The following is a 143,224-nucleotide window of genomic DNA, read 5'->3' as shown; positions in this document are numbered from 1 at the left end:
TGGTGTCCCCCTGGCAGAGGGAGCCTCGCCTGCCACGGCTGCAGGCCCCAGAGCTCTCTCTGCATCCAGGCCCCTCACCTGCTCCCCTGGGCTCTGCTGTGGGATCCTTGCAAGTGGCCACGACAGGCCTGCGGCTGGCCCGTGGGTGTCCGTCCATGCAGGGTCCGCACCCCTCTGACACTGTGGCCACCCAGGGCCGCCTCTGCCCTGCCCGGCTGTCCCGCAGGTAGATGTGGCCACCCCGAGGTGGGCCGTGGCAGCTAGGCCGGGAGTGCTTTTCGGAGACCGAGGTAGGCAGCAGAAGCAAGAGCCCACCGTGCTCTGTGTTCCCTCCTTTACCCAAAGCACCTCGTCTTCCCTGGGCCGAAGCCACTCCCCCGCACCACACCCATCCCACCAGCGAACCCAGGGCTCGGCCCTGTAGGGGGAAAGCAAAGGCGCCTCTTCTGCACAACGCAAGACAGCTCTGAGGGGACAGGAACAGCAGAAGGTCCTCCTTCAAGCCAATCCCCTGGCTCGCTGCCATGTAGGTGACACTCCTGTCCCTTCCCTCCTGGGCTCCTGGCCCAGCTCTCGTCTCCTCGCCTCCCTGTCGGTCAGCATCCTCGGGGAGGGGCAAGAGCCCACAGGTGGCCCTCAGGGGCCAGGTCTGCGTGTCGCTGAGGTGGACCCCGGCTGTGTGGACCCCGGCCTTGTAGACCCCGGCTGTGTGGACCCTGGCTGAGGTGGACCCTGGCCGTGTAGAGCCCGGCCGTGTGGGCCCTGGCTGAGGTGGACCCTGGCCGTGTAGAGCCCGGCCGTGTAGACCCCGACCGTGTGGACCCAGGCTGAGGTGGACCCTGGCCGTGTGGACCCTGGCTGTGTGGACACCAGCCGTGTGGACCCTGGCCGTGTAGACCCTGGCTGTGTAGACCCTGGCCGTGTGGACACCGACCGTGTGGACCCCAGCTGTGTAGACCCTGTCCGTGTGGACCCTGGCTGTGTAGACCCCGGCCGTGTGGACCCCAGCCGTGTAGACCCTGGCTGTGTAGACCCTGGCTGTGTGGACACCAGCCGTGTGGACCCCGGCCGTGTGGACCCTGGCTGTGTGGACGCCGGCCGTGTGGACCCTGGCTGTGTAGACCCTGGCTGTGTGGACGCCGGCCGTGTAGACCCTGGCTGAGTGGAGGCCGGCCATGTGGACCCCGGCCGTGTGGACGCCGGCCGTGTGGACCCGTCAGGCGGACTCTACGGACAGCACAGCCCTGGCAGGAGGGCCAGCTCCCGTCCTGCTCAGTTACTGATGGCAATTTTTTGTTGCTTCTTTTGCTGTTGGATGTAAGTTAGGAGGTCGGGGGAGGAATCTCCAAGTAGGAGGGCTGAGTTGTGGGGCTGGGAACTCTCAGTCCACAAAGTGAACACGTGCACGCACGCGTGCACACACACGCACACGCACACGCACGTTCATTTCTGTTTCTGGGGACCTTTCTGTGCATTTCTCTGTCAGCTCCAAACTTGACGCCCCGGCTGTCCTGTCGAGCGACAGCTGAGGTAAAGATTAAGCTCTAAAGTAGCCTATTGGGCTCAAATGGCGCGTAGACAAACTTGCTGGAGAAAATGCCTGAAGTGGACCGTGAAGTGCTCTGTGCAGAGTGCTGGGCTCCGTGAGCTCCACACAGACCGTTTTCTTCCGTCGCTGGATCTCATCTCTTTGCTTCCGCTTGGGTGCTGGGGAGTGGATGGCCTTCTATGGGGGCAGAGTTGTGTGAACTACACGTATCCTTACATCAGACCCCACTGGTTCAGGGAGATCCTCACGTCACCAAAGACCCGGCCCCTGGGACTGGACGTCCCAGATCAAGGTGTCACGGGGCTGGTTCTCCTGAGGCCTCTCTCCTGGGCTGTGGACGCCACCTCCTGCCTGTGTCCTCACAGGGTCATCCCTCTGGAGACTCTTAATGTGTATAAATCTCCTCTTCTTCTAGGGACACCAGTCAGAATGGATTAAAGCCCACCCTAACGACCTCATTTAACTTTAATTAACTCCTAAAGGCCCTGTATCCAAACACAGTCACATTTCGAGGTACTGAGGGTTAGGACGTCAACATGAATTCTGGGAAGGGGGACAAAACATGAATTTGTCAAGATTTTCTTTATGGCACAGTCTCTAAACAATTTTCGTAAACAGTCCAGGAGCATTTAAAAAAGATTTTCTGTTTTATACAAACATAGTATTTGTATTAAATAAAGCTTATGTAATTCAAGTACTCTAATCATGTTAAGCCTTTTTCTACTAGATTTGTTAAATTTTGATATAAAATCTTAAAGCTCATCGTGATCTTGTCAAAATACCCTTGAATTCCTAAAATTTTTTTTGTTTCAAGTATTTCCATGCAATGTAGTTTAGTGTGTAAATGTTTATGGCTGTTACAATTTCTTTAGGGATAATATCTTTCATCACTAAAATTCCTCTGTGCCTTATTTGATGTTTTGACCTTAAAGTGTACTTTGTATCATGTTAATATTTTTGCCATTTGCCATTGTTAGCATTTTCCTGATATAGTCTTGCTCACTTCTTTATTTCTACCTTTTTCCTTTATCATTTGTTGTCGGTATGCACCTTAAAAATAGCAGCTAGCTGATTTTCTTCTCTTTCACTTAATCTGTTCTTTTCTTCTCAAATGTAAGACAGAGCAAGGAGAATAATTTTACCCATGCACATTATTTACTGTGTTAATGATACATTCAATCTTTCTCCTGCCATCTTATTTTATGTTTTATGTTCATTGTGATGTCTTGTTGCTTCCTTTTTTTCCACCTTTCCTGCCTCTTCCTTGTTTGATCATTTTATGTCTTTTTTCCTCCTCTAGTGGTGTGAAAAATTACATCTAAATGTTATCCCAATAGTGGTTACCCTTAAATTATTACAAACATATTTTATCCTACTTTCTTCTCTCAAAGCCAAGAATTAGACATTATTCATAACCACCAGCCTTCACATAGTCAAGATTTTGAACATGCATTTACTTCCCTTTTCCCTCTCTTATCGCCTGGTTTTTGTTAAGTAATCTGGAATTTTCTTCATATTTCTCCCTCTCCCATTCTTTCCTTTAAAAATACTTGAAAACTCACAACATTGTAAATCAACTATACTTCCAAAGAAATTTGAAAAAGAGACAGATCCAAAAATAGTTTCAAACTCATTAATTGTGAACATTACATGTAAAGGTGAAGACTGGCAGTTGCCGCAGTTTCAATGTTTTAGGAAGGAGAAGAAAAGGATTTGGGAGGGTGCACCGCTCTTTATTTGAAAGTACGTTTCGGTGAACACTTTTGTCATGTAAGAAAAGCATCTACTCATCTACTTGGGGAAAGTAACCCAAATGCAGCTGCTTCGGACTGATGTCAAGGGTCTTGCTCAGTATAGTGAATTTTTGTGAATCTGGATAAAGGCTGACCCGTGGTGAGACCAGTGCTTGTTCTCGGGGGATGCGGACTTCTTCCTACAGGCTGCTTGCTCAGGGCGCGGTTGGTCTATGGCTTGGGTTTTGGGCGACGCTGATTTCCTCTCCGTGTCACATGGAAGGAGTGACTGGGCCTGGCACACAGAGCTAACTGTTTTGGAGCAGAGCTGTCGCAACACGTTTCTTTAGGGTGGAATGCCCAGGTGTTCAGGAGAAAGCCCTGTGGGTAATTCGGATTGTCTTCACTGGCCCGTGAGCATGGAACATAAAGTTTTGGGTTGGGTAGGGCCATCTCAAAGGAAATAAAAGTTTTTACCGTCGATCGTTCAGTATTTCTGAATACTGGCTTTGCTCGTTGTGTATATTTTTTGTTTCTGCAGCTGCTCTCAAAGAGATGGCTGCTGACTCTGTGAGACGTATCCTCGGAGCTCTTTTCCTGTCTCCCCTCCACAGTTTCTACCCCTTTGCCTCTTTATCCTGGGGGGCACCTTCTTCAGTTCCTCGATCAACTCCAGAATTGTATTTTCAACAGTGTTCTTTCTGCTGCTTGGTTCCTGGATTAAATATGGTACTTCTTTAATTATTGTTTTCTTTCTACAACTATTTTCCATGTCTCTAGGGGGTTCTTTTCCACGGGAGCCTTTGGTGGTGGTTTTATCCTCTTGGACGTCACTGTGAACACGAATCAGAATCTATAAAAGAGTCTCTTCTGTTTCCTGCATCTTTTTAATTGGGAGCCATTCGTGCTATTCCTCATCTTCCTCCAGAGTCTAGTGAATTGCCTTTGTGTGATCGTATTTATAAGTTACAGTCGGGGCTGGTAGGGCACCCTCAGCGTCTAGGATGGGTTAATGTGTAATTCCCGATCCCAAAGTAGAGCATGCTGGTCTGTACTTCTGCTCCCACCCAGGGAAGGTGCTAACTGGAGAATGTTCTGGAATCGAGGAGGGCAACCAGCTGCTTTGCTTGAGAGACTTTGAGGGGTCCCAGTGGCTCCCGGCCCCCTCCCCAGCCCATCCCCCAGCAGATTCATTCAACGTATTACATCGTTGTCTTTCAGTGAATAAGGATGGCATTTAATTCAACCCAAACTGTGTCCAATCCTGCCGATAGTTCTTCAAGTTGGGAGAAATGACACAGAAGATTTCCTCAGTTCCAGTGTAGTTATAACTCTTAAGATTCCTTTGGGGAGGTTTTTTTCTTTTCTTTTTTTAAAATCACAGGCAATATCATTATCATTCTCAGAAGTCTCCCCAAAATTTTTAACAGACTAAATGTACCTTTCTGTATATTTAAATACCTTTTAATGACTGAAATCATGAGATCATGAAATCGGTTTCAATTCTCTTATCTGTTAAATGAAGGTAGATTATTCAAACACCTTGCATCCCACCAAGATTACTCGTTCCTTCATTCAGCAGGGACCCATAGCCAGATATGGGACTATGCACACGAATATAAAAATAAAATACTAAAAGAAGAAGAAGAGGAAAAGGAGGAGAAGGAGGAAGAGCGGGTGGAGGAGGACCAGGAAAACCAGTAACTGGAAAGAATTCCTGCTTAATAATTCATCACAAGTATGATATTTAAATTTAAAGGCACAACGGCCATTTAAATTAAGTTGCTGGCCGGTCCAAACAGAGCCATTGGAAAGTCATGGCAGCCGGCTCACTACTCCCTACATGAGCTGAGTGACGACACCATCCCCTCCCCGGCCACGTCCGGGATGCTGCTTGCCAGCGCCCCTCCCAGCTTCGCCTGGTTGCTGGCAATTGCATCACAAAGCTCTTCCAGTCAATGGCTCTCGAGTTAGAAATGGCCACTGGCAATCGTGGTGCAGATTCCCACAGGTAACACATGGCCTTCAGAAGCTAATTTGTATGTAAATGTATTTCCAATTACGCAACAGGAACAATCATTCCAAGCAGGGCCAGCTCAGCAGTTCCCTGCGTCTCAGGTGGAGGCTGGGACACTCAAGGTGGAGTCGTGCTGGGGCAGGGTGGGTGATCCCGTCAAGGCACGGGCTTGTCTAGGGAACACCCACAGCAAGGATGGCATTACTAATACGGAGTAAGCTGATTTCGCCTTCCTCGACACGGACCTGCAGCCATCACTTATTGGGATACACTGTGGCTACTGTTAGAAATAAGCCACGTCACTAGGTACACAGTCCTGATGGGTTGTCAGACACCATCTCGAAAGTATACACATCTTAATTTTTCCTGCTATGGTTTTTCTACCCGACATTTGGTTACAATACTTACTTCATATCGACTCCCGCAAATCCTCTAGAGGCACTCGGAACAAATTCCTGCCACCTGGGAACAGCTGCCCAAGCCGTGCAAATCCCCTCCCCTCTTGCAACTCCTAGGACACCTGGTCACCCCTCTACCCCTACCTCCCCACACTCTGGGTTCCCGGGCGGGCAGCGGGAGTCCTGGATTTATTGCCGAGGCTGCACCAGGGTGAGTGTATTCCTGGCATCCCAAGTGGGAGTGATAGTAGCTTTGCAAAACGATGTTTAGAAAGAGCGATTTGGTTGTCTGGAATAATGAGTAATGTGGTCGCAGTGCAAGAGAGCATTTGGAAGGGGAGACATGGTGTAGCTGTCTTTGGAAACACAATCTTCTGCAGGGTCTTTCCAGGTGAGGGGAAGGACCTGGGAGAATGGGGAGGATTCTGATTCTGCCATAGGAGACAAAACAGTATTGTGCTTGCCGGAAGCTGCATTATTTACTTCTCCCAACGCTCTAATAGTATAACACGACGAGTATGCCCATTTTACAGGGGACCGTGAGTCATGGAGAACGTATGTCATTTTTAAATGTCACCCAGTTAGTAAGTAGCGGCGTCAGGATTCCCACGCTGTCCACACAGCTCTAGAATCTGCACCTCCCTTGCAACTGGTACCATCTAGACCCGTGGTTCTCCCTCACAAACTCCTCCATCAATATTAATCGGGGGAGGGAAGGTGACACATGCAAATTTCAAAGCCCATCTCCTCTTGCTATGTTTTGAGAAAGCCCGTCTCCTCTCATTATGCTCTAGCTATTAATCCTATATTTTTGTGGTATCTAATTTCCACAGTACTGAAATTTGCAGGCCTCTCCTGTTCCCTGTAATGTGGTCTGCTTTATCCTCATCATTAAAAACATGTTGATGTTGAATTCCACAGTCCCTCTGTCTGTGACCGTTCCCTGCTCAGCAGAGCACAGGTAAGTGTATTTAGAGATATTTCCCAGCCTTGAAGGTAGCTTGCAGCTGCTGGCAACACACTTTAGGCTTGCAGGCGCTAGGCTTCACATGCTGTTGGAAAGCTAAAGGCTTCCATTGTGGGAACAGCACAGGTGGCCCATCGATTTTTGCTCTAGTGGTGAAAGCAGCTATTTTAGCCCTGCTCTGTAATCTGCAAACTCCAGCGAACCTGGCATTTTCTTGTTTTTCCCAAATGGAGCAGGCTATAGATTTAGCTGCTATTCAGAGAAGTGGTGAGTGTGTGTATGTACGTGTGTGTTTCATAAAACAAACCCTGAAGTCTGAAAAGAAGCAAGTGAGCACTCCCGGCTCCTGACAGCGGGGGCTGGTGCCTCTCCCCTCGCTCCTGCAGGTGGGTTTGGAGGAGACTAAGGCCCCCAGGACACATAGACACAACGTCTGTGTTAGCGACCGAAGACCAGGACAGGCGGAGTGTGGCTGTGTAAGGAACAGAGTCTCATCTGCTTTTATCTCGTTGTTTATTTTTTCAGTTCTAATATTGGAGTTCACGCTGATCTTGTCGTTTTTCTGGGAAGGGCTCCCGGTTCATTTTGCCCCTACTCTTCAAGCATTTGTACACAGTAGGTGGTCACCAGATATTTGTCAAATGAATGAATGTGAAATTTTGCCTTTTTATTTATTTATTTATAAATTTATTTATTTATTTATATTTATTTTTGGCTGTGTTGGGTCTTCGTTTCTGCGCGAGGGCTTTCTCCAGTTGCGGCGAGCGGGGGCCACTCTTCATCGCGGTGCGCGGGCCTCTCACTGTCGCGGCCTCTCCCGTTGCGGAGCACAGGCTCCAGACGCGCAGGCTCAGTAGTTGTGGCGCACGGGCCTAGTTGCCCCGCGGCATGTGGGATCCTCCCAGACCAGGGCCCGAACCCGTGTTCCCTGCATCGGCAGGCAGATTCTCAACCACTGCGCCACCAGGGAAGCCCTGCCTTTTTATTAAATAACTTAGTACAATGTGATGCCGAGGCAGCCTAGATCTTACCAGATCTCACTGCTAACGCCAGGATGTCGTAGACTTCCGTGGCTGAGGTCCTGGCATCACCTTCCCATGTATCGAACGGCAGGTGGGCAGGCAGGTGGGGGGAAGGATTGGTCACCAGTGCAGAGAAGACTGTCTGAGGTCTCAGGGACCGGCTGCTGTGTGTACAAACGGCCCCGCCTGGGTGAAGGTCACTGTCAAGGCTGCTCCGGCACAAGTGGGAATCCCGTCTGGATTTCTGGAGGCCAGAGAGTACAGATGTGGAAGCACCGAAGAATTTCACCCACGGGAGGGCCTCACCCAGAGGCTGCCCGCCCTCATTTTAGTTGCAAACATGGTCACTCCGTTTCCCATGGCAGGTTAGAAGCTGTAGGTCACATGGGGCAGGGGTGATGCTGCCAGAGCAGCCCAAGCAGGTGTCCTGAGGGCAGCCTCTGCCTCTCGGTGGAGGAGCTATTCTGCCACTGCAGAGACCATGAACCACAAGTGGTCGCGGCATCCTTCTCAACCCGAGCTGCGGGCAGCTCATGAGAACCTACTGTTCTCTGCTGTTTAGAGGGACCTCGGAGAGCATCAGGATTAGGCCTCGGATTGGCGTTCTTGAGAACGCAACTCAACGCGGTCCTCCTTGGGCAGGTGTTTTTCTTTTTAATTAAAAAAATGTTTTTAATTGCTCAGAGTTAATAGTTTTAATGACTTGGGATGAAACTTGTAATTTGTTTTCCATGGTCAAACTTTCCTTCAGTAAAAAAGCAAAATTTTCATAACTGTGCTATTGTGACCCTGTATCCACCCTCCTTCCCCACGGGGGACAGGCAGAGGGTCAGATGTTGTTTTGTTTTGTTTTTAAGCACTCATTTTTAAACAGTTTTTGTTTCTTGGGTTTATAATCACAGTCTAATTCTATATGCCGTGGAGGCAGGGCCAGAAAAGGATGCCTTAAAATGTATTTGCAAAAAGAAACCTATGGGATCTGCTCTGGGGAAGGAAAGTTATCAGTACTTAAAGTTCTCTCTCTTTCCAAAGAGAGTCTGGCCCGGGGTCTCTCACGAGGTTGCAGTCAAGCCGTCAGCAAGACTGTCTCATCTGAAGGCATGACTGAGGCTGGAGAAGCTGCTTCCAAGCTCAGTCCCTGGGCTGTGTCGGGAGATGCCGCGGCCTCAGATCCTCCCCGTTCCTGACGGAGTGGGGGGTCTCCACAGCGCAACGTGCAGCCCCTTCCGTGAGTGAGGGGTCCACGAGAGCAAGGCAGAGCCAATGACTTTAATACCCTGGACTCTGGGGGACTCACCGTCACTTCTGTACTTTTGGTCACACAGACCAACCCTGCCAGAGTGTGGGAAGGAACACACAAGGATGCGAATGCCAGGAGTCAGCTTCATGGAGGGTCACCTCGGAGCTGACTGCCATGACCCTGCTCTGAGGGGCTGATTCATACTCGTCCTTTCATGCCCAGTATGTGGCACAGGTCTGTTCAGGTAGGAGGTACCCAGAGAGGTCTGTGGGTGACAGATGCTGGACGCTCAGCAGAAGCTGGAATTAAAATACTCCTGAGGATGAGGCATGATCAGAAACATTTCCTAATGAGCATAATAAATCCTGCAGAATATTTTTCTGATTTTTTCAATGGTTTTCATTTATATTAATGAGGTAAGGCTTGAGCCTAAATAGAACACAATTAAATGTCTGGGGGAAGATCTAGATGGGCTCTAGCTGATTATTTCCTCCCTAACAACCATAATAGACACTGATTCTGTTCAAAAACCATCAGAAAAATAAGGCATCATCAGAGAATAACCCTCACATTTACATCTCATGTCATTCCACATGGATTTATAGTGAGTCCTTGCCTTTTGTATTCTCAGAAAACTGAAGTTGGACTCCTTGGGAAGAATGAAAAATCTAAATTCAACAGCCGTTAAATAAGGATTTGTTTATTTATAGACTTGAAGGAAGAAGTTGTCTCCTCTCCTAACTTATTTGTTCTCCATGAGTTCTTAATTCCCAAGACCAGAAGAAAAAAGTATTTTTAGGTATAAAAAAATTTTGGTATAAAAACTTCCCCATCATTTTTCGCACTGTTTTCCAATTTACAGAAAAATAAAGCTGAAGTAAAACTAATGACAGCTACCATTTATTGTGTGCTTCTAATATGCCCTACACTGTGCTGTGAGGTGGACTCATTATTTTTCTTCCTTATTTCATGGTGATGGAGACCCAAGACTAAGGGAGTAAAGTAATTTGCCCGAGGTCATAAATGCACCGTGCGATGTCGGGGTCTCTTAACTACTACCTTATCCATCCCAGTCTACAAAAATACAAATCTTTCTTCAAGAGAAAATGGCACTGAATTATAGAGTCTAATAAAACTTTATATGAGAAATGACTGGGAGTTATATATGCAAGGATAATTTTTGGTAAATGAGGTCTCAGTATTTAATGTTTTAGAAAAGATGACCATACACTGGCCTTTCTTCTACTTGATTCATGCTTTACCTCCCAGAATAGGCTTAAAAGACAAGTCTGAGCAATACAAATTCCTTTTAAAAAATTTTATTGAAATATAGTTGATTTACAATGTTGCATTAGTTTCAGATGTACAGCAAAGTGATTCAGTTATACATATGTATATAAATATATATATTCTTTTTACATTCTCTTCCATTATAGGTTAGTACAAAATACTGAGTATAGTTCCCTGTGCTATACAGTAGGTCCTTGTTGTTTACCTATTTTGTATATAGTAGTGTGTATATTTTATTCCCAAACTCCCAATTTATTCCCCCCTTTCCCCTTCAGTAGCCATAAAATTTTTTTCTATGTCTGTGAGTCTGTTTCTGTTTTGTGAATAAGTTCATTTGCATCATATTTTTAAAAATTTTTATTGGAGTAGAGTTGATTTACAATGTTGTGCTAGTTTCTGCTGTACAGCAAAGTGAATCAGTAATACGTATACCTATATCCACTCTTTTCTAGATTCTTTTCCCATATAGGTCATTACAGAATACTGAGTAGAGTTCCCTGTGCTACACAGCAGGTCCTTATTAGTTACCTATTTTATATGTAGTAGTGTGTATAGGTCAGTCCCAATCTCCCAATTTATCCCTCCCTCCCTTCCGCCCTGGTAACCATAAGTTTGTTTTCTACAACTGTGACTCTATTTCTGTTTTGTAAATAAGTTCATTTGTGTCATTTTTTTAGATTCCACATGTAAGTGATATCATATGATATTTGTCTTTGTCTGACTTACTTAGTATGATCATCTCTAGGTCCATCCATGTTGCTGCAAATGGCATTATTTCATTCTTTTTTATGGCTGAGTAATATTCCATTGTGTATATGTACCACATCTTCTTTATCCACTCATCTGTCGATACACTGTGGGTGGGAATGTAAATTGGTGCAGCCACTGTGGAGAACAGTATGGAGGTTTCTTTAAAAACTAAAAATAGAGTTACCATATGACCCAGCAATCCCACTCCTGGGCATACTCTGGAAAGGATGGAAGCTCTAATTTGAAAAGATACATGCGCCCCAATGTTCACTGCAGCACTGTTTACAGTAGTCAAGACATGGAAGTAACCGAAGTGTCCATAGGCAACACAGATTCTTATTTAATAAAAGCCTGCTCTCCTCTTGATACACTTGATGGTGTTGGGTTGAAATATCATAATAAACTATAAAGCCAATAAGAAAAATTGTCACTAGAATTTGGCTTACAGGTGACATTTGGGTCAGTCTAGATGTATTGAAAAGAAACTTTGGAGAAAGAAAGACAAAGGAAAATGGAAAAGACTCACGTGCTTGTGAGCCTCGTCCAAATGCAGCAGCGGGACAGGCATCCGATCTCATTGTTTCCATCGTGTTAAAAATGGTCCCCTGATCAGCTCTCAACCGACTGACTGTTCATTCTTTCATTCTCCAGCAAGTATTGCTGAAGAATAGATTTCTATACGCCAATTACTTTGTCCCTCCAGAGCCTCTCACTCCCAGCCACCCACACGGACACTCAGCAGGGACATGGTGGGATGAAGTCTGGGCCCTCTTGCTGGGAAGAGGCAGGTCCCAGAAAACCACTAGGACAGCCTCCCTTGGAAGGCATTCCTGCTGGCCTGGCCGAGTTCCTCCTTGGCCTTTTCTGAGGAGCACACTAGTTCCCCGAGGCTGGTTAGAGCGTGGGGAGGTCACGGCTGTCTCCTCACCTCTTAGGGGGAGCGCTTGTTCTCGGAGCCCCCGGAGCTGTGTCCACAGTCATTCGGGTGTCCAGGGAGCTGGTGCCTTGATGTGAGAAGTGAAGCGGGAAACTCCTCTGGGTGTTGCTGATCTTCATATTTTGTGGTTATTCTAAGAAGTTCCCTGACTCTGTAAACAGCGCGTGGGCTCAGGACTCCGAGGGCAGAGTGGCCGCTGGGGTCGTGCTTGTCCCCCGCGTGCTGCCGTGACTGTGAGCCTCAGTTTCCCCACCGGGGAAGTTAGGCTGCCGTGGGAATTAAAGGGGACGATACATGCAGAAAACTCACAATAGTTCCTGGCAAATAGCAAATTCTCAGTAAATGTCAGTATTTTCTGTCCATGTGGTTGAGTGCACTTCACGGAATCCCCACAGCTGGGTGAGTGAGGAGGGGTTGCGAGCCCATTTTACAGATGGCGAGATGAGTTTGGAAGGAACTCATTTACCAGCCCAAGGCCACCTGGTAGCAGGTGGGGCCAGAAGGTCTGAATCTCGGGCTTCTGACCCCAGAAGCAGAGCTCGTCATGGAGGCGGCACCTGCCTCAGAAGGAGAGGCTGTGGTAATGGGCCGGTTGTGGGGTGGAAGGATGGAGAGCCCGGGACTGGACCAAAGGGGCTTCCGCTGTTCCTCCCCCGCTTCCTTCACCACAGACTGAGCACCTGCTGGGACCCTGGGGGGTGAGGGGGCGCAAGGCGGGAGCGGGTTCCTGCCCTCGGTCCACAGACACGGACTTCACGCCTAATCGTGAGGAGCGGGGCACAGGGCAGGGGGCGTGTGACCCGCGCTGAGGAGCTGCTTTCTTGAGGAGGGGCGTCTGAGCGGACCGCTGCGGAGGAGGAAGAGCGCACAGCGGGAGGGGAGGAGGGAGGCCGCAGGCCAGGCGCTCCCGGGGCAGGAGGCATGCGGACGGTCTGTGGTCCTTCGAGAAGTCAGGGAGGCTGCAGCCGAGGAGTGGGTGGGTGGAGACGGGGCTGGAGGGAGGTCTGGACCAGGCCAGTGGCCGTTCAGCCTCGTGAAGGATGTCACCCTCGACGTGACATGAGGAGGGACGTAGGGATGAAGGATGGTCTGGCTGAAGGTGGAGAGTGGTTTGGGGGGCAGCACTTCTGAGGAGGGAGGAGACCAGCTCGGCCTCCAGCTCTCTGCTCATCCAGCCTCGTCCCCTGCAGTGTCCCCCGCCCCCCCCCCCCACTGGAACATTCTAGGCACCCAGGACCATCCTTGAGTCACTCGGGACGCTAAGGGGCTTCAGACCTTCCACCACCGGCTTCCTCACTCCAGTCAGCCCTCCCGCTTTCCCTGTGCCCGGAGGCTGCCCCCTTGTGTCCCCTCTACCGACCGTCTTCTGCCTCTTCTCTTGGCCTCCTTGCCTCCACCCGCAGATGCTGCTCTTATTGTGATAAAAACATTCCACAGCGCCGTCTCCCTGGCAATGCTTCTCCACTAACGTCAGAATTAATGATCTAAATTTGATTTGCACGGGGGCTCACGTTTCATTTTAACATTTCCTGAGTTGAAAGCATTTTAATAAATGATATTTAATATACCAATGAGGTACCAAATATTAAAATAATTTAATTTCTTAATACAGGGCTTTTTTTTCGTAAAATGAAAAATTTTTATTTTTCATAATATGAGAAAGAAGAATATTGCCAGTGAGAAACTCCTTGCCTGGACCATGTTCTCATTATAATCTGTAATTTTGGCCTAATCTCACGTTGCATGGTGACACATTTTGTAAGGGGGAAATGACAAAGACTTGGCAGTCCCAGATAAAAGCTTTCCAATTGGCTTCGGCACCGTCCTCCTCTCCTAATCCCAGGGCTGTCACCACTCTCTCCCCTGTCTTGGCCTGAGATGTGGACTGAATCACGTGATTCCAGAAAAGCATAGGAAGGGGTTGGTTGACCTCTGGTTTATGATGAGCATCGGCTGAAAATACGGTTTCTTTCACTGCGTTATGTTGAGAAATAAAAATGCTCGTGTGTGTTTTATTGTTCGATCTGAACGTTACATCTCACGGCAAATATCATGCATTTCATTATCCCAGCAGCTATGCCCGTTGAAAGTGACATTTCTGATTATCATCCCGGTTTGAGGAATTCTGACAAAGGGGCTCATCCCTCACCTCCACCTCCACCCCCCGCCCAGCGCTGCCCCTCCCCACCTGTGTGCTGACCTTGGACCAGGGAAGGACTGGACAGGAGAATAATCAAGGAGACACCTGGCCACTCATTCCTGCCTTGAGCCAGCTTGGCAAGCGTCCTGCCTGCCTAGCTGGGGTCCACCTCAGCTCCGGACACCCCGTGTGCCCTGCGTCCACCTCCTAAGCAGCAGGTGGCCGGGGTCTCTCTCCAGCTGTGCTCGTGGCCCCTCTAGACACCTCCACTCTGCTCTCATGGCCCGTGGCTCTCACCTTGACCCTCTCTGGTCCTCTGCATTTGGTGTCTGCCCACGAGCTCCCCATGTTTGACCCTCCCCCAGGGACCGGGCCTCGCTTGGCTGGTCCCTCTGGCTGGGCACTGATTCTGGGGGAGGAAACGTCTTTTCTTGCTGGGAACAGAAGCTTGTCCTCAGGCCCCTGTGCCCCCCTAACCGCATGCATACCGTAGGCCGATGGTCAGGGCTCCCCACCAAGGTGGGTGGTCCGAGGTGTTTCAGAATGTCAGGCTTCTGAGCTCAAGCCCCTGTTCCGACAGCCCGGCGCTAAGTTACACAGGGCCTGGTGTCACGCACCCGTGGTTCTCAGACCTGAGCCCCTCAGAGCCCCCTGGGGGGTTGTGAAGACAGACTGGGGCCTACCCCAGAGGTTCTGATTCGGCAGGTCTGGGATGGGGCTGCGAATCTGCATTTCCAACCGGCTCCCAAGTGACGCCGCTGCCCTTGCCGGGTGTTTGGGAGACAGCGAGGCCGCCGGGTGGGGCGGGGGGGGCGGGGCCTGGCCGGCCATCCCCACGGGACCCGCACAGGGTCAGAGGGCACCTTCCAGCAGCCGGCTCAGTGGCGGAGGGGGCTCTTTTATTTGGGGGCCTGGCTTAAAGGCAGAGCCACCTTTGCTGTGTAGCTGGGGAGCCAAAGAAAGAACGTGGGCTTCGGAGTCAAGCACGCCTGGGTCGGAATCCGGACCCCCGTAACGGAAGGCTTGCGCAGCCTCCCTGAACCCACAGGAGGGGGAAAAGCATCCGTCTGGAGCATGAGGCTGTCATGGGGCTTCGATGATGCAGCCGGGGGCTGCGGAAGGGGCTCACTGGGCGGTGGGTGTCTCTATGAATAGGTCCCCAGGGACTTTTCTCCTGAATCCCAGCCTCTGGGAATGCAGGGAGGGGGGAGCCTTGCGTGTAGTTTTCCTCAGTATTTTCCCACCCCCTGCAGAGTTTCCATTTGGAGGCTTCCGACAGGCAGGAAGGGGAGGGAGGGAATGGACACCAGCGTCAGGAGCACCGTCAGGCTGGGAAAAGCAGGGACGGGAAGTGGCAAAGGGAAGCACAGACAACTGTGTGCCTGCTCCAGGCCAGCATCGTGCTGTGTGAAGAAGGCACTGTACCCATTGTACAGATGAGGAGACTGAGGTTGAGGGACTCGCTGTAGGAGAAGCAGAGCTCCTGGCTTAGGTCCAGGCAGCCTCATTTCAGAGATGAGAGAACCAGAGACGTTAAGTGACTCGCTCCAGGTAACTGCTGGTGTGGTGGTAGAGTTATAGGACAGGCCCCTGCTTCTAAAACCTGGACTCGTCTCCCTGTATCATAGGTTCCTCCTCACCCTGCACGTGGAACAGCTAAACCAGGAGGAAAGGGGTGAACGCATTTGAGCTCTGAATAACTTTCTGGTTCCGCTATGGTTGTTTCAAACAAATGGAAGCTGGCGTTGGTTTCCTCTTTTAGGAGACTAACTGTCATTTAGGGAAGGCTGAGGGTGTCTCTCTTGATGACGGGCTTTGATGTACAAAACCTTAACCCCAGTGGCCACGCCACGCCTGAGGAAGTGGCCCCAGGACCCTTGCCCAAGGCAGCTGTCACCTTCAGTAAGTTTTGTGAAATGTCCTGCCCCCAGAGATTCATTTTTATGGACCAAATAATGCGTGATACGTGGTGATTCCAGCTCTGGGGCAATTCCAGACCCCATGGGAGGTTTTCACATCATCAGTAGCAGGGGACGAGAGCTCGGCTCTGAAGGATTAGGGTTACCTCCAGCAGAGCAGCCTTAGCTCATGGTTGATACGAAGGGACCCATCTTCTGGATCTGCCCTCTGGTTTCATCTCCATCCCCTACACACACACACAAACACACACACACACACACACACACCATTTCCTCTCTATTTCCTTGTATCCAGAATAGAGTCTGCATGATATGGAGTCTGAATAAGTAAATTGTTCATTAAAATAGGATAAAATAAGATATGATCCCGTGCTTCTGTTTGGGTATTTTATTTAAAAAAATCTGGACGTAGAACGTCTTAACTAGTTAAAAACCCCATCACAATCTAATTTCACTTTTTCTCCGTCTGAGAGCCATGGCACCAATATCCACCAGCATCTTCTTAGGGGCAGATGGGGTTGTGGGTTGAGGTGATACATCAGGGGACAAAGCAGACTCCGCCCCCTCACCTTAGCAAACGGTAAAGGAAACGACGGGCTTGGTAAATAGGGACATTTTTAAGGAGATCAATGCTAAAAGGACGAAGCAGAGCGGGGAGGGGCTGGGGCGGGGCGTCCAGTGTGCATGTGCTGGGGGCAGTGGAGGGGAGGTCAGGCTAGGCCTCACTAGGGGAGAGAGATGAGCGCAGGCTTGAAAGAGGTACCAGGTTATGGTCTGTAAGGCGGGGAGGGAAGCAGATTTTCTCTCCAGGGATTTTCCTTCCTACTCACAGGGAATAGCTCTCTCGAAGCAGCATGGGGATGAGGCTTCTTGCCAGGGAAACATCTAGAAGTTCTCCTATTCTCTTGGTAGGCTTTGCTGACATGAGTCAGCTGCTCATATTGAATGGGATTTAGAAACACATCCTTTCAAGGCGACCTGCGGCCTCCCTGGGACTGATGTGGATGAGCTGTCTCGGGGTGACCTGGGTGACGCTGGTCTCCACAAAGGCAGAGAGGGACACGGGCGAGGCTGCTGCCGGGCTTGCTGGTTTTACCGCCAGAGCAGCCTTCCCAGCAAACCCTCACAGTCGGCAAGGCCAGGGACCAGGACGGGGGCAGGGACGGCCAACAGAAACGCCCCTGGGATCCAGGGAGACAGACACAAAGGATGGACCGCAAGGAAATAGGAAAAACCAGCAAACACACGGAAGACGGCCCGGCCACCCCACTGGCCTGGAACCTTAGTGTGGCAGAGCCTGGGGTCCTGGGGTCTGATCCTGTTCTGAAGACGGGTGACCCAACAGCCAATGTTTGTTTTTATGGGCGGGATCGCTCTGTACATTTGGTATCGAAATACACACAGATGCGCTGAGCCTGCTGCCTGCCGGGTCAGGCTGGCTGCCAGATGGTGCTCTGCCCACAGGAAATCAGCCTTGGGGACAGCTGCTTGGCACGGTGGGGGCACTGGGGTGGAATTTTAGGGCCAGGCACCGAATTTCATCATGCCCCCTCTTCGCTGTGTGGCCGGAGGGCGCGGCCCTTTCCACGTCCTGCATTACTCAGAACTCGCTGCAGGGCCCACAGACGCCGGTGTGGTCACACGAAGGAGAAGGGTGACTTTACAGGCCTGTGGCCTGGGTACCTGCCTACCCTCGAGCATAGACACCAGGTGCTGTTCCATCAAGTTCCAATTACCACGGTCCTTAATGTCACCACGGGTGGAGAAATGGATCCTCAGAGCTTGGCTCGCTGCTGTGCCTAACTTGAAAGATATGCTTTAAAAAATTCCTGCGGTGACGGATAAAGGCCAGTTGTTGCCTTACCTCCCGTTAGAAACATGTCTTCAGCAATGCAGCACAGAGAGTTCTCAGGAAACATCACAGTGGTGAATGAGACAGGAAATGCAAGTGGTTCACATCAAAGAGATTCAAAACAAAGGTTTGACAGGAATGGAAGTCCTTTCTCTTTTGATTTTCAATTCCAAGTTTAATTACTGCCCAGAGAGATAGTCCTGGAAAGTTGCGAGTATATTGAATTTTCATATATTCATTTCCTTTACATCCTTGATGTATAAAGTCAGTACCACCCTTTGATCCAGGCAAGCTGGCTCCCGCCTGTGGAGGCTGGGGATGGCAGGGTACCCTGAGCCTGGTCTGAGACCGCGTGGGTCCCAGACCTCATTTCTCCCTTTGGGACAGTCTCTCCAGCCCACTACCCTCCGTCCTCAGCCTAGGGTTGACCAGATGCCCAGAGCTCTGGGTCTTGCACAGCAGGGTCATCCTAGAGGGCTGCCTGGCAATCTCTCACCGGCTGGTATCCAACCTCTTTCATGGCATCACATGAAATCGGGCAGCCAAATGATGCCAGCAGGCTGGCTTTGAGTGACTCATATTGTTTATATAGTAGGGACCCCGCACAAAAAAATTGTTGCCTCCCTCTTCCCACAGTAGGCGTACATAGAGTACAATTTCCACTAATTCTGAATTTCTGATAATTTGGCCAGGAGATGATTTTTTAATTTTTTTTTTAACTTTTTATTTTATATTGGAGTACAGTTGATTAACAAAATTGTGTTAGTTTCGGGTGTACAGCAAAGTGATTCACTTCTACGTATACATGTATCTATTCTTTTGCAAATTCTTTTCCCATTTAGGTTGTTACATACTATTGAGTAGAGTTCTCTGTGCTATACAGTAGCCAGGAGATGATTCAACATTTTAATTTTTTACCATTAAGTGTAAAAGTGGTGGGATTAAAAACTGTCCTGTCAGCACATGTATGATGGTCAAAATATTATATCTCACTTTAAAAAATATCAGGATAATAAACCGAATTATTATACAATTTACTCTAAATTTTATCAACTCTTAGGAGGTTGGTAAAGATTATAATTATGCTTTAGACTGAATCATAACTCTTAGAGAAAATTTACAATTAATAATTTTGTTTATTATTTTTTTCTGTTTCCTCAATTTTATTTATCTTGATAAGAAGCATAACCCTCAAACTTGATAGTACAATATATGTGAAGATTTTTTCTCTAACGTATTTCTTCACTGGGATTAGAATAATAGCATATATTTGGCTGTTAGAAAGCTCGTTACCTGAAAGCCCCTTTTCTCACGTTCTTGTTTTTGCCCTCAAGTCTGTGTCTCTCTATGAAAATCACTGGTTAAGGTGAATTAACGGTCAACTAAATACCTGAAAAATAATTTGCCTTTTACTTCAGCTGAGGTAGTGTCAGCTGTGGGACCCTGGAGCAGGTGACTTCACCTCTCTCAGGCTCCAGGTCCGCTTCTGTGAAATGATGGGCCGGGCCAAGTGGCCAGTGATTTTGCATCCTGCACTTGTGAGGTATTTTCCAAAATACAATTCTTTTTTTTTTTTTTAATTGAAGTATAGCTGATTTATAATGTTGTGTTAGTTTTTGGTGTACAACAAAGTGAATCAATTATACATATGTACATATTCTTTTTCATATTCTTTTCCATTATGGTTTATTACAGGATACTGAATATAGTTCCCTTTGCTATATAGTAGGTCCTTGTTGTTTATCTACTTTATATTTAGTAGTTTGTATCTGCTAATCCTAAATTCCTGATTTACCTCTTCCCTCTTTCTCCTTTGGTAAACATAGGTTTCTTTTCTATGTCTGTGAGACTGCTTCTGTTTTGTAAATAAGTTCATCTGTGTCATATTTTAGATGCCACATATAAGTGATATCATATGGCATTTGTCTCCTTCTGACTTACTTCACTTAGTATGATCATCTCTAGGTCCATCCATGTTGCTGCAAATGGCAATATTTCATTCTTTTTTATGGCTGAGTAATACTCCATTGTGTATATGTACCACATCTTCTTTATCAATTCATCTGTCGGTGGACACCTAGGTTGCTTCCATGTCTTGGCTATTGCAAATAGTGCTGCTATGAACATAGGGGTGCATGTATTTTTTTGAATTAGAGTTTTCTCTGGATATATGCCCATGAGTGGATTGCAGGATCATATATGGTAGCTCTCTATTTTTAGTTTTTTAAGGAACCTCCATACTGTTCTCCATAGTGGCTGCACCAATTTACATTCCCACCAACAGTGCAGGAGGGTTCCCTTTTCTCCACACCCTCTCCAGAATTTATTATATGTAGGCTTTTTAATGATGGCCATTCTGACTGGTGTGACAGGCATCTCTTATCGTAGTTTGGATTTGCACAAAATATAGTTCTTTATAAAAAGGAGGTGCATGGCCAAATAAGTACGGGAGCTGCCTGACATTATATTGTCTTCTTTGGAAATTCCTAGGCACATTTGCATAAGACTCTGAGAAGCACTACGTAAAACAAACACATACAACTTGATTTAACTCAGTGCTTCCCAAATGCGTTAGATCTGAAAACTTTTCTCCAAATAACATCACCGAACAGCCCGCAAAGCTAGGGTCGCGCAGCAGAGCCCTCTGGGCAGCCTAGCCCACAGCGTGAGCACCTAGTAGGTCCCCGTACGTCTGCCTTCCTTGGTTTGGGTCTCACCCCCAAGTGGAGGGCCGGAACTCTGGGGCTTCTGTCTGCTAAACCCACCCATTGACACAGTTTCCAGTGAGGACCCAAAGTCTAAGGAGGGATGGTAAGGCCGCAGCTGGGGCCAAGAGGAAGACACACGGGTGTCAGGCCACCATCCCTGGCCCAGCTTGAGGCTGGAGTGTATTCACAGGAAAGTAATACCACAGGCCGTCACGTGTGTGTGTCTGTGTGCGTGTGCGTGCACGGGATGTGCCCGGCCATGGCACTGGGAGGCCAGGACTCAGTGCCTGCTGTGGGGTCAGCGCACACACACGCACACACGCACACACACGTGCACACACACACGTGCACCCACAACACCTTGGGGAAACTTCCAGGGTTTAACACAGATGAGCTTTTGTCACATGCAGTTGAAATTTAGGGTCGATCGAGGAAAGAATCAGGACCACAGACCAGGAAAGGGAAAGAAGTGGTGTCTGCCTGGCGCTTGTTTTCCTAGAAATGAGCGTGAGGGTCTCACAGGATGACGGCAGGGTGGATTCCCAGGACGCGGAACAAGGGGGCCCCAGAGACTCTGGCTCCGCTGGGCTCACTGCGCAGACAGGTGAGGGCGAGGGGCTCCTCCCGCTGCCCCACCAAGGGGACAGCAGCTGCAGACACGGGGACACGTCGAGGACAGACGCTACAGGCTGTCCGTGTTTCTCCGCTTCTTTTTCTTCTGTACATTTCTACGGTCTTAGGCGGTTTCACATTTGTTCCCTCCCAACCCCTCCTCGTGCTTTATTCTTTGAACATATTCTTCGGTGAGCTGATATTTTTGAACGCCCAGAAGTAAAAAAATAAAAAAATAAATTCTTAACTTTACACTGTTCTCCACCAGACTTAAATCTAAAACTACTAATCTGATGTCTGGCTCCTACAGGTAATGTGGAAAGAAATGCGTTTCCAAATATTTATAGGAAAACCCTCACTCACCCCACGTTTGTGCCAGGCCCTGTTTTTGCCTCTCAGAGTTTTCGTGAATAAAACAGACCCAAATCTCTAACCTATGGAACCAACATTCTAGTACAGGGTGTTAGGGCCGTAAACAACAACTATCACAAAGAAGTAAATTATGTTGTCTGCTGGAATCGTGCTTCTCAAACCACAGCGTGCCTGCAGATCCCCGGGGGCCTTGTTCAATGCAGACTCAGGTTCAGTAGGTCTGGGCGGGGCCTCAGAGCTCCCAGGAATGCTCACGTGCCCGTCCTGGAAGCACACCTTTAATGCAGAGTATGAAGGTGAGCGCAGCACGTAGTGGGGGGGAGGTTGCAGGGGGTGAGAGTCTGGCCTCGCTCTGAGTGGGGGAGGAGATGAGGCGGGAGCAGCGATGAGCAGGGCCAGGCCCCGGAGGCGCGTGCGGTCCACGGGAGAGGCTGTGATTTTCTGCCGAAAGAAATGGGAGCCATGGAAAACTCTAGCAGAGAAATGCACCCATTTTACCAGCATCCCTCTGACTATCTGTTTAAAATAGGCTGAGTTGGGCAAGGGTGGAGGCAAGACCAGTTAGAAGACCGGGAGGCAGTTATCTCTGCCTTTATCCTTGGGGAGGGTGGCGGGAAGGTCTGGTCTGCCTGCTTCCTCTCTGTGCTCGCTCCTCTTACGAGGGTGAGCAGCTTTGTGAGGCATCCTCTCCCTCCGCCCCGCATCCCCTTCCCCCAGCTCCCACTGCACGTGACACTGGAGGTGGATGCGGTCACGGAACCAACGAGTGGCCTGGACCAGGTGCGGGCACCAAGCGGCAGCTCCGTAGCCATGGACCGGGTGCGGTGGCTTGTTGGCCGTGAGCATGGGAAGCGCTCAGACCAGGCTGCCCTTTCCCATAGCACACAGGCCGGCTTGGTCCCGCTCCCCAGATGAAGCATTTCTGTCTGTGTCACCTGCCTGAGGATCAGAGCCCGGCACGACTGGCTCTGTTTGGGTTCTGGTCCAGGGAAAGGTTTTCTTGATTTTGAGAAATGCTGTCTCATGGCAACTTTTCTGATTTTGCTTTGTCTGCCACTGATGCGTGTTTGGAGCCTAGGGGTTAGGGCACCCCTCAAAGAGGCCGCTTGCAAAGCCATCTGGAGCAGACATCTCCTACCCCAGTCTATGCTCAAACAGACTTAATTTTCCAAGCACAGTGATTTGTGTTCAACAGAAATCTGAGTCTGCAGTTTCCATCCACTGGTGGTTGTACATCCTGCAGCCGCATAATGTCTTTAGACTCAAAGCAAATGTGCTAAAGGGGAGAAACTCTAACATGATTCTTCCCAGTCACATCACAGGCTCACAAACATGAGGACTGGTCTCCTGTTTACACCTCCTGCTATCAGTGAGGCATCAGAGAATGGGAGTCGTTTTCGTAGGATCACACAAGTGGGTGGTGGCAGAACCAGGACTAGAGGCCAAGTCCCTTGCTTTGTCCATAAGTCCAAAGCCAGAGGGGCTCTGACGCCATGAGGCGGGCTTGTGATGAGTCATGGACATTGCAGATTGAAACCACGTGATTCAGTGTCCCCATTGCTCAAACCCTTTATCACAAGGTGCACTTGTTCTGCAGGCATTTTTCACTCTCTTGATGTGGCAAGTGAAAGAAATATCCTTACTGAAAAGAAATAAGAACTTTGCTTAGAAATAAACTCCCAAAACAATAGTGGGGAAATTTCAAGTTAGTGAGTATATGTTAAGCTATTTCATTATTCCTTAATTGGATGAAGGAGTTTGAAAGGTACCTGCCAGAATAAAACCACTGATGTCTACTAATTTCATGTTTCCAATTGACATATAGATATTAGTTCAACTCAGCAAATTGCTCTGTGTAAAGAAGTGTTCTTTATTATCGGATGTAAAGATTTTGACTACCTATATCTTACATTTATGTGGTCCTTAAACTTTTTCAGGCTGGTTTTCATTCTATTTTTATCCTCCTTTAACCTATAAAATCTTCTGAGATAGACACTGTTTGTTTCGTTACCCCCTTTTAAAAGACGAGGAAACGAAGGCCTGGAAAGAATACATGACTCATTTTAAGATGGTGCATCTAGTTAATGTCAGTCTCCTACCTCCCACTTGGGCAATCTTTCCAGAAGACACAAGTTCTACAAGATCTACAAGATCAGGTTCTGTCCTACCTGTTTCAATGTTGTCTCTGATGCTGACACCAAAAAAAAAGAATATTGTATAAGAACACAAGCCCCCAGCTGAGACTATGCTTGGTGGTTATGATTTACAGCAAAAGTGGTTTGACCTCCTTATCATTTTGGATCGCTCATGAATGCTCTTACATTTTACTGAATACTTACCCTGTGTGTCCGCTGATTTGACTGGGATCAGGGTGCCTGGAGGCGTTGGCTGGGTTCTCTGGGCTCCCCATACCAGCCTCTTGAACCTGGCCATGTGCTGTGAACTTGCACAGACCCTCCTGGATTCCTGTGACCAGCACTTCCTCTTGCCTTTCTCCTGAGTGCCTGATGGTCCATGCAGCCCTGAAGGTGATGCAGGACAGGTTCCTGTGAATTATGATTTCATATCCCAAGCTTGTCTCAATAGCTTGCTCGACAGAGAATTAAATTCTATTAGCTCCATTTTTTTCTGCACTGCCCTCTGGCCCTGAATTTGTCCTGGTCCCTTCAAAGAGGTAGGTCGGCCCTGCTCCTCTGGGCATTTAAATATGTGCCTGGATTTTCACTCATGACCCTCTCACACATCATTGATATTTTAAGGTGACGAGTCAGGTAAGAAGCCTCAAGAATTAATCCGATGGTGAACCCAGGAAGAAAGAGTTAAAATGGTCCCAGGAATCTCTGGAAATCTTACAAGTATTTCATGAGACCAAACATTCCTAAATCATACTGACAAAATTACAGGCGAGTTAATTGTTGTCCAAGGCTTTTTATTCTTGCCTAGAAGTTGTAATGAGGTAGAGTTCACATACAATAAACTGCACATATTTCACCTGTGCAATTTGATGTTTTGACCTATGAATGTACCTGTGAAACTGTCACCACAATCAAGAAAATGAACATGTCTATCACACCCTGAAGTTTCCTCATTTCTAGAATTTTATGTAAATAGAACCACACAGCATGTCTTCTTTTTTGGTCTGGCTTCTGTCACCCGGCATAATTATTGTGGATTTCTCCACTTTGCTGTGGACAGCAGCACACATTTTATCACTGAGTAACGTTGCATGTGCACCATGGTTTGTTTACGCATCCAACTGTTGATGGGTACCAGGGTTGTTTACAGTTTGGGCCTCTTCCAAATAAAGCTGCTATGAATGTTTGTGCACAAGTCCTTCATTCTTCTGGGGGAAGTGCCGGGAGTAGACAGCTGGTCGTAAGGTGGGATTAGTAAAGTAACTGACAAGCTGGTTTCCAATGTTTTGGCACCATTTTGCATTCCACCAGCTGCGTACGAGAGTTCCACTTCCTCACACCCTCTTCCACCTCTGGCCTCATCAATCTTATCACTTCCAGCCATTCTAATAGGTGTGTAGCAGTAGCTACATGCTGGCTTTATCTTGCATATAGGGCTGTGTTTAAAATGTAATTTAGAACACACATTCTGGGATCATCATCTACACCACAACGTACATATACCTCTATGTAAGTCATTCAATGCCTTGTAATTCTGTTTTGTCATCTAAGACTTAAAGATATGAACACCCTACTTCTTCTCCGAGCAGAGTCAAGGGAAGTGTAAAACATTTGTGGTCCCATGATCGGACGCACTGACGATTCCTCACCTGCCCTCAGGTATGGAATCTCACACGTGCTCCTGCAGCTCCCAGATCCGCCGGGCGCCCCGGACTTGGCCGGCGCATGTGGGCATCAGCAAGGCCTCTTGCTGGGGTTTGGCTGCTGGTTCCCTGAGCCTGTTCTCTTAATCCTTCACGAGCCCTTGCAGACCCTCACAGCCTCACTGTCGGTGTCTTGCACCCTCAAAACCACAGGGAAGTCTTGGGTGGGGTTGGGGAACTGACTCTCTCCTCCAGACGTACCCTGGTAAAGGGGCCCCAAAGCAGCGCTTGGGAAAATCTCTGTTTTTACCTAGAGCCCTCTCATCTTTGAAAATACACACTCTTTATTTTATTTCTGATGAAAGCCGAGGTTCAGATTGCTTTAGTGATTTGCCCAAGATGACCTCTTGAGAAGATCATAGGCACAGGAAATAAATCCAGCGTGAAACTCATTCCACTAAATAGCAGTCTCTTGTTCCGTGTTTGTGTATGTGTGTATACACGTCCACACAGATATTAAAACTTATGTGCAAGTGAGGTGTACCTCTGAAGCACGTGGTGTTCTTATAACACATTTGACACAAGGCAGAGAGGTGATTATAATGCCATTTCATTCAAATAAAATGAATAATTCAAAACAAATGAATAATCAGTTTTGTCACGCTGATTAGAAATAATTGATAAAAACTGCTGAAGATAAGTCATGGGAAATAAAACGAACTTTCAATTAGCGATGTGTCAAAGGCTAAAAAATGCAATTAATACACATGTTGAACACATGTTGAAAACCATTGTTCTTTTATTTTTCAATATCCTCCCTGAGCAGGTCTTGAGTAACATTTTTCTTTCTGAGAAAATAAAGTCCCTTTTTATTATACTTAATATTAGCTGTACTTACTATAAGTGATGAAATGAAAAGCCCTATTTTTATTGTCGGGAAATCTAGTACAATAACACCACTGAGAGCTCATATAGCAATTTGCGATTTTCAAAACATTTTGGCAACAAGAATTATCTGTCGTCTTAAATAAAATAATCGTGTATCTTGCAGAGCTCTGAAATTTCTAGAATGAACAAAGGGGGTGACGGAAGCCAGTAGTTAATTTTCCAGAGCCGTGACGGGTGGTTTTATTGGAACATGGGCTTTTGAAACTCAGATGTATCCTCACATCATGTCATTAGTGGAGTTTAAAGAGAGGGTGTAGCTTAGCGATTAAAGAACGGAATCAAGGAACACAATGTCACCTCTCTCACGCGGAGAACCTTTGTAGCAACCACGGAAACGTTCTCTCAATCTGTGGTCTGAGAATCAAATAAACCAGAACGTCCCAGGCAGCTTGAGAATTCCGATCCTTGGTCTCTGTTGCCTCTGAGTCAGTGTCTGGGGGGCCAGGGAAGATGCCTTTAAACATCTCACCAGGTGCCTCTTGTCCTTCTGGAGTGTGGGAGCCCCACTGCGGAGGGCATTCTTGCTCAAGGTGTCACAGACACAGGCAGGGAGATGTAGCTGCAGCCGGAGGAGAAGGGTGGTGGCTTTGGGCAGACACCGCGGGACACCTATCAATATTCTAGCGTGACCTGGGGCTGGCTCGCGGGTGATGTGCTCCCTCCCGTGGCCTGCAATACAGCGTCAGTGCTTTTGAACGGTTCCCCACGGTGCAATTTCTCCACCTGGAAACCAGAGTCACATACACAAGTAACACAGTTCCAGCCTGAGCCCCTCAGACAAAGCACACTGTGCAGTCACCAAGAGCTGTGTCATCGTCACAACCCTGGGTCCTGGGAAAGCCTCTCAGGCTCGCTCGCCGGACACCTGGCCAATGGTCTTGGACAGTCGGGCCCTGCGAAGGCTCCGGAAACTGTATCAGTAAGACATTTCTGTTCTTCTCTTTTTTCTCTCTCTTATACTAAGTGAGAAATTATTTAATTCAATTCAACTTGGTACCCACTAAAAGCTTAGCACTTACTTAAAATTTTTCATTTATTTTATTCAGAAAACAATAGCCAATAACAGCACTGAGAGCTGACATCAGTGGCACACCGGCCGCTGGGCCGTTTGACTCCTGCTGTGTTGAATGGTCTTCACAATCCTGTGGGGAAGGCACCGTAATTAGCCTCTTTTGTACCTTATTAGGCGTGTACTAACCTCCATCGTAAGGGGACAGAGGCTTGAAGAGCTAAGTGACAAGGCCGCGGATCCTGTGAGTCTCGGCCCCGGGCCTGCGCCGCCTCTAGCACAGATGACAGGCCGGTAGCCGCCGGCTTCTCCCTTGGGGCTCCATCTGTAGAAGTAGTTTGCCATTCAATATGCATTACGTGAGAATCGACCACGTGCAAACCTGTGGGACGAAGCCCAGTAAACGTTCCTCGAACAGAAGGGACTGGACTACAGGTCGGGCGTGGGAAGTCAGCGGGGCAAGGAGCCTGGCGCTCCAGGCAGAGACGGGAGGGGAGACACAGCTGCTCGTAAGTGGCTCTTAAGTCAAGGGCAAAACGTGCCACAAAAATGACACTGAAATCTGCTGTGAGCATCTGGTAAAGTGAGAAATTAATCCTGATCTGCAGACAGAGACTACAGCAAACCCGAGGACGTTCCACTGAAACGGTGCAGAAGGTGACCTGAAGGTCTGGCACTGGGAGCAATTAGATAAATTGTTAATCACCCGCTCAGTGTAATATAAGACAGCGATTTTAAACGATGCCACAGCAGAAAGAGGTCTATTGGTGTGGAAAGACGTGCACAGTCCAAAAGCAGAAAACAAAACAAAGTGCAAATATCACCTTACACGAGATTAGGTTATACATCATCTATTTTTGAAAAATAATAGATATACACACATATAAAGGTACACATGATAGGCATGTATGTTCATATGAGCACAAAATACACGTGAGGTTCATATGTGTTTGTATACATAGTAAAGTCACACATTATACACCTGTGTTTGTGTGTCTATGAAAGGCACAAGTGACTTGCATGTGTGTTTGTATACATGGGAAAGACACATATAATGTATGTGTGCACCTGCAAGCATGTGAAAGAACCATCAGAGGTACCTATGTGTTTGCCTGCATTTGGAAGACACACAATGCATGTATTTATACGTTTATATATAAGACACATATAATGTACATGTCTGCATGCACAGGGAGACACATGTGACGTACTCTTTGGAAAGTGTGGAATTTGCCATTTCTACCTGATCTTTCCTAAATGAAAATTTAGGAAGTAGAAATCTTTTGTAAGGCCTTTCCTCCTCCAGCACTAGACACACACACACTCTCACAGACATACACTTTCACACTCACATACACACACACTCTCACATACACACACTTCTATACTCACACACACACCCTCACATACACACACATATTCGCACACACACTCTTACACTCACATACACACACACACTCTCACATACACACACTTTTACACACACATAAAGACACAGTCTTTCTCACACACATACACACACACGCCATACTCACAGCCTGACCAAAATAAACCAGGTTGGGGTGGGGGGACAGGCGGATTCCTGTGACCTTTGCAGACACAAGGTGTGTTTTTTCCCCCTCCAGCTGATTTTAAGATTTTCTCTTTAACTTTGGTGTTCAGAAATTTCACCCTGAATTTGCCCCATGTGTTTTTTTTAAAATCTTGATTTATGATACACTAAGTTTGGGCCATTGGTTGATCCTACATCATTTGGAAAATTCTCACCTATTATCTTTTCCAATATTTATCCTGCATTATTCTATCTCCTCTCTCTTGGGACTTCTATGTCCTGGTCTTAGCTCATTTGATATTGTCCCACAGATCTTGTGCACTTTGCTTCTTTTTTCTCCTATTCTTCTCGGTTTGGATAATTTTTGCCAATCTGTCTGCTGCATCCAATCTATTGAAAAGCCTATAGATTGAATTCTTCATTTGTGCTATTTTTTATATGTAGCATTTCCATTTGGCCCTTTTTTGTAGTTTTTGTCTCTATGCTGAAATTCTCCATCTGTTCACACATACTGCCCACCTTTTCCACTACATCCTTTAACATATTTATCACAGTCATTTTAAAGTCCTTCTTATTTTGAAGTCCAACGTTTGGATTTAGTGTAGATGTAATTATAGTTACTGTTTTCTCTCTTGACTGAAGGTCATATTTTCTTCCTTTGTTGCGTGTATTGCAATTTTTATTGTGTGCCAGGCATTGTGTGCAAAGCAGAGTAGAGACTGAAGTAAACATTTGCCGCAGAAAAGGACAGACCCTTCTTCTTCCAGGCTGCATGATGGGTGCTGAATCAGTCTCATCTGCAGTCGAGCTGGGTCTGAGTTTTGTTGAAACTTTAGTGACACTCAGTTCACCACTAGTTTCAAATGCCTTTGAGGAAGGAGGTCGCAAATCCTCCCCAGCACAACTCAGTGCCTGAGCCCTGGCAAGACTCTGGGATCTCTTCCTGCTGCACGGCTCAGCCACCGGCCACGTGAGGTGTGGGAGTTTTCTCTGTGCCAGCTCTTTGGCTCACTGGGAATCCTTGCTGGCCTCCAGTACCACTCGCGTCTTTCTGTTCTTCACTCCACCTGCTGCCTTGCCCCGGCCTTTGGACGTTCATTGCCGGACAGGGGCCCACAGGGATTTCTCTCAGCTCTCCCTCTTCGTCCTGAGCATTCAGCAGGCTGCTACCTTGTACTTGAGCCTGGATGGAAGTCTGGTGTCTCAGAAAGGCTAGGTGCTTGGTTTGACCCTTGCTGGCTGTGCTGAAATTCTTTATAGTCTATCTTTGAGTTTGAGCTTTGTAAGTGACGTCTGATGGGCTCATGGTGTGCATACAGTGGAGAGACACTGGGCAGCTGTGCAAACACGACAGGCCCAGGCCTGCCGACGTGGGAAGCAGTGTGGGCACCGAGGCATCGGCCGGGGGCCCAGGTGCGCACTGCAGGGCCATCCAGGGCACTGGAAGGGGGCCAGGTCAGAACACAGGCCCAGAAAGGCAGTGGCAACGGTGGCAGCAGCCATGGGAGTGGCAGTGGCCATGGCTGTAGGAGAGGGCAGGGGCCTGCACAGGAGCCGCTGGGCCCCGAGGTGGGAGGCCAGCTCATCTGTCCGTCTGTAGGTCCCATCTCGGTGGCATCTGCACAGACACTCACCCTGTGGCCTGACCCCCAGGACAGGAAGTGCTGGCGCTCAGGAAGGAAACTCTGTCAGCAAATCATTACAGAAGGAAAGCGTGGACACTGCAATCAAGCGGATCAGGGCGTTAATTTAACAACCTCCATCCAGAAATATGTTCTGTTTGGCAACCCGCTCGTAAATCATGCTCTAACGCAGACCATCAGCATGCGCTTGGTCAGGCTTGAGCGCCCAAACCAGCCGTCTTCCCGCTGGCATCTGCCTGCATCTCCCTTCTGCTTTCACCACCCGTCCCCTCCCTCCCCTCCCCATGTCCTCCGGCTTCAAGTTATGACACACTTTTAAAAAGTACTGTGATCTCTCAGGCTGGGAGCTTTATGGCCCTCACTTAGGGTCACCCCCGGAGCACAGGAAACTGGGGAAAAGTGTCCCTAGTGTTCACGTGGGGATCCTCACACCAGGATGTGCTGTGGGGTGTGGGGAGCGGCAGGCATAGGCCAAGAGAAGGGGGCCGCTTGATGGAAGAACCTTAAAGAGACCACAGTCACCCCTGAGCCTGGCGCCGTCACCCCTCTGCCGGCAGCGCCTCCCCTCCCTCTCCCCTCACTCTCTGGCTTTCTTCTTTGACATTTGCCTTCAGTGTTTATTTTAGCCCACTGAAAGTGCTGGTGACGAGGAGGGGTGGGGAAGGCAGAGAGGCTGGCTAAGCTGTGCTCATCCTCCGAGACCCAGCTTGGCAGCCATGCCCCGGGTCCCCCAGGCCCAGCCCGACCCTCCCCGTCCTGCGATGTTGCCGCCCTAGGCTTCCCTGGCTCCTGCCCCTCCGATCCCCGGGGCAGGAGAGGAAACAAACGCCTACAGATTCAACGAGGAGCTTAGCTGCTTGGGGTGCCCTCTCCCTCTCCCATCTGAGAAGGGTTTGGAATGGAGGTTTCAAGGCTTTAGGAAAAGAGGATTTAGGCCCTGGGAACGATGCTGTCTTGTTCTTGTGGAAGAACAGGAGGGGAGAAGAAAGAACTTGCTGGAAGTTACACAAGGCAAAGGAAAGAAGATTTACACACACACACGAGGTTTTTTGGAAAAAAATAAGCATAAATCATTTTCTGAAAGTGGATTATTTTGGGGGGCCAATTAGTTTGATGTAAGATTAAGATGAGGGTGAAGAGATGTTATAAGGGAACAAGAGAGCGGAGAACGTTGTCAAAGACGGAAACTTCCTGAATGTTCTCGATGCCCCCTCACCCCTACCGAGAGCTTGGCCTGTCCACCTAGACTGGCCCAGACCCCAGGCCACTCCTGGAAGTCACCTCCTGTGATGCGACCACCAGCCGCTCCCAAAGGTCTCCGGCCCCAGCCCGGCTGCAGTGTGGCCGAGGGCCCGTGGGGGCAGCCAAGGAAAGGGCGTCGTTCCCGGGCCTCCTCCCAGCCTTTCCTCGGGAGTACCTTGAAACACCGGTGCCTGGGCTCCAAGCTTCTCTCTGGGAATGAGCGAGTTAATCCAGCAGCAGCCAGCTGGGCTTCCAGCTACCAACCCGCGAGTCTCTCCTTGTTCGAGCCTGGCCATGCTGCTGGGTCCCTGCTGACTAAGCACAGGTGGACGCCCCCCTGCAAGGCCGCACCCACAGCATCTCCAGGCCCGTCCAAAGGGGGGGCCACGGAGTCACGCTGGGCAGAGGGTGCAACCTGAGCCACATCAAGACCCCCTGACCTGGGACGGAGGTCCGTGGCGTTCCTGGAGCCCAGGGGTCCTTTGAGGGTGGGGCTGTGTCTTCTCTGTGTTTCTCCAGCACCCAACACTGTACCTGAAATGGCAGGAGCTCAATAATGAGGACGAGAGAGAGAGAGAGAGAGAGAGAGAGGGAGAGGGTAAAGAATGGGAAGGGCAGTTCGGATGTGGGGAGAGAAAGCACTGTCCCGGCCCAGTGGCCTCGGGGAGAGCGGGGTTCTGCCTCGAACTCGCGGCCCTGACTTCAGAGCACGGACGGCAGAGAACCAGGACTCCTGTCCCCTGCTTGCAGGCCCGTCTCCCCATTTCCTCCGGAGCAATGACCCGGTGACAGCCTCCTACCTTGAGGCCCCAGGGAGATGGAGCTGGCCAGCTCCACGCGGCACCGAGTACGGACTCTGACATCCCTGCAGCCTGCTTGCCTTAGCCTGAAGCACGCTCCCAGCTCATCCCCACCCTCGTGAGGGATGCAGCAAGGCGAGTCCCAGATAATCCCAGCAATAATGCCGTGACGACACTTCAGCAAGGCAAGACGGAGACGCGGGTTTTGAATCTCCAGGATCCAGAAGATGATACACAAGTGGTGATTCGCTCTGCCCAACGGGAGAAACTACCTTGCCTGCTTCTCCACTGAGGAGGCCTTGCAGGCGACAGGGCTGCCCTCCCACGTGCTGTCTACGAGGCAGAGCGTCCGTTTGCTCCCGGAAATCGAGCGATTTGTTTGGAGAAGGTTTGATGCAGTCTTGGTCCTTTGTCTTGATCATGAGATACCTTACACTCCTTCTTACTATTAGACAGTTCCTTGTGGGAGGGCAGGGATTGTGTCAGTCTTGCTGGATACCAAGCCCCTCACCCCAGCCGTGCAGTGGGTCCCAGGATAGAAGAAATTGTGAATGTTGCAGGACAGTTCCGAGTCTGATTGAACAAATCGGAAAGGGCATGGATTTTCTAAGTGAGGCAGGGAAGGGGGCGGTGGGGGGGGAATCCAGGACTCAGGACGAACCACAGGGCCTTGTCTCGTCTCTCAGTTCTGGCTGCCGGTACCCGGACCTCAGAACCTCCCCGAAGCCCACACCATGCGCCAGCCCCTCCCACATCTCACATCTGCGACACTTGTGTTGTTTTTCCTAGAATCAGCTGGCACGGGACCGGAGGCGATTCAAATCAAGCCTGGGAAAGAGTTCTCTTCCTCCTGAAAGGCTGGCTGATGAGGCCACGAGGCAAGAGCAGGAAACACACTGAAATCCCGCTGCTTTCAGCTTCCCCGCACCTTTCGTCTGAGCGTTTCAAAGCGCTCCCTGAAGTTCAGTCACATTTCCACGACGACACGTCTTCTGGCAGGTGGGGAACTAAACCTTCGCCCCTGTTGTTCCACACGCACCTCACACACATGCTGCTGACAAAAGTTACTGGCTTTTCCCAAAAACTCTTCTTTCCTCCGCATTCCCCTTGGCAAACGCCCACCAAAGCTGTCCACCTCCCGCATTGATTCCATTCCCAGGGCTGGTTCTCTCCAGCCCTCACCTCACTGGGCTGTTACCCACGTCCTAACTGGAGTTCCCACCTCCTCCGCCAGCCTCCCCTCTGGCCCTTGGGTGTCTTCCTTCAAGGCCAATGTGATGATGGCCGCCCCGGGCCTGAAGCCCTTCAGAAGCCCTGCCTTCGCTTGTGGGCGAATTCAGACTCCTCGTCACGTCGCACAAGTCCCTCCAGGATGTGCCTCTGCGGCCTCCCCGTCACGCCTCAGCTGCTTCCCCACGACACACACTTGCAAGTGAGAACACGCACACACGCCCATGCTCACACGCATACTTGCACACACGCTTACACATGCTCACAAACATACGCACTCTCACACGCACACACGTGCTCTCATACACATTCCCACACTCACACACACGCACACACCCCTACACAAGTTTCAAGCCCATAATCCCCTGAGCTCGCCACGCAGATTCTCCCCTCCCCCTGGGCCTGCCCACTCACAGTTCCCCCTCTGTCTTTCCCCATCTTGCAGGATGCAGCCCAAGTGGGACTTCCTCCAAGGCGCCTCCTGTCTCTCCAGGAAAACTGATTCATTTTCTTTTGTGCCATCGATGGAACGTGCACTTGTTTCATTTCCATCACTTACCGTCCCGTGCGACAGCGGTGGGGCTGGGTCCACAGCCTTTACTAGCCTGAGGTTTCCTCTGAGGGCGGCCGAGGCTGACTCATCTTCACGTCCCCGGCACATGGCAGGGCCTCCGTGCGTGTCCGAGGGCCTCGATGGGTCAGAAGCGGGACCCAGGGAGGTTGCACACCTCACGCCTAAGGACAGAGACAGAAGGGTGGGCTGCAGCCAGGAGTCCAGTCCCTTCAGACGCTTCGTGAAGATGGAACTCTTATTTTTATGTAACCACTTCAGACAAACACCCCATAGGAATGATGACTGGAGGGACTGACACTGAACTCGAGGACACTTTCTAGAAGTGCGGGGGGGGGGGGAGGGGAAGGTGTCAGGATGATCCCATGAGTCACTGGGGCGCTAAAGTATCTTTTGACAAAGGATATTTATCCACCCATAGGGTATGCTCTAGTCTCACCACCTATGAAAAAATAGGTGACTCACTGATGGGAAAGCTTAATGGCAGGGAATGAATTCATGACCAGTGGGCCAGAGTGAGGAGCTGCGTGGCAGCTCATGTGAAGGGGCGGCTTGGCGAGTGAGCAGTCTACTGGTTGGACAGGGCCTGGGTGTCGGGGACGCTGTCTTTCGGGCTGGCTGACCGGCAAGCTGGACAGAATAAGGAACCTCTTTGCCTCTAGAATTTGAGTGGAAGAAATAGTAAAAACGATGTACTTCCGTGTTTCTCATCCAGAGTGTCAGAATGCCCTGGAATTCCTGATCAGGTATGAGAAAGGGTAACGTCCACTACAAACTAGGGGTTGTGCTCTCCCCGGGCAACTGGATCACCAATGCTGCTAAATTGCGGTGTCTCCGCCGTCGACATGGATTACAGCAGAAGAAACAGGAAAACCACAGGTTTAGCCCAATTGCTTCCTTCTAAGAAGGAAGGAACTAAGGGCCAAACCCCACTGTTCCCCTCCTCCTGGGTCCCAGGGCTCCAGGTCTGCAGCCCATGCTCCTCTTGCTTCTGTGGGCTGCTCTCAGCGTCACTTTTGTCACATCCCGCAGATGTAACACGAACGACCCTGAACTTTAAGTGCTAAACGTTTGGGGTTTGGAATCCTGAAATTCCTTTAGGACCCATCTGCTTTCTGTGCGGACTTAATAACGTGAGTAACAGTAAGTGTTGCTTCTGTGTGCGTGTGTAATTATTATTGTTAAGGTAAAGATTTTAACCTGTAGTACATCTACAACAGTGATCCTGAACTGAGGGCATTCTGCACTCTCCCACTCCCACCCACACCCCCGAACACTCGCCAACGTCTGGAGACAGTTTTGATTGATGCAGCTTAGGGAAGAAGTGCCACTGGCATCTAGTGGGCAGAGGCCAGGGGTGGTACTAACACCCCACAGGGCACTGAGAGGCCCCACAGCAAAGAATGATCCAGCCCCAAATGTCAGTTGTGCCCAGATTGAAAAACCCTCGTCTGAAACACACACCTCATATTGAAACAGGGTTCTGTCTCCTTGGGGGTAAGTGGGTTCCGCAAGAGCTCCTCCTCCTCCTGAATAGACCCAACCCTTTGAGTAATCTTGGCCAGAGAAATGGAAAAGGTTTCCAAATAAATCCTCCCAAACTGTAGGCTCATTCCAAGGTGTGTAGGTGGGAGTGAAGCCACAGCCTGTTTTCAGGAACTAATCCCCAAACCACCCAGATGAACCAAACCAGCAGGAGAAACCGTCCTCCAGCGAAAGGTGGGGCTGCCTGCGAGGAGCTGAAGGGGAGGGACCAGCTCTTCCAGCCTCAGAGAGCCTGGAGGGAGGTCCTGGCCCCGGTCCTGGGGAGGGGAGGGCCCGAGTCGGGGTTAGTAGCTGGATGGGGGCTTTGATCCAGTAACTGTCACTTTGACAACATCTCCCCACTGTTGCCCCTCCCCCTGCCGTGACATGGACGCTGAGATGGCATAGATGTTCAGATTCTGCTGTTTACAGGGAAGCTATTGATAGAAAGTGGGTGACTCTGTACACAGCACGGCTGCACGCCCAGAGGTTCCCATGTACTCGTCCCTTTGCCCGTCAGCATTCTTTTCCTCGGGTTTTGCAATCCCAGAAGTCAGGGACGGTGACAGTTCATCTGGCAGAGTCCTGCTCACATGCACGCCGAGTGTGTGATAACGGTGACGGTGACAATGAACGGAAATGCACCCCATTGCAGGTTCCTCTCCCACGGGGGCAGGTCTCCCAGGTGGTAAGTTCATCCTACATCAAGTTCCCCTTAGTCCCTACTTCTTAAGGGAGAAGAAAGAGAAAAAAATGCTTGTTGCTTCTTGTCATTTTAACAAGAAGACAGAGTTCTAGGCTTCTTGCCTTTAAACAACCAAAAATTAGATGAGAGTCCCCCTTCAAATGTCAGAATGGCATTTAGCCTGACAGCTCTCTCCTTGTCATGCACAGAGAGCTGCTCTAATCAAACCTGTCAGCGTGGAGTCAGTATCTCAGACTTGGGTCACTGTTTCGAAGCTTTGAGCAAGTTGGAGAGAGAGAAGCCGGCCTGGGTGTCCTCTGACACCGGGGGACGCCGAGGTGTCCCTCCCCACCATCACGTCTGGAGGAGGAAGGAGCAAGGCTGACATGGGAAGGGCCCGGGAGGGACACCTTCAAGTGACTGCTTTGGGAAGACCCTAACGTCTCTGCTGTGATGGGTTCAGAGACAGAACAAGGGGCCATCCATCTGGGGAGCTTCTGGGGCTCCAGGAACACTGAGGCCTCACTGGGATAGACTGGGATTGTGTGTCAGTTACCACTTTCCACGTGGACTCCTGACACAACCTGGGGCACGGACACTGGGTCCACTGCTCCCGAGGAAGCCACGACTGATGGAGATTCGCCAACAGTCCAGGCAAAGCGTGACATTCCTTCGGTGCAGGGGGAGTACACACCTTCCCACCCTCTGACAGCCTCGCAGGATGGGAGAAGCAGCTCTCTGGGCCAGAGTTCAGGTGCCCCTGGGCCTTTGGCGTCCACGGAGGCACCCGTGTTGCATCAGAACCGATGGTGCAGGTGAGAGTTGAGCTGAAAATGCAGAAGCTCTCTTTGCCACTCCCCCGGGGGTTCCAGACCCTCCCGACTGTTCTAGAGGCCCAGGCTCTGCACCTGCCTCCTGGGCAGGTACCCTGGGCAGGTATACTGGACGTTTCCCAGGCTGACGCTCAGGCGCCCCCTGCTCCCCACACACCCTGCAGGGTGGTGCCACCTAAGTCTCTCTCCCCTGAGTAACTAGGGCGGAACTGCAGCACAGACCCCGCCCAGCCCTGAGATCAGGCAGCCGAGAGTCACCTCGAGCCAACAGTCAGCGTCAGCGAGAATTATGAAAATGATGAAGGCAGCACAGTGTAGCGCTTTTTATTGGAAGCGCGTGATTTATTTCATTATCCACATTTTAGGCCGTTTAACTTGTTTATGGCTGCCAATCAATCGTGTGGTTTGGAGAATGACATCTAACGGATGCACGTAATAAATCCCTTACTTTCGACAAAAAATAACGGATATATGATATTTATTTGTAAAAATTGCTGCCACTTCTAAATAAATGTTGGATTGTTATTTTTTGTAAGAGCACTGTCAGGGGACTTCCCTGGTGGTGCAGTGGTTAAGAATCCACCTGCCAATGCAGGGGACACAGGTTTGATCCCTGGTCTGGGAAGATCCCACATGCCACAGAGCAACAAAGCCCGTGCGCCACAACTACCAAGCCTGAGCTCTAGAGCCCGTGAGCCACAACTTCTGAAGCCTGTGTGCCACAACTGCTGAGCCCATGCACCTCAACTACTGAAGCCCGCGTGCTATAGGGTCTGTGTGCTGCAACTACTGAGCCCGCATACTGCAACTACTGAAGCCCACGTGCCTAGAGCCCGTGCTCTGCAACAAGAGAAGCCACCACAATGAGAAGCCCGTGCACCACAATGAAGAGAAGCCACTGTTCGCCGCAACTGGAGAAAGCCTGGGCACAGCACTAAAGACCCAACACAGCCAAAAATAAATAAAATTAAAAAAAAGTAAAGTGAAGAAAGAACATTGTCCAGGAAGGGTCCAAATTATCGTTGGGGTGCCTGTCTGTCTTGGTTCTGCCCTGCGGACAGAGATTGGTGGAGACATCTCAAAATTTGGGAAAAAGTAGTTTATGCCTCAGTCAAAGGAGGGCCTTTTCTCTTTCTGCTGCTTGCAGGGTGGGGTTGGGAGGGGGCCTGAGAGGGGAGGAAGGGACGGACTTCAAGCAAAGATCGGGGTCCTATAGAGAACAGACTTGTGGCTGCCAAGGGGGAGGGGAGTGGGGGAGGGATGGAGTGGGAGTTTAGGATTGGCAGATGTAAACTAGTATATACAGAATGGATAAACAACAAGGTCCTACCATATAGCACAGGGAACTATATTCAGTATCCTGGGATAAACCATGATGGAAAAGAATATGAGAAAGAATGTATAGATATGAATCACTTTGCTGTACAGCAGAAATTAGCACAACATTGTAAATCAACTATACTCCAATTCACAAACGATGGGGGTCCTTCCCTACCCGCTGGGGAGTCCATTTCCACAAGAATATGAGGCGGGGAGTTTGGGGACACCGTCTTTGCGATTGGGAAACTGAAGTTTGCCGTGTGAGAAGCCCCTGGGCCAAGGCTGGCAATAATTTAGGGGAAGAGAGCACATCACTTCCAGGGTCGGGCCTCTAAGAGCCGACAAGCCGTGACAGGAGTTTCATTCTGGACACACCCGCTCGTCTCTGGGTTTGGGCTCAGGTTCCACGGCCAAATCCGTGCCAAGTCTCCTGTGTTCAGACTCGGTAGGCGGTGAGTGGAAGGGGTGGAGACCCCTCCCAAGAGCAACGGCGTGGGCCGGCGCCACCGGCCAGGGCGAACCAGCCAGGGAGCAGCCCCGTCCGTCATGCCGAGGGAACCCAGGCCTGCTCAGTGAGGGTTTTGCTTCAGCAGGAAAGCAGGAGAGGAGGCCACGGAGCCACTGTGCAAACTGCGGTCTCTGTGCTCCCCGGACCCCATCCCCTCCACAGCCCTGAGCACCGCGCTCGGCCCTCCGGGCAGCAGAGCTCAGGTGAGGGCCACCTCCCCGGGGAATGTGGCTCTGAGGCCGGGCTCACGGCTCAGTGAGCGGATATTAGCTCTCTGCCGCCTTGGCTGGGAGCCGGTCCCCCGAAGGCCAGCCATGTGCTTCTCAGGGGAGCCACCGCCGCTCTCTGAGATGACCCATCCCATCACTGCCCACATGGCCCCGTCGGTCCAGGCGCTGGTCCCGATGCGGGGATGGGAAGAGGAGCCGGTCTGCTTGGAAGGAACCTGAGTCTCCCTGGGTGGCCAGGGACCTCTGGAAGATGGCCACCCTCCTGGTCAATGCCAAGGCCCTGGTTTCAGCCTGGAGTCTGAGTTCCAGGTGGCCTGGCTGCCGCGGCGAAGGCCGGTGACAGAGTCCCCTCAGCTCAGAGCTCAGGACATCTCCTGACACCTCCAGCGTCCCTGTCTTTCTGACACGCCGCCTGACCTGCCCCAGGAGGGACTTAGCTGTGAAAACCCGCGTCTCTCCAGGGCCGAGAGTCAAAACTCACAGACATTTGTCCCCAGCCTGGGCGGACGTCACCTTGAATGTTTTGAGATATCTTGGTTGCCAACCTCTTGAAGCTTAGGCTTTATGTAGAGTTCTCCTTACGTCACGCAGAGCCCAGCCGTGCGGCTTGTGGCGGTGGGGATGGTACGTGATGGGTGGAGATGGGCTTGGCGCCCGGGAGACCGAGCCCTGCTCCCCACAGCGTCCCGACCGTCAGGCTCGCACGCGGAGGGCAGGTGGGCAAGCGCCGGAGGGACTCTCCATCTGGTCTTTGTAAGGACCTTCTCCAGCCTTGGGGGGTCTCCCCCCACCCCACGTGCAGCATCCCCCTGTGTCTCTAAGCCACGGCCCTGAGTGAGCTCCCCTCGGGGAAATGCCCAAAGCTCTGCCTACTTTGATGCATGAACAGTCATTTCTGCCACCGCGTGGCCATGAGGCTTCTTCTGGGAAGAGGTGTGGGGTCTAAACATCCAGCGACCTGTCCACACGATGGCCAGCGGGGGGCCGCGGGCCAAAAGGAGCCTGAAAGTCCTCGAGAGCCTTTCCTGCCGCGGCCGGGAGGAATCCAAGCCCCTTCCCAGCCCCGCCCCGACTGAAGCCACTGGTCTCTCCTGGGTTCATTATCATCTGTTGCTGGGGGGGCTCGGAGGGACAAAGTGCCCTCCCATTGGGGCACATCCCACGCTCACTGGCAACATGACTGTCCTGCAGGGAACTTCCGCACAAATGGGCGAAGGGCCACACCCGCGCCCCGACGGGCGCCCTGACCAGGAGGTATGTGGTCACCCGACTCTCGTGCCATCTATGCTGCCCCGGAGCCCACAGAGCTCCCTCTCCAGCCTTGGAGGGCGGGGCGCCTCAGCTGCCAGGCCAGCAGCTTCCAGATTTCATGAGCCACGGCCATCCTGAGGAAGACATTGTGCATTGGAGGGCTGTCTACACACACACGCACACTCACACACACGTACACACACTCACATTCACCCCACACACTCACAGACATGCACACACTCACATTCACCCACACACTCACACACATGCATACACATTCACGCACATACTCACACACATACACACATTCACACACACACTCACACACACATTCATACACACACTCACATTCACCCCACACACTCACACAGACATGCGCACACTCACATTCACCCACACACACTCACACACACATGCATACACACACATATTCATACACTCACACACATACACACACTCACATTCACCCCACACACCACACACATACACAGACATGCACACACTCACATTCACACACATACACACACTCACACACACGTACACACACATTTGCACATACACATGCACATACATGCACACCACACACACATACACACAACAATCAAATGTGCAATGTGTCCCGATAGTTCCTCTTTTATTTTGCCCACTTCCCTGCTTTTATGTAAAGCTGCTCACGACCTACGAGCCCGATTTCATGAGTCACTGACGGGTCACTGTCCACAGTTTGAAAAGCATGACTTAGGTCTCCCAGGACCCCCAGATAAAACTGAGCCCAGGCCACTCCCTAAAAGCAGGTCTGACCGTGTCTCTGCTTCTAAGCAGCCTCTGGATGTCTCCCGGGAGCCTGTCAGAGATGCAGATCCTCAGGCCCCACCCGAGACCTGCTGACTCGGAATCTGCATTTTACCAAGGTCCCCAGGTGACTCACGCCATTAAAATTCAAGAAGCACTGATTTAAACAACTCTCCCAGTGGAGCCGGCAAGAATTTCACAACTCCCTGCTGGCGAAACAGCGCTGAGATCACCCCCAGGGAAACCAGCCAGGGCTGGGCTGCTCTCTAGTTTGTTTACGGAGCAGTAGGAACTCCAGCCGAGCCAGGCCCCCAAACTCTGGGGGAGGGTGGGCGTCACTACTGGAAGCTGTGAGAAGGGGAGTGGTCACCCTGATGAAAGGCGCAGGAAGCTCAGGGTGACCACGTAGGGTAGCCAGGCCTAGCAAAGACGAATACAGGCAGTACTGGGGACACACTCATATTAAAAAGGTTTTTGCTGTTTATCTAAAGTTCAGGTTGAACTGGGCAACCTGAATTTCACCTGCAGCCCTGCAGCAGAAGCCAATCTCCCCCTGCAATGCACACTTCTTTCTCTCTCCTGTCCCAGCCCTGCCACCTCCACCCTGCAATCTTCCAAAGAAACGGACAGAAATGGGGCACTGGGGACGTGGTGGCCCCGGGCATCCTGGGAGGTTGGTTCTTGCCCTCTGTCCCTCTGGTCTGGTACAAAGTCCGCCGGCACCTGGCAGCTGGGTTGGGACTGGCACCCCGCCGCCCCCCGCTGCCCTGGTTCTTTCCATCCCGGGACCGCCTCTGACCTGCCGTGGCCCAAGATCCCTCCAGCCTTTACAGACAGCCCGACTCCCACCCGGACAGAAGGAGGGCAGGAACGCCACAGGCCCTGAGCAAAGCTCTCTGGAACCCCCTTCACTTTAGTTCAGTGAGGCTTTCCCGCGATGACTAAAAGGCTTTCAGCAATGGCAGCCACCGGCCCAGCTGGGGAGAAGGGCGGTTGTTCATGGGAGAATCTCCCTCCCTCGGCGAGCGCATCATCGTGTTGCCTTCAGTGGAGGCTGGAGAGGAGTGCTGCAAGGTGAGGGGTCCCCAGGGCCAGTAGGGGTCTTACTCTCAGGGGAGACGTCAGGGAGAGGGGCCGGAAGGCACCCTGGGCGCACCCAATCCAGGCCGCCTGGTGTTGGTTGTCAGGTAACCATGGTGTTTCCTACCATCCGGTGTGACAGGCCACCTCCCACCCCCAGGGCTGCCCGGCAGGCTCCTGGGCGCCCTGCTATTGGAGAAACCCAGCAAAGTGCCCGGGGACGGGGGCAGCAAATGAGGAACTGCTGGATATTTTGCAAAAGAGGCAAGTGGGTTATTAGACAAGTCATTTTAAATATTCAACACGATTCTGGCTGCTGCAGAGTTCATAGAAATATGTTACAAAACCAAACAAAACATGGTCCCTTCCCTTAAGGAAGGGAGACCAAATACGTAGCTAAACCGAAACAGAACACGGGCTGTAGCACAGCGATCCTTTGCAGGAGATGCAGGCAGCTCTCTGGTACCTTGGACTTGTGCCTGTGACGGTCACGTCCTCAGCTGGCTGTGCCACCCGCCCTGACCTGGCCAAGGACCCTTCTCCCCTGACATAACATCCATTTATTCCTTTAGTCGCAAAAGCTGATGTCCTTTTCCTTGGAACACAGGCATTTCCACTCGAGCCTATAGCGTGGATTAGATTTTATTCTGCCGGGAAATTCTGTAAAACACAACGATGCCCTTGTTTATACATTGGGCAAATTTAGAAAAATTAAATAGGAATTAGCCCATCTTTCCGCCATGTGCCCTTTGAGTGTGTGCATTACCTTCATTCACCCAGTAGAATGTGGAGACTGAGATGAAGGCCAAGGGCAAGTCCCCGAGGGGCGTCAAGCAGCCTCCAGGCCGGGGGAGGGACCGGTGAGGAAAACACAGGGGAGGATGGGGTCACAGTTGTCAAACCAAGGGAGGGTTTTGTTGTTGTCGTTTGTTGTCTTTCCCAGAAGGAGGAGATGCTGTCACGAGGTGAGCATAGACGTGGGGGTCTGATTCCCCCATCCGTGCAACCTTACGCGGGTCACTTAGTCCAAATCAGCCCAGTTTCCTCACGAGGGAACGGGGACCCAACAGTGCCCATCATCCCAGAGGCTGGTTGAGAGACTCCGTGAACCGCCCAGAACAAGGGGGCCTCCCTGAGGTTTCCTCCTCCTGGGGAGGACATTTTCACAGCCTCAGATAAGCAGGGGTGACATGACCCAGCTCACCAAACTGACACCTCACTCTTTGTTCACAGCCCATCTCCATAATTAGAACATGAGTTTCAGGAGGACACAGACAAGAATGTCAGGAGGGAAAAGACAGTGCCCTATTCATAGGTAATTGGCACTTGATAAATGTGTATTGGACAAGTGGCTGAAAATGGGAAAGAATGAATAGTTAAGGGCTATTGCCGCTGAGTGGCAGAGTTCTGTTCACACATTGGACACACGCACTTGGAAATCAAAGGATATCCTTATTTGCTTGGCAATTATGTAAATGTTTGTCCTTTCCCCAGAAGGGTTCTGGGAAGCAGGTTGAAAAGGGCAATAGAAACAATACCACAGCTGTATTCCGAGGACAGGTATGGGCAGGTGTTAGAAAAAGAGCTACAGGAAGAGATCAGGCATTCAAAAGAAGGAAAAGGGCAAGGCTTGGTGTGGCAACACCACCATTTTTTCAACCCAGAAGTATTTGGAGAAGGATTTCCAACTTTGTGCTTTTAAAGCCAATTGTCATTAGTGAACACAGACGTAAGACCACACAAGTGGGTGTGACCGCGGTTTACGCTGAGTCACGGTACCCACGTCCCCACCTGCCCGCCCACGGTGCCCTCCAGGTTAGAACCACAAGGAAACGTGGCAGGTTCTCTTCTTTGCAAAGGGGCCTGGAGGCCGGGCGGTCTTCTGCCTGTTATTTGGAGCTTAATTTCCCTTGTGAAAGAGGCACATAGGCCAAGAGTGCCTACAATGTGTCTATTTTAAAAAAAATCTTGAGCATGCCAAGTTGCATGGGATGCAGGCATCAAAAGTTAAGTGAACAAGATTAGAAGCCAGATACACCTGAGTGGGTGAGAAGCGTGGATCGTGGAGGGGCTTGGCAGCGCTGGGGAGGGCCAGCCCATGGTCTTAGACTTGGAGCTGGGAACCTCTGAGCCGAGCCAGCCCGTCTTCCTGTTCCAAAGGGAACAGGAGTTCTCCTATTCCACCTACCGTCCCGCCCTCATTTCCAAGCCTCATCAGCAGACAGTACAGACCATCTCCCATCACTAGCCCTTTCTCCGAGGGCTCCGTAGGGAGTGGCATTTGCTGGAGAATGATTTGCCTAATTGCTGGCAATGTCACTTTCTTGAAACCTACTTTGATGGCCAAGGACCTCAGCAAACCACGCCCCGTCACACAAACGTCTTATCAAGTGTGTATCAGTGCTTGATGTGCCTCCACCACTAAGTTCAAACTCAAACTCTTAAAATAGGGATGATTAAATCCTACTGAATCTGCCTGCTTTTTTTTTCAATTGCCTTGAAAGTTCATTCTCAATTTTTGTCTGGGCGCCTCAGAAGAAACGTAATCTACTAGTTATTAGATCATTGAAATGCCACCTTATACGAGAGGAGCTGCTTAGGGGTTTAAGCACCCCTTGAAAGGAAGCAAGGAACTTTCTGAGAATAAATTAAAACATATATCTTTTCTCTTCCATAAAGATAAAATGCAAATGAAGAAAATCTGATTCAAATTAATTTAGGAGAAAGAGTAAGTTACTGGCTCTTGTAATGGAAAACAGAGATGGAGCTGGCTTCAGGGACGGCTGGATTCAGGATTCAGATGCCCCAGGCTCCCCTCTCCCCACTCCTCTCTGCTTCCCTCTGTATCTGGACTCTGCTCTCTCCACATGCAGAGTGGGTCCCTAGCTCTACTAGAAAATCCTGGAAATGGACCAGTTGCTTGGCCACCTGACCAGCTGCTGAAACCGTGGAGACGATTGCGTGAGAAGATGCATCATGACAGAGAAGGGAAGAACTTCCTCGAGAGAAGAAAGTGCTGGGCAGACAGAGCAACAGTTGTCTCTTATTAATCTTGTCTCTTTACTCTGTATTTGATGCTTTGATTTCCGGGATGGACTGCCCCTCCCAGGGTCAGCCAATGCCTAGAGATAGTAAAAGCTCACCTGCTGGGGAGTCTTTCATATGCAAACCAGCCAAAACAGAGCTCCCTGGCCAACCACCTCCTATAAGCGGCTCTCGCACTCAGGCCATGACCCCTCTGCCCCAATCGCTCAGGTCCTGGGACCAGACAACCAGGGTCTGCTTGGTCTGCGTGGTCTCTGCTGGGCTCTCACAAGGCCACGGCCGCAGACAGGCTGCCCTGGGTGAGGAACCCTCCCCGTTCTTGTCACGTGCGTCCAGGGCAGCGGGCCTGGTCGCGGCACAAGGGTCACTCAGATGGTCACTCTGTCCAGCGCGGCCAGGTGGCACGCTAGGTGCTGGAGACAGTCCCAGAAGAAAGCCTCTCCTTTTCCACTGTGTTAGAACCTGTGACAGCTGAGAGGGACCCTTGGCAGCCACACGTTCCATGATACAAAGCGGGGCCCCAGGGCCGGGCAGGTGGTCAATTATTCACTTTCCCTTGGGGGAAAGGAGATACAGTGGCTCTTTTTCAACCCCATGGAATTTTCCAGCTTCCAGTGTGGCTTTTGTAAGGTGTTAATTATTGGTGAGGGTCTTAGGAGAGGTCAGCAGATCCGAGGTTGGAAGCAAGGAGTCGCATGACGGAGGGGAGGGCGGGGGACCACGGCCACACTCCAGCGGGAAGACCGCGGGCTCACCCTCAGCTCAGCCCCCAACACAGCCTGTAAACTCAGGTCCAAGAGCCTCCCGAAGCTTCGTCTTCCCACCAGTAAAATTGGGGTGATACCTCCCCACCTCACAGCCCAGCCGAGGGGATCAAATGAGACACTGGCTGTGAAGATTTTTTGGCAAATATAAGGTAACCAATATTATGGCTGTTCATTGTGTGTCATCATTAATATCGCCGGTTCTCAGTTTTGCCCCAAGCCTGCCACTGAGAATCATTTCCCCTGTGTCCCAGTGGGCAGCTTTAGCAGCTCTCTTTCGGGACGGGGATGGAGAGCATTACAAACTTGAGGCTAAAGGCCGCGACCAGACTTGCCTCGCCACCCCACGAGCCACGGAGGGAAGGAAGAGAAACCTCCTGGACTAAGTCCTGGTGCGGGTAGAGACAACGGGGACCTTTGTGTCGGCAGATTTCACTCGAGCATGTCCCCAGGCCCGTCCCGAGTCCCCATGCGCCCCTCCACTACGTATTTGCTGCATCAGGGCCTGTGGGCTCCGTCCTTCTTAGGGAAGGATATTTTAGCCCCTTGTAAGTTAGGGCCGCACGGAGACATAACTGAGGCCTAATGTGAACCACGTGCCTCATGATCCTAACCTGGCCCGATCTTTTCTTTTGACGGCTCTGCTCCAGATCCTTCTGAAACATAATGTTAAGAGTGTGACAAAGCAGAGGCTCACTCCCTTAGCTTGGCTGACACCTGGCCAGTCACTCATGGAGGAAGGCCTACGACGCTCCCTGCTCCATGCGAAACCCAGGGTGGCAGGACATCCCCCCCCCAGAGGTGTGGCTGGGCCCACGCAGCCCCGCAGAGCTCGGGGATCGGCCGGTAGGCAATAAAGAGGATTCCCAGGATTACCAAGGGCATCCTTCCCACAGGCAGGGATTTTATCTCCTCTTTCCTAATACCCCAGGCCACCACAGTGTCTGGAGTTTTCTGTTTCCACTAAGCAGTTAATTAAATGGGTTGGCCAAGCACACATTCTACATCTCAAAATCCCATTGCCTGCTGTGTTCTCCATTAGGTGTTTATTGATGTCCCATTAGTAAAACATGCGCTCTTGGGAGTGTGAACATGGGTGAAGATGGGAATTTAAAACCACGTATAAATGGTCATGTCGGTGACGTGTGGAAGGAAACTTGGCCCAGGAAGATGTTCCAAAAATGGAGCTGGATGCTTTCAAGTCAGACAATCACCTGAATACAAGAGTCCTTAATACTGCATCTCAAAGGAAGCTTACAGATCCAAAGGAATAAGTGTGACTAAAACCTAAATATTGTACAAAGGAATAAGTGTGACTAAAACCTAAATATTGTAAGATCTATTCCTTCTGGTTTTGGAGTTATATTTTAACATGTTGAGCAGTTTCTTAAGGGAAATCAGATATGAGATCCAGTATTTTTATTGCTGTGACTTGTAAATCTGTACTCTTAGAGCCTCTTCCTATTTACACCCGACAGAAAATAGCTCTTTGCCTAGAAACTACCAAAGCTGCAAAGCTGGAGTCTGGGCAGCTAGCCGGCTCAGGACCTCCAGGACGTGGCTCCCAGCTGGGAGACCATCCATTTCCTCGCCTGTCATATGGGGTAACCAGAGCCAATCAACAGAGCTCATGTGAGAATTAACGAATGTGTCTGTAACGCACGTTAGAAATTCAGAGCCCTTTACTAACGTTGGTTGTTAGGAATAAATGGCTGGGCTGGGGGCAGGGGATGGGGAGGGACTGCTTGGCGGGCAGGGAGTCCATCACTCCTTCTTAATTCACAACAAATGATTGGTCTGGCAGAAGGTGAGAAGTGACATTTCTTTAATTTTTCAGCATGGGCACATTGAGGATAGCTTTATCCCCTCGCACACCAGCTGTGGGGTCTGCACACAGGGCAGGTTGCTCTATGGACCCCCCCAGGCATCCTCACGTGCCTGGCACCTGGCTGGAACCCAGGGGACGCTGCACAAAAGCGTGTCCCCAAGTTTCTTCTCTATCAGCATAAACCCAATTGTCTGCTGTGGCCAGTCCCTTAACACTTGCCAAGAAACAGTTGCAAAGCATGAGGCATATTGAGCTTATCCCTTGGTAGAGAAAATCAATTCAGTGCTTGTTGGAGAAACCTCATCTTGTATAAGACCAGGTGGGTGAGCATTTCAGTCCCTGTCTTTTCTGGTCTTTATTTTTCTCCATCAACACACATGCACGGAGGCATCCTTGTGTGCCTCTAGCTGTCATTCCCTTTCTGGGTCTTCAGTCCAAGTTTGGAGGGAAGGAGGGAGGGAGTGGAGAACTTTGCTTTAGATAAAGAAAGAGCCCCGCCATCCTCCTGGGGCCTCACTCTCCCTGCCTCAGTGCAGGCTGCGTGGATGTGTGCGTCCGATTAGTTTGTAGGGCAGGAGACCAAGAGGGCACCCGCTGCTATTCGAGATCTAAAAACATACGTGAATCTCCAATAATATATGCAGATCTTGCAGATGTCTAAAACGGATGTGATGTTTGGGGTTTTAAATAAATTTATATATTAAGAATACGCTATTTAACCCTTAGCCGGTATGATGATTGAGTGACAGAATTCAGAATGGTTATGCCCTCTGTTGGAAACCTGAATGTCGAAGATGGATCCAGGCAGCTCTTCCTGGAGAAGCGTCCCAGACGGAGGTCAAAACACGTCTCCTTGGTTGGACCCATGACCACAATCCAATAACGCAAAAGCCAACTTGTGAGATGTGTGCAGAGGTATTATACTCACATTTTAACCAAGGGACCGAGGTCATTAAGTATTTAGACGTCAACCCTCCCTACATCTATCTGTTCTTGCGATGGTTATGACACTGACTGTGCGTCTCATTCATTGTCAACATTTACTAAGGGTCCATTAGGTGCTAAGCACACTGTGCTAAAGATGAAGTTTTCAAAGCCCATGCTTGTGAAGGGCTGGCAGCGTTTCACAGAGACAGACACATAAACATACGAGGCTGGGGGCGAGTGGGGAGATACAGCAAGAGTAAGCTCTGGCCTCTAGTCTGTGGGTGTCTCCACCAGCCCCCGGGCCCTTCTCCCGGTCCAGGTGAAGACCTCACATCAATAAATACCCAAACCAAGTTCAAATCACAGCGATACAGCCCAGCTGGTATTCCCAGCTTTCACTCACCCACACACACCCAAAATGCACATTTGATACAAACTCTCATTTACACATTATTCCTCACTTGGAGGCTGTACAATTTTTGATAGTTCTTGCTGCCAACTTAGATTTCCAGTAATTATTTTAATTTGTTACCCTGAGTCTCCAGATCTTCATCCATTTCCTCGGCAAAGATCACACTGCCCCCCGACATCTCCCCCTCTGCCCCTGTCCGGTGAGGGCACTGCTCTGAGACACACAGATTTGCAAGTTTCCCAGGTAACGATTTGGGGGCTTTGAACATGGAGTTGTAGGAAGTTCATAAGAACCGTCCCACCTTGAGCCCTTTTCAATCCTTTTCAATGGTGAGTGTCAGCATTCCTACCGAGTCACACTCTTCTTAAGACCCCCCCGACTCCCAAAGACATCCCACCTCACCTCTCACACCTTTTTCACCAAACCTGCATCCCTCCGAAGAGTCTTAGGCAAACTTCCCTTTTCTCTGGACTCAGTACCTTGATGCAGACCTGAGATCACAAATATGCTTAATTCTTTTTCTGAGAGTCTCCTACCTGGACCTGGCCTCCAAAAGGACTTTAGCCACTGATTCAGTTAGAATGCATCCAGTTGCCACCAAGACAAACTCATCTATCGGTGGCCTAAAGCATGAGGACATTTATTGCTTATTAACAAGTCCCAAAGCGGCCGGCCCCAGGCTTCGTACACTGACCCCACGATAACACTGAAGACCCAGGGTCAATCCTCCTGCCTTGACAACCTCAGGGTGCAGGGGCTGTTCCGGCCTTGATCACAGCATCAGTGTAGGAGCTCTAAGCAAGGGGTCTTCCCCCTCCTTTTCCATCTCAGAGACTGACTTGCTGCCCACAGCTCCTTCCCTGCCCAGCACACGTCCACTCATGCCCCCGACCTCGGAGCAAGCGCCACAACTGACGTAGAAAAATCAGGATTGGTCCCTGGGGGAGGGCACATCGCTAACCCCTCCCCCTGAAAATCGGGATTCTAGTGGCAAACTAGAGGGGGAAGTGGCAGCTGGGAGGCAACCAATATACTTACCACTGTTGCTTTCTCAACAAGTTATCTAAGAACAGACATAAATCTAATATTGGACCTGGGGCTTCATTTCCACTGTTTGTCACAGCATCTCTGTGGAAGAGAAGAACAGGTTCGTAGGTCTTGCCAGCCCCAGCGCTCTCCTGGGGCATCCTCCAGCCTCCGGCAAAAGGGGGTGAGTTTGGCTTGGCTCGGAAGGGTTTGGTCCTTCCTCTGGGGGTGATATAAAAATATCCATCCACACAGCTTTTCGGCTAAATCTACAAGCACCTCAGGGGCTCCTGGGACGTGAATGCAGGACCCAGAACACAGGATGCGCTGGGGTCCCGTGGTGAGAGAGGGAGGGGGCTGTGTGGTGATTGTTTCGCGTCCGCCCTCCTTTGCCCTCACAGGACAGAAGCGGTGCAGGTTGGGGAATCCACTCCAGCTTCAAGGAGGGCTGGGGCTTTGAACAAACCGGCTCACTGTGGTTGACTCATCTCCTTTCCCTGTTCTGGGTTCAGGAAACCAGACCTAAGCCAGCTCGCAATTGGCGCTCCGACTGCGACAGACACTGGTCACAAGGGAGGAGGAGGGCCCCGAAGGGACGACTCTTGTTCCGCGGTTGGAGGAGCGATGCCCCCCACCGAGAGAGCCAGCTCGGAGCTGGGATCACCTGCAGCTGCCATCAGCACCGGCTTCAGCGCAGGGCTGACGCTGAGCACCCGAGAGGGACGCGGAGGAGCGCCGTTCTCGGGGACGTCACCAACCCCGACGTCCGCGCCTGCCCTTACCTGCAGCTTTCTGGTCCCGTGGGCTAAGGAACTAACTCTGCATTGGTTTTTCTATTATTTGCAGCTGGCGGCATCCCACCCGATCCATGGGATCAGCAGAGGCAGTAAGAGCCGGTGCTGGGATGCAGACGTCGGGGTACCAACACAGAGGCAGCTCCGAAAGGGCAGCCGGACGTTCCAAGTCCCAGTGCAGGAGAATCAGTCAAGGGTGATTCAGGCAAGTCTGCATGCCAGAAAGGCCAGTCTTGTGGAACCGGGCACAGCGGCAGGAGACCCAGGCTGTGGCGAAGTGCTCAGGAAGGCCCCAGACCCACACGACAGGCACAACCTCACGGTGACACTATCCAGTCCTCCGGCGGGGGTGGGAGGTAGGGTATGGGCACCCACCAGAGCTAGTAATTAAATGACAGTATCTACCACAATCTATTAAGGGCTGACTGTATGTCAGATGCTGTGCTGTGTGCTTTACATACGTTCTATCATCTTAAATGCTCTTTTTTTTTGGCTGCATTGGGTTTTCGTTGTTGCGTGCGGGCTTTCTCTAGTTGTGGCGAGCAGGGGCTACTCTTTGTTGCGGTGCGCAGGTTTCTCATTGCGGTGGCTTCTCTTGCTGCAGAGCACAGACTCCAGGGCGTGCAGGCTCAGTAGTTGTGGCTCGTGGGCTCTAGAGCACAGGCTCAGTAGTTGTGGTGCATGGGCTTAGTTGCTCTGCGGCATGTGAGATCTTCCCGGACCAGGGATTGAACACGTGTCCTTTGCATTGGCAGGCGGATTCTTAACCACTGTGCCACCAGGGAAGCCCTTAAATGCTCTTTAAAAAAAAAAGAAACCTTAGCTATAAGTAATGATTGCCCCTGCTTTCAGATGGAGAAGAGGTTTAGCATTTAAGTGGAGTTGGTTAAACATTCAAAAAGTAAACTGTATCATTCACTATATCAATTGACCTAAGGACATGACTATGTCAATAAATGCAGAGAAAGCATCCGACAAAATTCAACCATCATTCACAGTAAAATCTCTTAGCAAACTAGGAATTAAAGGTAATTTCCTCACATTGATAAAGGGCATCTGCAAAAAGCACTATAGCTAACGTCAACCTTAGTGATCAGACTGGATGCTTTTCCCTAAGAACAAGAGCAATGCAGGAATGTCCACTCTCATCCCTCATATTCAGCATTGTGCTGGACTTGCTAGCCAGTGAAATAAGGCAAGAAAAAGAGATAAAAGGCATCCAAAGGAATAAAGGAAGAAATAAATCTGTTTCTATTTGCAGATGATATAACTGTTTACTTAGAAAAATCCTAAAGAATCTACACAAAAGCTATTAGGACAAATAAGTGAGATTATCAAGGTCACAGAATAGAACATCAATATACAATCAATTGTACTTCTCTTTACATGCAGTGAACAGTTGGAAACTGAAAGTAAAATGTGAGCAATAGGTGGAGAGTAGAAATCAGGAGGCTGGAGAATCAGATCGGCTGCTGAGTCCTAGTCTGTCTGTTCCCAGTTTCTCTTATTCTCACTGCCAGCAGGAGGTGGGGATAGCTACACCTGGCATCTACACGGGGTCACAGCGCACATCTCTGAGCCAGGAGGTGTGGACTTGATATGAAGTGTAAGAGAAAACGATTGGTGTCCAGATTGACACCAAGATTTTAACATGAGAGACTGGCATGAGGGAACATGCATCACTGAGATGAAGAGTCCTTAGAGGACCAAGTTGAGGTGAGGAAGGTCAGCAGTCCAAAACTCTACTCGATTCAGGTAAGTAAGCCATCTTTGGCAAGCAGTGCTAACTACCAAACCAAACTCCATTCTCACCTTTTCAAATGGGCACTGATTCTGGTCAGTGTGGATCTATGCTCAATCAACTGTCTTCATTTTTCAGCATCCCTTGCAGCCAGCATGCAGAATTCTGGCCAGTTGGAATCCTGCTGGGGATTTCTGGGATATTCTTGCTTTCCGCATATAAGCGTTTCTCTTTATTCCTTTCCATTTACTTAGTCTAATTCCTGCCTGGAGTTGACGTGAGGCTAGAGGTGAACCATAAGGGTGAAAGACACACGTAAAGGATGACACAGAAGAGAGACAGAAAGAGCCTGGGACAATTAGGACAGCGTGAAGCACTGACCAGCCTGGAGCGCTGTCTTTGGTCTTCTTGTTAATTGTCGGCTAGAACTCATCTCAAAAATACACATAGTCTCGAATTGAAGTGAACTGAATTGAATTTCTAGTGCAACAAAATCTAAGCTTCTTGGTGGTGACTTTTAAAGGCCTACTTAAGAGTTACTACAGAACGCTAACGACAATTTTTTTAAGTGAGAGTAAATGTCACTTGGTGACCGGAAGTGGCCACAGTCCCAATATCGGAGAACAAAGCCTGAATAGTGGACAATTAACCAAGTGACTGAGACGTGTGTGTTGAAGACTCGCACCATTAAAATTCTACGCATTGTTTCTAGTCCTGTTAAATCAGCCCATAACCATCGACAGTTGGTTCAGGAGGCAGATTTGCTTGAAAATAAAAGATTCTGATGTAGAAATGTCAGAAAAATTTCAGGATCTTATCCTAGAACTTAGGTCCACCTAAAGCTATGTGGATTTGCATCTTCCATTTTTTTTAAATTAATTTTTATTGTGTATATATAACTGATTTGCATCTTCTTTTGAAAAACAGGATCCAGGACCTGATGGAATTCAATGAGGCCCAGGGTCGTGAGGCCGGGAGAAGGTTCTGTCTTGCCATATCACCCAAACAAACAAAGCGACGGCTCCCGGCACCTGTGTAGCACTTTGGGCATTCGACATGAGCCTCAAGCCATGACTAATATCTTCTGTAGATGGTGGGACAGCCCTCTCCTTCAGCAGCGACCCTGGAATGTTACCATCTATGAAAGTGAAGAATGTTTTCCTAGACACAGACATTTCAGGTGGCTGGTACCTCCAAGGAGCCTTCAATTACCTGTGATCTCAGCCTCTAAGACCTTCACACCCAGAGTTTGGGCACTAATCTTAGAGAATAAGGTGAGTAATCATACAATAAGGATGAAAATAATAATGAGGGGGAAACAATATAATAATATTAACTTTTTAGCTATCGTGTCAAAATGGATATAGTTACTCACTTGAAAAGCACAAAAAGATTGAGATTTTTTAAAATTAATTTTTATTGGAGTATAGTTGCTTTACAATCTTGTGTTAGTTTCTGCTGTACAGCAAAGTGAATCAGTCACACATGTACATATATCCCCTCTTTTATAGAGTTCCTTCCCATTTAGGTCACCACAGATCACTGAGTAGAGTTCCCTGTGCTATACAGTAGGTTCTCATTAGTCATCTTTTTTATACATAGAAATGTATATATGTCAGTTCCAAGGATTGAGATATTATTGGGATATTGAATTATTGCTGGCAAGGCTATTTAAGCAGTATTAAGAAATTCTTGCAAAGGAGGAGACATTTGGCCAGGACTTAAGTTCTCCCTTGGAACGTGGTTCAAGGACAATAAGAACAAATTCCCTTTATTTTCACAGCAAAAATGATGCAGAAAATTGGCCCCAGGTGGATGAATGGGATGAACGCACAGTTTGGCAGGTGGGGTCCAAAATCTACAGTTGAGAAATATTCAGATTCAAGCATCCAGAGTGGTTTTTTATGGTAAGCCTGCAGGGTTTGCTCATTAGTGCTCGCCAAATTATAATATTTAATATTTATCAAGCACTGATTATATGCTAGGGGCTGGCTATACACTTTACATGAATCTTACTCTATTCTCATAACAGCCCTATGAGCTCGGGTTTGCTACCCTATTTTGCAGATGGAGGAACTAAGATTGGGGAGTTATCTTGTCCAAGGTCATATGAACATAGGTCTGAGCCAAGATCCAACAAACGAGTGAGGATGGGTGCTCTGATTCCAGCAAATCCCAGGTCATTTAGAAGCAAAGACACACCTAATAACCAAGTGTATAATATAAACTTTGGCTTGTGAAGAGCTTTCACATATATTATCTTGTTAATCAAGCAGCCCTGTGCGTTATGTATTTGTATTCAGTAAATTTTTTTGGTTTCAACAAAAACCTGTTCCAACTAACTGATGCACAAGAAGGATGTTTGGAAAGAACATTGGTGCAGCTCGTGGAATCCAAGAACTGGAAACTCAGGCCTTGGGAAGAGAGAGAACCAGCTGCCCAAACCCCAATAGTGGGAGATCAGGGAAATGGCTCCGAGCACAGCCCCGTTCCAATGGTCCTCCCTGTCTGAGTCACTGAACAGTTTCAAGTTCCTGGGAGAGACCACAGGATGGGCTCAGCGTGTGCCAGAGGTACTGCAGGTTGGTCGGCCATGGCCAGAGGGGCAGGACCACAGAGCACAGATGGGACACCAGGGCCACCTCCAGGATCAGGACCTTCCGGGGCAGAGACGGCCCGTGTATGCTTTACAGCCTAAGTATCTTCACTCCCTGGACTTTTTTGGCAGAAAATAAAGGGACATTCCATCCCCAAAGCCTCCACCTCCTAGAGGCTGCTTGCAGCTTGCTAATGTTGTTTCTCTCCCCAAGCTTACATCCATCTGAGTTTTAATAAGTTCTTCAGCACTAAGTGCTGGGCTTTACAGATAAAGAAATAAAGCTCAGGGAGGCTGATTGCCCCAGGGATGCCCCTCATTAGTCCAGAGCTGGGACTCGTATCCATGTCTCGAGACCACAGCCCTGGGCCGCCTGCACTGGAGCGCTGAGCGGTGTCCAGGACACCAACCTTCCGTCCATGAGATGACCCATCCCATACGGGCAGAAGCATCAGAACAGAGAACAACGAACAAAGCTTTCAGCCTTAAGCGACAGAATGAACCGCCAAGCGGAGCACTTCTGGCAAGACGCCAGGCTTGCAGCAAATGCTCAGCAAATATTTGTGTAACGCGGGCATGGCTTCAGGAGTGACTGAGGGAGTTTATCAAGGAAGCAACGAGGAGGAAGTTGCTGGGGACGGGAGGAGTGTCTGGGGACAGGAGACGTTCTTGGTGTGTGGTCACCTTCCTCCCCCACTCAGGTTTCCTGGTGGAGATTGGAAAGACTGGACGTGACCCTTCCTCTGGGTCGCACTCACCGTGAGCGTGAAACCAAAGACTCGGCCCACATCACAGGCATTTTCAAGAAGGGTTTTCTCTCTGCCTGAACCCTGCCTGTGGCCTGATGGGTTTACCATGAGGCTGAAGCCTCAAGCCCCCGACTCACGCTGGCCCCTTCCAAGGCCCTGGGAAGGGCTCCAGCAGGGTGTTCAGAAACTCACATGTTCCTGTGAAATTTGCCAAGTACGGTATTTTATTTTTTTTCAGACTTAGAATGCCTTTATTAGATATTAAGATGATAAAATTATAAACTCAACCTAAGGCAAAACTTACAGTGAAAATAAACTGCTTAAGGTATGTCAAGCATATCAATAAACAAAAAGAAAGAAAAGAAAAGAAATCTGTATGTTTAACTTCTCCAAGGACGTTATGGTAACTGCCATCAGTTAAGGCCACCGCTGCCTCTTTCCATCCCAATTGCCCCCCACCTGCTCCTGTGGGGCAGGCTGGATGCTGCGGCATTGGTGGGAGTCTCTGAGGGAAGCTAAGTTGGGATACGTTTAGTTCGGACTTAGCATAATACATGAGCAAGGCCGGCAGCCACTTCGGTGTATGGTTAAGATGTTGCTAGCTGCCCAAATGCAGAGTAATGGCTTCCGGAAAGAAATACAGAGTATCCAATTTAGAGCAAGATTTTAAAAGATTTGAACACTAAAATATAAACAGTTACCTTGAAAAGCCTACGTGATCATCTAGATGTTAGCAATGACTAATACTTTCTCAAGGCCTTTGCGATCCCGCCTCACCCTGCCCTGGAGAGACCTTCCGAGTCACTTGCTCTGGCTTTCCCGGAAGGAACGTGCTTCTCTTCCTTTCCTTCCTCCTTTATTGCTCTTTCCAACCCCCATGTGGCCTCTTTGAGGTGGTGGGACTTTCTTTTTATAGCTTTATGTTTATTCTCTTTACAGTGTGCCTCTTATTAGCCATAAAAAAGAATGAACTCATGCCATTTGCAGCAACACAGATGGACCTAGAGATGATCAGACTGAGGGAAGTAAGTTAGAGAAAGACAAGTATCATATGATGTCGCTTATATGTGGAATCTAAGAAAAAGGGTACAAATGAACCTATTTGCAAAACAGAAATAGAGTCACAGGCGTAGAAAACAAACTTATGGTTGCCAGGGGGGAAAGCTGGGGGTTGGGAGGGATAAACTGGGAGAGTGGGATAGACACATACACACTACTATATACAAAATAGGTAACTAATAAGGACCCACTGTAGAGCACAGGGAACTCTACCCAGCACTCTGTAATGACCTATATGGGAAAAGAATCTAAAAAAGTCTGGATATATGTATATGTATAATTGAGTCACTTTGCTGCACAGCAGAAAAGTAACACAACATTGTAAATCAACTATATGCTAATAAAAATTAATTTAAAAAATGTGTCTCTAAGTTTATGGGCTTAAAAACCTTGAATACTATATTTTTATTTTTGACCACATAAGAATGTTCATGTTTGCTTATTGTACTAAAATCTTCTGTTTTCGTTTGTAATCAAAGTATGATGGAGCTGAAGAGCGGACTAGCCTTAGTTGAGCAGATAAAGTGAAGGCTGGAGGCCTTTGTCTGAATATGAAAAGGCCCTCAATTCTGCTCTGGAAAGAGGGTGCAGTAAACCAGGAGCCCATCTCCACACCATGACGTCATCAGGCTCCACTGCACTGTTTGCTATTTTCATCAATAGACATCAATATGTTTCTTATATATTTATATATTTTCAGTGCATTTCCATGTTTGGCTTGGCTGTCAGCAGGCGATGCTGGAAGCCCGTTACCTGAGCCTTCATCAGTCCTCCTTGGAGGACCTGGATCCCTCCCCGCAGTCTCTCCTCCTCCCTCCTAATGACCAGTGACGTTCAGCAGGTGCCAGGCTCGTCCTCCGACTCCCCGTGTGGGCCCCAGCACGTTCCCTCTTCCTCCTTCTCTACTTCTAATTTTCCTTCTTTTTTTTTTTTTTATTACCACTTCTCAGGCTGTGAAACATGAGAGAGACATATCTTACCACCTTTTGTATTTTTGGCCCTTTTCCCCGACTTAGAGCTGAGTCACACCCCTCACTGCGATGAAGCCTTGAGTCACCCGTTCCTCCCAGCCCTCCCCCCTCAAGACTTCACAGGACCCTGTTGCAAAGGGGCTTCCGTGGAGCAGGACCCTGGGTGACTTTGCAAACCTTCCTGGCACTGTTTTCCCAGCAGTTACTGAAATGAAGTGTGAGAAAGGCTGGAAATATTTAAGCCACGGACCACAGGAGGCCTGCAATCTGGTCCCATGGTGTCTCATTCCCCACTGCTTATGTGCTTTGTAACCGTCTAGCGAGCAGATCTGCGGGCCAGGCATCGACCTCGGGCTGAGGTTACGGATCCGAACAGGAACAACCAGATCCCTGCCTGCATAGAGCTTACAGTCTAATGGGAGGAACAAACAGTAAACACTGAACTGCATAAATAATCAATTTCAGTCATGGAAAGTGCTACAAAAACAGTGATATAATGAAAACTATACTCAGTCTGTCCCAGGTTCCGACTGAGTTTTAAAACCCTTTGGAATTTCCTCTAGTGAGGGGAGGGGTTCTGTTATGCTAATGAGGTGGCCCTGGAGGGTCCCTAGAGAGCTTCAGGTTGGGGTCTGGTCAACAGAAAGACCAACCATGTGGTTAGAGGGCTGGAACCTTCCACAGCCCAAGCTGGCTGGGATGGCCCGCGCTCCTGGGGGCTGCTGTCCTCACCTGAGCACCAGGGTCTCCCAGGAAGGGGCGGAGCCCAGTGCCTGCTGCCCTGTCTTCAGGGACAGTCCTGCCAGGGGTCACAGCATGAGGGCGGTGGGGACTCCAAGGTCTGCCAGACTCAAACCCCGGGGGGAGTCAGATGAGCTCTTCCCGTCTCGGTCCTCCAGCTGCAGTGAGAGCTCCCTCCAGCACCAGGTCACTTTTCTGAATTAAAAAAAACAAAACCACAACAACAAAACACACACACACACACACACACATGTCCAGGTGCTGAGCGTCTGTGAGTGTCCGTGTCCGTCCGTGTGTGTTGGAAGAATGAGCAGGGACAGAAATCACCTATTTGGACACACTCCCCTCCAGCTGTCCCTGAAGTCCCCATCTCTGGAGACCCCAGGCACTAACACACCCGTGTTGGGGGTGATTTGACAACCAGGGCAAGCCCTGCAGCCTGGGGTTAATCCACCATTCAGAGGGGGGTCCTCTCCTTTCACCTACGTAGTTCTGGAAACTGACCCCCAAGTAACTTCCCCTTTGCCGCTCCCCTGTACCCCTGGAGCGCCAAAGCCCCAGGCAGTCAGCCGCTCAGATCAAGGGAACTGAGTTTGGAAGCACTGGGTTAAAAACCTGATTTGATTCAGATACAATAATCCACAGATACCCAGCAAAGAAAAATCTGCTCTACGAAGGGGCTTTCAAGGCCAGAATGGACCCTGGTGCCCACTCCCACCCCCTGCCCTTGGCCTCGCGATGGACTCCTGCCGTGATTGGAGGGGGTGTCCCCCCATTATGAGCCAGTTAGTGGACGCAGAGGCCTGGCTGGGGCTGAGCTCAAACCCTGAGATCTGGTGGACCGGGGCTGGCAGCTGGTAGGTGGCAGTGGGGATGGAGGTGAGAGGTAATTTGGAGGTGGGATTTCACAACGGCACGAATGGGGGGGCACATGGGGGCGGGGGAGTGTCAAGAACGGTTCCCGAGTTTCTGGATGGAGATCGCTGGGAAAGAGTGGGTTTGGAGAAGGAGAAAGAAGGCTGCTTTGGGCACGTGAAGCCAGAGGAGGATGTGAAATCAAGGGAGAATATGTGGGTGGCAGGGGGGCAGCCCGGACAGGCACAGGGGCCGGGACGGGAGGCTCTGGCCATCCCAGTGGGATGGCTCAGAAAATCCCCGCCACCTCGCCGGCCGAGGGGTCCACATTCACCTGGGGCCTGAGCTGTGTGGATTTTCAATCTCACACCCTCCACGCTGGGACAAGGATTTGGGCCAAAGATCTGTTTCGTGACTGCTCACGAAGACATTCCACAACGAATGATGGAGAACGCAGACACATAAGAAGTCTTGGCAGAGCTACGGCCAACCTGAGATCAGATACAATCTGGTGGCAGGAGCCAGGCCTAGGGACAGGGTCTAGCTACACTGCCACCCCTGGACCTGTCTGGGGAGTGCCTGTGGGGTCACTGATCACTCCAGCAAGAGCCCTGAAGTCAGAGCAAGACACGGATGCCATCAGCAAGGGGCCGGCGGGGCCTGTCTCTCCTGCCCAATGCTGCTCAGGCCTCTTGTTTACTAGCAAACCTGCACCACACGTGCCAATCCATCGTCCTGAATAATTGATCCAGCACGTATGAATAATTCAGGCTCGGCTGGGACGTACGGCGAAGAAATCCTACAGTCCTTCGGCTTTCTCACCCTGTGTGACAAAGCAGGGACAGAGCAGGAACCACGCCCAGGGAGCCGGCCCTGCAGGGACCGGGTGAGGCTGTCCCTGCCCCTGCTGCCTGCCCCCGGCTGAAGGACAGCAATTCCCCCTTCTGTCACAGGCCAGTCCTGGGGTGGGTGGCTCCTCCTGCTGTGCGGGGCTTCTGGCTTCCTGGATCCCTGTTGCTGCAAAACCTTCTAAATTCCAGAACACTCCCTCTTTGTGAGGGGAGCAAGATTTTCTAGGGCTTTCATCAGAAGATGGGCATCCATGGCCCTGGAAAGGGGCGAACCTGCCCTGTGCCAGCATGGCGAGGTCTCACTGTCTCCTTCCCCTCACTGCTCTTGGACAATTTGGGGGAGAAGCTGGTCAACACAAGTGCCCGGTCGCTCAAGGCCAAGCTCCTTCTGCTGGAGGGCTTTGCAGGGCTGTTCCCTCTCCTGGGCTGCTGTTCCCTGCACCCCCTCCCTCCAGACCCCCGGGCACGGTACTGGGTGACTGACTGAACGCATGCAGCTCTGAGGGTTTCAACCCACATCTGTCAGCCTCCAAAGCCCAGACTCGTTCCTTCAAGCTGCAGCAGAAGGAAAGGAGGGGAAGACGGAGGACGTTTGAGGTTGTGACCGCAGCCTATACTGATGACTTTATATAAAACCAAATCTTAGTGTCCTAAGACTTCCCAGAGCTGTGAGCTGGGGATGAAGCAGAGTGACGGCTCTCCTAGCCCACTTGCCCCCATCTCATGGGCCCTGAGGCAGAGCCTGGCACCCCATCACAGCTTTGCTGAGAGCAGTCAGGGTCTGCATTCAACACTCCAACTCAGGGCAGCTTCTGGGTATTATCCTGACACTAAGCCCCGTCCTTCTCCCGCCCACAGCTGAGTTCTGGAATTCGACCATTAGAGCCCCTTCCCTGGGGTTGAGATTTTGATCCCTGGTAACATTTCCAGTACCCAGGGAAGGGATGCCTCCTTATACTGTCACGAGGCTTGTGTACCTCGGGGTAAGGAAGCAGTCCGGTGGCAGGTTTCATGAGGCGAAGGAAAGCTGGGAAGGTTTTATGGGAGACTGACTCTGCCCGTGAGAATGTTTGGGGGGGCCTGGGGGGGGCACACAGCAGGTGCACCGCCAGATGGAGAGACGGCGCAACCAATGTTTACCTGCGTGCGAGGATGCAGTTCTGCACGACCCCGAAGGCCGTGCTTCTGTGGGTTTGAATAGTGATGAACCAAGTTGATTAAATCAAGGCAAAATGCCCTTCACCCTTTTCTCACCTTATTTCTCCCTGTCCTGTTCCTCGAGTGTATTCCTCACACACGTACCGGGCACCTTCATCTGAATTATCCGTGAAAACATAAGAAATGCCCACTGGTCAGGCCAGCGATCCGTCCAGCTCACGGCCACCAGCACAGAGCCCGGCGATGCCCTGTGCTTGTTGGTTAAGCGTCCCTCTGAAACCAGCCTCGGACACGCCAACTGCAAATCGTTCCAACCCTCCTTGTCCTCATTCAGAACAGAAACTTGTACCTGTGAATATGAACACGAGCAGCCTGCTTTGTCTTTAAGGAAACAAATAAGTTGTTCTAGACCAAATTCTCCTATAACTTGCTCCCAAAATGGATGTCCTGTACCAGAATCTATCACCTATTGACCATATTATTTTCCAGACATTGCTAAGTGTTTCCCATCCCTTCTTTCATTTAATCCTCATAACAGACTGTGAAGGACTTATGATCTCTCCTGTTTCCAGCTGAGTAATCTGAGGGGCAGAGAGGTCATGTGACTGGCTGAGAGCTACCCATTCAGTGGTGTAGCCGAGATCTGAACCTCCGTCCATCTGGCTCCAAAGACAGTCTACACTGCCTAGTGATTTATCACAGCAGCTTTGACCCTCATCACTAATACACAATTGTAAGAGGAGAATTACAGCCTGAACCATTTCACTGCTAATGTGTAATAACAATTACGAACAGCGATTAACAATAGTAATAGCACTTGAACCTACTCTAGGTGGATAATCAGGACAGAGAGTGACAGTAAGAAACCGTGAGCGGGCTTGGCTACGTTGTGTAGAGAAGGCAACAGCCGGGCTCCAGAAAGGACAGGTGACCCCCAGCACCAGGCCGCTTGCAGACCTCCCAAGACCAGCATAATCCTGGCCCTGGTCAGAGTCAATTTTTAAAACTGGTCACCGAGAAGATACGAAACTAAACGGTGACGTCTAATCAGGCTTCTTAGATTTTTGGAAAAGATTTGTGAAAAGAGAACTTTCTGGAATGTTCTGTCCAATTCACCCCCGAACTGGTTTTTATCTCCCTGTGCAGAGCCAGCCATGCAGGATGGATTATGTGGGCTCTGAGCCGAGAGTTTGGGGGCTGGGGAGACGCAGGTCTGTAAACAGAACCCAGAGGTAACGAGTCCGCTGGTAACCGGAAGCCCCTCACGGTGATGGTGGAGGACAGGCCATGCGTCTGGGGCCGGGAGCAGCCGGGGCTCCAGCTATAGGTGGACTAGGGAGCAGGGCCCTGCCGGAGGAAGGCTCCACACAGAGCGGGCGGGATGGGAAAAGGCCTACCTGCCAGGAGCCTGGGAGCTGCAGCAAGCCCAGACCCAAACCAGGCTCCCCTGTGAGCAAACGTGGCAGGGGCAAAGCCAGAAGCAACGTGGGCACCCAGATGGCAACCCACCTGCCATGGGGAGGGCTCCCCCAAATCCGGCTGCCCCCCACCGACGAACTGGGATCTTCCGAATCCAAACGTCCCCCTTGCTGCTGGTGACCCAGGAAGCCAAAAGACCCATCCCCAGGGACCCCGGGGAGCACAGGGAGAGAAACCCCTGTGGATACCCTGTGGATGCCCTGGCCCAACTGTCTTCCTTTGTGCCAAACACAAACCGTCAATTACACTTCCTCCTTTTTTTCTCATTTTCTTCCCGGGGAGGGACCGGTACGAGCATCCCCCATTACCACCCTGCACCTGACCACCCAGTGGAGCCAGTTTCCGGAGAGAGCGAATACTGCCCAGCCCGGGGGTGCTGGGGGGACGGTACTAACCTGTCCAGCCACTGGGGAGACAGAGGCCCTGTGTGGCGTCTTTGTGGGGCTGGGATGACGGGGGTGACCACGTCATGCCAGGTCTCTGAGCTCATCTGACCAGATTCCCGGGGCCCTGGAGGAACTCCTGGTCCCCACAAGCTGCTCAGCTCCTGTCTGGAGGCTGAGCCCAGGCCCAGGGAGTCCAGCTCTGAAGAAAGCAGTTCTAACTCAAGTCCAAGCTGGGACCAGACTGGATGGCAACCTGCCCCAAAATAGGAGTGGACTTAGACTGTCCTGTGAGCTGACTGCCGTGTGAAGCTCCCCAGAGACTGAAGCAGTCAGCCCTCCTGTCCACAGAGTCCAAGAGGACCCGCCGGTGCCCCCGGGCAGCTCTTCCCACTGGGCTTACTTCCCTGTAACTGCTGTCCTTCCTGCTCACCCACCTCCTCCTCGTCCTCCTTCACACTCTGTCTGTTTTGTGTGTTTCCACCTGCTGGCTGACGTCTGCTCAGAACCGAGACGGCCCCTCACACACGCCTGTACACGCATCGCCCCTCGCAGTACCTGGGGCGTCGGGGATGCTCGGCGAGTGTCACTTCTCTTCCTTCTCCCCCTCCTGCTCCCCGTGCCTGGTCTCCAGGCTTGGGCACTGGTGACACCAGTCCCATCCCAGCAACACTCCTGCCTCAGGGCTGGGAAGTCACGGCAGCTCTGCCTAAGTGCTCAGAAGACTAATGTCGTGGATTTTATTGCAAGTTCCTCTCCCCAGAACAGCAGGCTCCTGGGCTGACTCAATCAAATCAACTCCACTCATGAAATGAAAAAAAAAAAAAATACAGTGGGTGGAGGATAAGGGTCGATCAGAATGTTGTCAATGAGTCAACATTTCAAGTCACTGGAGGACTTTTTAACCCCCTCATCCAGCTGTTACAGTTTCTCAAAGCCCCAGTTTTGATGTTGTCCATTTCCATTAAACACATTTGCAGCTGAAATAGGCAAAAATCAAACCCTTCCTGCTGGTTGGGGTGGAACACCAGAGGGATACCTGGTCATTAAGCTCCCTTAAAGAGAAAGAAAGCAGGGCTTCCCTGGTGGCGCAGTGGTTGAGACTCTGCCTGCCAATGCAGGGGACACGGGTTCGAGCCCTGGTCTGGGAAGATCCCACATGCCGCGGAGCAACTGGGCCCGTGAGCCACAACTACTGAGCCTGCGCGTCTGGAGCCTGTGTTCTGCAACAAGTGAGGCCGCGACAGTGAGAGACCTGCGCACCGCGATGAAGAGTGGCCCCCGCTTGCCGCAACTACAGAAAGCCCTCGCACAGAAACGAAGACCCAACACGGCCAAAAATAAATAAATTAATTAATTAATTTAAAAAAAAAGAAGAGAGAAGGAAAGCAAACTGTTCAGAAAATAAAAATATATTTTCAAAGCCACCAAAAGGAGGTGTGTCCTGCATTCAGCCGCCCTGTCCCTGGGTCTCAAGGGCCCCATCGCTCTAGCCAGACCTACTTCTCTTCAGAAAAAATGAACTTTAGTGGAAAGGAGCTTGTATTCTAGACCTGAAACTGTGTGACCAGCTGCTCCAAACCCAACCGGGGGCCTGGAGACCATAACTCTCCTACCCCCATCCTACACTGCACCTGGCTTTACCACCAAGAGGGACTAGAGTGATAAACCCAGATTCTTAAAGCAGAGACTTAAGATCAGGCCTTTACGGGATGAGGTGAATTGATTGCAACATGGCCCCAACTTGTCGACACCTCCCTGTGCCCACTGACTTCCCACACTGACTCTGGGCTTAAGCCTCTGGGAAGGTAACAAATGGGATGGAAACAGACTTGAAAAGCACCTGCAATTTGGGGCGTGGCCTCTGTCTGCCCTGGAATGGTGAGTCGCAGTGTGAAAAACCCGAGCTAGCCAACTGGAGGATGGAGGGCAGGGGATGCAGAGATGACGGTCCGCCCGCCAGGCCCTCCTACACCAGCTCTCCCTCAGTGAGCCCGGCCAGCATCACCTGGCCTGAGCCCCAACCACCTGGTTAAGCCCAATCCACACTGCCGACCCCAGAACTGTTCAGTCACTAAGTCTGGAGCTTGTATTAGGCTGCAGAAGCTAAGTGACATAAAGGCCAATTTCCTTCATAAAAGGAACTCCTACGTATCTTTCACATCTAAAAAAACTCCCACAAATCAATAGGCACCTTATTCTACAAATTCATTCTTATTCATGAGGAGTATTGTGTGTGTTCAGATATATCCTTTGCTTCTTGTTTTGTGAAACACTTGAAACGACCTCAATTTCTATCAATAGAGGCCGTGGCATAGGCCCTGGTGGTGGGTGTGACTTCTCTGGAAGAAAAGTTGGCGACATCTTTCAAGTGCGGGGACATAACAAATGGGTCTAGAAGATGTTTTTCCAGAAAAAAAAAAAAAAAAGCCAGAGAACACTCTGATGTGTTTTATAGGAAAACAAATATCCAAACATCTGAGATCTCACTGTGCATTGACTGGAAACAGTGAAGCTTCTTGCATGAAAGCTGTGGGTGGGGGGGTGGGGTGTGGCTTGGGGAGCCAAGCTGGGCCGTGAGGGGGTAACACAGCCCCCGCGAGCAGATGCGCTCAGGGAGCTGCCATCACTGCGGTCCCAGAGCTGGGGAGAAGTCCCCTGCAGAATGTGGGTAACGAGGAAAACCCAGGAATCAATGATTGGAACTTGGAAGGTGGTTAGCTGTGATCTATTCTAACCCTGCCAGGCAAGGGGCCCCGTCCTGTACAGACCTGAATTTTACCCCCAAGAGCAGAGGGCAACTGGTCGACCCCACTGGCCGCCTGACAGCCTGTTTGGAAGCAGGCTGCACCCAACCGAGCACAGCCGGGAGCAGAGGGGGATGCAAAGGCCACGGGGAGCCCATCTGCTGCGCAGCTGGGTTCCAGAAGGCTTCCCGTGGCTGCCAGCGAGGAGCATGGAGAAGGGGAAACCCTAACTCAAAAGAACACTCTGTTTACTTTCCAGTTTGGACAGATCATTCCCCAGGGCGAGAACAGCACATTTCCTAAAGGACAACGAGACGGGAGCGCTGGGGGCAGCCCGGAGGCGCAGCGTGTGGGGCAGGGATGACAAGAGCCACACCTTAAACCAATAAAAGTAGAGTAATGTGTTTTATTTAATTAAAATAGATTAAAAAACAGACTGTGTAAAAGAATTAGGATTCTCAATAATTTACTATTATTTACACGAGAAATTCTGGTCGTTAGTATTCTCTGTGAGGAGATGAACACGCAGAACCCAGACCCTCCCCGAAGGCAGAGGGAGACTCGCTGGGGACACTCGGTGACCTCCCGATGCCCGTCCACTCAGGTGGATATGGCGAGCATATCACTGAGATCTTGGTGACCGGCAGGAAGGGGGACCCTCAGCCGCCCGGGGGCCACTGCGCTGTCACCCCTCGTAGGAGCCCAGGGGGGATCTCCTTCCTCTCGGGAGAATCGTTACCACGCAGAGTTCATCACACGGGCACCAGTCAGTGGTTCCCCTGTGCCCGCAGCCAAAACCCCATTCACGACCAACCTTCCGCAAACACTCCCTTGGCTGACGTGAAGCCCACGGTTTCTGGATAGAAGATAAAAAACAGGAATGGAAGCTGCACATCCTGGTTTCCAGGGAAATCCTGGATGACAGAACACACCCGCCTGTGTTGTCCAGAACTTGGTGGCTCACCAAGATGCCACGCAAAATGTTCTGTGCGCTTGTGGAGGGAGGGAACGTGGGGGGAGGAGCAGGTGTCCAGACCCGGCCCGGGACGTCCTGCAGGCACTTGTGGCCCCTCCAGGCGTGGAGGGGGCGTGTCCCGGGGATGCATACACAGGCCGCGAAGACCCCTAGAAGCAGCAGGGGCACCGGACCCCCGTAACCTGACTCCTGGTTGTCGGAGACTTGGGGTCTCCATGGGCGCGGGCTGCTGGGCAGGCCTGGTCCCTGGCATGATGAACTTCAGCGGAGCCACGGTCACCAGCTGGGGGAGGAGGGGCCCAGTGGAGACTCAGTCCAGAATGTCCGTCTCGAAAGGCACCAGGTGGTAATAGGACAGGTTGGTGACATAAGCTCCTGGGTCATCCCCATCCTCCAGCTCGGAGGCAAACTCACCGCCGTTCTCAAACCTGAAACGGGAAGGCAGAGGTGAGGCCGGGGCTGGCTCACTGACCGCCGGCCCCGCTGAAGTGGACAGAGGGCAGACGGTCACTGGCAGGAGGGTCTCTGGATCAAACAGCACGGAAGGGCTCTCCACCACACCGGCCCATCCACCACCAGGCTGCGTGTGGAGCGAGTGTGGAAGGAACCGTGATTGCAAATTGATCAGTCACATGGGCCTGACTCCAAAGCCGTCACAGCTTTGGTTTTCACTGCCTTAGAGACTGTGATTTACTCTCACTGACCAATATTGAGGCATCCATCCATCCATCCATCCATCCATTTATCCATCCACCCATCCATCCATCTATCCATCCATCCATCCATCCATCCATCCATCCATCCATCCATCCATTCACACAGTGAGTATTTCTCTCTCCATCTGGGGATTATTCTGGGTCAGGCTCTGGGGACACAGAGTGGACCAGGCACAGGAACCTGCCACGTGCTGGGGCTGTGGACCATGGCAAAGACGGGTGAAGAAGGCCGTGTGGTCCCAGCTCCCAGCCTGACTGCTTCCTGGGCCACATGCACACACAACCAAGGAGGCAGGAGTCGTCCAGGGAGGAGCTGGGTGAGGGCAGAGGAGGTTAGCGGAGGGAAGGGTCCTTCGTTTGGGTCCTGCATTCAATGTGGGGCGTTACATGGCGCGCACGGGAAGAGCTCAAGGAAGGATTTGTGCCCCAAATGTGAGGTGACCTAAATACCTTCTCAACATGGATTCCCCAGGAATGGAAACCATTTCCACGCCCTGCCTAACCCAGCCTCAGCTTAAGCACACTTGCTTAAGCTGGAAAAAAAGGACTACAAACTTTAAAAGATGCCTCACAGAGAAAACAGTGCACAGAGGACCTTCTCCCCAGGAGGGGAAACAGATGCTGCCTGTACCTTTTCCATTGTCCCCAGCTAAGAACCAGTCCAAACAAAGGGGAGTGGCAGAGGGGGCGGACGCAGGCCCTGCCCAGGGCAGCGGAGAGGGCCTGGGGCCACCGAGCACACTGTCCACACTGCCCCTGCCCTGAGGCCTCACAGGAGTTCAACTACAGCGGGACGCCGGGCAGCGACGGGCAGGGCACGAGGCGCCCAAACCACACAGCCGCCGGCCTGGCTACACTGGCTGGGGAGCCAGCCGGGATGGGGGAGGGGGAGGGCGGAGAGGTGCCCCCTGCCACCGCCCAGCATCCGGGGCACGTGGGGTGGACGGGGTCCCAGGGAGGCCTGCCGCCTCTAAGTTGCAAGGGGGAAGCGGAGGAGGCGGCGACGGCAGCTTCGAAATCAGACAGGAAAGGCATGGAGGCGGGCTTCCCTCTAAGTCCATGCTGACGGGCGTGTGTGGAGATGCGTGGAGCCCTGCGTCCGCGCAGGCAGCGAGGCCAAGAGGGGGCCCTTAGGTGCAGGGAAAGGCTCCGGGCAGGTGAGGGACGGGCCCGGTGGCGGCCACGACACAGCCCTGCCCAGCAGCTTCCTGCCCCTGCTACCCCTCCTGCCCTCAGATCCCCTGAGAACTGGGGAAGGAAGGGGACCTGGGATGCTTGGCCGAGTCCAGGGTCCCCATCAGCCCCCGTGGTCCCCAGCGGGCCTGGCAAATCTCCCTGCTTCTAACCAGTGAGGACAGGGTCGGGGCTCGCCCCAGGCCTGGGCAGAATCTCCCGGAGCCTGGCAACCCCTCCAGCCAACCAGGGTGGTCACAAGGCAGAGGCCCAGCCGTTCCGCCCTCACACCGCCACCAGGCACACGTCCCCACCAGGCACACACACTTGGTCCCTGAGTGCAGGGGGGGGTCTCTGGTCTGAGTACTGTAGCTGCTCTCCCCCAGGGACAGTGTGGGGACCGACAGGTCCTAACAGCGGGCCCGGCAGCGTTGCTCCACAGCCTTGGGGCCACACAGTCGCTGTTGAGGACCACTGAGGACAGCTGTGGCCAGGAGAGGCTTCTCTCTGTGACCTCCTGTCCCCTGGAGTGTTCAGACAGACCCTCCTGAGAGACAGACGGCAGCAGACCGTCACTGCGGGGCTGCCCGAGGTCAGGCACGTGGAGAAATGCCCGGCAAGCCCAAGTTCCCTGGAGACGCTCCCGGGCCGCTCAGAGGCCGACATCTCCTTGTTAAGCTATCCTGGGATCGCAGAGGTTTCCCCGTGATCTTTCTCTCCCACCAACCCGGCGCTGCAGATTGAGGGTGGGTCGCCCTGGCCACGCAGGGCCCCGGGCTGGCTGGAAAAGTGACATTACAGCCCTTGCTTTCTCTCCATGTTTCTCCTCCAAAACGATTCATGGTTGAACTTCCTTCTCAGAGCTGGCCTCATGCCAGGGGCAGAGGGCCTCTCGGGGCCTCTCAGAGACAGAAAGGGTCCCTGGGATGCAGAGCCAGAGCCGGGATCCTGCAGCCCCTGGTGGTCCACCAACCACTCCACCAGGACAGGCCCGGCCAGAAGCTCTTCCCATGAAGCAGAACCTCCTTCCGTCACCGTGTAATCCACGTCGGCAGACGCTCGGACCCACGATGCCAGCTCCGAGTTGGCTCGGGGGACCCTCGGGCCGGGAGCTGTCTGCACACACACGGTGCGTACGACGTGCGTGGTCCCGGCTGAGCGCGAGGCATGGCGGCAGTTGGGTCGGTCCTGGTCCGCTTTCACGTGGGGCTGACGGGGTGCGGAGGGACCCCCGGACTCTGAGAGGCCCCCTGGTTCCGGGCTTGTGCCGGTCAAGTGCCCGCGGGAGACCCTGCGCTTCCAGAGCTGCCTGGGGGTCCCAGAGTCAGGCGTCCACTCTCGTCACCTGAGCCTTCAGGAGACCCTGCGAGAGCACGGCGGTCCCACCCGGGGCGAAGAGGAGCCAGGAGACGGGAACGAACCCCCTGAGCTCACACAGCAGGACAGCCCCGGGAGTGAACCCCCTGAGCTCCCACAGCAGGGAGAGCCCCGGGCGTGAACCCCCTGAGCTCGCACAGCAGGGACAGCCCCGGGCGTGGCCTGGACCGTCACCAGGGCCGGGTCCTGCCCGATAATCCCGAGACGGCTGGCAGCGCCCGAGGTGGCTCTCCTAGAGCCCCCATCGTGGTCCAAGTTCTGTCGCCCGAGGAAGGAAGAACGGAGGGCGGGGGGTCTTCAGCTGCCCGCCTCCTCTAAGCCAACGCATCCTCCCCCGCTCAGGGCAGGCCCGTGAGCCACAGAAGCCACCTGGGAGGTGACGAGAGGCCAACATGCAGCTGACGCCCACCCCCCCCCCCACCCCAGGAGACCGGGCCCCCATGAGGAGGCTCGTGGCCCCGGACCCCCCAGGGCCCAGCACAGCCCAGACCTGAAGCCAGGCAACTCCTCCTGAACGCCCCCCCTCCCCACTGCCAGCCGCATGGTCAAACTCTGTCCCCTTCCTAGAGCCCCGAGTGGGCAGGGAACCTGGCCCGGGCGCTGGCTGACGGCTCGGGACCTCGTGTGTAAAACGACACTCGAATCAGTGCACTTACAGGTGCTCCGAGGGGTCCACAGCTGCGTGCTGGTCTTTTCCGTTTGGTATACTGTGGTCAATAACGATTGTTTCCGTATTTGCTAAGCAAAATCCATTGGACCTCATGATTTCTGAAAGCGAAAGCAGTAAGGGAAATATTCAGAAGGGGATCAGATTTTGAAGTTTTGAGGTCTGGGGCTCACACTGATCTCCTCACAGCCCCCTCCTCCTGCTGCACCCCCTCCTTTCCCACACTTTAGAGGACGCTCCGCCGCCCAGACCCAGGGGCCACACCTGCTGACCCTACACCAGTCAAGAGGGGCATCTCTCCCCCGCAGAAAGGCGCTCTGGCAGTTCGAGCGCTCTCGCCATACGCCCCCCCCTGTGGGTTTGAAGCTGGAGCAGAAAGAGGCTGGGTTTCGGGCCAAGACAACCGCACACGACGTGGGCTCTGCCCAGGTCACCCGATCTCTCTAAGCTCTCACCTGTGTCTCAGGTGAGGATAACACGGCCCAGGGTCGCCGTGAGGATTCAGCGCGATCCGTGTGCGTTTTCAACCAAACAGGTGACTTCACCTTTTACTTTATATAATCCTATATAGAAACCGACTTCTCACCAACAAGCACAATTTGGGGTAATTTTAAAAGGGCAACAAAGAGATCGTCTTTGTGTGTCTACATTGGCTGTGTGGTTAGATTCCAAGTGCAAAGTCTGGTGCTCACCAGCTCTAGAAGGGGAGGGGGGACGGGGAAGCCCGGGCATCGGTGGTGGTGGTGGTGGCGGGGTTGTGGGGGTGTGGGGGTGTGTGTGTGTGTGCGCATGTGTGCGGAGGCGTGGGCAGCTGAAACAGCACCGGGCTGGGAGCTGGGACTCCACGGCACAGCCCAGCAGGGAACCCCGAGATACTGGACGCAGTGTCCTAACTGGAAATTTCAAAACTGTCCTGGATGATCTCCAAGGACCCTTCCAGCTCTAAGAGCCTATTAGCTCCCAGGCTCCATCACGTCATCTGGTCCATTTAAACGTAAGTGCACTTGACTCCCTTCTCCGACCTGGGGAAGCTCTCATTGACATTTCCTGGGGACTGTGCGTCCTTCCCTTCCCTCAGTGGATCACAGACTCTCCAAGGATAGACCTGGAGGGTCACCAGGGCTCCCGCTCCCCGTGTGCTATCTCATCCCCAGCCTCAGCCCCTGGTCATCGAGCTCCACGCTCAGGGCCGCATTTGTCCCGTCAAATCAGGGCCTTCACTTACCTCACCTTAAAAACGTGCTTCAAACAGACTCTAAGCTCCTGCCGGGTTCTCACATCCAATAATCATCATCTTCCCACTTGGGGCCTGATGCACGGAAACGGCTCAAAACAGCCCTTCCTCTGGCCCTGGCACAGGCCACAAGGATGTCCCGTGCTGCCCCGTCCCATCGGGCATCTGATGCTATTGTTGTTTGCGGGGTTGTTTTATTGCTTACATCGTACCATAATTTAGATTATTTTATCCCCATGTACAGATTTGCTTTTTTTTAATAAGTGCAACTGTAACTTCCTATTTACTTTTCATCTTTCTGGGTATTTGATTCTCAGTTCTTTGAATTTCTATCCATATGAAGACACTTAGGGAAACTACACAAAAAAAAAAGAAGAAAAAAAACTAGAAGATTTCCTCCTTACCTCTGCCCCCCAGGATAAAATGACTATTCATCAATCGGATTTGCCAAGTAATGGCTAAAATTTCCAACTGACTTTCTGGAGAAGTGACAGCGCTCGTTTCACCGGCCTTTCGAGGTCGGTCACACTCCACGTGGCATCAGCACGTGGCTCTTTCCCGACCTCCTCTCCCCGGCTGAGCCCACCCGGAGCCCACCCGCCTCGGACAGCCTGTAAGTCATGAGAAGGAGCTGAAAACCAGCGAAAAGTCAGTGCTTGGAACCTCTGGGGTCAACTACACCACCAGGTGCAAAAGGAGCACGAAGATGTTGACCAAAGCCTGAGTGAGCAGACAGACACTGCAGAGGACGACACCCCGGTAAGAGAGACTAAGATCCCCGTGCTTCACGATTTAAAACGCACAACAGCACAGAACCACTTTCTTTACTGCTTTTATTAACTGACTCAAACCTGTCCCAGGAAGCACGCAAAACCTCAGGGACCTCAGGACAGCCAGCTGACAGCCCCCAGACCCTCTTTCCCACCACCTCCCAAGGGAATTTGGAGGGGAGGCCCCTACAAGTGAAAACAAACGTTAGTGCTGCAAAACATTTGTGAATGTCGCCAGGAGTCACCTTGTATAGGAACTTCCTAATCATTCTTAAATGTGAGATTTGGAGCTCTAGAAAGTGGAATCTAGAAAATGGAACCAGCCCCCAAAACAAATTTGTTACAAATCATTCCTTAATTATCTGTGCAGAGAAGCCAATTGTCTGCAAGGCCAGCTGGGCCCTCCAGGAAACTCCACTTCTGCCACTTACGCGTGGGAAGCAGGTTACTCCTTGCTTAGCTTTTTAGTCTGTAAAATGGGAATAACAGTATCCAGCTATCCTAAGGGGCACAGGTGTGGATTAAATGAGACGGTTTTTATAAAGAATCTAACAAATGCTGGGGCTCGTAAATGGTAGTTATTGTTCCAAATGTCCTCATATCTGTTGGGTCACCCAAATAAAAAGAACCAAAGGAAATGTTACGCTTACTGAAAAACTTCAGCATCTGAAGCCTACCTTCAAATATACTGAAAATGGGAATTTCTTAGAAGTCAGCTTAGTACCTACAGCCAAAATCACTGGTCCATTTAATGACTTTAATCACATACATGGCCAGTTCCATGAAATAGTTCCTTTCCAAGCCATTTTTTTGCATACAGAATGTTTTTCACATGAAGAAGAGTCCTGCTTTGCCATTTCTTATTTCTTAAAACTTTTTCGGAGCTAATTTTAGAATTACGGAAAAGTTGCAAAAACAGTATAGAGCTTTCACAGATTGCTCAGCAGCTTGTCCTTTGGTTAACATTTTACATAACCATGGTACGACAAGCAAATCCAGGAAATGAACATCGGCACAATACTCTAAACTAAAACCTCCTGCACTTAAGTTTCACCCATGTCCCTCTGTCTGTCCTGGGCCCAGCCCGGATCCCTCGGGGCAGGAAGAGGCGGTGGTTCAGCCTCCTATGATCCCTGATGGCCTCGAGGGCCTCGGTCTTGCCTCATCTCTCCTGGCTGCAACACTTGGGACGCGGACTGGTGAGTCTTTCATTGACTGTGCCTCAATTTGCCTGGCGCTTCCGTGCTTGGACAGAGGTGGACGGTCCGGCAGGAACCTGCAGGGACGCTGCCTTCCCTCGGGCATCAGATCAGGAGTGCGATACCCACAGGCCTTACTTATTCCTGGGATGTCGTCTGGATCTCTCGGGTCAGGAGGTTTTCTCCAAAATGAGGGTACTATCTCTCTCTGTGTAGTTAAGAACTATCCTGGTGGAGATGCAAGGGCAAATCCTGCTTCTCCTTAAACTTTCACCCACTAATCTCAGCCTCTACCAGTGGTCATTGCTGCAACAATGACCAGTGTCTGGCTGGTGGTGATTTGCTATTTTTTTACTTGCAGCCCTGTTTTCACATGCCCCATATGCCACCATAACTCAGTTCATTAATTCATCTATTCTTTTTTTTTCTGCGGACAGTCTCAGCCCTGAAAGCATTCACACGCTCTCTGATCCCCTTTCCTATTTTACTTTCAATGTCTCCAGCAACGGAACAAAACCCAAAGCCATGCCTTTTCATTAATTGGAGACCAGGACTCTCCCCGTGTGGTGAAAATTAAGGTTAAGACCGTACAGATGCCTGGTTACTAAAAACTGAAATTATATTTCCAGCCTTCCCAAACCTGAGTACTATGATTTTGGGGGCCAATATCAATTAATCCAAGCAGCCAGACCAAGGCTGAGGATTATGCTTTCTTTTAAGCTGCACAGACACAGCCATGGTGTAGAAAACTAAATTTAAGTTTTCCTAGACTTGGTAATAAACTTTTAGATTAACACGGGATGAAGAATGTTTAAGGTTACATTGGTCCAAAGCATCACCTAAGAGGCCAGACCACTCGCCGGAATCGTGGCCCCGGGGGGCGGCTGGTTCTCACACCATGGGCGTCTGGCGCCATCTAGTGGAGCCCCTGACCCCTAGCCGGTCAACCTAGAGGTCACCGCAGGAAGCCTGAGGGTGGGCCAAGGTCAGGGCTGTCCGCCACGGCACCACCTCCCAGGATGCCACATCAGAGGCTTGAGAAGGTGCTGAGAAGTCTGGGGGAGGGGGTGACAGCGGGCACGGCCGTTTCCATGCACGAGTGGAATTTAGCTGGACAGGAGTGGACGTGAACGGCAGGGCTTGTGGGGAGGGAGGAGACAGGGCCCAGCCAGCAGGAGGCCCAGGGCCTGGAGCAGAGGGGTCGACGGTGACATGGAAAGCCAGAGTGACCACAGCCTGACATGCCCAGGATGACAAGAAATTCATAAATGAATGAGCCAGGAAGTCAGGTCCGGGTGGCCCATGTCAGTACTGAGGACACATCCCGGGGAGAGGCTGGGCTGCTGGAGCCTTGGCCCTCGGGGCGCCCGGCTCTCCGGGTCCTGAGGCCCAGCGCCCGGGGGCTCCCGAGTCCATACGCAGCGCAAATATGGGCCCAGACGGAGGAGCAGGGCTTGCCCACGCGGGACCAGGCCCTCTGGGGCTGGCAGCGCTCCTGTAAGGAACGGTTCCATTAGAAGTGTTTCTGAATTTGCCACATCCTTGTCTCAGTATCCTTACTTCCTCGCTCAGTGCACAACGAAAGCACGTCTCACACGCCGTGGGAACTCCCCCGCCCACCCCACGCTCCTTTACATGGGAAACATGCGCTCAGGCAGAGGGAGAGCCAGCGAGGTTGGGGGCGAAGATCAGAGGGAGAACCCCTTCGACTGATTAGAGCAGACGAGGAGGAGGGACCCCCAGGCATGGGAGACACTCAGCTCTGGAAGGGGCGACCCCGCCAGCTTCCCGCGCAGGGCTGCCTTCAGGCCGTGGTCTTGGCACGAGGCTTCAGGCTCTCTGCAGCTGATTTGTGATAGCTGTTTACCAACCCCACTGTCAGGCAGCCCTGTGTCACCAAGTGTTCCGTGCTGAGCCGCGGTGGCTGCAGGGACTGCCCCCTGCGATGTCCCCAGGACCTGGGCTCCCGGCCTGCACGGGGAGGCCAAGGCCCTGCCTTCCCAGACCCGCGTGCCAGGCCTCCTGGGCTCGTGGGCAGGAGGGACCCCAAACCTCTGTCCTCAGTCCTCGAAACAACACAATAACATAGTTAAAACCCCGACGTGGGACCCCAGCGCTACCCCTGTTCAATCCTGTCTCCTTCCTTTCAGCGCGTTGGGGTAAACCTGGGTCGTGCGTTTACCCGAATCAGCAATAAAGACAAGGCACTAAGAGGCTGGGGACACCAGGTTGTCGCCATCAGAAGCACCTGTATGCAGCGCCGGCTGTCCCTCTCACGCGCTGGGGCCTTTGGGGTCAACCTGCGCCTGCCACCAACCCCAGGCCCTGAAAGGATTCTGCGGCTCTCGGTTCTCCTGTTTGCGCAAAACAGAAAGAAATAAAGCAAGATGGAGATGCCAGTGCTGGGGCTCTTCCGTGCAAGACTAAAGGGCAGAGGTGCCCACGCTCCAGGTGACAGCACACGGAGCCCGACACGCTCTGAAGCCTCTCTGAGCCTTGGACACTGGGGTCCCCGGACATCCGGTCAGGAGGGATGACCGCCATTTTCACCCTCCTGTAGAGAAGGTTCTGGACGCCAGGCGCTAGCTAAGAAGGGGCCCCCAGCCCGCTGCTCATCTTCCTAAGGACACACACGAAGCTCTCCTGGGAAGATGACAAAAGTGGCAGACACGCAAACCCAGGCCGAACCCTGTCCTGCTCACACACGGTCACAGCGAAAAGTAACTTTTCCGTCCCGGGTTCCCAGAACCTGCCAGCCCCGTCCGCCTCGCCCCAGCACACAATTAAGGAATCTCATCCTTGCCGTGGTACATCACTCAGTAAGGACACTTTTATACCAGTGACGTCAGCCGTCACCCCAACGTGCCCCCTCCATCTTCCCATCACCGGGACCCAGTTCCTTTTCAGGTGACGGCTCTGGGCTCAGGTCCCCTCACCTGCTGACTCTTCCCCATCACCTCCCTCTGAGTCCCCCTCCTCCACTCCCTCCTCTTTCCTTCCTTCCACTCAGAACTCAGGTGCTGGACACAGGGACCCCCCCCCCAACCTCCCCTCACATCAAGGTGGCCTGTGGGATGTCACCGCTGGCCGAGCTGTATCCCCTCTGCGCCCGGCAAACGCCCACACAACCTCACTCAGGCCAGACAAGTTGCCTGGGGAAGCCCGGTACCTGAGACTTCCAGGACGGACCTCTTCTCCTACAAAATGCCCCTCAGAGGCTTTGCCAACAGCACTGCAAAAACAGAGTCTAATGTTGTAACAACACGTGCGGCCCAGATCTGAGGAAGCTGCCACCGGGCTGAACCCAGGCTTCCCTCGCTCCCCCCTGACCCGCAGGACGGCTGGCCATCCCCTCTTAGCGCTGCTGACATTTGCCAGAAGGCTCAACCCAGCGTCCACGCTAAGGAGACCTACACCGTGTGTCCCTTTCTGTGCCCCCGCCCTAAAGCCAAGAACAAAGTCAGTGTTGTGCTAGGTGGACTCTTATTTTTGCAGGCTGGATGACGCATTCCAGTAATTCACTTCAAAATGCCTCACTGATGCTTTCATCATAGACCATTTAAGTACGTTCCCATTTATACGCCAGATAAGTCGCTTTGGAAGTAGGAAGAGTGTAAACTGCAGGTCAGTAGGTAGAAACACACCGTTTCCTAAAAATCGGGAAACGGGCCCTCCCCTGCTCCTTCCACCCTTCTGTTGGGCTGTCTTTCTGGGTCCCAAGGCGGGAGGTGTGTCCAGCACGTGGACAGTGGGCTGGGAAGGTTTCTGGTGGCCCTGTGGCTCTCACCTGATATTTTCACCGGACTTTGAAAGCTGGGTTGAATTTTATGGACGTTGTCATTTTTTAACACCTGATCCAGGGGAGATCTTTCAAAGAAGGTGAGCACAACTTCTGACCTGGAATACTGGGAAGAAACACGTTCATTCCTAGACATTTTCCTCCCGCGAGGCAGCCCGTCTGACGCTGGTGGCCCCGCACTGCTCAGACCGCGGGACTGAGCGCGGACGGGGCCGCTTCCCCACTCACCTGTCAGGTGCTCCGGCGTCTCGAGGCCCACAGGACGGGGACAGTGGGAACAGTTCGCGCCTGGTCTGCGCCAGCGTTCACGCGCGTCCGTCTCCCCTCACTTTCCAGTAAACCGCGAGCCCGTCACTTCCGCTTCCTCCCCAGGGAGAAAGCACCGGAGCCCCCAGAGCCCAAGGAGCCTTCCCTCCCTGGGCTTACACCTGACCCCACCTGACGCTTCCAGGAAGCGCGCCCCGGCCCCGCCCGTCCGCCCGCACCCACCTTGCGCACCCACCTTGCACACCCACCTTGCACACCCACCTTGCGCGGCATGCTGATGACGGCCTTGAGCAGCTTCTCCACTTCGTTAAGCCTGGTCTCGATGTCGTGGGCGTCCTTTATGGCGACCAGCCCTGGGATTGAGACAGAAATGCCTCCGTCAGAAAAACAGACCAAGAAGTGTGCTCCCGAATTAAATACAGGACAACAGGCATCCCGCGACGGGGACGCCACCCCGACGTCACCCTCCACGAAAGACACCTGGGAAGTTTACTCGGCCTCACGTGCGTGCAGCCCTGCCCTGAAAGCCCGGCTCTCAACCTCGTTTTAAGTTTCAACGACCCAACGAGTGATTAACGCGTGTGCTGCAGTGGACACCGTCCATCTGAAAGCCACAGGGACACCATCAGAGGCCTCTCCGAGCAGGACACTCCATCCACACCCTGGACAAGGCCAGAGCTCAGCCCCCGCCAGCGTGGTGGCCGTAGCTGGGGGAGGCTGGACCCACCAGCCCCCAATGACACAGCTGAGATGACCACAGGCCCCCTGGAAACGGAGCCTATGTTTAGACAAGTCATTTAGATACCGGCTTTGGAAGGGAAAAAATCACATCTTCACCCAGAGAAAACCAGCGTGGGCATGACTCAGCACCTTCCAGGAATCGGCTTCTACCCACGTTCCGGTTACCGGAAGTCTCGACTGGCTACTAAAAAGCGCAGTATTCTGTCTCTAAAACACGAGAGCTAGTGGCACAGAGACTCGGGGTGCGTTTCTGTCTTCCTTTGAGCAGTGCAGAGCACAGACCTTCCCAGCACAGCTTCTACACATCAGCTTCCCAGGGATGGAGCAAGTCAGATTCCCAACGGCATTTCACGTGACCCAGGATGTTGGTCCCGGCGAGCTACGACCAAACCACAGAGGCTGAAATCCCAGAACTATTTTCAGTCACTGAATCCCAGTTTTCAGAAGTTCTGGTTTTGTTTTACAGGTGAAAGTGTTGTTCATTTTGCAGGCAGCTCACTAAGTCCACGTAGTGTTAAAATTAACCTCCTAAACTACGTGATTGAAATTAAGAGGCCCCAGAACACGTGGTCCATGGAAACCAGGGGCACCCCAGACATAGGGCGAGGGCACTTCTGAAGACCTGGGCTGAGCAGGGGGACCCTCGCATTAGCTGGGGTCAGGAATGTCCAGTCAAGGCCAGGAATTGGTCCCTGGACTTCCTGGAGCACAGGCCGGGTGCACCTTCACCTGGCCACCCGGGGGCCTGCCTCTCAGTGGGCTATCTGCCCACCCCACCTCAAGCCACACGGGCCCAGGCAGCCAGCCAAAGACCCCGAGCCTCGGTCCACACAGCCTGCGCCGGCAACCTCAGCACGACTCCCCAGCCGTCGCCGGAGGGAGGGTCCCGGGCCACCTCCTCCCCTCTCACCTAGGCTGCCTGGCCCACCCACCACCCTGCAGGCTGGGGGCAGCGAGAAGGGAGAAGGAAAACACCAGGGTGCCAGAGTCTCAGCCCTGAGTTCCTTGTTTAGAATTACACACACACACACACGCACACACTTACACACACCTCTCTGTGACCTCTTGCTTGCTATGGACAAGTCTACAGAGGAAAAGAAGGACTCTGAAAAGTTGTTTTTAGAGACAGGACAATTATGTAAATCATCCCCACAAAAAGCTTCTTTATTCTAAAACAAGCAAAACTACTGTCATGTTTCAATTTTTATTACATCTAGCATACTGGTGTTAAATCACTCGAGTTTATGACACGGTAGTTGGGTTTTTGTATTCTGTAAGGACAATTTATAGGATTAGCCTCTTGTCTGGTCAATGCATATAACATATTTATACCCATTTTCTAGGACTTAAAGCATGTTTAGCCCACGGTTGGGTTTATAACCACCAAGGGTACCATTCAGTCAAATAAATACATTCTGCTCTATGCTGATCTTCTTTTAGGGTTGCCAGAATTAGCAAGTAAAAAGCAGGACATCTAGTTCAAGGTGCGTTTCAGATAAGCCATGAATAATGCAATAGTATGGATAGACACACTAAAAAATTATTCATTGTTTATCTGAAACTCAAACTTACTTGGCGTCCTGTACTTTATCTGGCAACCCTATCTTCTTGGTGACCTGCTTTCCAGAATGAAGCAGAGAAAGGCAAGAAGTACCTGGTCAGGCCTCTGGGAACATGTAAGTGTTTAGGCTCAGCGCACAGACCCTGAGGATCCCAGCCTTGCTCACCTCACCAGCTCCGTTGCTCTGTGACTACCACATCCTCATCCCAACCCCGAGGAACGGGTCCAAGCCACCAAAACATGGCCCCCACGCCCACAGCACTGCCGCTGGGGGACCCATTCCCACTGGCCTTCCCCCACCTCCAGGCTCGAGTGGGAAAATCCCAGCATCCCTTAAATGCCGCGTGGGACACGCCTTCGGCTCTGTGAAGCCCCCCACCCACCAGGCGGGACTCGGTCTGCTCTGAGCTCTGGGAGAGCTCCATCCACCCCACCTCTGCAGCACTCACCGCTCTGCAGCAGACCTGCTCCCTCCCCTGTGGCCTCCCCCAGCCCACCTGGGAAGCTGAGTGTAGGAGGTGCCCACGGTCAGCTGTCAGCACAGGGCCTGGCACTGACACTGACACCCGCAGGGGATTCACTGGTCGCTGGCCGTTTGTTGATGGAATAAAGTTGCACAAGAGAACAGAGTCAAGGACAAGTTATCATCTGTGTGTGTCCACCAGCCTATGGGTGCCAACTGCATCCCATGCTTCTCGGCGTCACCCCAGCCGGATCCCGGCCAGCAGGCTCAAGGTCACAGGCCTCACAGGAGAGCTGCCCAAGACCAAGGTGGCATCAAACCCACTGAGTTGCCGGCCACCCTGTTTGGTTCTATCTGTGGAAGCTGCAACCTTATCGCTGCCTTTCACCTGCCTTTATGCTTCTGAGGAGAAGCCAAATGGTGCTCTCTGGAAATGAAAACATGCTTCAAAACAAGAGGGGCTGAAAACATTTCAATGGCGAAAGAACATGCTGGAATCCCTCCTGCAAGAACATAGTGACAGGGGATGGTTTTTTAAGCTTTGGCTTTTGGTTTGGGGCCCTTCTTCATAATTTATTTCCCCGTGGCATAGTGGCTTCTGGGTGACAACCAAGGCGAACGGGATCAGCGTTCCCACGGTGTGTCCTCCTTTCCCCAAGGAAACCCATCCACGTGAAGGACAAGGACACTCACCTCTTCCCTGGGGAGGGAATCAACGGTGGAGACTCGTGAAGCTATGGATTCAGCTGGGCTGACTGGCATCCACCTACGGGCGGCCCCCAAGGCTACCTGGCCCCCACAGAGCTCCTCCCTCACCCCACATCAGGGCAGGAAGGGGTCACCACTGGCTACGGGGCTTCCAATGTCCTGGCCCTCTTCAAACGCCAGCACCCACATTTCCCGCCTCTCCTGGGCCTGGAAATCACCCTCCTTCAGTTGTTTTAAAGGTGTTTCCCATTAAACAGGGAGGTGTACTAAATGCGGAAGGAAAACATTCAAACAAACAAACCCATAACAGTGCAGAAATGAAATAAATCTTCCTTTAAAATTTCATGTCTCAAAACCCACTGAGGTCCGCCCCCATCAGGTTTCTCAAGTTCACAACTGTTGGAAGCCAAAACACCTGCTGGCAATACCCAAGACCAGGATCAATTATCAAAATGACACGGCACCAGGCGTGGGTGTGAGCAGAGCCCACATCTGGGGCCTGTGTCATTGCCCAGGACAGATGGCATATGGAGACCCCCAACGACGTACAGGCAGTCGGGGGGCTTTCTGTTCTACCTGCTGTATTCTTCCTTCGTGCCCCAAGAGCTTTGGCTTTTGATGACCGGCAGAGCTTTTCCAAATGTCACTTGTTTACAGTAACTATTTTAAACTTCACTTTCAAAAATGTGCTTACGTACAATAATTTAGGATTATCTAGAACTTTTAGCTTTTGTATTCCAAATATTGTTGACTGAACGAAAACTGTGGGGATCTTGTTTGACTCAGTTTTACTATCTGAGATCGTGATTCTAAAAACTTCAAGCAGATAAAATGGTTGTAAATTTGCAGTTGGACAGAAAAACTCAGACCCCCCCACCTTGGTTATGAGGCTGCCGTTCCAGGGCCGGCCAGCAGGAGGCGCCAGCAGTCCATGGAAGGCTCAGGACGCAGTCCAGCGAGGACGGCGGGAAGGGATGCGGTCCACCTGCCACGCCCAAGTTCTAAGGAAACTGACTCAGAAGACGTCACAGCCCCAGGAAAATTTCTAATTTCTGATAAAGCATCATCACTAATATAATCTCAATTTTTTAAAATTTCACTCTACACAATTTGTGAGGTGAGAAATTTATCCAGATATAGCCCAAAACTGTCAAAAATTTGAAACCATAAGATTGATAACACGACTATGTAAATTTCAGTATGTCAATTTCACATCCCTTTGGGGGTTGAAATTCAGCCTTGAGCAGCCAGGGTACCCCTTCTGTCTAAACTAGTTTACCCTTGAAAATCCAGAACTCCAAACGAGCTTCTGTCAGTTCCAGGGTTAGGTCTTTATACAAACACAAACACCTGACTCATTCTCGGAACCCAAACCGAACCCAAACTGTATCAGCACAAAGGTCAGGCTGAGAGAGCAGACACAGACCAGTGTCCTAACCTCAGACACCTGGTCCCACGTCCTACTTCCGTGGGTGGAGGCTTCGGACTGAACATCTCTGGTGACCGTCCCCACCTCCAGGGACAGACCCAGGGCTGAATCTGGCTGACCGCCTTCTGCCGCTGTAATTCTGGGAGTGAAGACAGAGGCTTCTCGGGTCAATTGGAAAGGAGTGTCCGTTACCCAGAGGATGCCGGTCCCTTAAGAGGAGACTCCCACGGCAGACCCCAGGGAAAGCTTCTGTGATGTGGCCTTTCCAACTGAGCCAAAGAACGCATAGTTCAAAAGTCCATCCACGCAGAGCCCAGAGAAGCAGACGGCTCGGGCGAGGTGAGGAAGGCACTGTCACGAGATATATATTCTTTAAACGCTGAGCATCATTCAAATTTTGGAAATAAAATATTTCAAAATTTCCAGGAAAATCCTCAGTGATTACTTCCCAAATACTTGTTCTCTAAATAGGTAGTCAACATAAAACCAGCAAGGACTCACTCAGCGATGAGCTTGAGAGCATAACCGAGGGGGTTATTCTCTGCTGAACTCAGGCATCGCGACGCGGCCCTCGCTCCCTGGGAACCCGTGGCGACTCTGACCTCACAGGCTCCATCCATGGGGGTCCCACCCTCTGCCCCCATGCCCAGCCCGCTGCACACAAGGCTCGGTCTTGCCCCCATCGCCCTCCCCGGGCCCAGTGATGCCCAAGGCGACACTGATGGACAGGAACTTCTCCCTGCCGGCTCGCCAAGGACGAGAAGCAGGCAGGGCAGGGAAAGTAGGCGGAGGAGAAAGAAGAGCAGAGACAAGATAACGGGTCCAGAGGCCCCGGGAAGGGCCTGCGGGAAGACTTCTGTCCTCCGCTTCTTCCCAGGCCTGTGAGATGCCCGCCTCTCACCGCGTCCCTCCCCCAGTCCCTCCTTCTCCGGCGCCTCGATCTTCTCCCACCACAAGCAGATTTCCTTACTAAGCTTCAGACTCAAGACGGCTAAGGAGTCACTCACTCCGCCTTAGTCTGCCTTAAAACTTGGAAGGAATTTAGGGAATAAACACCAGCCGTCCCAGGCTCTCAAAACAGGAAGCACTTGATCCCAAAGGGGGCACCAGGGCGACAAGACCTGCCCCTACATGCTGGCCAGGATGATGGACAAAGGGAGGTGTCACCAGGAAAACCCAGCAGGGAACCTGCCTCTCCAGGCAGGAGGCCCGAGGAGGGAGCAGCGCAGGGGTGAGGGCGAGAGTGGCGCGGGAGGGCTGAGACAAGCCTTACACACCCCTGGGGGCCAAGGGGGGCCCGGCTCTCCACCCAGGCTCTGCCCCCGTGGCAGCTCTATTTCTCATAGAAAATACACACAGAGAGCATCTGCCCCGGAAAACTGCCCCCGAGCCTGACCCACGCCAAGCACCAAATCCCAATTTCTGGACCAGCAAAGCCCCAGGCCTGGTCGGTGGGGGTCCCACTGAGGTATCGGGGTGACCCCCTCCCCGGGCTCTCAGGCGCCATCGCCGTCCCCACCTCCCTAGGACGGGAGGCTGGAGGCCACACCCGGGGGCTGGCACCGCATCCCCACCGGGAGGGCTCTGGGTGAGGGGACGCCGCCTATCCAGGGCAAAGGGCAGAAGCTCTGCATCACACGGTGCTCACTCGTCCAGCAGGCCTGTCGCGGCTTCAGCGCTCACAGCGGCCGGCCATGCAATGCCACCCCTGCCAGCTTCTCAATCCTGCAGCAGTGGCTTGAGCTGAACCACCTGCCTGAAGTCACGTGGGAGGGAGCAGGAGACAGAGCCCGAAACTGCATCCTCACCTGCCTGGTCCCAAAGCCGGTGCTCGGTGCTTTCGGCCGCTTAGCCTAACCTCCTCCCGCCGTGACCTCGTGTCCCCAGGTGGGTCAGCCAGTCTCGCAGGGCCTGGATTTTCCCCTGCAGGAAGCAGGCGGGTTCTGGTGGCAAGCAGGCACCGTAGTAAGAGCCTTAATCCCACGTCCGCTCCTTCCCTCCCCCCACCCTCGGTCCAAATGCTGCTCGTCGTGTTTCCTGCTGACTGTAAGTCACACACCAGCAGAGGACGACGGAGGTGCCTCTTCCTCAACGTGCAGCACGACCTGCAGTGTAAGTCGGCAACGGAGCAGGGCGGTCGTGTTCACCAGCAGGACTCACGTCGGGGCGGGAGGAGCGGGGCCCCGCGGGGTCTGCCTGGAGGACAGCGTCGCGGCACATGGTCTGTGCTTCTGTGTGACACAGGACACATCCTGTCTGTGCTGCCACGGTTCAAGGGAGCCCAGGCCCGACCAGAAGAGAAAGGCGCCCAGCCCTTCGCCTCGGCCCCCTCCCTGCCCCCGTCACGGGGAGGATTTGGATCCAGGGCCCGGCTGGGGGGTGGGGTGGGGGGAAGCTTCTCAGGCCCGTTCAGGGACACGGGGACCATCTTTTCGGTGGTGATGACAGAAAGGGCTGGTGGATGTCTACTGTCACCCAAGGAAGTGAAAGTGAACAGAAACACCAATAAAAACGATTTCAGTGGGACAACGTCAACCCCTGGTAACGCCATGTCCTCACTCGCTGTCCCCTATCGACTCTGCTGACGGCCGCTGCCCCTGCAGGACGCCCTGCACCAAGGGGCCGGGCCTGGGGCGCCCGTGGTCGCCTGTGGGGCTCATCACTCCCGGCCAGCTCTCCACAGCCTGCCCTGCAGCTCCACACCGAGCCTCACGGAGCGGGCACTCCGACCCGACGCTGCTTCGTACCTCAGTGGCTCTGCTGCCACCTTTCGCTGCACGCCCACCTTCCCTAGCTTTGACTGCTCCCGACCAGAAACACCTCCTGCCGTTTGGAAAAGTGTGTATAAAAACACACAGCGGAGGCACACCAGGCCCAGACTTGTTTTAAAAAGAGAAAAGGACGGCGTCCCTGGGGGCCAGCCTGAGGGCAACCAGATGCTACCAGCGGGTCCCGGTGCTGAGATGCAGAACCAAGCTTCCCCTTGGAGATCTGGTGGGAAGTAAGCGAGGTCTAGAAGCTCCAGAACGAACAACCTCTGTGAGTTTCTGGCCGTTCCTTCTCTGACTGGGTGTTAGCCTGAGTCACCTGGGCCCACGGCACGGCCTGAGCTCTGACGGATGAGACCAGGGGAACACAGAGCACGCCATCACTTACGGAGGAAGGAGAGTCCGGACAGGGAACTCGGAACAAAGCCTGAGCGACAGCAGGGTGCGGGTCTGGGAAAGAAACATAAAACCTTAGGAAGAGAAGAGACAGCCGGCTCCCGGGAGGCGGATGGTGCCAGCACCAGACCCGGGCGGACGGCAGAGCCCGGCAGTCCTATATATGGAAGAGATTCAAAAATAGGTCTGTGAATCAGAGAGATGACCCAAAATGCCCCAGAGAAGTGAAAACTGCCCCTCTCCCCATTAGAAGGGGCAGGACCCCCTCCAGGGAACCCATGCATGGGGGCTGGGCTGTGAGGGGGGATGACAGGACCCCAGCCCACTGCAGGGCCCGTCAGGCCGGACAGAGGCGGCCTCTGTCCCCCTGATCTGCTGCCCCGACCTGTGGGTGGCCTCTGCTCTTTTTCAGCCACTTTCACTAAGAAAGGAAACTCGGGGCTCTGCAGTTCACCCCCAGACCAGAGAGCGATCTACCCCCGCTTGTTTCGGGGAAGCGCAGAGCTTCTCCCCGTCCACGTGAGAGCAGGGCCTGGGAGCAGAGCGCTGTCCACTGGAGCCGTGGGGAGGCGGGGTGTCCTGGCTGGCGGACCTGCACCCAGGCCTCTCTGGTCGGTGCCGGACGCCTTCGCCTCTGCTCCTCCATCTCACGTCTAACAGAAGGTCTATGAAGACGCAGGCAGATCCACGTCCCCGGTGACGGGGTGAACAGACGTTACCCCAGCACCACGCACAGGATCTCAAGGAGGGGCCTTATTTGGAGAAAACGCTAAATACCGTGTTCAAAGCTGGGCCCTCCATCAGCTCCCCTTGCGGGCCTTCTGCATCGCCCAAGGCTCCCCACACCCACATCTGGTCTCTCCGCAGACCCTGCACTCTCCCTCCCAGACGCGTCCGTGCTCGACCACTTCTCACACCTTCCTGGTCTCCCCGGCTCCCCCTGGTCCTTCTCCAGCCATGCTCAGCACAGCAGCCAGAGTGCCCTTCACACCAGGTCGCTCCCGTTCCAAGCTCTCCACCTCCGACAAGAGCCCCACGCGGAGCGTGGTCTGCCCACTCCCTACCCCTGATCTCCCACTGCGTCCACCCCCTTCTCTCCCCTCCAACCACAACGGCCCCCTCAGGACTCAGGGCCACCGGGCACATGCCGGCCCCAAGGCCTTTGCACTTGCTCTGGCCACTGCCTGGAAGCTCTTCCCCAGGCACCCACGTCGCTTCCTCCCCACTTCCTCCCGGTCTCTCCTCACAGGTCACTTCCTTTGAGCCCTTCCGGACCAGCCCATCTGAAAGTGAACCCCTCCCTGCCCCTGCAAGTCACAGCTCCTCTCCTTCCTCCCTTTTCTTTTCTTCTGAACGTGTAGAACCATCTGACATTTTTTTTTAAACTTATCTTGTTTATTACTGGATTTCCCCCACCCCGAATATAGAATCATGAGGGCAGGGTTTGTCTGTTTTGTTCACTGCTGCATCCCCAGCACCTAGAAGATGCTGGTGCAGGGGAGGCATCTGGTAGATACTTGCTGAGTGAATATAAAACCAAAGTGTTGATTTGACAGTAATCAGGGATCAAAGGTCACCTGACAACTTTGGAAATAGAATCTGTTTCTACAGTGATGACTTCATAAGGCCTGAAACGCGTGTTATTTTTAAAAAAGGATCAAAATAATCCAAGAGCCCCAAACAGTCATTGGGGAAATTCTTCATGCTTGTCTTTTAAAGTGTGAACCTTCCCAGACGAGAGACGTAACAGGCAAGAGACCTTGCCACATCTGGTCAGGAGCCCTGAACCATGCTAAGTATTACGTAAACGGGATTTAAGGCAAAGACTCGGCCACACCTGTGTCAGAGTGTGGAAAGAGCAGAAGGAGACACCTTGGTCACCCAGAGATAATATGCGCAGAAAGCAGCTACCTCCCTCCCCCAGGCAGGGGGACAAGAAAGGAAGGACGGGTGTATCAGATCCAGACGCAGAAGAGCATAAGGTGAGAGGCCAAGATGCCAAGGAAAAGGATAGAAGAAGCAAGACTAGTCCTGAGGGCGGCCTCGCCCAAACAGAAGACCAGAGAGGTGGGCTAGTGAGCCCCGTGCCGCCACTCCACGCAGGGGTTTAAATATCTCTGCGCACGTGTCACCAGGAAACGTACACGTTCCACGGACAGACAGCCAAGGCTAGCACCAGTGTGTGTGCGGAATCAAGGAACAGTACTCTCTGCACAGAAACACTCTCCCGCTGCAGTAGTCCAGGGACCAAGACAAAGCGCTCAGCATCCCCTTCACTGCACACAGAGTCAAAGATGCAAGTCGGACCCAAGCCTTTCCCACCCTCTGGAGGTGTTCAGTCCTACATTTACAAAAGCTACCAGCCTGCTGCCAGCACGAGCTCTCAAACCTAGACTTGCAAAGCTTTTTAAAGAGATGAGCGGGCCAATGTAACCGAGCCCAGAAATATGCAATAGATTTAAACTGAGGGAATCTGATGGGAATTACACTGAGAAGACCTGGCATCGCTAAAACAGCACACACATCTGGATGCCTTCTGTGTGTACGGTTTGTATGTCCAGACAATCTGTTTGTGCAAATAGTAAATCCACCTGGAAATAAGGTGAACTCTTCTTTTGCATTATGGCGATGTATTTTACTTGGCAAACAACTTCCCTGGACTTTCCTTCCTTCTAAGGAAGGAAAAGGCCTTCCCTTGGGTGTACAACAAACTCAGGTGGTGCTGGGGGAGGGGTCAGCTTGCCTCCAGGCAGAGAACTAGGAACCAGACAGAGGGTTAATGTCGCCTCTCCTCTGGCCCCGGGGCCTCCACCTCCTCTCCCCCAGGGGTGTTGAGCTGGCCTTGCAGGAGGCCCTCTGGTCAGGACTCCAGCCGAGAAGACGTTCCCACAGTCCATCGTGGGCTGTTCGAAAGGCCTTCACACCCAACCTGGTCCTCATCTGACTGCCCCCCCCGCATGGCCCCCACCAAACCTAATACCCATTTCTTGCTGATTTTTCTCCCTTTAGACACTTGAAAGCAGCTATCACACCCCTTCTGCGCCTTGTTTTCTCCCTGGCGGTCACCCTCTTCCTGTCTCCTTGCGGGGGGCCCACCCTGTGGAGGCACGCAGTGCACTGACACCTCGCAAACCCAGAACCAACCAGGCACAACCTGCACGGGGGGCAGAGCCCAGGGCGCGCGCGTGCACAGCGCAGCCTAACCCTCTGCTCCGGCAAGGTGGTTTCCTCCCCAGATCCCAAGGCGACGGAAGCTCCGCCCTCCTCCCCACCTTCTGTGACCCTCACCAGACGCCGCTGAGGGTGACAACAAAAGCCACATTTGTGGAGGGCTTACTACTGCTGGACACTGAGCATGCACTCCAGTCTGCACAAGAAAAGTGAGTGTCAGGTCCTCTGTTACAGGGGCGGAGCCAGGTGGGGAGCCTGGAGCCACAGCTGAGCTGGGTCCTCTGACAGAGTGAGACCTGGAGGGCAGGCAGGGGGCAGAAGGGAGGGCAGGGGGAGGGCGGGGGGAGGGCAGGGGGAAGGTATGGGGGAGGGTATGGGGGAGGGTATGGGGGAGGGCAGGAGGCTGGCAAGGGAGAGGGCAGGGGGAGGGCAGAAGGGCGGGCAGGGGGAGGGTATGGGGGGAGGGCAGGGGGAGGGTATGGGGGAGGGTGGGGGCGGGCAAGGGAGAGGGCAGGGGGAGGGCAGAACAGCGGGCGGGGGGGGGGGGGGGGGGGGGAGAGGGTATGGGGGGAGGGCAGGTCCTCCACCAGCTCTCAGGGGCTCCTGTTTGTTTATGGCCAGCCTTGTTCCAGAAAGGATGTAAGTCACTGAATAAACAGCTGTTCCTTCATCTAAGCTTTCCGGATTTGGGCATCCATTTGATAAATTAAAAATATAACAACACACACACCCAAACAGTAGATCAAGGTAAACTGCTGCCATGCTTGAAATAATACTAAACTCCCTCCAGAACAGCCATCAAAGTGAGACTCTGGGGAGCAGGGCCTGCAAACTTGCTGGCTTTGAGAGCCTTTCCAAGTGACGCGTCTGCCTGAGAATGTGTCATGAGAATGAGCTAATTATCCATATAATTCACACACTGGGGTGGGAGCTGTCCCGGGAGGGGGGGCGTGGGGCGGAGTGGAGATTATCCCAAGACCTCAGGCAGATGGGCAGCTTCAGTAAATGCCCCCAAAAGGGCCCCAGAGATCTGCTTAGAGGAAGGCGCTGGGAAGTGTCACCAGATTCTCAGCGCTGCAGGTGGTCACGCGTGTGTGTGGGAGGGGGCAGGGGGGACCCCAGTCCTCGCGCCTCGGCTTCAGCCTCTCGCTTCCTCTGCGCGGCCTCCAAAGTCCAGCCCGCGGGCCGAGGAGAGGAAACGGGAAGCCACGCAGTCCCTGCGAGCCAGGAAAGTCACAAGGCCGGGGAGGAGGCCTCCGGGCTCATCAAACTCGAATGCGGACCCACCCTGGTGGCCCCTCCCGAGGAGGGACGGAGGCCGCGTGGCACCTCGCACTCGGGCTGTCGGTCACCGGGGACAAGAGGCGCGGCCCTGCCGGGGGAGGCCTCGGAGGGGGCTGCCAGACACGACGTGGCCCCAGCTGGACGCTGTCCTTAACTCTTCCCAAACGTTCCCCCGGCCTCTCCGGCCGCGGCCGCGGAGGGGGTCGCAGGGGCCGCCCGACACTGGCGCTGGCCCGCCTTGGGGACGGTCAGGACGCCCGTCTGGCCGGCCTCGGGCCCCGTGCGCCGACTCCTGCGCTCCCGCCACTGCGCTTCACCGCCCGGGGGCGGGCGGAGGTCTGAGGGTCCCTGTCCCGTGCCGGGGGCCGGGATGTCGCCATCCCCGCTTAATAACCGCTCCTGCGCCCCCCTCCCTGCACCCCCCTCCCTGCATTTCAAAGGAGCCCCCCCGCCCCCCTGCCCCCAGGCCGGGCCCGCGCCCACCTTCGCGCAGCGGCGCGAGCGCCAGCTCGGGCCGGTCCTCGGGGAAGGCGTCGCGGAGGCGCTGCCACAGGCGGCCCAGGTCGGCCAGGCTGCGGTGCAGGTAGAGCACGCTGCGGTCCGACCACTCGGTGCGGATCTCGAAGAACTCCTCCTCGTCGCCGCGCCGGCTGACGATGAGCCGGCGGATGCCGTTCACCCAGCAGCCCCGCACGAACATGTTCACGAGCGACGTGCCCTCAAACACCGCCGAGGCCATGCCGCGGGCCGAGCATGCCCCGGCCGGCAGGGGGCGCGCCCGCCCGGGCCTGGGTCGGCGGGGAGTCCGTCTGGAGCCGGGGTGTCTGTCCGGGGCCGGGGTCCGTCCGAGGTCTGTCCAGAGTCGGACAGATCCAGGATCTGTCCGGAGCCGGCGCTGGTCGGGGGCCTGCCCGGCGCCGGGGTCTGTCCGGAGTCGGGCGGGGTCTGTCCGGGGTCGGCCCGGCCTCCGCGCGCTCTCCGGGATGGGGCGGCGAAAAGCCGCGGGGCCGGCCGAGCGGCGGCTTATAAGGCGCTTCCCTTCGCGGGCGGCGCTGTCGCCGACGTCGAGGCCGCGGCCGCGTCCGCCTTCCCCGCCTCCGGGCGAGAGGACGCGCCAAGCGGAGGTGGGGGGGGCCTGGCCTCAGCACCCCGCGCCGCCTCCCGAGCCCGCGCTGCTGGGGCCGCGGGGACCCCCGGCCGCCTGGAGGGGCGGAAACCCGGGCGCCGGCCCCGCCCCGCCCGCCCCCTCCCTCCCCTCCGGGCCCCGAGACGCCGGCCGGGACCGGACGATACTGGGCAGGGAGGGCGGGCTCCCGGGGAGACTTCTCTCTTTCCGTTTCTCGATCCTCGGAAACTGTCGGGTCGGGGGGCTGCGCGCCCCACCCGACCCGCAGGGGTGGAAGCTGCACGTGTGCCGGGAGGGGGGCGAGGGCGGGGCACACCCGCTCCGGGGACCCGGCGCCGGTGCTGTCGGCCAGGTTCTCGTCTGCGCGCCGCCCGCCCATCCACCCTGGGCCGGGCCGGAGGCCGAAGCCGCCCGCCCCGCGTCCCCCGCGCATTCCAGTCGCGCCACCGCCCGGCCACGGCGCGGACGCGGCTGGGGACAGATGGGGACGAGGCGGGACAGACGACGCGGCAGGCCCGGGCCAGCCAGCCACAGGGTCCCCCCAAAAGGAGAGTGGACCCCCTGCTAAGAAGTGGGACGGGCCGGCGGTGGGAAAGGGTCCCCTCGGAAAGAGCGTCCCCGCGTGAGCTGGGGCGCTTGGTGAGCCGGAGAGATTTCGAAGTGGACCCGGGGAAGCTGCCCGTGGAGAACCGGGATTCACGGCCGCCTGCTCCTTAGGCTGCTCCTAATTGGGAGGTAATTTCGAGCGATAATTAAAGAATCCGGTTAGTTCAAGTATTGGAAGTTGGTTCTAGAGGGTCTCGGGTGACCTCGCATCGCCCCAGGCTGGGGAGGCAGAGCCAGGGCGAGGCCCGTCAGCGCTCTGCGCTCCTGGAAAGTATCGAAAGCCCAGTTAGGGCGCAGAAACGATGGGGACCGAGGGCAGGTTGTCGGTCACGTGACTCGATCCAGACCCGGGGGTTGTCGGTCACGTGACTCGGTCCAGACTGAGGGCAGGTTGTCGGTCACGTGACTCGATCCAGACCGAGAGGTGTGTCTCACTGCTACACACACACACACACGCACACGCACACGCACATCACCGCCTCCAGGTTTTACTCAGACTGCTCCAGTGACTTGCCCATATCAGACCTTCAAAGTTCATCCAAGTTTATCTTTACCTCCCATTTGCCTTGTGAACTGGGAAGAGAAGGTGTTTTCCACAACCTGGAGACCCCCCAACGTGGCGACAGTCAGTAAATGCTGGTAACTGATGGACTCACCACCTAGTCCGCAGGAGGGACCTGAGGGTAGAGGCTGAGGGAGCGGGCAGAGCTGAGTTCTGCCGTCCCCCACAAAGCCCCATTGAGGTCTCCCCCCACTCGCATCCTCCCTGGGCACACACCCCCTCTCCCACTGCCAGTGGGCTGAGCAGAACCTCTGCGACCAGAGTGAAGGTGTTTTTATGCATCCAATAAATCTGTCCTAGAAGCAATCAGGTCTTCTTTTCCCTGTTGCCTAGGAGACCTGACTTTGTGAGGCTGCTCTAAAGTTGTGCCAGGCACTCTGGTCACTAAAGAGAAGGAAGCTTTTTCCTGTCCGCAATATTTGTTTGTTAAAGAGACCTGGAACTAGAGAGTAAAAATAACAACTGCCCAAAAGTCACTAATCATTACAGAAATTCCGAGTAAAACACAACTGATACTTTGTAATCCATTGCATTGATACAGATTTCTAAAAATCTATTAAGAGAAATTATCCAAAATCTGGAAATAAGACCAAAAGTATAGTGCTCCTTTCAACCTCGTACTGAAGCGTTGTTTAAAAGCCCAAGGATTACTTACTTTTCTAGGAGAATGTACTGTTGTTTGATGTTGCTATTTACTATTAATGAAAAGCTGAGTCTCTATAAGGTTATGTACCGACTTGTAGATTTGTGCCTGGTAGAGATGCAAATAATTTTTGTCCCAAAGAAAAGGTAACTTCAAAGGTTATAATGATTTCCCTGTAGGACATGAACCATGTTTATATCTAGCCTAGCAATCTTATTTTAATATAGGTTAAGGACTCTGTAAACCCATTTCCCCAAATGGTCTTTGAATCAGCTTTTTCATCTTACAAATGTCCTCATTAGTTAATGAGGTGAGTAAACTTTTGGCCCATGTGCATGCCATATTTGTAGAAAGATTTGAGAGTCATACGCAACTTTGGAAAATTATACTTGGGCAAGTCTGACAAGAACAGGAATTTTTGCCAGCTTATGGAGAGACACGTATCCTCACGCACTGATTCGGGGCGTCCGGGTTGGAAAAGGCTCTTTGGAAGGCAGTTTGGCCGTTGTTGTTGAAACTGAAAGTGCACAGCCCTTGTGACCCAACAATTCCTCTTCTAGGAGTAAGTCCAGAGAAACATTTCCACACGGGCACTGAGAGAAATGCGCAGTGTTTGCCACGGTGAGAAAGTGGAAAGGACTTCAGTGGTCATCAAAAGTAGAATGGAATATAGACTGGATGAACAACAAGGTCCTAGTGTGTAGCACGGGGAACTGTATTCAATATCCTGGGATAAACCATAATGGAAAAGAATATAAAAAAGAATGTATATATGTGTGTATAACTGAGTCACTTTGCTGTACTGTACTGCAGAAATTAACATTGTAAATCAACTATACTTCAATTAAAAAAATACTTTAAAAAAGTGGAATGAATAAACTAGTGACACATACATGTGATAGAATACTATACAGCCACAGAAGATGAATCAGTCCTAAAAGTATGGATAGATCTCAAAAACAAAATGTCAGTGGAAAAAAACTGTCAATGAAAATGACTATGGGTACAGCACAGTTATATGGATATATATGACAAAACAATAGTAAATGGAATGATACCTGCCAAATCCATCAAGGTGACTATGGGGTAGTGAACAAAGTCAAGATGGGAAGATGTCAACAGGGACTTTTGCTTTATCTGTAGTGTCCTTGTACACATTTCTGAATTAAACGGATGCACGTATTACTTGTGTAACGTTTTAAAGGGGTAACTCGGCGCTGTGAGAGTTTGGAAGTAAAGAGCCAGAATGTGCCCAGTGCTTGACTCTGGGAAGTGGGATTAGGTCCTAGTGAGGTTTTCTTCTCAGGCTTTTTCTGTTGCTTAAATATTAGATGATGATGATAATGAAAGAATCTCTGACATAAGTACTAGAACTTCTGACTTCTGGTCCAGCCCAGCCACCAAGTCCAACGTATCATCTCACACGGCGCGCCTGAACTCTCTTTGCCTGGATTTGCCTCTCCATGTATCAGAAATTGAACACAAAAATATAAGAAGCCCATGTCTGCTGTGAGGACAAATAAAATGATAGAGGGCAGGCAGTGTGCCGTTACACCTCTGAGAACCTGTGTTGCATAAACGTCAGGAACAGACACAGAAGAGACGGGTGGTTTCAGGTTGTAAGTCGGGCTGACTGAGTAGCTCGGTGCCTGAGGCTACGTAATACAATGTGAAACCGGGGAACAGAGCTCTCTGGGTCACCTGCCTGTCTGCCAAGGTGGGTAGAATTACAAAGGTGTGTCCGAGGAGGAGCCCTGGTTGTAGGCAAGCGCTTGGGAAACCAGATACTTTAATCTGATTCTTAAGAGTAACAAATGGGAATAAAAGAAAGACTTCATGAAATTCAAGGCCTTTACTTTTGAAGGGATGATCATTTTTCTGTTTACTTTTCTTCTGTGGATGTTTTGTTTGGGCTTAGATTATTTTGTAAGCTTTGTCCTTGCTCCCTAACCCTCACAGTTAAGAAAAGAAAGAGCAAAGGTTGGTGGTCACTCCAGGTCACCCTCCGTGTCCCCCTCGTTCTGCATCGGAAAACATGGTAGGAAGCTGGGGGCTCAAGCCAGGAGGTTAGACGGGGGTGGGGAGGCGTTCCTGGCCGCAGCGAGGCCCTAACCCCACCGGTTCCACAATTCGTAACAACCCCACCCCCATGGTACCTCCGCCATATGCAAAGTTGGAGCTAAAACGTCTTTTCCATCACTGCCTGTGCTTGTGATGAGTTGGGTAAACTAGTTACAGGGGCACCGTGATTTTTAAAAAATTTTTATTGGAATATAGTTGATTTACAACGTTGTGTTACTTTCTGCCGTACAGCAAAGTGACTCAGTTATACATATACATATATCCACTCTATTTTAGATTCTTTTCCCACATAGGTCATTACATAGTGTTGGGTAGAGTTCCCTGTGCTCTACAATAGGTCCTTATTAGTTATCTGTTTTATATATAGCAGTGTGTATATGTCAATCCCAATCTCCCAATTTATCTCCCCCCGCACCGTAACCATAAGTTTGTCTTCTACATCTGTGACTCTATTTCTCTTTTGCAAATAAGTTCATTTGTACCATTTTTTAAGATTCCACATATAAGCGATATCATACATTTGTCTTTCTCTGTCTGACTTACTTCACTCAGTAGGACAATCTCTAGGTCCGTCCACGTCACTACAAAAGGCATTAGTTCGTTCCTTTTAATGGCTGAGTAATAATTCACTTTGAGTTCTGCCCACAGGGAGGCAGGTCAGTGAAGGCCCTGCAAACATAGCTCTTCTTCGTCCCTCTTCAAATGAGGAACAGTGGTGAGGCCTCAGCGCTGTGAATGTTTTCAGCACAGTGACCGGTCTGACTCTCATGACAGCCCTCAGGGATGGGGAGGAGAACGGCCCCTGCAGATGAGGAAACGGGGCCTCCAAAAGGGGCTGAAGTGCTCCCAGACCCAGGGCTGGCCCCAGACCCAGGCCTGCCGGCTGATCCCACAGCCTCCTCCGGCTGTGGTCCAGCCGCACTGGCTTCCTCTGCTGGCTCCAAAACATCTCCCGTGCGGACGGTGGGTGTCAGGCTCGCAGGCCTGGCGGGCCTTACCTGCCGCAACGCCCCCCTGGACTGCGGAGTCCCACATCCTTTAGACCAGTGATTCTCAAGCCCTAATAGGCCTGTGAATCCCCTGGGAGCTTGTGAAAAAGCAGATCCTGATTCAGTGGCTGGGGCCTGAGAGTCTGCATTTCTGACAAGTTCCCAGGAGGCTCCAGAGCTCATTTTCTGCAGGCCGCTCTGAGTAGCAAGGCTGATTCTAGCCTCAACCAGACAAAGCAAGTCTGGTGTCAGGCAACTCGTTGTCCCATCTCATGGTGTCCTCATCGGTTCATGATTGTAACTAAGTGTTAATTATGTTTTCGTGGCTGGAATGTCATCTCCATGAGGACAGGGACAATGCCTGACACAGCACCTGGCACGTGGTAAATGTTCACTAAATATCTGTTGAATGAATAAAGTGAGTGAGGGAAACGAATGACTGAGCCACCCTGTTCCTCCCACCAAAACGACGCCATCCCCCGATTCCCAGCAATGAGACATGTGGGAGGGTTTCAGAGTCTTATCATCAAATCCATATTTTCCTGGGGACCCAAATCCCAGGCATCAAACCATCTAAAAGGGGTTCATGGTGATCATCTCTTAGGAATGGGATTACAGACTTTCTATTTTCCTTTGCGCACTTTTCACATTTTCCAAATTTAATGCAACAAGCGAGCATTGCTGCAGTAATTCAAAGGAAATTTAAAAGTTCATCTAAGCAGATTCTCTCTTGGTCACTTCTGCTTTATCACCACAGACGCTGAGCTGGCTGTACTGATCAGTCACTGTGTTCAGCGTCTCAGTTTCCAGACTGTAAAGTAAGGTTGGGCTGCAGATGACCGCTGCGCCTCACTGGGGCGTGAATTCTCTCTGAATCTGTCTTTTCATCCATGTATTCCTTCTCATTCCTGTTACTTGCAAGGAATCCTAATCTCATATCCGCTGACCTCACCTCTGTGGGCTCTTGCCACCTGGAATACCGTTCCACGATACCCCTTTTCTGAGGATGGAATTTGTTGCTTAAGGCCTGAGGAACAGACTTCCCCGCTGCAGCTGAGGTGTTTACATAAACTTAAGTCACCATTTTTTAACATGATACTGAAAAAACTCAATGAAAACCCAAGACTGTTTAAGACTATCTGTCTTAGTCACAGCACGAAATAATCCTGTTGGGAAGGGCTGCTGGAGTTTTACACTTTTCAGTGTAAAATGCTTTTTACATTTAAATAGTGTAAAACATTACGTTACAGTAAATAGTGATCACTTAACTGTAGTGAATGTTGGTTGTAAAGTTATTCATGCTCCTGGGGGTAGAGATGTTGTCCTGGATGTATCTGCATCGGTTGCATCACACAACCCAGAGTCTAGACTGGTACCCTGGGCACATTTCATTCTATGAGTGAATGAAAAGGAGACGGAGGTACTTCCGGCTTGTTCAAGAAATCAAGGGGAGAGGTTTGGGTCGATGTTCACGTCCTTTGACATCCGCTCACGTCTATATGCCCCAGCCTCCCGTCAATTTTGTGCAGCTTACATATCCACTCACACCATCGGCCACTTAGCACGAGGTGAACGAGAATTCCTAGGTAAGAAGACCAAGGCTGAATCCCACTGCCCCTCACTTTATGCAGTAGATGTTTCTGAAAAGATGTGGACTAAGTAAGTGTCTATAAATTTGATTAAAAGGAGCAGAAATTTGTAAAGGGGGGATGTATTTGGCCACTCAGTGTCACCCACATAGAGGGGCTTGATTTGTCCCCAACGGCATTGCTGAGTAGCAAGGACCTACTTTGGGGGGAAATTATATGATTTGGGCCATTTAAGAAAGGAAATATGGGGCAGTCCTGGGGCTCAGCAGGTGTTTGGAGAGGTGGGCATCCTGTCCACAGCAGAGGGCAGGCAGGGGTCCATGAGGCTCCTGAGCCGGTGAGGACAGAACGAGCAGCTCCTCACCACCTGCAATCCCACGTGGTGTGGCTTCCACGGGCAGCGCGTGCCGGCTGCCATTTGTCCTCCGGATTCCCACTTCGCACCCACCTTCCAGAGCATCCCTACTGCCACGCTCCCGGCCACACCCCCCAGGTGACAGCCTCTTCCTTTCCCCTCTTTCCAAGGCATAAACTCTTTCTCCTGCCCCACTGTGTCCTTCCTTTTGGAATCTCAAGAACATCCTTCTGGGGCGGGAGACCCTTGTTTATTTCCCTTTGCCATCTCGACACGACAATTCTAGTTCTTCCTGAGGGTGAGTCTAAGGAAATGGGAGGAAATGTCCATCAAGATCATGTTTGAAGTTATCATACACAGGAGTCACAGGTGACCCTCCTTTCTGAGGCAGATTCCCACATCCTGATTTCCTCTTTGGCTTTTGTGGGCATTTGTATTTTCATTCCCACATGGGCTCAGTGCAGGCAAGGCTGTGTTCATAGAGCCTCTGATTTCAGTCTTCTCTCTGACTCTCTGATCAGCCTGGATGTTGACTTCCACGTGGCAGCCCCAGTGACTTCACTCGGTTGTCTGCACATCCCAAGTATTTCAGCTAATTGCCAACTTTCTGCTACCCGTTATCTCAGGACCGTGAGTACCTCACCAATGGGGCTTAAACAGGCACAAAGCATTCAGTGATCTGAAACCAGAGAAAAGGCTCAGGGCAACGGCACAAATGCCCACCTCGCGGTTCAAGGAGTTGACTTTTATAGAAGTAAGTACATTTGCATTAGTTGTTACGATGAATTGTTCTGACACTCACCCAGACAGGAAAATAATGGAAGTTTCTTTTCCCAAGTGCTCCTGAACTCAAACATTCCAAATGACCTGGCCTCAGCTGGCCCAGAGCAGAAGTCATAAGATTGAAAAAATAAGTAAATAAATTTTTAAAGAGATGGAGGAAGCACTGCTTTCCGAAAACATCCGATTCGGGCCAGTGATTGAAGATGAGCTCAGGATATGCGGAACGTTTGCTTCCTCCGTACTTAAAATTGTTTAAGTTGCTTATTTTGACCCTCTGAGTGAGAAGAGAGTATGTGTGTGGAAAGTTCATGCTTGAGGGACTTTCTCTCCACCATCACCTCCCCAGATATATATATATATATATATATATATATATATATATATATATATATATATATATATATATATATATATATATATATATATATATATAAAACTCTGGGCTGAGCTGCAGTTTAGAAGGCAAGCAATTGCAGACTGCTCTGTCAAGCTTTGCTCTTTGTTAATAATCTATTTAAAGTTCAGCCCACCGGCACCTCCTTTGAGTCTGATTATACTCATAACCCTCCAAGTTCAATGTCAGCAGATCCCGATCTGACAGTAAGTGAGGCTGCTTTCTGGGTTTGCTAAGTGTACACGTTTGAAGGACAGACTCCACCCAAAGCAGCTTCCGTGGTGGAGCCCGCACTGTGCCTTGCAGAATGGTGTTATTAAAGGCCGTCTCCCTGGGAGAACTGGTCTACCTGGGTGGCGGTGTGGACCTGTTCCAGGCAAACGGCCAAGGTCTGCGTGATCCCCACACACTTCACCCCCATAACCGTGACCTCCTGGAGTTAGGCACTGTCTAGTCTTCAATGACAATAGCTCTTGGTGATTAATTTTGCTGCTTTTGGTCGCTTTCAGGGAAACGGGTTTTGGCGTGTAGTCAGTATCTTTCAAATTGAGAGCAAATGGAATTGAGGAGACTCTTTTCCAATTTATCCCAACAATTTAAAGTCCCATGTTAGAAAAATGCAATTCTGCCTGGAATACAAACACATACCAAGGGTTCAATTACTTATTATAACCACTTCATTCCAAAAAGTGTTCGAAGTGGCTTCCAAAACAACGAATAAAAGAATGAAATTGACAGCTGAGGATTTGGGGCAGAAACCGAGCATACCTAAATCACCTCATTTTCCCATTGCTCTGGCTGTTCATTTCACCCCAAGAGGCATAAGTAATGAGGAAGGATGACCATCCGGGGAAAATGACATGGACTCTGGGAATACCCTGTTTAAGTCATAGGCTCACAGGAAAACAAATAGGCCTAAAGTGTGTTATTTAGACCATTTTTTTGCACCATTTAACTGTTACATACAAATCTAGAATTAAAAGCATTTTAATAAGGTGGGTAAAAATATTTACACATATTCGAAATGATCACGCATTAGATGATCCATCTACAGGAAGCTTTGCACCGTCCACCTCCTTCTGCCTGCAAGGTTTGTTCCTTAATAGCTGAACTTTTCCTCTGAATTGGCTCCCAGCTGGGAGCAACAGTCAGTGTTTTCAAACAAAAGGCACTTCCAGGAACTCTTAAGTCAAAGAACTGGTCCAGAATTCTTTCAGTTGTGGGGAGTGGGCAGGAGGGAACTTTTCTGTCTCCTCTGGATCCAGTACTTGGTGGTCCCCTGCTTCTTTAGTGAAACAACAAAATGGCCAGAAAACACTTTAAAAAATGTTTCTTTGACAACGTGGTATGAATGAGCACACTTCCTAAGGAAATGAAACTCCTAAAAGTTTCTGTGACTTTATTGGTGATCTCAAGAGAAGGCTTTTTTTGTTTGGTTGGTTTTTTGTTTTGTTCTTTTCAGTTCACTGATTACAAATCCAGGTTCAAAACTTATGACTCTTTACCCAATTAAGCAGTTATTTTTTTTACGTGTCATTTTTTTCACCCCTCTAATTTAATTTTTTAAAATATTCATCAACACAATCTCTCTTTCCTTGTAAAAGTCCCTCTTTGTCACATGTCCATCTATCTTCACCACTCACTCCTTCACTGATTCAACAGATTTTTTATTGCCAGGTCATAAATCTAGTGAGAACAGCACCAAAATTAGCAGGAATTTGTCTGAACTTTTGGTGCTTCTTCAGAAAAGGTAAACAATCCCTCTGGATCTTGAGAAGTAACCAGGTGGTCTGGGTTTTCCTTTATGTTTTTTATTTTTATTTATTTTAAAATTTTCTTGAAATGTAGTCGATTTACAATGTGTTAATTTCTGCTGTACAGCAAAGTGACTCAGTTATACATATATATGTATATTCTTTTTCATATTCTTTTCCATTATGGTTTATCACAGGATAGTGAATATAGTTCCCCATGCTATACAGTAGGACCTTGTTGTTTATCCATCTTATATATACTAGTTTGCATCTGCTAATCACAAACTCCCAGCCCTTCCCTCCCCCAGCCCCACCCCCTTGGCAACCACAAGTCTGTTCTCTATGTCTGTGAGTCTTCCTTTATGTTTTTTTAATTTAGATTTAGCCCAATTTAGCCCAAGAGATCAGGAATTCCTGGCTCTTGAGGACTGGGAGAGAGGGAAGATGATATTCCAGAAGCTGGTCAGGTACCTCTGATGAGTTCATCTATCAATTTTTAATGCCACCAGGGTTTAATTTCAAAGTGGAAGAAATTTGTGGCAGACTGGAAGCAGTAGCTGCCGCATCCCTGACTGTAATCGGCGTGAGCTCTTTAGAGCCCTGTTTCATTTTTAGTAGATGGCCGTGCTGTCTATTCCTTTTCTAGAATGCACCCTGGAGATAAGGCTTGGGGTATTTGCTGCACACCCAGACATCAGACCATTCATTTCTGCACCAATTTTTCTCCCCCATTTTAAGGGACCTTTCTCTGTGGTAATGAGCTCACTTACAGATTGATATCTCTAGGGGCCCCCGTGTGGGACCTGTGTAGTAAATTTAGAGCAGCACATTCAACTTGTCATAGCAAATACCTCCTGTTCTCTTTATAAAATTCACATACACATGTCTTGTCCTGGATTTAGTTAGCTTGTTGACTAGGGGAAACACTCATCAAGGAGAGAAGCTATGGATATGTCACTTTACGAACAGGAATGTCCCAATCGTCCAATTTCAATCTTCCGATAAAAAGAATGATCACCACATGGTAAACTTTTGCTGTAAGAGTTTTGCTGAAATGCACCACTAATTTTCAGCAGTCAAGAGCATTGTGTCTGAAAGAAAGGAAGAGATAGGAAAACAGTCAGCTCTCACAATAGATTGAGAGTAACTGTGCGAACGACGAGGATAAAGATGAAAATAACCATCTCCTTCTTTCCCCCCTTTTCACCCTAGTGTGCCGTATGTTTGCATCTTCAGTGCCAAGCGGGGGTCTTTCCCAGGTGCCTCCCCAGAGCCAGCCGTCCATGTTCTGCACAGCCAGGCATCCCCTCAGGGGGACAGTTCTGAAGCAGCCACACCTTTTCTTTAAGGAACACAAAGACTTCGAGATTGCTTTCTTTCTATTTTGCATCACTTCCCTGACTAATACAGACACACTGTATTTGCATAACATATTTTTGGTCCGCATGGGACCCCACCTCGGGCTTCCTGAATATGCATTTTACTCTGTGCGATGTCTGAATGTTGCACCTCTGATCTCATTACCAGCCTGTGTGCTTCCGCTGGGTTTTTCTCCAGGCTTTAGAACCGCACCTCCAATTTGTAAGCTGAGCTAACGATTACATTTTCATCTCTGAAAGATGTTAAATGAAAGCATGCCTTGTGGGGAGAATAAATCAAAGATCTCAGCATGAGTGGCCCCCTACCCCCAGCCCAACGTCTCTGCTTGCTCAGTGGAGGCTGGAGAATAAACTCCCCTTTCTCTCGAACATTCATCTTCGCCCAGAGAAACTTGCAGGAACTACGCTCTTAATACAGCATTGTTTAGCCCCCTTCACTGAGACGCTCTCATTTGATCAGCCCAGAGAATAACCATTTGGCAGCCTTGGAGACAGAGTTCAGTGATTGAAGTGCCAGCCGACTGAAACAGCATGGGACCCCAGATAGCTGGGATCGATGAAGAAACCGTCCATCCCTAAAAGAATAGGACAACAGACAGGTTGCAGTCGCAAAAACTACAATCAGAATTTCGCTGAGGTAGGTCAAAGGCAGAGCCAAAATCCCTCTTCCAAGTCATTTCCATTTCTTTGCGTTCTCACTTAGGGTTAGCGGCTTTGGGGCCAAATGCTTTGCCCAAATGATTTCGTTTAACCCTTAGCACAATCCTTGGAGGTTGATTTTTTTTTTTTTTTTTTAATCCTCATTATACAGATGAGGAGCCAGAGGCAAATGAGTTTCTCTAGGTTCCACGGTAAGGGACGGATCAGAGTCAAGTCACTGGGTCTGTGGGTTTGCAGTAATGTGCAGGTTCAACTGTCACCCAATCCTGGGTCTATCCATCCCTTCAGTGTCTTCAGGCCGGTTTTCTAAGACCTTCCAGGGCAAGACCACACTCACATCAAACCTCCTTCTGCCAACTATGTGCTTTGCCAGCTGACACTTCCTTTTATGGCTTTTTTTTTTGCCTCGGGACCTGCTTTCTGACAAGATGGGCGTTTTCTACACCAGGCTCATCCCCAGAATCGTCTGGGATGCTTATTAAAAATAGAAGTGCCCCCCCAAAAAATAGAGGTGCCCCAGCATCTCTTGGAGACTCTGATTCATGGAGCTGGGGGTGGTCAGGGGCCCAGAAGTTTCTTTGTGTAATTCTGATAAATAATCAAGTTGGGGAAGAGATGCCATTTCCCCAAAGTTTTTGACCCATGCACCCCTTTCATGTAATATATAATCTGAAAATTCCTTCAAAACTAAAAAATCCTTCAAAATTAAAAAAAATTTTTACATGATGTTAGCCAAAAGTCATTTTAATTTTAGTATCTTATTTCAGATCAGTATATCAAAGGATGTCATAAAGTATTTCTAATGTAATATTAATGATGATCATAATTTGTAAGATGCATTTTTACTTTTTCTCCCTTCACGAGTGGCTTGTGATATGTAACATACTTTAATTTTATACAAAAACCAACACAGAATTTTTTGGCAAACCAATTTTTAAGTGATTTTTATACTGTGTTTGGTTTGGGCAAACAACAAATATTACAATGCAGCTTGAAATTTAACCACATTAAGGGCATCAAAAGTGGACCATGGACTTAATTTTTAAAGAATTTTCATATTTTGTTTCAAAGTGATAAGATAAGGGAGAGGGTGTTTCTTCTGTTAAATTTTAATTTCAATAAATGGAAAAGCAATTGGATACAATGATTACTGTTTTTTCTCTTTTAGACAATGGTTTGGAGATACTGAACTGACATCCTGTAAGAATTTCAATTTATTGAACGTAACTGGTAAAATTTTGTAAGCTTATGTGAGGAATGATTGTTATTTTCTTCGTAAACTTTGATTTAAATGTCTGTATTCCAAATCCTTTGTTGATTTCACCAATGGCCCATTGCGGGCATGAATCACACAGTGTAAAACTAAGATGAAAATTCACGTAAATGCTGTCAGGAGAGGCAGCGCGGCCAGCTGTTCTCAGCGAACTGGGTGACAAAGTCCCATCCCTCCTCCACGCCCGCCACGGGGCCTCCCTCCTGAGTTCTCAGAGCCGAAAGCTGCCCAGTAGTAAAGGGGAAATCTCTGAATAGCTGTTTGGTTCATTTATGATTTTAAAAGGAAAGTAGCAGCAGGTGCTGGCAGCACCTCCATGACGTGACCCTCTGGAACAGGTTCAGAGATGCTCCTGGGACCGGGAAGGGGTCGGGAGGCTCTGCGGCTCCTGGTACCCCAGCGAGGTTCTCAGTCCCGACCGCCCATCAGAGTCATCGGGGCAACTTTTAAAACAGGGATGCCCAGGCCCAGCGCAGCCCGTTAACCAGACTCTTTGGTGGAAGCTTCCAGTGTCAGGATCAATCTCCGCAGGTGATTCTAACGTGTGGTCGTGAGCCAGCAGCCCAAGGGGCTGAATCGTACACTGTGACAGGCTTAGCGGGGGAAGGAGTTTGGGGGCAATTAGGCCTAAGGCCTGAAACCCCATCAGGATCCTGGCCTTCTCCCCGTTGCTCCGTGTCTTCAAGGGAGTCCACAGCGGCTTAAGGAAAGCGCACGCACCCAAAAAAGCATTCTGCCTGAAGGATTTTGAAACTTGCCTGCAAGTTACTGTGAAAGCTGACACCTTTGCAAATGCAGGTTTTGGAGGCCACGCCCACATCACTGTCACCACCACCCCCGCCAGTACAGAGCGCTCCCCAGGTCCTGCCTGAGGACAGTGCCTTACAGGAGACGCAAGCTCCACCCACACGCGTTCCTGAGCGCTGGCTCTGTGCCCGGCCTCACACTGACCACTGACAACACGCAGGTGAAGCTGCGGCCCTGCCCCAAGGGCCTCCATCCAGTCGGGGACAGAGGCGCAGATCAGGGGTTAGAGCCGCCGTGCTGAGAGCCGAGACGGGGGTGCCGACGACGGCATCCTCACCCCTGCCACCGTCCCAGAGGTGACAAGGGTGCGGAGCCAGCATTTGCGCAATTTCACCTTCTTTGTACATTCAGATATATTCTATAGAAACCTATAGAATACATTAAAGTATCTATAACACATCTATTTCGTGCATGTCTGTGTATGTGGACCTGTGTGGGTGTGTATATATACAGCTTTTGTTGTTGTCTACAGAACAGATGAACAACCGCAAAGTATTCCATGGAAAACTTCCTTCCACTGCAAGTAATGGGCTTATTTCAAATGGTGCCTAAACGTGTCATCTTTGGACCGGGGGCTCGTGGGAGAAGAGGCTGGGTAAGTGGGTTGGAGCTAACGTGGGAGCTTTGCATGCCAGGCAGGGCATTGTTTGGCGGTGTTATTCTGAATGTTATGAAGAGCAGTGTGTGCACGCATGTGTGTACACATGCGCTGGGGGAGGGTGGTTGTGTATGGGTGTGTCGGGTGTATGTCGTGTGGCTGTGTGTACACGTGTGCTGGGGGAGGGTGGTTGTGTATGGGTGTGTCGGGTGTATGTCGTGTGGGTGAGTGTGTGTACACGTGCGCTGGGGGAGGGTGGAAGTGTATGGGTGTGTCGGGTGTATGTGGTGTGGGTGAGTGTGTGTACACGTGCGCTGGGGGAGGGTGGTTGTGTATGGGTGTGTCGGGTGTATGTCGTGTGGGTGAGTGTGTGTACACATGCGCTGGGGGAGGGTGGAAGTGTATGTGTGTGTCGGGTGTATGTCGTGTGGGTGAGTGTGTGTGCACGTGCGCTGGGGGAGGGTGGTTGTGTATGGGTGTGTCGGGTGTATGTCGTGTGGGTGAGTGGCGTGTGGTGTGTGTGTGTGCATGCCCAGGCACGTGTGTTGAGAGCATGTGTGACATGAGCAGACCTATCCTGGGGGACCCCCGGCAGCAGCTGTGCTCTACGCTATTGGGGGACAGTCTCTGGTGGGGCAGGGCGGGCAGGTAGGAGTCCGTTGAGTCAGAAAGTCCCCTTGGAAACAGAAGGAAAGGGGCAGGAGAGGGAACGTGGAAAAGGGACTGATGTCAGGTTTGGCACCAACCAGACGCGGGGCCTGGGGGAGGGTAGCAGGGCCGTGAGCTGTGCTCCTGCCTGATGGTACCTCTGATGGGGGAGGGGCACCCGAGGGGATGGGAGAGCCCCTGAGCTCAGGTGGGGCTTGGTTGAGTCTGAGATGCCGAACTTTCGGCTCAAGGGAAATTGGAGCTCCGGACACTAGTTCAGACATCGTCTAAGAGAGAGGACAGGACGGGGAGGGAAATGCGAGGAGCAGGAGGGGCCTGAGGGGTAGCTGCCCAGGGCAGCGGTTCCGGCTCTGGGGCCCCGTCGGGCCAGCTCACTGTCCTTTGGATGTGATGGAGGGAGCAGTCAGGCCCCTGAACCGGCCGAGAAAGTAAGGGAAGATGCAGAGCTGCCGAGCTGCCCTGAAGACCCCCAGGACAGCAGGGGCTGCGGGTCAGCGCCTGCGGGGCCTGCTGGGGTTTCTCCAGCTCTGTGCCTCGGGGGGACCCACATCAGGGCCCTCGAGGTGCCCCCCCCAGCAGCAGCTTCCCTCAAGGGCCTGGGGGTGATGGCCCTGATGCCCTGAGGGCCGCCCCTCTTCTCCGGAGGGGTGCACTCTGCTGATTTATTCAACACAGAATTCGGGAGACAGTCTCTTTTGTCAGCTCTTTTCTCCTCCAAGTAAATAGATCAGTAAGTGACGATTGCCAGCAGGGCAGGAAGAAAGCTTCCGCAGCCTCCCAGCCTCCCGTAGGATCCCCTCCACCACGGAAAGCTGGTCGGGAAAGCGGCTTTGGGGGTTTGCTTCATTTTCCCGTCACCAACATGTAATTTTCATGCAGCAGCTTGAAGTTCCTCCTAAGAGAACAGAATGAGGTGGAGTCAGCAAGACGTGTGAGTACACGCAGCTCGACGCTGCCAGACATGGGGGTGGGAGGGCAGGGGGAGCCGCCAAAGCCTCAGGAAGCTCGTCCTGCCCAGGCTGCCCGCTTGGCACGAAAACAGAGCCTTTCTGTACCAGAAAGGCTGTCTGAGTCTGAGTTAACCCAGTTCAGCCGACTTTCATCCCTCACTCATAACTGAAATCGGTGTCTGTGTTTGAAACCACATTCACGTTAACTTATTATTTCTATACGCCATCCAGGCATGAACCTCTCGTGGCCTCACAGTGAGTGTGTGTATATAAGTGTGTATGTGAGTGTGTGTGTGTGTCTAGGTGTGTGTGTGAGTGTGTGTGAGACACTTTATCTCTCACACTGCCCACAGCTCTGGACACCAGCAGCCCCGTCCTGCTGGACGAGCTGAGCTTTGGGTACCAGTACAAGGCCTAGGACTGCGTCCCCCGGTGGGTGTGGAGTGGGTCCTCGGGTACGACGTTCCCCTCACTCCAGCCATGGTTTCCAGCCCCTAATCGCCTCTGCCCTGGAAAACGTGCTGTGCAAGGCAGTATTGCAGTATCTGACAAATTGCACTAATTTGTGTTTTAATTAATCCTGTAAACCACCTTTACGGTTCTTGCCTCCCATCCTGCATGTCCAAACCAGCCTGAGGTCACTCCGGGTGTCTGCATTTGACGGTAAACAGCGATGGCTCTCCTTCTTAAAATGCTACGTATGCATCATTTTTGTGCTCACCACGTTGATACGACCTGAAATGCACTGCGGCGATGGAGCTGCCGCTCTGCAGGTTCCACTCAGGCGGGACAAGCCTGCCCTTGGCCAAGCGGTGAGCTCCCTCCAACGCTTGGTCGTTCCGGTTCCAGCCGGCACTTGTCACGAACCACCCGTCCTAGGTGCATGTTCGCCAGGAAGCTTTCCAAAGCCCTGTGTGATTCACCCCACTGGCACAGAGCCAAGAGCACTTCCGTGCCAGGAGGCTGCCGCCCCCTGTTTGCTTATTGCCAGGGTGGTCTCACTTCTGCACAGCGGGTGAGCACCTGAAACTCATCTGCCGGGGCCCAGGGCTCCGCTGGGTTGTGGTGGAAGGGCCCTGAGAGGCTCAGGCCAGCGTACTCTGCACCTGTGGATCTCCTAGCTGTCATTATTTTCTCTTCTGTTTGTTCTTACCTGAAACCATCAACACAAATGGAACTTTTACCGCAAAATATACCACAACATGCAAGGCAGGGGCACCCAAGGGTCAGCTTGGGCGTGGGCTGAGGAGGGTTCCAGCGGCTCTCAGCTGTGCCGGGTGACCCCTTAGATGCAGCTCATGGAGAGATCTGGGGGTGCTAGGGGAGGGGCCAGGGAGGCCAGGGCACCAAGGGGGCCCATGGCTAATTACCCGCCAGTCTGGAAGCTTTGCAATGCATAGCAGTCTCTGTGGCCTTCCTGGAACGTGGTGGGACACTTCCGCATTGATGTTAACCAAGCTTCTGTCCCCTTCACTCCCTGACCCCTTCCCATCTAAGATGTCTTCCAAGCAACTGAATTGATCCAGGAGCTCTGCACAGAGATAGAAGGTGCAAATATGAACACACCCTCACCTGCACGCACAGGTAAGTGGAGGGGCAGCCCTCACTCACACAGCACGAGCTGACCGGGGGCCAAGGTCGCTGGGTCGTGTTTTACAGCTGTTGCGAATGACGCTGCTGTGAACTCTGGTGCACAAATACCTACTCAAGACGCTGCTTCCACTTCTTTGGGACACATATGCCTGGAAGAGGAATTGCTGGATCATACGGGAATTCTTTGCTTATTTTTTAAGGAACCTCCATACTGTTATCCCAAGTGGCTGCACCATTTTCTGTCCCAACCAGCAGTGCACAAGGGTCACAATTTCTCCAAATCCTCACCAACACAAGTTATTTTCTGGTTTTTGATTGTGGACATCCTAACAGGTGTGAGGTGGTATCTTGTTGTGGCTTTGATTTGCATTATCCTGATAACTAGTACAGAGACTTTTAAACTCCGCCCATTTTATTTATTAATTTACTAGGGCACAGAAGAGTTGAAAGAGTAGCTGCAGCACCCAGACTCAATTATTGAGTACAAGTCGCAGCCCCTATGACAGCTGGCCCCTGAACACCTCAGCAGGCGTCGTTCTGAGACTTTGAACCTTGGCCTGTTTGTTTGTGCCAAACAGGGATGCAGTCTCAGGTCCCGTGGATCAGGTTTGAGCATCACTTCCAGGTAGCACTGCTGTTCTTGACCCAGTTGGAGTTTCTGCACAAGCAGCTTCTGATTTTCTAATAAACTGTAAACTCTCACTGGTGCCTTGCCTTGGGTGGTCCCCCAACGGATCTGAGCGGTGCAACTCATGCTATCACGTCCCCCCTCCCCACCCCCCAAGAAACTTCCGAAGGACTCCATCTGGCGTTCAGCATCTTTACGTTTGTTCTTCTTGTAAATATGTTCTGCAGTGAAATTAAGGTTAGGCTTTCTGATCACGTGATCCTTCCCGACTCCCGCGGTCATCCGTCCTTTCTGGATTAGTGACATGTAGGCATTTCCATGTTCTCCTGGAGCTGAATCATGGCGGCCGGATTCTCGCTGTGCGTGGCTGGCCCAGCTCCTAGGGCCCGGCGTACTCCGTGGCCAAGTCTGTGAAAGCCACGCAGGAACCTGCTAGAGATAACGAGAACCGGCAGTGGCAGCCCCCCCTTTTGGTGGAAGGGTCTTCACGGGGCTCATCCTCAGGATTAGGGGCAAACAAGGCGCATTTCATTCTCAATGGCTGAGCCAGGGATTCTGAATGTTCTGTCTTTCTCATGGGCGGTGTCCTTTGGGTCTGAGTCACGATTAGGGATGCTCAGGTGACCAGGTCTGTGGGTCTGCAATTGCGGCTGCATATTAGAATCCCCTTGGAGCTTTTAAAGATCCCCGTGCCCGGGCTCTATCCCCTACCAAAGAAATCAGGATCATCTCTGGGCATCGGTGCTTTTTACAGACACTCCCCAGGTGACACCAGTGAGCAGACATGCTTGAGGATCAGCTTCTAAACTTGAATGAACATGCAAATCACCAGGGCATCCTACTAAAGATGCAAATTCTGAAGAGCAGGTCTGTGAGGGGCCTGGGACCCTGCATTTCTGGCCTGCTCTCCAGTGATGCAATTCTGCTGGTCCACACTTTGAATAGCGAGTCTGAAACAGGGCTTGGCAAAGCGTGGCTCAGAGGCCAGATGCTTTTTTTTAAAAAAATTTTTTGGCTGCATCAGGTCTTAGTTGTGGCACGTGGGATCTTCGTTGTGGCCCACGGGATTTTTCGTTATGGCATGCGGGCTTCTCTCTAGCTGTGGCGTGCAGGTTTTTTCTCTCTAGTTGTGGCATGCAGGCTTCAGGGCACATGGGCTCTGTAGTTTGCAGCACCCGGGCTCTCTAGTTGAGGCTCACGGGCTTAGTTGCCCTGCCGCATGTGGGATCTTAGTTCCCTGACGAGGCATCGAACCCACGCGTTCCCTGCATTGTAAGGCAGATTCTTTACCACTGGACCACCAGGGAAGTCCCTCAGATGGCTATTTTTGTAAATAGTTTTATTGGGGCACAGCCATGCCCAGCTGGGTAGTTATAACAGACCGTTTGACCTGAAAGCCTAAAATATTTACTATCTGGCTCTCTACAGAAAAAGCATGCCAACCCCTGGTTTAAAGCGTGCTAATTAATGCTGGTATATCTGTTATGAACTCAATGACCCAGGCTGTAGGTCATGATCATTATAAGATGATGGTGACTCAGAGGGTCTCCCTCCCTCAGAGGGGCAAGGTACATTTTTAAGTCGCAGTAATTATTAAATCATCTGACCTCCTTTTGAAGCTTTCAGATTTGGTTTACAATTGTGGAAGTGAAAATTGTTTTTTGTGCAGAGAATGTACTAAAACAAAAAAGAGAGAGAGAGGAAGGATAATTTATACTCCTCTGAAAGTTCTTTGGCTAATTTCTTAACTGTGCAGTCTATTGTCCATAAAATTCTAATGAATTATTGTCACTTAAAAGTTTTCTACCATTTAAAAATTATACAAGTAATATATGTTTGTTGAGAAAATATGAACATATGGTACTCACAATCTGAACATCCAGAAATAACCACTAAAATATTTGAATATACTCTTCAGGCCATTTCTGTACATACATCTACCACATGCCACAGTGTAAACAGTCTTTGGTGTCAGTTTTCTCATCTCCAAAGTGTGGAGAATAATAATACTTCTCCAAGGGGTTGTTGATGGGATTAAATGAGATCATGTGCGTGAAGTGCTGAGCTCTCGTTAATAGCTCAGTATACGTTAAGTTTAGAAATGGGGTTCTATTGTTTTATAAACTACCCCCAGGGTTTTGGGGCCAGTCATAAAATCGGTACATGCCACTTTCATCATTCTCTTCTGGAAAGAGCCTGGTCGCAGGACCACACCTTCCTCCGGGGGATGCCAGGATGTGCAGTGCAGCTGGGCAGGCACCCAGCTTGAAACCAGGGCCTTGGGGTGTGGGTGAGGGATTCAGGTGGAAAGCTCATCTCTCCCACAATAGGCTTCACCCCATTTTTCTATGAAAGTGTTCATCTTTTGCTATTTGATGCATGTGAGTTCTTTATAAATTAATGATAGGAATTTTATGACACACATATATTGCAGAATTTTTCTTTGGTACCCTTTTTCTCTTTTAATTGTGTTTATGGGGTTTTCTATTTAAAAACTTAATTTAGTAATGTATGCACATATGGACATTGTAGAAATTTTTGAAAATAACCAAAAGAATGAATTGAAAATTAAAAATTGCTCAGAATTCCACAACTATAGAAAACAACTCTGTTAACACCTTGATTTAGTTGATGTGTGTGTGTATTTGTGTGTGTGTATGTGTGTTTCTTCACACACAATTAGATTTATGCTTTATATTCTATATATGGTTTTAAATCCTGCTTTTTTGCTTAAAATTCTACTGTGAGAATTCTCCCATCCCACTGGAATTTAAGAGATAACTTTTAACGACTGCTCAACAATCCATCATTTAGATGTTCAATATTTCATTTCCTCATTTTTCTAATTTTGGGCATTAGATTGTTTCCATATTTTCACTGTTACAAATAATGTCTCAGTAAGTGTCTTTCTTCCCAGATCCTTGGCCACGTTCGGTAACCGTGCACTGTGAACCCACGACGCGCCAGGCACCCTCCTGGGGTTAGGAAGACATCACTGCCCTGGGCTTGGGGCTCACAGTCTCATCCTGCTTGTTTCCGTAGTGTAAGTTTCTAGAAGGGGGATGACGGTGTCAGAGACACACAGGGAGAAGCTGGGACGGGGAGGAGCTGAGCCTTGCTAAGGGGGTAGCACTGGAGCAGGGGCCCCCGACTCCCCTTCTGGGGGCAGAGATGGCCATTGCCCGAGGGCTGCGGCCTGTGCGTGCTGTTGTTTCTTCAGCATTTGGTTCAAGCTTCCCTTAAAGCATACATGTCATAATGAAGCCCTAAACGTGTGCTTCCAGGTCATAGTGGACTTTCGTGTCCAGCAGGGGAGCATCGGGGGCCTTTGGTACAGTGGCTGGTGATGGAAACGCAACGGATTGTGGGAGTCATTCTGCCCTAACGCTCGTGGGGCCTAAGGCCAAGCACGAGCAGAGGCCCTCACCCTGTCGGCCTAAATATTTAAAAGTTACTCATCAGGTGGTCGAACAAAACAAGCTCTTGTCCTCCTGCCTTTGCACATATACCTTCATCATGACCTGAAGACCAGGTTCAAATTTAGGACTTCTGGCCCTTTGAGGTTAATAACACGCAGGGGTGCAGGGCTCACCTGCTCTCAGCCCGCGACCTGCCTCCTCTCCTCCCCAACATCCGAGAGGCCTCCCAGCCCATCCACAGCCCGCCAACAGCTGCCCTGCTTTACCCCTAGGGCCTGGGGTATGGTACCCCGGAAGGAGAGACCCGGGGAACGGGTCCACGTAGGCCCTGAAAGTGGGAACAGGCAGTTTGGGCAGGAAATTCGGGCTCCCAATGACCCGGAACGTAGTCCAGAGGAAGAGTCGTGGGCTCCAGGTGGACACATCCTCACCCCAACGGATGTGGGGCTAGATCGGGGACCCGTGAAGCCTGGGGCCAAGGCAGCACCCTTCTTGCTTGGGTCTAAGGCATGCTGTGAACAGCTGCTACTGAGCTGTGCTTGTGCCGGCCCTGTTTTCCCTGCTCTCTGTGCACTGTTACTTCCGAATCACACGGCTCAAGGTTCTCGGTCAACTGCCGGGTGGTGACGGCCCAGCCAAGATGCCAGTCCGGCAGCCTGAGTCCGGAATCCACGTGGGCTCTTCACTGCAGTGCTTTGCTGCTCCTCACGGAAGGATGGGAAGCTCTGGGCGGGATTTTCTCGAGACCCACTTCCTCCCAGTGACGGGGGGCAGCTGTGTGAGCAGGGCTGCTCCAGTCTGGCCAGCTCTGCAGTGAGGAGGGGTCCAGAGACCTCCACGGTGCTGGGTCTACCCCCTGACCGTGACCTCACACCCGTTCACTCTCAGACGTAAGTTCTATTACTAAATATTCCAAATTGGGACGTTGCTGAGCATTTATGAACAGAGGGTCTAGTTTCTTCATCTGAGTTTTCCCCAGATTATCTCCCTAAGTAGGATTGATCAAAGGGCCCCTCCCAGCAGGACCCTCCTCTTGTCACCATGGAAATTATGTGGTTCTCTACTCTCCCGGCGAATCAGTGTGAAGTGAACGCCTTCCCTTGGAAGTGCTCCTAAGTGTCGGTTTTTCCAAAATAAAAGTATTTTATCAAAACAATACTTCGATTATGGGAGCTTTCTTCTGCGCTGCCCCACCTTAGCTCCACGGATGAAGTTTGGGGTGGGACCGGGGCCGGCAGTGTAACTCCATTCCTGCGTCGCCAGGTGGCAGGATCGGGGCTGTTGGGGTCTTTCCCTCCCCTCTGCGCAGGCCAGCCTGGGGGCTTTGATATAGAACCTTGGGAAGAGGCCGCCCGCATGCCCCGTGGTCCCCCCGCAGTGGTGGCAGGGGTCCCCTGACAGTGCCTTCCTCTGCAAAGGCACATGGAATGAATAGTCTCCCTAAATTAAATCTATAAAACGTTTCCTACCTCCCATATTACCCCCACCTCAGACTGAGTTCATGGGCAAATGAGAGAGAGTAATCCGTGTAGAACTTTGGTCAGTTGGGTAACCCCCTGGCACAGTTCTGGAAAATGTGATATGAGAGGGAAGTTCTGTATAATTGCCCAAGTGGGAGTGATTTCAATATGCCTGTTTCTTCCCCTGGGCAGTGGCAGGATGGTTCTGTGTCTTTTTCTTCTCACTTACCCGGGGGTGAGTTTGTTTCCCCCTTTTTGCTTGTTAACATCCTTGTTAACATTCACCCAGAGTGGCCATGATGGGTGAAATAAACATTTGAAGAAGTAGCACTGGCTCCTGGGCCTAACACAGTCGATCTCCCCCAGCCAGTACTGGTGGCTGCCAGCCTTTAGGATTCGTCCCAGTCATTTCATCCGGAAAGGCGTGACAAGCAAAGGAATAACCTGGCTCTCAGGAGGAGAACGATGCAGGTGGATGGCTGAGATGGCATAGGAGCGCCGGGCCCACGGCTGCCCCGCTGGAACTAACCGCGGCGCGCCGAGCTCTCCAGAAGCAGGATGAGAAGCGTTGCAAGGACGTGAAGGGAGTCCCCAGGACAGGCCGGCCTCTTTCCAGAACGGATGTGGCACGTGGTGGCTCGTGTACCCACGCTTCCTCGGTTCTTCCGACAGCAGGCAGGCAGCACTGGGGTGACATCACTCCTTCCCGCTGAGCCCGGGCAGAGCTTCACCACCCTTCCCAGCGAAGCCCATCAGGCAGGTGCTGCTGAAAGATGGAGTTTTCATGCAGGGCGAAGCCCAGTGGAAATCCCACTCCATAACATCAGCCCAGGAGCCACCCAGCATCTCTAAGGAGGGTGGCGATGGCAGACCCCGTCGGTTGCCTAACTGCTCTTCCCGCTTCCTCTTTCTTACCAGAATCCACACCCCATTTTGGAGGCTGAAGGTATCAGGTACTTGGTTTCGCAGCCTTCTCTGCAGCAAGGACATAGGTATGTGTCCTAATCCTGGCCAAGGATTTGTATTCCGCCTGTATAAGCTCTGGTGGAAGTTTTCCTTCCTGGTAAAAAGAGATCTGCAGAGAGAAACCCGGCTCTTTGTGCTTGGAACTTGCTTACGTGAAGCTGTAACTTCCAGAGCTGTGGCCATCGTCTCGTAACCACGAGGCGCCAAGCCCGGAAGTGAAGACCAGTGCTCTGTGGACAGTGGGACAGAGAGACGGACACACCTGGGTCTGTAATAACGTGCCTGGTGGCTGAATTTAACGTATTTGGAACCGCTCACTTCTGGACTCCGCCTTATGAGACAGTAAGTCCTTGTGTAAGCCGCTTACAGTTGGATATGCTAGTGCTGTAGCCAAAAGCATTCTTCCTGATCTGAACCCTTCCCCTGTGTTTGCGGCATCTCCCGCCTGAAATGGCAGAGCACAGCCCCCGGCACAGAAGCTGAGTATGCTGATTGGCCACTTTCCCAGCTTCCCGTGCAGTTCAGAACGGACACACTGCCTGGGCTCCACCAATCAAGCACGCAGGCCAAACCTTGTGTCAGAAGCTAGTGGTGTGAAGGAACAGAGATGGTGCAAGATCCATGCAGTGGAGGGGACGAGAGGCTGCGTCCAGGGTCCCCGGTGGCCAGGGCCGTGGCTCTGGCTGCAGCAGGAACTAGGCCCGTGACGTCCGTGTCAGGAGTACTTCTGGTGCAGCAGCAGTGGCCTGTTTTTATTGGAGTGTGGTTAATTTACAATGCTGTGTTAGTTTCAAGTGTACAGCAAAGTGATTCAGTTTTATATATATATATATATAAATTCTTTTTCAGATCCTTTTCCATTATAGGTTATTACAAGATATTGAGTAGAGTTCCCTGTGCTCTACAGTAGGTCCTTGTTGTTTGCTTACTTTATATATAGCTGTGTGTATATCTTAATCCCAAACTCCTAATTTATCCTCCCCACCCTATCCCAGCGGTGGCCTTTTTTGTTGTGGGCGGAGAAGGCCATTCCTGTCTGCGTAGCGTCCGAGCCTGCCTCTCCATCCTTCCCAGAGAGTTCTGAGCTTCTCAATACCTTTTTAATCAATTCCCATTTTGCTTAAAATAGCAAAATCGGTTTCTGTCGCTTACATCTAAGGACACTGATCGATACAATAACCCACGGGCAGTGGTAGCTACGAGTGATACTGCCCGTGAGAAGCCCTCTGCTAGAAAATTGCCCACACGCCACCTCTTTTGAGCATATAAAGTAGACACATCTCTGAGTCCTAGTGCATACAAAATCAAAACATTTTCCATTTATATGTTTGGATTTCCAAGGTGAGGGAGGTATAAAATTGAAGTAAATCATTAAAAGAATCCTCCTAAAAAACACATGAAATATTATTTTCTACTTCCTGGAAGGAAACACAAGATCGGCTCTTCTTGCCTTTGTGGTTGCTCAGAGGGTCCGGGGTGACCCAGTTACCATGGCAAGAGCTTCCTTTTCACAGCAGAGACGCAGCCAGTTCAGAACGTGTCCCGATGGTCATGTGATTCCTTCCTGCTCCCGTGGACATCAGCTTCGCTGTGAGCTCCGTGTCTTGTTGCCGAGGTTCCTGAGACCTTGGTGTAGGGCCAGCTGAGCAGGTTTGGGTAACAGCTGTTTCTCTCTTGGTCCTGTTTTGAGTTCTGTGATAGATGAGGCTCTGAGAGAAGCCTGAAGCCACCAGCAGAATCGGTGTGAGAGCCAAGAGCTTCTCCTTTTTCAGGTTCTAACGCTACGTGGGCCTCGACGGTAGACCAGATAGCTGACACGGACCTTTTAACTGCTGAGTGGTCTGTAGACGGAAACTACCGCCACCGGCTCACTTGTTTCAAATCTTAATTTTTTGCCACCTCCTCATTTCCAACCTCTTTCTTCCTTAATTAATAATAATAAAGATAATAATAATAATGGCCACTTTTAATTAAGCACACACTGTCAGCCATGCTACATGCTAGATGCCTTATATATATTATCTAATTTAACCTCCTATGTTTCCCGCGAGATATTTTACAGATATTTCACAGATGAGAAAACCGAGATGCAGGGTGGTTAAGAAACTTACAGAGGTCACTTTGAGAGGTTGACACTATTAGTCATCTTTTCATACGTCCGTGTTTTATCTCCCAGACAGACCCATTGAAGGCAGGAACCAAATAATATCGATCTTTCTAAAACACATGGTTTTAGAAATAATGCGTTGGGCTGGTCAGTTGCTCTGTCTTTAAATACATCCCAGTGTGGGAGGATGAGAAGGCTTGACTTGACACGGGATCTAGCGGCGCACTGGACCTGATTCGTCGTGTTTACCTATTTCCATCATGTGGGTGCTCCCCGCCCCCCCTCCCCCCCCCCTCCAGCTGGTTTCAAGTGGCCAGTGTGAAGGCACAGGGGGGAGATGGGTGCCGTTGGCTCTCGAGGGCTGTGGAAGGGACTGCAGCACCTCCCTGGCTCCTGGGCAGATCACAGGGTGTCTATAGCCCCAAAGCTGCTTTGTTTGGGAGGTATTTTGGCTCTGTGATCCTCTAATAGTTCCTCAAAAGCACAATGCCTTGGAGGAGATTGCTGATGGGGCTGGTGGATAATTTACCCAAATCTCACTCTGACACAGGGTTTCCTTCTGGTGGTGGTTGCGCCTGCCTAGCACAGGACACATGGCTTCGTGCCGCCCCAGGGGCGCGCCCACACCCAGCATGGAGTTGTGTTTGGGCAGAGAGAGGCTGCGTGACCCCTGGCAACCCCTCCTCCTAAGAGCAAACACTTAGAGCAAAGCTTTTTTGCTGTGACTTAGAGGAACAAGGTGAGGAATTTCTTCCAAGAATGATTAACCCTGAAGATAAGCAAAACACTGCCTGAGCCAACAACGAGTTTAATGATACGACATTCTTCCTGGCAGCTAGCAGATCTCATCATTCACCTGTGTCTGAGATGCTCTTGTTTAAACAAAAAACAAAACGCCTCTTGTCCAAGCCTTGGTCAAACTTACCACCGAGAGGAATGCGTTTTAAAAGGCTTATAATTAGAGGTGCTGGATGCCATGTTGCTGAAACAACTGTTCATAAAGCAACAGACATGTACTTGTGTTGTTAGAAGGGGAATGGATTTCTAATTTTTAGTAAATCTAAAAAGAGCTCCTAATCTTTTAAGTTACTGAAACTGAAATAATATTTGACAGCTCGGTAACAGACCGACATCCTCGGCATGTATGCTTGGGCTGGGACACTCAGCACTCTTCCTGCAAACTTTTATTGCATGTCTCTTAGGTACCAGACACCCTGTAAGAGCCTGGAGATATAAAGACGAAAAACACACAGGCCACTGACGTCGGAATGAGGTGGCTGAAGAATGCTTTCCGGGGCTTGGCAAACTACAGCCTGAGGGCTACACGCAGCCCGCAGCCTGGGGATTATTGGACCAGGGCCACCTCCATTCACAGACACGCTGTCTATGGCCGTTTCTACTGCGAGAGAACTAAGAAGCTGGGACAGAAACTGTACACCCACAAAGCCTAAATGTCTATTCTCTGGCTCTTTACAGAAAAAGTTTGCCAATCCCTGGCCTCGGAGGAGAGAATGCAGACCTAGACCATGGCACTCATATCAGGATAAAGACAAGGACACAGAGCCTGGTGAAGTTGAGGGGGTGGGATTTGCAAGGCAGAATGGGGGCAGAGAAAGGGAGAAAGACAGGGGATAAGACCCAAGATATCTCTCCGGAGAGGGAGGGAGGGACAGCCTTCCCACCCCAAGCGCCCTTATGTACACGCCAGGCCCAGCATTTCCTGGACCTAATAGGCAAACTGTATGTTTTTCCAAAACACCCCTGAATGAATGTGAGTGGCCTTTTGTCCTGGAGAGCCTGGGACAATATGTCTAAAATGAACACCTCTTTTTTGAGCTACTAGTTTATTGGAATATTAACTACTTTATCTAATGCTGTCATAGGACTCAAAAGGGGGTCAGCCACTTATATAAAATATAGCAATATTGAACTTGGCAAGTTAAAATCTATGAAAGTGTTTTTCTTAATCTTCATCATGACTGAACTAACCCAGAATAAAGCCCTATCAGACAATGTAATCTTTAACAGATAATAATTTCACGAAGTAGCCGCTTGACAGTAGATCTTTGCTTTATTTTTTTAACCTTAATTAGAGAATTAAGGACAGGTTCTGGGCGGGTGTATAAGTGTGCTATGGGGAGAGACGATCTTGAGGAACTGTTCACTCAGCCTCCTCCTTGAACCCCCCCCCCCATGGTTCAGTGAAAATATGCAGGGATTCTAAATCTTACAAACTTCATGAATCTTGTTACATTAAGTCTATCCCTGCAAAATAGCCTTATTAATGACTATTCAACTCAGCAGACATTATTGGGGCCCCCTGAGTGTAAGGCATGACACTGTGCTGCTCTCAGGGGACCAGAGAGATCAGAAAGACCAGGTGTTTTCCCTCCAAGAGCTCTCAGACCAGAGTGAAAGCACAGAGGTTCCCTGTGTGTCCAAACGTATCTGATGTGATCTATTCTTTTTTTTTTTTTTTTACCAAAGTCTAGTTGATTTACAATGTTGTGTTAATGTCTGCTGTACAGCAAAGTGACTCAGTTATATGTACATATATTCTTTTTCATATTCTTCTCCATTATGGTTTGTCATAGGACAGTGAATATAGTTCCCTGTGCTCTACAGTAGGACCTTGTTGTTTAGCCGTCCTGTATAGACTAGTTTGCATATGCTCATCCCAAACTCCCCCTCCAGCCCTCCCCCACCGCCCCCTTGGCAACCACAAGTCTGTTCTCTATGTCTGTGAGTCTGTTTCAGATGCGATCTGCTCTTAATAGAAGCAGAACCGTCCTGTTACCGGTGGCTACTGTTCCGTCTTCCATCACTTTCCCGGTTCTTCTACCAACACCGCGAGCCTCCTGCCCCCGCCCACGCTGTCAGTGGTTTGAGTGGACGCTGACACCCCCGACCTGCCCTGGCCCCATCCGGATGCCTCCTGCCCCCAGCCCCAGTGGGGATCCCAGGGTCCTCCCCGGGACGTGCTGAGCTGCTGCTGAGAGGACCAAGCCCTTCCTTCCTGGGTGTGAGGCTGCGGGCTTGGGTTGGAACACGGCCGCCGCGGGGTCTCCCGTGGACGGGGTCTGGGACACGGGCTGCTGACGCTCAGAGAGAGGCCAGGAGAGCTTCGACCTCGGCCCAGGCTCTGCTTCCTGGCACCCCTGTCCTTCCCGCAGTTTGGCTTCAAGGTCGGTAAATTGCCCCCTTTTGCATAAGTCAGTCGGAGTTGGGTTTCCGGGCCTAGCAGGACAATTCAGACTGATAAAAATGTGGCCAAGGAAGCAGGGGAGAGGGGGGGCTGGTTCTCACTGGGGCACCAGGGAGGACTTCCCGGTCGGGCGTCCAGCTGAGGCCTGAAGACGTAGCAGGGTGTCTCCAGGCAGAGGTGGGGGCCAGGCCAGGCAGCAGCCTGGCACGTGCAGAGGTACGGCCGGCCGGGGCTGGCCCGGGGGGAGGCCCAGGTCTGATGTGATGGGAGGTGTGGGGAGGGCCGGAGAGGACCAGGGAAAGAGAAACACTCGAAGGCAGAGCGAGGCCAGAGCATGTGTGATGAGCTTGGAATGCTGGCAGGAGAGGCATTCCTAAAACGCGGGTCAGGGGTGCCAGCCTTTTAGCCTGCCCTTGAGTAGAAGTTACTCCCGAGCAAGTGGCGATCTGTAGGGCAGCGGGGGCTGCGCGTGGCCGGACTCTGGCTCTCATTGCGACGGCTCACGTCCTGACCCCTCCGTGATTAGGGCTTGCTTTCCTCTGCCGATGACCAGTGCCAGCCACGAACTCTCAGGAAGGAATAAGCCATCTGACACACATTCTACTCTGAAAATACAGTATTTTGGTTGGGTTTTAATTTGCCTGTAGCTCCTGCTAAAAATTGAAACATACATGTTATGGGTCTGGCCCTTGGAATATAGAAGCTAAGCTTGAAAAGAGCAGTTGTGTGGGCGGTTCACAAATAAACATATGTTCATGGCTAAATGTGAAAACCCCTCAGGTTTCTTGCAGGAGCTCATTAATCCTCTCTGTCTTTGTTGACAGGAGACCTTAGGTTACAAGCAGCGCATAATTCTCAAAGGCAGTTTCCAAAAGTCTTGGAGTCTGACAGATTGCTGCAACAAAAAATAAAAACCGGGAGCAAACCCAGGACCTCTTTGGACTATTTTTGCAGCTTGCTGAGAGCCCTGGAATCATTTCCAAGTGAAGATTTTTGAAATGGGGCAGGGTCTGTGGTTAAATGCACTTGGGAAAGGCTGGCTACGGCATCCTTCTGTTGGGGATGCACCAAACTCATGGTTTTCTGAAGGTTCTGAGAAGTCCCGCAGCAGAGTAACAAGAGTCATTCGGGGGGCCTGGGGTGGCTTGGGACCCACTTCCCGTATGGCATAGCCATACGGGACGTGGGTTGAGTTGTCGGTTTTCTTAAGGGGTCCAAAACAAAGCTTGGAGAGGCCACAGCTGGAGAAGAGAATTGGAAAGGGTCCGTGGCCACCTCTGCCGAGAAGCACGTTATGAGCAAGCCTGTCCTGCGACGTGCCAGGCAGAGACCGTCCCCAGACTGAGACACCCGGCCTTCTGACCCGTCACGAACATGCCACCAGAAGGCCTGAGGACACTGCGGCTCGCTGTACCCCGTGAGGACACGAGCGGGGGTGAGCACGGCACGCGCGGGGCAGTGAGGAGGCCGGAATGACCAGAGCAGAGCGGGCAAATGCTCTCACACATCAGACCGGCAGAGAGTGATGTGTGTAGATCGGAAGGTACTGCCGTCAAGTAGGATAGCTCCTGGCTTTAAGAAGCCTCACGTCTAATGGATTGGAAATACCGGGTTCGATTAAACCAGAGCACAGTTAACTGTATTACAGAGAAGAATACGGCTGTCTCTGGGGTGTGGGGTGGGACATAAAATGCCATAAGGATTCAAAACAGGAATCGTAACTGTTTGGGAGCAGAACTATCATGAAAGTCTCCCCGGGGAGGAAGTCGTGTTAAGGAGGACCTCAAACAATGAGTGGAATTTCCAAAGTGGTGTCCAATACCGTTATCAGTCAAGAGCAATGCCAACCTCAAGGCATGGAAAGCCCAAGTGACAGCAGCTGAAGCATTAAAGACGGTTCATTATCTCATGTGAAGTGCGGAGGCCAATGGATGAATCTCAAGAAACTGCTAAGAGAACAAATGCCACATCCAAAAGATTACGTGCCGTGTAATCCCATGTAGGTGACATTCTAGAAAAGGCAAAACTACGGCAACAGAAGACAGAGCGGCAGTTTCCAGGAGCTGGGACAGGGCTTGACTACAAAGGAGCAGGAGGGGGCTTGCTGGGGTTGGGAAGATCCTACTTCTTGACTGTGACGGTGGTTACACTACGTCTACATCTATCAAAACTCAAAGAACTGCACACTTAAAGTGGGCTACGTTGTTTGAGTAGACCTTAGTCAACCTGATTTGTTCTATTTTTTATTACAAAAGGATATAGATATTCATTGTAGAAAACATGAATAATACAAAAAAGCCCAAAGGAGAACTTTAGACTCACTCATTGTATGGAAGCGTATCCTTTCAGTGTTTGTTGTAATAGATTTGGGATTACAATGTCAGTGTTTCATAACCTTTTTTTAAAACTTAAATTTTAACGCCTCAGGAGTATTTCATCGTATGGATGTACCAAAAGTTACTGAAGAGTCCCCATTTCAGGGGAATGTGTAGTTTCCGCTCGTTTCTGATCATAAATAATCCTCTGCTGTGTCAGTGCCCTTACATGGACCCGAGATATCCCCTCAGTGGTGTGTTTGGTGAAAGGGTCTGAACATTTTTAGCACTTGTGACACCTACCCAGGGGCATATTCTTTTGATTAGCCATTATCGTGGATACAAGTCATCACCCTGGGCAGGTAGATTTTATTTTTAAGGAATTGAAACCCAGATTGAGCCACCTGTCAGGAATGAGGAGACAGGCATGCTGTGGAAAGTCAACTGAGTAAAACGACCAGACCTCTAGAAAGTCCCCTCACACCCGCAGCCTCACACCCAGGAAGGAAGGCCTTGGTCACCTCAACTGTTCGTAAGGGCGGCTTCAGAAGGAGGGGCTCTGGCTCTGCTCTGAACAAGCAATAGGCCAAGTGTGCAGCTGCCCCAGACAGCCGGCGAAGAGCATCTCTCGTGGGGGGAGAGAAACCCCACACAACCTCATGCTTACATCCTGGACGCCAGTGTCCTGCTTACTGCAAAAGGCTGCTTTCTTTACGTGCCTGTGGGTTCTCTGCTTATTTATGTAACTGCTCTAACCCCCATCCTCAGCTCGGTGGGGAAGGATTCGCCGCCAGCTCTCATCACGACTCAGCACCGGGGCTCCGACCCCAGGCCCGGCTTTGAATCCGGGGACCTCGCCACCCAGGATGAGTAACCTGGGGGTTTACACCTGTGAATATCCGCCCTCAGGTGAGCCGCTCCAGGCCTGTGCTGTCTCCTCTCCCAGATCCAGTTTGTAAGGACATCGTCTGGACCGGGGGCCCCGCCTACTTCTGTGTGACCTGGTCTTAATTACACCTGCAGAAACCCTGTTTCCAAATGAGCTCACACTCGCAGGTACCCAGATTAGGACGTCAACCCACCTTTCTGGGGATGCAATTCAACACAAATTTCATAATTTGTGTTCACAGCCAAAAACTTTATTATAAACACACACAAGTGTCAACCTCCTGATGGATTATGTAAATCCTTGGTTCCCCTTGGGGGGAAAATCGGGAGACATCTTTGGTTGTCATGACTGCGGGTGGTGCTCTGGGCACCCCGTGGGCAGAGGCCAGGGATGCCGCTAGACATCCCACAAGGCGCAGGACAGCACCCGCGAGAGAGGTGTGTCGTCTGGTCGAAAACAAACATCCCACATGGTGAGGCTTCAGCATAGGTTTCCGGGGGACCCAGTGGTACCCACAGCACCTCCCGCAGACTTCCATCCTGCCGTCCCCCCACATCAGACACCTGGATCTTTACCACCGCAGTGGATGGGGCTCGAGGCAAGTTCGTTTGACTTCAGGGAGGGGGTGAAAGCTGGGTGTAACAGGAAGTGAGAGACATCTGTTCCAAGTCATGACAGTCGATCACTCGCCGCTACGAATGAACACCTGCCACAAACAAAAACTAACAGTGCTGGGAGCCAACGCAAAGAAAAGGTACAACACCAAGTTGTGTGATTCTGGAAATGCCACTTCACCTGGAATGATGCCAGGTTCCGTGAAACTGGGGATGACCCAGTGGCTGCTTCATACATACCCGTGGGCGAAATAAGCGGTGTTGCAGGGCGGAGCTTTGAGAAGGAGCCTCACCTCAGAGGCCTCGCCCGTTATTACTCAAAACCCTTCGAAATGACGCCAACCCCATTTCCGGAACGTCGTGGAAATAGCGTTTATGAGTGTGAATTGCTACGTGTGCAGGCGGTAGGGTAGAAGTGTGTGCATGTGTGAAAGAATACAAAGTATTAGGACATATAAATCTACACAGATGAGGACGTGAGGCTGAGCTCTGTAAAGCACATGAGACAGCAGAGGTTCACTGAAACGTTCGGCCGGGGCTGAGGGCTGAGATGGGGTCGGAGGAGGACCACCTGGGAGGCAAGACCAGGTGCAGGAGCCCGAGCTGGACCCCCGCACTGGGGGCCTGATGACGTGCTCCTGACCCCCCTTCCAGCCCCCGTGGGGCGCAGCCCTGCCCCCGGCCCCTCGGGCCCTGGTCCTGAGACGCCTCGCCCCCCGGGAAGCCAGGCCCCCCGCCCCCATCCCCACCCGAGTCCTTGGTGCTCTGTGACTCAGAGGCCCTGGAAGGGATGCCCAGGGGGCCAGGGGCTCAGGAACCCAGAAGCCTGGGCTCTGTGTCCGCCACTTGGTGGCCTTGGGCAGAGGCGTTTGCCACAAAGTGCAACCCGCAGAGATGAAGACTCTTCCACGGGCGGGTCGGGGACATCTTAGTCGAGGGTCTTGTAAGGCAGGATGGGGCTCCTGGGCCACCTCGGGGGACAGTCCCCTTCCAGGTGCCCGAGTGGCTCCCAGACCCACACCTGTGCTCAGAGCCCGTCCTGCCAGCGGCTCTCACCCACACCCCTGCACCCTTCTGTCATGGAGTATCTTGTCCTCGAGCTCGCTAGTTCCGGGCCCAGCGCCGGGGATGCAGCCGACCACTGGCCCCTGGCAGAGCAGCTGCCTCCATCGCTTCCTCTCAGCTGCGGTTCCTCCCAGCACCGCCGTGGGACCCCAGGGGGGAGTGCAGCCCCCAGCCCTCACCTCTGAGGGCTCCACCCCGGGCCCTGAGCCCCCCCAGGGGTATATATATACCTACACATAGGTATATATATACCCACATAAGGTATATGTACACCTATACCTAGTTATGTGCCAGTCACTGTTCCAAGTGCTTCACAGCTAGAAACCCGTGGTCTCCTCCCAGCGACCCTCTGAGACAGGACCCCTGGCCTCACAGATGGGCAGACGCGCACCAGCGCCCTACGGGACACAGCCAGCGAGGCCCACGTGGATTAAATGCATTTGTGTGGATTTGTTTGCAAAGTGAGTCCTCCACTGATGGTACTGTTTCCACCGAAAAATGCTCTCCCAATTCCAAACTATTCCTCACAGACTTTTAAACATAATCCACCAGGACTTCATGTGGACGTTTTAGCAGCGGTGTTTCAGGGTCCCTGGGACCCGGTGGGGAAGACCCTTCCTCCTGCCCCTCAGGGCCCAGCTCACAGGCGCCCCTCCTCTCACCTGCTCCCCTCCCTCCCCACCCCCATGACGGGACACTTTTCACAAGGAAGAAAAACATGAATTTTTCTTCTCGTTCAGATACATTTTTGTGAGAGCAGATCTTTCTTCATGGAAGAAATCACCACAGAGATTACCCCTAAAGTTTGCCAAAATGATGATTTACAGTCACCCAGGGTGACTATAGCTAATAAATAACACTTACAGCACATTTGAAAGTTTCTCATCCCAAGAAAAAAATGTGTGACTAAGTAAGGTGAAGAATGTTAACTCGATTTATCGTGGTGATCATTTCGCAATATATACAAATACCAAATACACACAAATGTCGAACAAAAAAGAAATATATCTTTACACGGCCAAACATAAAAATAAAAGCACTGAAATCATGCTAGATAAAAATAGTTTCCTGCAACTTGAATTTTCATCTCACAAGATGTCCTGGAGAAGGTTCCAAGTCTCTGTCATCTGTAATCTACACTGTTGTTTTTAACTGTTCCATAAAAAAAAAAAAACAACGAAAAAAGAATTCTTCAAATTGTTTACAATAATAAGAAAGTCTGGAAGCAGCAGCACCTCTGAGGGATGTATTAGTGACAGAAAAACGTTTCCAGAGGGCAGCCATGCGGAAGCCAGGCGGGCGAGAGACAGGTGGAACAAAGCTGACTGCAAACGTGCCACAGCAGGAGGGGTGGCTGGAGGTCAGAGTCTAGGGCCGGGAGTGGGCCGCGGAGGGCCTCCTTGGCCGAACTGCCTCCACAAGCCCTCACAGCTGCCCTTGACGTCCCCTGCAGGTCTCAGCCTGAGGTCTGACCTCGGGCTGGGGGACTGCAGGAGCCGTAGGTCAGGAGCTCAGTGACTCAGGACAGGGCAGCCCGGATGCTGGGCCCTTTCAGAACCTGGGCCCCGATGTGCATAGCTGAGTCCTGCCCGGTTCTTACACCGGTTCTATTGGCTGAGCCCTGATGACGTTTGCCCCTCTCTGCGGCCCCAGGGTGGAAAGTGTTCCCCTCTGCTTGTCCGGCTCTCCCGAGCAGCCTTCCCGGGACCGGCTTCGCCCGGGCCAGGCTTTCCCGGCCCCTCCAGCCCCCTGCTGCCCCTACTTGCCCCCGGCCCTGGCTCTCTCTTATGGCCTGTGGGGCTGCCTGTTCTCCTGAATTCTCACCATCTGCCCCCTTGGGTCAGCCGCCCTCCACGGGGACCAGACCCATCACAACCTCCCCGTGGCCCCGGGCCAGGGCTGTCCGCACTGCAGCCGCTGTCGCAGGCCACACCGTCAGCACCAAGGGGGCTGGTCCTCAACCTGGCTCCGTCTGGGTTCCCGCAGGCCAGTTCGGGACCTGAGGATGCAGCAGGAGCCTGAGGGGACAGTGAGGCAGTAACTTCTGCCAAGCCGGGTGCCCGGCCCTCCCTGGTGGCATGGGCGCTGGGCCGGGCAGGCTCCTTCGAGCTTGGGCTGGAGTTGGCAGGTGAGCAGAAGCCCCTCTGCCCAGCTTCCCTCGGCCGTCCAGTGCATCCGCCCACCAAGGAGATCCGCTCTGCCCGTGCCCCCGCCCCACGCCCCCCCCACACACCCCCCCACCCCCGCCGAGGCTGAGCGCGCCTCACGTGATGCTCTGCTCCCGGCCGGGCTGAGTCCCTGCCTCTGTCCCTCACGGCACTTCGGTTTCTTTATCTTTAAAATAAAGATACGAGCGATACTTACTTCCTAGGGCTATAAGGGGGATTAAACGTGTTCGCATTTGTTCATCGCTGGAGTAATATCCGTACAAAGTCAGCCACGTGACAAACCCAGCCCCCCGAGGGAAAAGTGCCAGACCTGCCTCGTGAGATCACTTCGTCTCAGCACAGCTTGGCCCTCGAGACTCTGTCCTGCTGGTCACGCATCCTCTTGGGGCCAGAACAGCGTGAACAGTAAGGCCTTCTTTCACCTGGTCCCCTTGCCTTACCAGCCCTCAGCCCGCCCCCCGCCTCTTCGCCCACTGCGGCAGGCGGTGTGCGGGGGCCTCCGGGACATGTGGGACACCCAGTACATTAATGCATTTCCGAAATGCTTCCCCGCCGAGCACGGATTTACAGTGAGATTCTCCACGAGCAGCTTTGGGTCGTTACACACAGAGGCCCTGTGCTTTCCTTCCTCGCTGGTGAGTACCTCCCTTCAGATGCACCTGCCGAGGGCGTGTTGACGAGGGCTCCATCGCGGCTCCCATCTCCCGGACTCTACACACCCTTCTTCCTCTCCCTTAACCAGGACGGCTTAGGCAGAACCCAATTTCTCAAGGCCTGAAGGACAGACAGGAGCACGAAAGGGACCTGGAGGGTCCTGCAGGGCTGGCGAGGGACGGAGAGGCTCCTGTGGCCCGCAGCGGGGGCAGGGTGTAAACAGGAGCCTCCGAGCAGAGTCCAAGGCCGGCAAAGGCTGCCCTGCCCTCCCCACGCCTCGACTTGTGCCCTTACTTTCAGAACCATGTGCAGTGTGGCATCACTGAGGAACGGTCCAGAATTCAAGGTGACTGTGAAGCAGGCAGCAGTGTGGCAGGGCCCCGGCGGGTGGGACACACACCCGGACTAAGACCGGCTCCACCCTCTCCAGGGTTTGACCTTAGTCCAGTGACTGAGCTCCTGGGGCCCTCCACACCCCCATCTGTAAGATGGAGGAAGGGTTTCCAGACGTCTGCTCAGCTGCTGTGACAAGCACCGCGACCCGGGGGGCTTCGACAGCGGAAATGTATCTTCTCACAGTCCTGGAGGCTGGAAGTCTGAGCTCAGGGGGCCAGCCAGGCCGGGTTCCTGTGCGAGCTCTGTTCTCAGCTTGCAGACCGCCGCCTTCCCAGTGTGTCCCCACGTGGCCTTTCCTCTGGGTGCCCTTGTGTGGGGAGGGAGGGAGAGAGAGAGAGGGAGAGAAAGAAATAGAGAGAGAGCACTTTGCCCATCGTGAGGGTCCACCCTCATGACCTCATGTAACCCTAACTACCTCCCAAGGGCCCCATCTCCGAATACCATGGGGGGGCGGTTAGGGCTTCAACACAGGAATTTGGGGAGGATATAAACATTCAGTCTATAACAGATGTCTACCTTCCAGGGCTGGTGTGAGGGCTGAAGAGATAATCCCTGGACTATATCAAGCACTCAAATGCTATCCCTTAGATAGATTACAGATAGATAGATAGATAGATAGATAGATAGATAGATAGATAGATGATAGATAGATATAATAGACAGATATTGATAGACAAATGGATGGATGGATGGAAGGTAGGTACAAACTGCAGTGCAGAGAAGAGGGTAGGGATGAACAAAAGAAAATGAGAGACAGACACAGAGAGAGAAAGAGAGGGGAGAGACAGAGGTAATTTTCCGGTCTGTCTTCACCTCCAGCTCTGACCTTGGGAACTTGCCCAAGCACCCGGCTCTGAGGGACTCGTGCTGGGCCCAGCATCCCCGACCCCAGCGCGCAGGCAGCGAGGCTCTGCTCAGACACAAAACAGCAAGGAGCCACCCCGGTGTCTGCTCTGCTCCTCCTGGTGGGATGAGACTGCAGGGCGCCTTGGGCTGGGTGAGTGCACTTTGCACGTGGGAATGATGGAAATAATTGTGGCCGAAGGATAAGATGGGGTGGATTAAAAATGGCTGCAAAATCTCTGCAGTTGCCCCCATCAAGAGATGTAGCTTCTTTCCCCATTCCTGGAATCTGGTCTGGCCTTGCAACCTGCTTTAACTGATAGAATGGGCTGGAAGTGACGTGCAAGTTCTGAGCAAGGCCAGCAGAGATCTTTCAGCGGCCACGTCCTGCTCTCCTACTGCTGCCGCCACCGTGTAACAAGCCCAGGCTCACCTGGCCATGTGCAGGAGAACCCAGGCCCCCAGGCAACAGTGTGGCTCACAGCCCACTGTGTCTGTCTCAGACCATCCCCGGCTCGTTGATGCACCAGGTGGCCACAGCTGCGAGAGTGACCCCAGGCGAGATCGGCAGGAGAACCTCCCAGCTGGCCTCAGCCCAAATTGCTGAACCAAATAAACAATTGAATTTGAACAAATAAACAGTTATTTGAGCAGTAGTTGTTATTTGAGCAAATAGTTGCTGTTTTAAGCTACTAAGTTACGGGATGCTTTGTTTCATGATAAAGATCATTAAGACACAAGAAAATAACCCGTTATCATCGCAGTGGTGACCTATTTTCCAAAACTGCACTGAACCACGATGCAGCTGTCAGCGGGCACGATTTCACTGACACCCGCTCCTGCGCCATGGCTGCCAGAGCCCCAGGGCTCCTCGAGGGAGTCACCACGTCCCACCGTGTTGCTGATGGGAGCCCAAGGCGAGACCCCTCCCCAGGTCTGGATGCCGGGGTGTCTGCCGAGGTTCTCACATGCTGGGGCATCTGAGGTAGTCATCTGAAGCCGAACTTCGGGGACTTTAATGCACAAGCGAATCACCCAGGGGCCTTGTGAAAACCCAGGTTCCTACTGAGAGGTCCAGGCTGGGCCTTTCTGATGCCCCGGGTGACCCAGGGCTGCAGGCCCACAACCAACCATGCGAGGGAGCAGTAGGGGAGCCAGGCTGACCCACCTGGAACCCAGGGGTCTCCACCTCAGCTGTGCATCCCTGTGGAACTTCACAGATAGTTCCAGAAACTCTGATCTCCTTGGTCTGGGTGTAGCCTGGGATGGGATCTCCTGACGTTCCTCAGTGATTCCAACGTGCAGCCCGGGTCGAGGATGCCCTGCATGAACGGACTGGTCCACTGGCTGTGGCTCTTCCACCCACGCCGCCGGCTCCTGCCCACCCGGTGAAGACCTGGCCTCAGCCCCATAAAGAGCCCCATTACCGCTTCCTTCCGCATGGTTGGAGCCAGGGCGAGGGCTGCTGTGAGGCCCCGGGCACCGCCTAGTGTAGCAGAGAGCAGGGTTCATGCACAGTTGTGCCGGCAGCTGTGGACCTGGGTCGGGGCCCCAGGCGGCTCTCACCCTCCCCTCCCCCGTGCAGCGGGTCTCAGGCCACCCTGTGGGTTGGCAGGCCAATCCGGGGCAACTTATGTCAAGTACCCGGTTCGGGGAGAGACCCGGTAACTGGATGCTCTTATTCACAAGCACAGTGGCAAGAGGCCTGCACAACCAGCGGCAGAGGACTCGAGGGGGCTGAGAGCTCAGGTCAGTGTTTGCCAACGTGCGGTACCCAGGCTGGAAGGCCCCTGCGGTGAGCACAGGCCCTTTGCACTGCCTGCCCTTGGTGCAGCGTATGACTTACACCTGCCAGGACCTGCCGGGGAGCCACGGCCTGAATGGCTTCCCTTTAAAGATTCCAACAGTGAAAAACTAAAAATTTTAGAATTGAAGGTGCTCTTTGGAATGGACTTTTTCTGCGTTTTGAAGTGAAAGAAACTCATTTTCAAAAACTGAACTCAAACAACCTTCATTTTATAACCGAGTGTGTGGAATAAACCCCACGTCAACGGGAAGCCGGGAGATGGTGGGTGTATTTGCTCATGATGAGAAGGCAACCTTGTAAGCAATTCTTGGGCGGCTTGTCTGTGCTGTACAGCTCGGGAAATAGTAACGCCGGTCTCTTGGGCAGGACAAACAATTCCAGCAGCCGCCACCTTGCAGATACTAGTTTGGGGCTGTTTGGGGGTTTTCTGGGAGGGGGTGTTGTAGTGGTATTTGCTTGGTGGGGAGTGACAGTGTCTGAGAGGGAGAGAGAGAGAGAGAGAAAGAAGGAAAAGCAGAGAAGAGGGGACAGTGTGATGGCAGATTGTAAACGGCACGGTCCAGAATCCAGAGTCTGGGAAACGGGGTTCCTACATCCAAGCCCCACCCCAAACTATGCTGCCTTTTTTCTGTTCTCCTTCCTTTTCTTTCTTCCCTCAAACCTGTATTTTTTTAAATTACAAAAGTATCAAATACCGCACACGTCTAAAAGGAGAAAGTGGACACCCATCTTTCTGCCCAATCCCTCAAACAGCGGTTCTCATCTTTCAGTATAAGAACCGCCTAGGAAACATGTTAAAAAGCACGTATAACCGGGACCCAGCCCCAGAGCGGGTGATTTACCGGTTCTGGAGCGGGTCTGAGAAGCTCCCCGCTCAGCCAGCTCCCGTACCCTCTGCCGGGGATTCTGCCCCAGGCCCAGGTGCTGGGGCTGGTCACAGGCACGTGCCCCTCCCTCACCGATGCACACACACGCATACAACACATAAGCGTGCTCTGTGACGTGGAAAACATGCACAGAACACACACACACACACAGAGGCAGGACCACACCACAGACTGTGTGCTGCGCTCCCAGCCTGCCCACGGAGCCCCGACCCATGGCCCATCCATCACAGACCCAGCATTTCCCGCAAGAACAGGCTCGCGGGTTGCTTTCTGCCGTCCCGGACTTCGACCCCTCTCTACCTCACAAAATCTGCCCCCATGGAGTCAAATAAAGCCACGCCTCGTGGCAGTGACACGCTGGAAGTTCCGGCTGGGCTTTATCTGCAGTTGGCAGTAGATAAGGCTCTGCTGCCCTGCAAACGGCCTTGAACCTCTGCCCCCTGGTGATTAGTATTTGGTGGGCAGTGGATACTCCAGTGGGTATTCTTTGTGCCTTGCCAGGCAGCACACAACAGTGAGTCCTCTGATAGGACCAGCTCCAGGGCCCCAGGGACCACGTGGGATTGCGGAAGGAGCACAGATCCTGAGGTCAAACAGGCCTGAGCTCAGATCAGCTGTCCCTTTCACCGGCTGTAAGTATGGGGACAAGTCTGCCTCTGAGCCTCAGTTTTCTCACCTGTCAAATGGACACAGCAATGCTCCACCCACAGTCACGTCGTGAGGGTTCAACAAAAGGACACAGAGGGAACTTTACCCAGCGCGATGTTTCAGCAAATTCACCCAGTCGCAACTATTCACTGAGCGCCTGTTTCTTGCACCCAACATGCTGCCTCACTGGACCCTGCTTCCCATGGCCCGGGAACCAGCCGCGCGGCAAACACACCCACCTGGGTGGGGCTCACGCTTTGGGGGGGGAGCTGTCGTTACTATCCTTATTATTTCATGGCCATCAGTCACCATAAGGCTGTACGTTGATTTTGCCTTCTGATGGAAGTGAGCGACGGGCCCAGGTTGGAATTAAGGTGCCTGGTGTGAGATACCAGGCACCTTCTCTGGGCCCCAGGCCCCCCATGTGCTCAGGCCTTACTGGAGCCAGTCACAAATGGGGCCTTGGTTAGTGCAGATTTCCATGGATGACTCTCTAGATACATGGCTTGAAATAAATTGGTCCTCTCCCCACCCACATGGTCCATTCCCCCAAGTGGAGCATGAGACGGAGCCCCTTGGATTCGCTCATCTCCCCAGCTGAGTGAACACTGAAGGTGCAGCCACGGGTCTCCATCAACTGAGGCTGATCCCACGTCAAGCGAGGTTATGAAGCCAGATAACACACTGAAGAGGGTGCTTCCCGAGACTGAGTGGTTTGTTTTATTGCACAAATTTCAGACTGTTTAGTGTGTAAACAAGAAGTTGTGTTCAGAAAATTGCAGAAGAACACCCAAGAGATAATAAAGACTCCAGAAAAATGGAAAATGTTTTTGGGGTAATGAAAGCCAAGAAAAATAAACTTAAAATCCATTTTGAATAAGGCTCTGTGTTATTTCAATTCTTTGTGTATATGAGTGACTCACTGTAATCCAGTCACAAGTGATGGAAAGAGTGAAATGAAAGACAACTCCAAATACAGTCAGTTTCGATGCTACGTTATATTCAATGTCTCTCATAAACCCCTAGGTGGAAGATAGATACAATTTTCACCAAAAGAAAATTTATTTCTTCTCAGTAAATAAATGTGGACTACATAGTAAAAAAAATACTGGCTTGAAGTGGGGCTACATTTGTAGCTGTCCAGAAACTGTCACGTCTGGGTCCCTTCCTGCTGGATGGAGGCTGTCGGCATGTGATAAGGGCCTCAACTCATTTCTTAATTTAAAATTTTAATCCATTGCGCACTTATTAATTAAAATCAGTGTATTGAACACCTATTATATCGTAGGTACTGAGAATGCAAAATGAGTGAGCCTCACCTGCCCTCACAGAGCACAGAGAGAGAAGGGAACCACATCACGGGGGGTGGGAGGGACTGCAGGGCTGAAGTGAGGTCCAGCCCGGCCGCACGACCAGCAAAGTCCGCGGGAAAGTCCGGAACAGAGGCGGCCCAGCCAGTGCATCGTTTAGCCAGACGGCCCTGAGGCAGCGAGGTCGGCAGTGTGGGAGCGGGGAGGGCTCGTACATCTGGTTCTGGGAGACCAGAGGGGCCCTCCTTCTCCTGGCAGTTCTCTTGCTTTGGACCAGGCGGTCAGTAAACTTGTTCTGTGAAGGTGAAATACTGTCCCTTTGTGGACCAGGCTGAAGAGCCTTAGGTATAGTCACTGTGTGGGCACGGCATGAGCCCTGCACCCTTACTCCTCCTCCATGAAAGGAGATGAAAATCCCATCTCCTCCTCCTCCATCACCAACTCCCCCGCACTGGCCTTCCCTCCTCACTAAGAAGTCTGTTAGAGGACATAGGATTAAATATATACGTGTCTGTGTGTGTGTGTGTGTGTTGGTACATATGTATATACACATAGGATTAGATATATATGTATATGTGTATGTGTAGATATATGTGTATATATGTGTGTATTCCACTGGTGTTTTAAATGAAGGGTTTTGTTTCTTCTTTGGTTTCTCCTGGAGTTCTTGGCGGCCATCCACATACTGACATTTCACCCTTCATGCGCTCTGGGGGATAAGACTTCCAAAATCCAGTTCCTTGCTCTCAGGAGTTGGCCAAGCGACCAAATAGCTTCTGTCTCCTGTGTCTCAAAATCTTCAGGGCGGCGCAGGCTGCATTTTTCCAGGACCGGACGGGATGCCAAAGTGGTGATGTCACAGCCCTGGCACCAGCCCCTCCGTTTCCTGTTCTTTTCCTCCCGACAAACTCATGAATCATATCAGCTTTATCATTCAACTCAGGGCTCACTTCCCTGTTCCAGACGTTTGGACTTATAGGAGGTGGGAGCCAAGTGTCATCAAAACACGAAGCCTGAGTAGTTCTTTCCTTACAAAGCTCGAACACATGTTCTCCCGCCTCAAAAAAAAAAGCAGCACAGTGTCTGGCTTAATTTGGAGCATTCTGGCCAAGCGCTCTGCTCCCGGGTTCAGCGGTGATCTCATCCGAAAAGCTGGAGGCTCCCAGGGCCGAGGCGGGCAGGGTCCCAGCCAAAGTGGCGGCAGGGCCCTTGGGCGCATCCAGTCTTGGCCCTCGAGGGGCGGGCACAATATGGGCGTCATAACAGTGAACCCAGTCGAGTGTTCCAGACTTTGAGGCACTCAGATGCAGGCTGTGATTGTGTTTAGAGATCACGTCTCCCCGTCCCCCTCGATGTTTCCGCAGTGTCTCTCCTTCTGCATCTCACATCTCTGCCCTCGGGTAACAGTGTTGATAGAAAAGTGAAACAAGGTCTACTGTACAGCACAGGGAACTATATTCAATGTCCTGGGATAAACCATAATGGAAAAGAACATTAAAAAGAATGTATATATATGTATAACTGAGTCACTTTGCTGTACAGCAGACATTAACACAACATTGTAAATCAACTACGCTTCAATAAAATAAATTTTTAAAAAAGAAAAAAAATTTCAACTGGTGATTTTGAAACTAAAACATCAATGGCCCATAAATACGAGGAGGGTCTCAGGGTCAGAGGCAGGAGTTACCCAGATACTCCGCTACCTGGAAGGTGAGCTTACCTGCTCACAAACACCCACTGCTGAACTGATCAGGCACTTACTGCCCGACCCTCTGGGGTAAATACTAACTGTTGTCACCATTTTACAGATGAGGAAGCTGAGGGCTGGGAGGCACCTTGGCTAAGGTCGCATGGCTGGCGAGTGTCCAAGCCTGGGTGGATGGGAGGATTCTGAGTGCCTATGGGTCCATGGGTGCTGTGTGATATGTGAATATTACAGCTGAGAATTGCAGTTTGTAAAACTCATGTACACATTTCAGAAATTCCAGGTATATTTTAGTGTAACATATTTGGTGTAATGAGATGTGACATTCGTATTTACTGCGCCACGTTGCCGTGGGGTGAAAACATACAATCTAGTACACGTACAGTGGGAATAGCAATATCATCTGACACTCGGGAGCCTGTGCGTCCCAGGCTCAGGTCTGTGTCCTGCCTGGCTGGTTCCACGGCCACCTCTGCAGCCACCGGGGCTGCACGTGGGGAGCAGGCAAGGTCCTTTATCCCTGGTTTGATTCCAAACGTGGGTCCTCTTGGGCTGCAAGGCTGCTCTGACCGGGTGATAACCTTTTTCTGGAGACCTTAGGCTGGGCTTGTCCACATTTAATTGGCTTTCCTGCATCTTCTTTGGATAACGGTTATTTTGAAAAAAAGCTGTGACTGCTGAGCTCTGATCCCCTCAGCACTTGTCTAACGAGGAGGCGGAGGTGTCTGCTGGCCGGTAAGCTGTGGGGCTCGGACGGTGGCCTCCTTTAACCCAGGACCGCAAGGCCCCTCCACTGGCCCATTCGGCTCATGAGCCCTGCTTCATCCTCTGCTCTGGCACCCTCTCTGACAGCTGTTCTGCACCGTCTCGGGGGAAGCAAGCTGAACCTAATTTTAACTTCAGAAGAGAAGCTGACGATCACAAGTGTATATTTTGTGTTTACCATTCTAATGGTATTTAAATTTACAGTCGGTGACATTAAGTACATTCACACTGTTGTGCGACCCCCATCCATCCGCAGAACTTTTTCATCTTCCCAAACAGAAACTCTGTCCCCATTAAACACTAACTCCTCATGCCCCCCTTCAGCCCCTTGAGACCACCATCCTACTTTCTGTCTCTGATCTTGACGAGTCCAGGAACCTCTTTAGAATCACACGGTATATGGCTTTTTGTCACTGGCTTTTTTCACTGAGTATAATGTCTTCAAGGTTCATCCATATTACAGCATGTGTCAGAATTCCTTCCTTTTTAAGGCTGAATCGTATTCCACTTTATGCATGGACCACATTTTGCTTACCCATTTATTCTTTGATGGACACCTGGGCTGCTTCCACCTCTTGGCTGTCGTGAATGATACTGCTGTGAACATGGGTGCACAGATATCTCTTCAAGACTATTTTCATGTCTTTTGGGTGCATACCCAGAAGTGAGATTGCTGGATTATATGGTAATTCTATGTTAATCTTTTGAGGAACTGCCATATTGTTGTGTTTTTTTTTAAAGGGCTACTACATAAGATGGGCAGGTAATTTTTTTTAATTAAATTTTTTTAAAGAAAGAGCATGATAAACTTAGGTTTCACGACAGATTTGAAGTCGTTCGCTGATGGGGCTGCAATGTGGCCTTTTGTTTTTGGTTTATCCACTTTGAGAAGTGTTACAAGCTTCCTTCCCTTTAAGGATCGGATGGAATTAGAATCTATTATTAGTAACATATAGTCAGCGTTATAACGTAAAATCAATAACCCTAGCGCTGCTAGATTTACTCTTTAAAGGGGACTGGACACAGTTAAGATTCTTGTTTTGCTCTCTTTCCTCCTGAATGTGTTTACTAACCTCAACTATAACCTTTCACTTTTCCAGCCGTTTACTCATTCAGCAGACATTAAGCCCTTTGCCATCTGCAGGGCCGTCCATCAGCAGGTACCATCTTCTGCAGGGCCGTCCATCAGCAGGTACCATCTTTTGCAGGGCCGTCCATCAGCAAGTACCATCTTCTGCAGGTGTCTGTGTCCCGCTGCTCTAACCCATGCACTGGACACGCAAAAGCCCCAGGAAGTAGACCCAGACGGAGACGAGTGTGGTGGTGAGGCCTGGAGACCCCAGGAGCCTGTGTCCTATCTAAGGGGTGGCTGCTTGTTGCTCTGGGGGAATGCAGGCCCCGTGTTCCAGATCATTCTAGTTTCTAGGAAAAGCAAGAAATCGAGAATTTCATGTGATATCTTCCAGTTTTTAAAGGCTAACCCCTTATTCAGAAAAACATTTAAAACACTGTACAGGCCAAATAAAAACACATTTGTGGGTCAAATGTAGCCCGTGGGTCACTAACGTCAACCTCTGCTCCAGCTGAAATTCTTTCCCGGGTCTCAGAGGCCAAATCTAACATACATCTTGGTTTCCGCAGGGCGTCTTTCAAGAGGGCATGAGCGAGCCAAGAAATGGGATGGAGGCGGGTTTCCATGAAGCGAATGGAGCTATAGCTTCCCCGCCCCTTGCTTGCCTGGGCCTCTTCTCTGCACCCCATGCTCCTGGAGTGTTTCCCAAAGTGAGAAGCTCCAACCACAAGTGACAATATGGCTGTCTCTTTCCACAATGACTTGCCCTCCGTCATACTTCCCCTCCTCTCAGGTGGCACTGAACTGGCCGGGGATATTCTTGGGAAATGGCAAAGGGGAAGTCGAATTGAAAACTGAGGTCTGAGTTGAGAGAGATTCATTTTTGTAGTTGGCGCAAGTAATGCCTTTGGGCTGTACAAGACTGACTCCTCTGGTGAGAAGTTTGCGGGTCCACGTTGTTGGATGCACCCCAGAGCCCACCCCCCAGACTCTACACCAGACCTGGGATCCTGCAACATCCTGCCCTGCACCGGGGGTCTCATCTGAACCCACCCTCGTGTGGATGACAAGTCCCACTGCTGGCTGTGCCCCTGTAGGGCCAAGAAAGGCTACAATGGGGCTGTTTTCAGGGGGTATGGATGGAGCGTGGCGTGCATATGCCACAGGTGCTGGGTGGAGTTGGGGGGGTCTGAAGAAGGGGAGGGGGCTCCGATGGGAATTCTAAATCCAAACCTGGCCTTCCCGGTCACCATGAAGGATATTTTTCAATGAAGGAGGAGACAGCACCTTTATTTAATAGTTTATTAGCATGATTTATAATATTTAATTTAGAAAACTTCAGATACTTACACGTGTGATATACAGACCTCCATTTGTGCTCAAGCCTGGCACCCCACAACCTTGGGAGTGTACCTAGGTCACAGTTACTTTTGTGCACGGTTATTTTGGTCACTAGCACTGTGTTACCTAGTGTTATAAACAACCAACTTATTGCGCTCATGGATTCTCTGGGACAGAAATTCGGACAGGGCATAGCATGTCTCTGCCCCACAATGTCCAGGGCCTCAGCTGGAAGACCCTGTGGAAGGGGTGACTCTATCGCTGGGGCCAGAATCACGTTTGCTGGTTGGTGCTGGCTGTCAGCTGGGATCTCAGCTCCTAAATGTGACCCAGGCTTCCTTCCCAAGGATGGCAGCCTTGGAGGAGCTCAACTTCTTACATGATGGATCGAGGCTCCAAAGGCGAGAATCCCAGAGAACAAAGCAGCAGCTGTGTTGCTTTTCCTGATCTAGCTATCTGTGGGTTACAACCAAATCACAAGTCTACCTAGATTCAAGGGGGGAGGAGACATAGATCCCATCTCTCAATGAGAGGAGTGTCAAAGAATGTGGGGGCCATGTCTTGAAGCCATCACACAGATAAAATATCATTGGCTATGCTGGTGCTGGAATGGCTTTCAGGAATTTATCCAAAGGCAATTCAAAGAGCATCCCACAGAAATTTAAATCTCCTGAAATTTTACAGCTCAGACATGAAGGAACCTTAGTAGAGGTTTCCTCATATATGACAAAAATTCTAAGAGTGGGTGTCATCAGTCATAAATTTTTGAAGCTGAAACTTTTCTAAAATATCAATAACTATTTTTGATCAGCCATGTTATAGGAAAGACTGAACTATATCTTTCTAGTCTCTCTACAGAACATATCATGAAATTGTTCCCATATGAAAAGGCAGTAAAGTGCTGCCCACAAGTACAGGTGTTTTAGGCTGTTACGTCATCACATGAACAGCTTTAAGAATACTCAGGAAAAAAAAAAAAAAAGAATACTCAGGACACAAGGCAGGAAGAAGGAAAGAACAACATAAGTAACAGCAATCCAGGAAATCTTCATGGAGGACAGAGAGAGATGGATGGGGTCCAACAGACACAAGGAGAATGGCAGCTGAGCCAACTGGTCGACCCGTTTGTCAGTTACACCTGCCATCAGTTCTGACTGGCTCAGACCTAATGCCCATTGGCCAGTGCCTGCCTTGGCAGTTGGTAAATGTTTTGCATGTCATCCCTGTCAGTTAGAGGGAACAACATTAGCAAAGGCACAGAGAAGGAATAATCTTGGCCGGCTTACCAAACGGTAAGGAAATTAGACTAGCTTGAGCCCAGCTGGGGCAGTGATGGGGGGAGTACAGCTGTTTAATGATGGTAAAACTGATGGTGAAGAATACTGAATGCCAAGCAAAAACATTTGTACATAATCCTGCAAGCAGTGCAGAGGAATGAACCCTTTCAGTAAAGTAGTGACAAAATGGAAATTTTTAGTGTGTTTTAGGAAGATTACTGCAGTAGTCGAACAGAGAAAAACCAGGAAGACCTTTTCAGGAAGTGGCTGTAATAATCCAGGCATGAACTTATCAGATGTTAGCTAGGGAAACAGGAATTCAGGCTTGTTTGTGTATCATTTCGTTAACTCAAGCTTTGTATTATCGGCTTATAATGGATCACATGTTGAAGACCCCTGGTGCCCCACTTAAAATCCTCTTGTCCCATCTCCTTCTGGCCACTGCAGTGACCAGCTGGGATGTCCAACCAACCCACCGGGCACTCACTTATGCACAGCTCAGAAATGCAAGGCTGTTGACACCCTGAGAGCAACCAGGGATGACTGGGGATGTGAGCTGCAGGATAAATGCTTCCCCTTTTCTCCCCACCCCGTGATGACCCACTTCTAGAGCTTCCAAAAGTTCCTGTGGGGTCAGGCAGTCCCCTACAGAGGTGGCTGGCTTGACTGTCCTGGCTGTCCTCCTCAGCCTCCTGTCTCACCCGGACTCTCCCTCCTGTTCCCTGTGGCCACATTGCCAAATAAACCACCCACGCATAAGCCTTTGTACCATATGCTCCTCTTTGGGGGAACCCGGCTGAGGTAGACCAGGATCCTCATGTCCAGTTCTTCTGAGGCCACCATGGTGGAACCTCACATAATGCTCTGCCCCTATTAGGAGCATCGACTCGGCCAACAGCTAATATCTCCTTTTGACCTTTTAATTCTTTAAACTCATTTGTAGAACTGATGCAGTCCCACGTACTAAATGGTGATGTTAAGCTTGAAGGGAGGTCATTTGAGTACTGGGCAGAGCGGAGAGTTTAGGGTCGTATGATTTGAGCTTTGCCACCATCTAGGCGAGCGATCAAGGCAAATCATGTCACTCTTCTAGACTTTGGTATTCTCATCCATAAAATAGGGAAGTTAGTAACTACCTGCCTGCACAGGGTTCTTATAAGTAACAAACAGGATGGTGTATGCATGGTAGGGGTTTGCTAATTTGAGCACTCAGCTTCCATCCTCCCAGCCTCTCAGTGACGTGACCCCAATTTTTGCTTGGATGGATAGTCACCTTTCCCCAACACATCCCACCGCTGCCCCCCACCACCCCGCCCCCTGCTCTAGAGAAGGCTCTGATTGACTAAATCGAAAGAGACCATTTATTATTTTCCTGGACACCATGGCTGGACAAAGCAAGAAGAAATTTATTATGGGATCTGGGAAAGAAACTCCCTCACTCTTCTGAGAGCAATCAAAAGAACAATCTCTCTTTGCCCTGCATATGGATGAGACAGCAGGTAATTCCTGGAAATTGCTGGACATCATCTTATGACCCTAAC

At 51.4% G+C, this 143,224-nt stretch overlaps 1 protein-coding gene and 1 long non-coding RNA gene across 4 annotated transcripts; one reads left to right on the top strand and one right to left on the bottom strand.

Moving 5' to 3' along the window:
- Positions 1-67,020: 67,020 nt before the first annotated feature.
- Positions 67,021-92,497, bottom strand: PXDC1 (PX domain containing 1). The gene is made up of 5 exons (XM_068559440.1): positions 91,811-92,497; positions 79,068-79,159; positions 78,528-78,645; positions 71,527-71,638; positions 67,021-68,032 (listed from the first exon to the last, which is right to left on the bottom strand). Exons 1-5 carry the CDS (start codon positions 92,064-92,066, stop codon positions 67,915-67,917), a joined length of 696 nt encoding a protein of 231 aa, XP_068415541.1. The 5' UTR covers positions 92,067-92,497; the 3' UTR covers positions 67,021-67,914.
- Positions 92,498-92,616: 119 nt separating this feature from the next.
- Positions 92,617-106,713, top strand: LOC137774223 (uncharacterized). Of its 3 annotated transcripts, XR_011075793.1 has the most exons (4): positions 92,617-93,188; positions 99,801-100,033; positions 103,423-104,226; positions 105,418-106,713. It is a non-coding gene; the product is annotated as an uncharacterized lncRNA (long non-coding RNA). The 3 variants fall into 3 exon arrangements; XR_011075795.1 differs by lacking the exon at positions 99,801-100,033; XR_011075794.1 differs by lacking the exon at positions 99,801-100,033 and having other exon boundaries at positions 92,618-93,188; positions 104,050-104,226.
- Positions 106,714-143,224: the final 36,511 nt, after the last annotated feature.

This window comes from Eschrichtius robustus, chromosome 12 (assembly GCF_028021215.1).
Source record: "Eschrichtius robustus isolate mEscRob2 chromosome 12, mEscRob2.pri, whole genome shotgun sequence".
Taxonomy (NCBI): Eukaryota; Metazoa; Chordata; class Mammalia; order Artiodactyla; family Eschrichtiidae; genus Eschrichtius; species Eschrichtius robustus.
Note: the sequence above shows the minus strand (reverse complement) of the source record. Positions and strands in the feature narration are given on the sequence as shown.

Bases quoted from the DNA above. Each gene is read 5' to 3' on its own strand.
- PXDC1 (XM_068559440.1), bottom strand. From the start codon at position 92,066: ATGGCCTCGGCGGTGTTTGAGGGCACGTCGCTCGTGAACATGTTCGTG. The intron at 79,160-91,810 runs GTGGGCGCGGGC...TCTCAATCCCAG, and splicing joins GCTCGCGCCGCTGCGCGAAG to GGCTGGTCGCCATAAAGGAC. The intron at 78,646-79,067 runs GTGGGTGTGCAA...GTTTCTTCCCAG, and splicing joins TCATCAGCATGCCGCGCAAG to TATTCCAGGTCAGAAGTTGT.